The sequence below is a fragment of the Haliotis asinina genome, chromosome 4 (genome assembly GCF_037392515.1).
Source record: "Haliotis asinina isolate JCU_RB_2024 chromosome 4, JCU_Hal_asi_v2, whole genome shotgun sequence".
Classification (NCBI taxonomy): domain Eukaryota; kingdom Metazoa; phylum Mollusca; class Gastropoda; order Lepetellida; family Haliotidae; genus Haliotis; species Haliotis asinina.
Window position 1 is genome coordinate 40,090,957 of NC_090283.1, and position 133,749 is coordinate 40,224,705.

Genomic DNA, 133,749 nt, shown 5'->3' on the forward strand with positions numbered 1-133,749 from the left:
ACAGCTAACAGGACATATCAGCATCAAAACATTAGTTGAGGTGTGACAGAACCACATCCTGATTGCGTGACACACCTGTCCATGTCAACAGGTGTGATCCACTACCCGCGCGTCCACAGCAGCATGGCAGGGGTTACATGCTTACATAATATAAAACGCAATAGATATATTATGAAAATACAGCGAAAGCATGTGAAGTCAAGTCATGTAAACTTCATGGGATTATCGTATTAACATCACGAACACAAACCTTCACTCAAAAAGAAAGTGAGACTCAATCTTCATAAACCTTTCATTTCTTTCCTTATGAAGATAAAGTTTAGAAACAATATTCCGTAACCGTTTGTCTTATTGCTTGAGGATCCAGTCCGCATTCAGTGACTAATGTACACAGCATAGCTCTGTGTACAGTGACTAATGTACACAAATTATCTATGTATACAGTGACTAATGTACACATCATCTATGTATACAGTGACTAATGTACACACAGTAATTATGCATACATTGACTAATGTACACAGAGTAGGTCTGTATACAGTGACTAATGCACACACAATACTTATATATACAGTGACTAATGTACACAGAATACTTATATGTACAGTGACTAATGTACACAGAGTAGTTCTGTATACAGTGACATGTGTACACACAGTATCTATGTATACAGTGACAAATAAACGCAGAGTAGTTCTGTATACAGTGACTAATGTACACTGAATAGTTCTGTATACAGTGACAAATGTACACACAGTATCTATGTATACGGTGACAAATGTACACTGAGTAGTGATGTATACAGTGACGAATGTACGCACACCATCTGTATACAGTGACGAATGTACGCACAGCACCTCTGTATACAGTAACTAACGTACACACAGTATCTCTGTATCCAGTGAGTAATGTACACACAGTATCTCTGTATACAGTGACAAATGTACAGACAGTATTTTTGTATACAGTAACTAATATACACACAGTATCTTTGTATACAGTGACTAATGCACACACAGAATCTTTTGTATACAGTGACTAATGTACACACATTAGCTCTATATAGAGTATCTAATGTACGCAGAGTATCTCTGTATACAGTGACTGGTGTACACACAGTATCTCTGTTTACAGTGACTAATGTACACACAGTAGCTCTGCATAAGTGACTAATGTACACACAGTATCTCTGTATAGAGTGACTAATGTACATACATTATCTCTGTGTAGAGTGACTAATGTACACACAGTGGCTCTGTATATATTGACTAACACGCATAGTACTCACAGTACCATGCACATTGAACTGGCAGTAAAGTTAGAAAGTGTTTTAGAAAACACTGCCAACAATACAGGAGTGCATATTGCACAGCACAGTGCGATTGTGTCTCCATCACTGTTCAAATGACAGGTTTAATATAAAAAGTTGTCGTTGCGTTACGAGATGCAGCTGATGCGCATCGCTAGTGGATAACGTGCTGGTTCAGATTTCACACGATCGAGATAAATGTCGGCAGGTGTACAGCAAGCTGAAGAGAGCTGAAATGTAACAGGATACTCGTCCTAATGCGTTTTTTCTGGTTAAAAAACGCCCGAAACAAACGAACGAACGAACGAACGAACGAACGAACGAACGAACGAACGAACGAACGACTGACTGACTGACTGACTGACTGACTGACTGACTGACTGACTGAATGAATGAATGAATGAATGAATGAATGAATGAAAAGAAATAAACACCTTCAGGGTAGCCAGTAGCCAATTTATGTCTGAGTGTGCTTTGACTGTTGTTAAGCACGAGTCCGATATGGAAGCTTCGATGGTTCGCTGGAATGCTCAAGAATCAGTGACTGTGTGTATATATAGGGCTGGTTGTGCTGACCACACAATAACGGAGTAATACAGGAGCTGTGTCATCATTCGGCCTCTCTACATCTGTCTTCCTCTTCTTCGAGAAAGTTCTCTGTGAAAGATTTAATAGAACTGGTTCTGTGACAAGACTTTGGTGAGTTGATATTATATTTGTGACCCGTTACTTTAGATTTAACTCACCTGCATTGTACTGGAAACCTCTTTTGTAAATCATTGCATCTTGCTCTTTGTTCAATACATAATATTGAATATTTCAGACCTGTAGGATTTATATTTTTGCTGTTTCTGAGGGGATTTTTTTTATACCTTATATGACGGCAAACCGTAAGACAATACATAAGCCTTTGTTATATCCACATATCCGAGACCCGTAAGTTAGGTTACTACCAATACCAATTCCAGAGAGAGAGAGAGAGAGAGAAAGAGAGAGAGAGAGAGAGAGAGAGTGAGAGAGAGAGAGATCTGATATTATTGTAAAAGAGGACCTCTTAACCTCTTAGGCTGGTCAGACAACTGCAGCTAAGCCTTGGAGAATGGGTTATTATAATTAAAGACTATTCCTACATATGTAAACGTATTTACAACCTTTAGGATATAATCATTATATAAGCAATGTTCTGGCGATTTAATCTTCTGAAGACCATTACCTTTGTTTTAGCAAATTTGATTTACATCAAGTTCACACCGTTTGGAATAAGCTGACAACGAATTCATCTGTGTTTGCAACTCTTCAACAGATTCAGAAAATATTACAAGATCTTCAGCATACATAGGCAGAGACAGGTATAAGATTTAAACTCGTAAGGTATACAATTATCTTTCAGGAAAAAATCAATGACGTAGAATGAAAATAAAATTGGTGATAATACTTCTCCTTGCATTAAGCCCAGACTATTTCTAAATACTGGCTTTTACAACTACCGATCCTCACAGGTTACGTTAAGATATAACGGATGGACAACTGATAAAAGCTTCCCTCTAACGCACAATTGTGCAAATTCGAGCCATAATTTACACCTATCTACTGAATCAAAAGAGCTTTTAAAATCCACAAAAGTACAATACAACCATTTTTTGCTATTCAGTGTACGACTAATCACTGCTTGGAGCTGAAATATAGCATCAACTGCGCTGAGATTCGGACGGAAACCAAAGTGAGCATCGGCAACAGAGTTATGCTTCTCGGCTCAACTGAGGATCCTCTGATTAACAACCCTTGTCAACAACTTTCCAAAACAACTAATAAGGCCAATCCCTCTATAATTACTAGGAGCTCTTGGATCACCTTGAAAACTGGAATAATAACAGATGAAGCCCAGCACTCGGGCAAAAACACAATCAAATATTTTATGTGCAATAGGCAAACAATACCAGTCAAATTTAATGAAATATTTATTTATAATGCAATCACGTTCATGAGATGTATACCGTTTCAAACCATCTATAGCTTGCTTTATTTAATTCATGATCAAGTTCTGGTAACACATCTGAGTCACCCAGGTTAGCGTCGGTGGCAGAGATATTTTCATCATTACAATCACAATCCAATATTTTCTGAGGTCATGGTAGAATGTTCATTGCTTGATGTTATTTTAATACAAAAATTGATAACATGCTTTGTGGTGTTTTCCTTAATAACTGTTCAACTGTTCGCAGGATAATATCGAAATCTGTAAGATTTGACACAGTGCATCGTTACACGTCCTTGAAGAGATGTGGCGTCAAAAGTCAGTGCACACATTCAGTATCGTGTGTGTCCGGAACTGGCAACGATGACGGATAGAGCTAAAGTCAATTCAGCTAATGTCAATGGCCAATTCTAGACTTGGCGTGTACGTCTGAATGATATCATTAGTGTTAATCGCTTTGAGAATGCGCGTGGAAAGGATGTGCTACAGGGCTATATAAATACCCATATATATTCCTGAATCACAGACCAGTCAGACTGTCATTGACAATGGCAAGTTGTGCCCGACCATGAGATGTGATGCCTCCCCATACCATGACTCTTTCGAAACCTGTCGGTTCCTGACTAGATGCAACCCGGAAACTGTCCTAGCAGTCAAACTGTTAGTCACCAGCACCGATACCTTACAGAACACAGACAGACCATGTCTACGTCTACACACCTAGGGAATACAGACCATGTCCACGTCACCACCTTTAGGAAATACAAACAGACCATGTCTACGTCACCACCTTTAGGAAATGCAAACAGACCATGTCCATGTCACCACCTTTAGGAAATACAAACAGACCATGTCCACGTCACCACCCTTAGGAAATACAAACAGACCATGTCCACGTCACCACCTTTAGGAAATACAAACAGACCATGTCCACGTCACCACCTTTAGGAAATACAAACAGACCATGTCTAAGTCACCACCTTTAGGAAATACAAACAGACCATGTCCACGTCACCACCCTTAGGAAATACAAACAGACCATGTCCACGTCACCACCTTTAGGAAATACAAACAGACCATGTCCACGTCACCACCCTTAGGAAATACAAACAGACCATGTCTACGTCACCACCTTTAGGAAATACAAACAGACCATGTCTACGTCACCACATTTAGGAAATACAAACAGACCATTTCCATATGTCCACCTTTAGGAAATACAAACAGACCATGTCCACACTTCCACCTTGAGCTGGTTACGGAGAGAGGCGAGAGTTGACGGATGTATACAGATCTCGTATTACTGACAAACACGGTGAGTAGTCTACATTATAGCTGCTTCACACAGTTCAGAAGAATGTACAATGTCATACAAATTTAAACTGACATCGTTTCTCCCGTCTTCGGAGAAAGCAACAGTAACGAAGAGAGCCACCAAAACAGTTACTTGATAACAGTGGTAGCTTCTACACCGGAACGTCATCTGTCAATATGACTTTACATGTTAATTCCAAATATATCATGTATTATATTTGACCAGTTTCTGGCATTGTGTAAAATCCACATTGAGGCAAATCCACTGACTCGTTACCTACAATGCTTAATTATTTAAATGTTTACCTTTCTACAGGTAGGCACGTCCAATGTTCAGGTTTTAATCAACCCTCTTTCGATCAAACAGTACATGAAGAAGTTTGGACTCTGGGTATATTTCGTCTTAATTTTGACCCCGTTCACAACCATATGGCAGCTCACCAACCACGACAACCACGTGTCTAGTGCTCTTGACCCCTCTACAACCATGTCACCAGTCGTCAACTAATGACAACCTCTACAACCATGTCACCAGTCGTCAACTATTGACAACCTCTACAACCATGTCACAAGTCGTCAACTATTCACAACCTCCACAGCCATGTGACCAGTCGACTCCACTGCCCCGCCTTACACAGTCCCGTCCCGTCCCGTCCCGTCCCGTCCAATTCCGCATCGCCCCGTCCCTACACTACCCTCCACGCCACGCCACGCATCGTCCCGCACCTCACCCTGGTCAGCAAACCTACAACAGGCACCTCCCAACGGTTGATGGACGTATATTGATTTGAAGTTACTGTTGACATTAGACATGATACGTAGAACTGCTGTGATCCATGGCTGCACCCCCTGCTATTCATATGTGACATTTCGATGTATCAGATATCATTCATTGATAAGTGTTAGAGATATTCGACACTCAAGGAGTCCATCTGATCAAGAGACCGTGGATGGGCGAACCCAACAATGAAGAAAGCACACACTTTACACTTTCCATGTTTTACCACCGTCCATGATTCCGCTGGCACAGGTACATTGTTGGTGAAAATGGAAACACCTGACTAATTGTTTGATCGGCATTCTAGAAGTTGGTGACTCAAAATTAAAACAAACAATATTATGGATTGCAAATTCTTATTTATTGTATAAAGCGACGTTTCGACGTAGGTTCTGGCATCTTGGGGTTGGGGATGATCAGAGCCACTAGTGGTTTAAGGCAATCTGACTGCAAGTCGCTACATCGATCGAATCCTGCTACTTCAGCTCCTCTCACTTTTGACAGCCAGAGGGAGCTGCTTCAAAAGGACAACGTTCGATCCCACACAGCTCGTGTAATAGGTGACTCTCTCGCCAATGAAAACATCTTTGTCCTTCCCTGGCCTTCCAGATCGCCTGATCTGAAGCCGATCGAGCATCTGTGGGACGAACTTGATCGACGCGTCAGTAAACGTCGTCGTCATCATCATCATCATCATCATCTTCATCATCATCATCATCATCATCATCATCAGACACTTGCAGAACTTGCCATCGCGTTGCAACAGGAATGGCGAAGAATTACTCAAACAGAAATCCGACGAGTTCATGGATCCCATACCAAGGCGGTTTCGAGCAAGGGTGGTGTCACCATGTACTGACACCATGACCTCCCCCTTGTGTCAAGACACGTGATGTGTGTGACAACAATACATATGTTCGTCAGTTTGTCGACATTTTCTATGATCAAGCTTTATCAACTAATGTATACTTATATAGGGCCAATACATATCCTTATTTTGGGCCTATGCGTTTCTTTTCTTGAAGAGTGTAGTAGTATATGTGTTATTAACCTTGATAGGTGTTGTTCTAGTTGCAGTATTTTAGGTTGTAGTGGTAGTAGTGGTTGTTGTAATAGTTGGTAGTAGCAGAATGAAGGAATAAATTGATTCCTATTTTTGCTCCAGAATTATGATAACTTTATGTTAGGTAGTTTAATGTGAAATGTCCGTCATCTCTTTCCCCTTCAGTTTACCTCATACAGTAATATAACATACTCTTCTCCATTCAGCGTCACCACCATATAGCTGAAATATTGCTGAGCGCGGAGTAAAACTCAACTCACTCAAGTAATCATTCAGTGTCCCAAGGAAATATTCCAGCACAGATATGGTCGAAATGGCATCTTAAGGTTATATTTACAGGCTGCTGATGACATTATATCACACATTCTGTGTCACCGTAGAGTATCGAGAATTTGCACACTTGTCTTCCGAGCCTTAGAAACATGTATCTGTCTTCCGAGCCGTAGAAGCCTGTATCTGTCTTCCGAGCAGTAGAAGCCTGTATCTGTTTATGTGTCCTGTTGGTGACAACAATTCCACATCCGCCATGGTTGAGTCACTTGTTGAGTGTTTGTCTCAACCCTCGCAAAGTAGCATTGATCAATTACAAAAAGAAATATACCGCATATACCGCTAAGCAGCTCATAGACATAAATGAATGTGATAATCATTGACTGCCATTATATAACAGAAATAGTGAGATAGCTGTTTAACCATACAGGCTTAGGTGAGCTGACTGTGACCCATGCAGTTGGACAACATGACACTACCACAGTCATATATTAGTGTTGTGTTACTGTACTACAGCACTGTGGCATGCTTGGATAGTAACATTACCCAGCTGCAGTGTGACGGGATTTGCTGGAAATGTCTGTTAAGTATCTCGACGATGTGATCTGACAATTGGAAATTTGAATCCATAAATAAACAATCGTTTCTTTTCAATTTATAAACGAGATCCTTAATTTAGACAAGAGAGAGACACGATGGTAGCTCCTGTGTCATACATGTACGCGCTTTTAACGTGTATTCAAAACATGTCGTAGTACCTAGTGATGGTCTTGTAGTGATGCTGGTAGAGATGGTGATGGTGTTGATGGTGGTAGTGATGTGGTAGTGTTGGTGATGGTGGTAGTGATGGTGGTGTTCCAGCGTTAGCTACAAATGCAGAAGGAGACATTTCTGGAGATCGTGAGTACTAAGAGTCACCTGAACACGTCCTGCCTATTTTCTTTCCGCAAAGCCGTAACCACTGAATCCCGATATAGCACATACTATACCTGGTGCGTTCGAACACTTTGAACACCAATTTCCAATTATTTGAAACGCAGGGTTTGTATGTGTACTAATTTTGATTTCGTTATCAGAGGGTAAGGACGCCCGCACTATCGCAACTACCTAGAGAGGAAACCAGAAATGTTGTGACAAGTGCACGTGGAAAACGTAACTGAGCAGCCTTAAGCTGAGATGCTCTGATTATGACTGCATACACTGACGATAGCGTATTTCAACACCACCTCTGTGTAGATTATGTTTCAAATGTTTGTAAGAATGGTTGTGTGGACGTGGTTGTGTGGTGGGATGATGTGGTTGTATGGAGAGATGACGTGGTTGTGTGGTGGGATGACGTGGTTGTATGGAGAGATAACGTGGATGTGTGGTGGGATGGCGTGGTTGTATGGAGAGATGACGTGGTTGTGTGGTGGGATGACGTGGTTGTATGGAGAGATGACATGGTTGTGTGGTTCTATGGAGGGATGACGTGGTTGTATGGTGGGATGACATAGTTGTATAGATGGATGACATGGCTGTATGGAGTTATGACGTAGTTGTATGGAGGGATCCGAGGTTCGCGGCACCCTGAGCCTTAACAGATATCCGAGGTTCACAACACCCTAAGCCTTAAGAGATAGGCGAGGTTAACACATCATAAGCCTTAACAGTTATGCGAGGTTCATGGCAACCTTAGCTTTAATAGATATCGAGGTTCAAGTACCTTTACCTTTAACAGATATCCGAAGTTCACGACACCATTAGCCTTAATAGATATCCGAGGGTCACGACATCATTAGACCTACATTGGCCTTGTAAAAGTACAGGCAGAAGAAAGTGTAGTTCGTTTTGAGAAAACAATTAGGCACGGGACTGGAACAGTGGTCGCAATGTTGCAAACCTGTGATCCAAAATTATTTATATCTGAAATACGACTGTGAACATCAAAGCATTCTTATTTGTTTAATTTTAGCTATTATTAAAATGGTTTTATACTTATTGTTGCAAGGCAGCTGACCACGTAGGGGACGCTGGTATCACTTCTACCTGAAGAAGAAGATGATTTCATAATTATGGAGATATACTAGTAGTACTAAACGAAATGTTTTTTTAAAGACGTTATCTGTTTCTAAAATATTGATAATCATAAAGATATTGTTGTTAAAATGTATAATAAACTATAGGCTGCCAAAAATATCATCCCGTGTCCTCAACCCGTTCCCCTTCCTGGGATACCGTACTCAAAACTCCGATGTCGTGTGATATTTAATTTTTTTTCTGTCAGTTTGCCAAGAGGAATGCTTGATGAAAACTCAACAAATGACTTTTATCTTCACGATTCAGGGAAACGGGTGATCCACATAGACACACATGATTAAAGCGAGCTCCTATCGAGTCCTCACGTGTAATGGCTTGTCGACCTGCATGAAGTGCACATCAATACAGAGGCATAGCATCCATAGCATAGCGGTGTTAAAATACGTAAAAACAAACAGGAATGTCGAGTGTTTCCAAAGTAAGACCATCATGGAGATTATGTCAGTCAGGTGTAAACTCCGCACGTGCTGTGGGAGGGTAAAAACACGCCCACCCCCACCTACTCCCCCACCCATCCTCAAGTCGGTGCATGTCATACCGTGAGCCCGTGAGGCTCGTCTCGCGCGGATCGAGTTCGGTCTTGACAGGAGAATCGATGTATATTTGATAAGTACGTCGAACTTTGTTACCTAAACCAATTAGCCTGATATACATCCGGGCAATCAGCGGGGCTACTCCCGGATAATCAAGGGACGGGGTATTAGTGTCTTGCATATGACAGGCTATATTCAGGGGAGTGCACGGTGGTGGGGACGTGATGGTGGTGAGTCGAGCTGAGTTGGGCTTTACGTAACGTGGTGGTGATGGTGGTGACTTTGGAGACGTGGTGATGATGGCGCGAATATGTGGGTGATGGGGGAGGAGGGTGATGGAGATGTGATGACGCAAAGATGTTGGTGATTATGGTGACTGATGGCGGTGGTGATGGCGGTGGTGATGGTGGGGACGTGGTGGCGGTGATGGTGATGACGTGGATCGCGTGTGGCTTGTGTAGCTGTTGATGGGGCTGTCAGTCATTAAGTTGATGGTTATGTCCACCATGTTATCGCATACATATGTACGGTTGTGGGGTTGGTGTTTATAGTGACGCCTGTAATAAACAGAGCTGGCGATGTCAGTAACGCTGACATTGTCTCGGTGTTAGCCTGCTCAACAGTCCCTGAACCACACTACTTTCCCTTCTACCTACCCCCTCAGCAATACTAAAGCCCTAAATGAAGCATGTCTGGATTTCACAGGTTCTGAATCTCTGGTCTCCTTGGGGCTCCCACCCACAATGTGGAGTCAGATGGACCACAGGTTCAGATAGCTACATGGCGATACATGCTTGGAATATCCCCTTGCAGGTGCGTGTAGATGCCGCGGTCGCCCCTTCACCCTGCATCACCTAGGGAGTCTGTGGTGTGTAAGACGACGACTGCTAACGTCATCATCATCATCATCATCAGCAGCAGCAGCAGCAGCAGTAGTAGCAGTAGTAGTAGCAGTAGTAGTAGCCGCTGCTTGTCAAATGTAGCCAGAGCTCGGTACTGGTATAGTAGCAGTCACAATTATAGCAGCTTGGTCAAGTAGCAGCAGCAATAGCAGCAGTAACAACAATAACGGTAGTAGTAGTAGTAGTAGTAGTAGTAGTAGTAGTTGCAGCAGCAGCAGCAACCGTCCACCCGATCCATGCCACTAACTTACCAACCACCGATCTACCCCACAAACTCACCGACCACCCGATCCCACTCACCACCCCTCCAGTGTATACAATACATCCAATCTTCTTACAAGGACCAATGTCAGAATTTAATTATGTTGGTTTCCCGAATTCGGCCCTGATCCAGAAAAGATCACGACATGATTGAAGCCATCTTTCTCAAGTCATTAAAGTGACTGACAATATTCAAGGCACTCGAGTGAATTACAAATTACAGTCCCCATCGATCAGTGTGCAGAGTACTGTTTTTGGACGGACTTACAAGAAACAAGCTCTTCATCACCGACACACGCGACACCAGTAAATCCCAGGGAATGGCGACACGGCAAAAACTTATATTCAATATGTTTTGTTTGTAGGAGAATAGTGATTGCTGTGGGCTAACAACCCCGGGTGGTGGAGTGACGCAACTAGTTGTCTCCTACATAGAAATGTCAAGTAAAACAGGGCCGTTCCGGAGTGCTGTGCCGTGTCAAACTGCTGTAAAAAGAGAGAGCGTGTTTGGATGTCGGAAGCGAGGGATTATTCTTTCAGATTTTTCAAAAAGATTTTACAGGTCTTTGATAGCACTTTTTACACCAAAGCTGCATTTTTGTTTCTTAAAGAAACTGATTTATTGGAGCATAGTACAATATGAGCTGATCTCAATGTATGGGTTAGTCTTTCTAAGTCTCCAACAGCAGGTTCCGTAGTTGGGCAGCTCAAGGTTCATAAACATCCTAAGTAGTGTCTAAACGTGTTTCCAACACCCCATCATTAGTGTGTGCACCTGTCTCGAACACATCGTTACTAGTGTTTGAGGATGTCTCCACCATCACCCTGTCAGTGGTGTTTGAAGGTGTCTCCATCACTCCGTCAGTAGTGTTTGAAGGTGTCTCTACCACCCCGTCAGTAGTGTCTAAAAGTGTCTCCACCACCTCGTTCGCAGTGTCGGAAGGTATCTCCACCACCCCGTCAGTACTGTTTGAAGGTGTCTCTACCACCCCGTCAGTAGTGTATGAAGGTGTCTCTACTCTCTGTGAGCAGTGTCTGAATTTTGTCTCCTCACAACGCAGTAGTGGCTTTGTGAAGGTGTCTCCATCCCCATACATCAAACACTCACACACTTCCCGACACGTAACTGACTTCCACTGTGAAGAGGAAAAGGTGTAAATGTTTCACTGAGGCATTGTCTTTTCTTACTTCTTCCTTAACTGCAGCAGGGACCACGATCGCATGTTACAGTTGCGCAATGTATAGAGCGTTCTCGGAACTGACAAAAACCTGTACATGCCGACTGCGCCGATTGCTAAAAACTGCCCTCTTCATTCAAATGCTCTTCCACTGGCTACAACAACGACGATGTGTCACTCCGCCACTCTGAAAGGATGTTTACCTTAGATAATGATACTTGAAGTGGAAATCAGGTAAATATGATCTTGAAGATATCACATCATAAATTATCATGATATAAGCTCATGTGGCAGGCGCCAGTTCTGAATATTTTGTTTTGAATAGTTGTGAGTAGTTGTGAATAGTTTTATCCAATTCAGGAGTTTTATGTTCTGGTATTTTAAAGTTGTTAGGACACTAGTTTTTTTAACTTTTCCTTACTCTGCACTTGGTGCAACCTATTAAAAGTGAAGCGGTTTTAGCTTAGTCCATGTTTGTCATTATCTCCTGTTTGTTCTAACGACCTGTGAAGGTCCCGTGCTAGAATAGGCCTTCATCACCCCATGCTTGCCATAACAGGCGACTGTGCTTGTCGTAAGAGGCGACTAACGGGATCGGGAGGTCAGGCTCGGTGACTTGGTTGACACATGTCATCGGTTCCCAATTGCGCAAATCGATGCTTATGATGTTGATCACTGGTTTGTCTGGTCCAGACTCGATTATTTACACACGTACTATTTAGAAATGGACAGCTGCTGCAATGAATTTCAGGTGGAACTACAGTTGAACATTAAACCACTTCAGGCATCAGTAGACTAAGAATTTGTGTTCGTGGATTGTTTGGTGTGATCAAACCCATTTTATTACCCACGTGGTACTTCGTCAAGGTGTTTCATAACAAAGTGTTATGTGTCATAACAGCTTCGAGTGATTTGATTGGCTAATGCGTGAACTTTGACATTACTGGTAATACTTTCATCACTCATTTCATTCATAATTTTCTTTCAAAAGTTTTCTCACCTGAGAGCATGTAAAACGAAAACACTTTTATGGAATTGGATAAAATTTATTTAGTCTGGTTACTAGCATTATTTTCAATTCTATAATAACTCAAGTTGCTGTAATAAAAGCGAAAATAAAACAATCTATAATAATAAGTAAACAAATACGTCTAGTAGGTCTCTCATAAGTGTAAACAAATATGGCGTCGCCCGTAAAAGTTATTGATTTTGTCAAAATTGAAGGACATTTGGTTGGAAGAGTTGTGAATATTATCAAGACATTGAATACCTTCTGCGTGTATGTTGTCAGGACTGCACACTAACACGCAACATCAAAAGACGAGCGGCGCTCTTGTATCTCTGTCACTGCCACTGTCTGCCGCATCCATTCGCGTCCTCCCGCACAAACATATTGTCACTGCCATGTCTCCCGTGGTTTCTTATGTAGAGGACAAAAGCTCTTCCCAGAATCTGAACACAATAGGCTTGAAATCGTCTTCGTTCGAGATTGTAGGCCGTGTTTTTAGACCCAATTTTTGGTGGAGTCTTCAACATAAACATCGAATCTCGACAAGTGGGAATTCCAAGCCGAGATGAGAAAGTGTCACTGGCATCCCGCGCAAAGCGTCGCCGAATTATTTACAGTAACTCGTCCTCCCATGAAGAACATTAAGCTCAACTATTTGAGACATACAGTTCCCTGTTATTCACATTCATCTTTGCTGTTGAGTTTGCCGAGCCTAATTGAATGCTCCCTATAATCTTCTTCTTTGTGAACACTTCTCAACATAACGACTAACCCAACAGTGATGGCCGACTGAAGTTCAGGCAAGGTCACGTAGTCAAGCTCAAAATATGTACACTTCACATGTGTTTTGATGAATTACATTATTGCTTTTCAAAACAAATCCTCAACTGAAAAGAGTTAAATTTTTATTCTGACTTGGTTCTGTCTTAATTTGTTTATTTTCTTCTGATAAAAGGCGTCGTATAGGAAATACATCGCCTCTACGCAGCGTACGTTTTCCTGAAGTGAAGCGGTTGACATTCCATTCACCAATATGATGTATTAATCCGCGTTACATGGTTCTATATAGGAAAACAAAATGCTGCATTATTTTAACGATGTTTTCAGTTTTAGAACGTGGATAATAAATAGGATACAAAACTCGTTCCCGTTTCATATCAAGTTTATGTCCCTCGTGACAAATCAAAATTATTTCACTCGGGACATATGAAAGAGGAAGCTCGTTTAATATCCTAAAAATAATTATTGAAACCAGTTTAGTTTTAAGATTTAAAGATGTTAGCATGTTTACTTTCAGTGATTATTGGACATGTATGTTGCAGATGCTAGGTGTAGAAGCTACAGACGTGAAACCGGGACGATGACGCCGGTGGCTTTGCAGTGTGAGTACAAACAGATGCTAACTGTCGTCAACATTTGATGAAGTGACTTTGTCCATACTTCATAAACGGTACGTCAGTGAATATCACATGTTAGAAGTGGTCTTCAGTAACACATGCTTGTCTCAAAAGACGGATCGTGTGGTCAAACTTTCTGATTTGCTTGACACATGTTATCGTATCCCAACTGAGTAGACCAATAATCATAATACCGATCACTGGATTATCTGGCACAGATTCAGTTATTAACAGACAGTCGGGATATAACTGAAACTTTGCTGAGTGCGGCGACAGACAACAGGCCAACCAATCCGCAAATCATAAACAGAACAGGTCACTGATTCCGTTTGTAACTGGAGATGTTGTACACAGGATTCTGCACACAGGACGAAGTACTGGCAGTGCAGTATACGGGATGGTTTAACTTTGCTGCTGACTCCTTACCACACTGTATTTACGCTTGGTGGTTCTCTGATGTCCGTTACAGCAGAACAATTACTTTTCTCAATGTTACACCAATATCACAGCAGAGGACATCAGAAATGGGTTTTACACATTATACCCAAGTGGGGAATCGAACCCGGCTTCTCGACGTAACGGGCAAACACTGTAACAACTAGGCTACTCCATAGTTGCAAGCGGTTCCTCCTTAACAGTGTCTAAAACACCGTCCGCTACTTAGAAAATTCATTTAAATATCGTTGACACATTAAACAGATTCTCGTGTTATCTTCTAATGTTCTTTTGTTCATCATAAACTAATCTAGCGCAAATGCCAGCAAATGTCTGATGTGTAAGATGTAAACCGAGAAATATAACAATAGGATGCAAAAAAGATGGGCTTTAATAGATGGGAAGAAAATATACTAAACAATTATTGACACGTATTAAATTCACCACCACGGAAACGGATAATATCGTTTACTAAGTAACAGCACTGGAAGTACCTGATCATTATTCAAGGGCGAAGATTACAGTTTTATTATGATTTATTTATTGTTTAATCAGATGGGCACACTGCTTTTCAGGCACATTCTGTTACTGCTTAAAGGGTATTAGATGTCTCAGCACAGTGAACGAGTTTGTGACCGGCAGGCGGAGAAAGTAATCTGAACGAATACACTTGGTTGCTACAGGTACATTGGCGATTAAGCACGTGCATGTGATCGTGGGGTGAACGCTACGGTTTAACACGTGTCTCGTTGAGCAACACCACCACGATACGATTCGCACGATATATGTAGACGAGACCCTGTTTCCCTCTTGTTTCAAATGAAATGTTCTGGGGGCCCTCCTATATATGCAAATGGGGGTCATTTGTCAGGTCGTGGCTCATCGAATACTTCTCAAGTAAGGACAGATGATAAAGATGGTGTTCACAACATGTGTGTCAAAACGCACATTGATCAACGATACCGTTGCCTCTCTTCTAGCTTCTCCATCTTCTTTTATTTCTCGGTGAATCATTATGAAAAAGTAAAGGATCATGACAAGTTTGAAAACAGAGTTCTAAAAAAACTACGTGGTAACACATGTCACAGTCTAGACACATAACGTGAGAACCTGTGTTCTACACAGCGATTGTGCTCATTCTGGGGTCAGTGGGCGTAGATACTGTGTCTGTTGAACACTCAGATGTTTAAGTATCGTCAACCAGCTGCTCTGTCGGTCTTATTGTTACTGTTTACTAAATGGTATAAGGAGAAGTTTGAGTCTATTTCTGACTACTTGCAGCTAATAAACTCAACGAAAAAATTGTATGTAAAATGCATATGAAAACATTTAAAATAAGGATGCAAGTAATTTTCCTTATCCTGACTCATGCCTCTTATGCTTATCTCCTACCTCTTTGCGAAGATAGTTGAACACTTGAAATCCCGTTGAGGTTATCTTGTTGACACACAGTTACTCATCCACGAGTAGTCATCCTTTGCCTGCCCCGAAAATACATGGTTGTCACATGACTTGCGATGCTTGTTATTCTCTCCTTCGAGAAGGTTAAAGGCAACTATGGTCCTATACAGCGTTTATATCCTTTCAGATTTCGGTTCTTTACACAAAATTTAGACGGCTTTCGGTCTGTATCATTTATCATTACAATGTGAAATTGGTGATAATTTTACATATGTTTTCATGTATGTGTTGTACAACATACATGCACATATGTTGACATGTATTTCATCATGGGAGATTGCATTTGAAATCGTGCACCCTGTGTAGGTATCGGCTGTCTGCGGCTGATCTGCATATATTATGTCCTACATGCACAGTTGTTTGGTCTTTCAGTGTTCGCTGTAACAATTTGTCGGATACTGAATTTAGTTTATATTCGATTACTATTCAGAGATGTGCAAAGTACTAATTACGAATTCACTCTCAACTCATGTCCGGTTAATGGGTTGATAATGCATCTAGGAACTGTATGTTAACTGCTGTTGATGTACATGTTTGTAGTGAATCAACTGACGTACTACATCAGAGGCTACAGCCAAGTCACAGATTAAACCCTCTTCAGACTTGGGGTCATCTAAACGTAAGAAGCTGAAGTCTACATCGTCAAGGACGAAGTATTCAACACCTCAATCTTCGTTGAAAGAATCGTCCTACATCTCATCGAAGTCCTTCAACGTAGACATCTACCATGAGCCTCCTCTTCTATTTACCGAGGTACCAATAACCAGCAAGACGTCTCAGCGTTGAATTACTCCTAGACCTAGAGCAACTGTCACCAGACCATGTTTCACTCACAAACATCTAGCGCATCAACGGGCACCCTCAACACGTCAGATGAATCATCTGCTCACTTACAGCTTCAGCATGCACCACAGAATTTCGACTCTGGACTCTTCATGCAGCAGCCGACCGAAGACATGATGAACATCACCAGGAGGGGCATGCTTTCCAGAGGAAAGGAAACTCCAGTCACCACAGATGACAGCAGCCTTGTTTACTAGATCTGAAGGTGAAATGACACTCTTTGACAAAGTTAGTGAGTGAGTTTAGTTTTACGTCGCACTCAGCAATACTCCAGCAATAGTCCAGCTATATGGTGGCGGTCTGTAAATTGTTTGAACCAGACAATCCAGTGACTAACAATATGAGCAGCGATCTGCACAACTGTGAACCGATGAGATGAGTCAACCAAGTCAGCGAGCACAAGGAGGGGCATTGGATGAATGCTTACGTTCGAGGAATTCTTCACCATCTGCTGCATTATCTACTTGCAGGGTGACCCAGCCAGAGCATTCACACAAGGAGCTTGACAAGGATGACTTCCCAGACAGAGAAATGCCATGAAGATCTTCACCGTCCGTTGTGACGAAGGTCTTTGGAAGAATCTGAGATTGCCAAGTCGGTGAGTACACTCACACGCCTTCAGGGCTCCAACAGGAAGAATTCAATGCCGGATGAAGAAAGTGCCATGTGTGAATGCTTTGGTCAAGAAGATCGACACCGGCAGTTGGGAGGAGGAGGTCTGGAGGGATCTGCAAGCGTCAATGTGGCAAGTGCACTCTGCAAAGGATCATACATGCACTCTCAGCACTTCAATAGGGAGTGTTCGACGTGTGCTTTACCTGGTCACTACGGATTGAGAAACGGGTCGTCATCACTGCTGAAAATGAATCAGCATCCTTGTCAGGAGCATGTGTGCATACATGCGCCAGCACATTCGCGGAAGGTACAGAATTCTACTAGACAACACATGGGGAAGGAACAGAAGGACGTTCACCGAAGGGACGATGCATGGAGAGACACTACTCTGAAGCATTTGTACAACGGTCTGAAATCTGCACCAAAGGCCTTTAATAAGAATCAGAACTTCATCTCCAAGAATGTGATACAGACATCAGCGGGACTTGCTCCCTTAAGGAGTCAAGTATCATGGTCGTCGTGCACCAGGAACGAGGAATTCATCAAATCTTTTCTTAGAGATCCTTGATCGGTTTTGTCGGTCGTCAGTAGAAGACACAGCCACTGTCGCAGAGCACAAGACATGGTTGTGGGTTTTAATGATTATTTTAGGATGCGACACTCCCAGTGACAGCAGTCAATCTGTATCAAAGTGAATGAAACGTGGAAATTGCTTCACAAAATATGTGTAAGATGACGACTGCGTTATCTTAAGTTAAAGAATGCAGACACAACAGCCACCTCCATCAGTATTGAGTGGCGGAAGGTTTCGTGCGCTTTATTTTCGGTTATCTATACACCTGCTCACTGGTGTATCTCCGGGACAAGTCGAACATCGATGGTACAAACAGGCCCAAGTGCTAGCAAGGAAATCACCGCCTGTAACGAATTTCACGAGGATCATTTGGCTACAAAACAGGGGATGGCACATATCTGGAATCTGATTGGTCCACTCTAGACAAAGGCGTGAGCAGAGTGTGTCAGAGTTCACATGACAGGAAGTCGTCTACAAATGTAAACATCCCTTCCGACATAGCAAAACTGACGATTATAAATACACTCGGTTCTCTTAGGGTTGGTGATTGGAAACGAAGTACATATTCCATAACCTGTACGACTGTCTTTATAAATATTCAGCTGATTGGAGTGTGTCTGTAGTTCTGAGCTCGAGCATGCCGTGCACAGAACGGTATCATATTACCGGAAGATTATTGATGAAGTCAGACTTGGATCTGTGGTTCTGCATTCCGGGAAATATAATTCTTAACATCACGGAAGTGTTAGGACCAGATTCAAGCCATAGTAGAGCAAGCACTGCTCTCTCCATTAACACTCCAACAGTGGCTGTGTCTTCTCGGTCTACTCACCTCAGCACAGCACTTGACCAGCTGGGGAAAACTACAGCTACACTCATTACAACTGTTCCTGAATACTCACCTGGACAGTATATATGCGACAACACTGAAACCATGCCTAATGTGGTGGACTCACAGGTCGACGATTTGCACAGGAACTTATTTGCCAGAGTCGGACTGCAACAGTCATCTCTGTTTAGATGCATCGCAGCATGGTTGGGGATGCCACCTAGACAACGAGGCTAGAACTTGGACAAGCCAGGAACGCAATTTGCACATCAATTACTAGTCACCGTACTAAGACATTGGCCGAAAACATTGAGGGACAAACTACTTATGGTCCATACATACAACTGCACAGTAGCGTTCTATATAAACGAGTAAGGACCAACAAGGTCTAACACGCTACTACAGCTAGCCGTTCAACTGTTCGCCATGGCCACATTGAAGGTGCACACATTGCCATGCCAGACATGCCATGCTATCATGTCCAAACCAACTATATCCAACAGGAAGCCTTTCGGCTAGTCAGTCAAGCCTATAGATCACTGTAAATAGACCTACACCCTACTGGCCAGTGAGGGAATGGTTTCAAGTACTCACAGACGAACTAGAAGAACTATTGCTAAAGGTACCAGAATGGAGAAATCGGGACACCAAGCGAGCTAATCATCGGGGACCCATCATCGTCATCCAACTTGTTTGAAGACACGAGGATATTCCACAAGAGAAGCGAAGTCAGTAACTTTGGCACTATGCCGATCGACTCGCACATTATATTTTGACAAATGGATGCGATCTGAGGCGTATGTCAAAGGAAAAACTTTACAGCATGGAAAGCCTCACATCCTCAAGTGGCAGATTGTCATTCACGACAGACACGAAGACTCAAGGGTTCCACAATATCGACTTGCCAGCCAGCACTCAGCTCCACTATCACCATGAAGATAGGGATAAGCTGACAAAGGTGCCAGAATTACTCGCCCTACTGCGCTCGTTCAAGTTGGAGGACCAGCAACAAAAGTTCTAGGCACCAGCTGGGGATCTAAATGTCGTATGATACATACGAACCACTAGACCTGACATAGTTGACACAGAAAATCTGTTTCTGCTTGCTTAAGCAACAGAAGATCAGATCTAAGATGATGTTTTGATGAGGAAAGGTTTGACCCAAAGTGCTGAAGCTAATCTCTATATCCACATGGACACGATAACTCTCACTTCACAAGAAGCAAAGTCTGACATAGGGTCACGCCCTCTGACCCACCACCGGTTAACACGGATTCTGTGAGCATAATAAGCATGAGTCAGGATGAAGGAAAACATGGAATTTTCAGATTAAATTTGATAAGTTACACTTATAATTATGTGACTCATGACGTCAGCACTCCCAGTCGACCTTCTCACCACAGTATCACTGGTCGGGTTTACAAGTCGGAGAGAGTGGAAAACATGGCAAGTCATGTAACCGAGATTGGCTGAAAAGGCAAGGGATACTGCTCGTGGGTAAGTGATTGTACGTCATCTTCAAGAAGGGAACTTCAAAGGGATTTCATGTGTTCCACATGAGTCAGGATAAGTACAAAATTTCAATTTTATCAATTTTATTCAGACAATTTTATTCACCCCGCCATTAAATTCACACTCAGAAATTGGCATATTCAGCGCATTAAACTGTAAACAAAATGTATATTTCCAAGTCCTAAACTAAAAGTGGACGCTGCTCGAGCCAACACATACGTGTGCCAAGTAAGTACAGATGGTCAACTCGTTCCCCACCACGTAACACAGACAAAGCAGCATGTTACAGGAATATCGGGGTACATGTGCCTCCATCCACATCCCCGTTCCTCCATCCCCCAACACACCAAAGTACTTGGAGACACACTCTAGGGTGGGTGTGGTGGGTGGAGGGTTAGGGTATTTTGTCCTTGAGATGGGTGTAGTTGAGGAGAGCCAGGTGGACAGTGGACAGCAAGGCACCTGGTGTGTCAGTGTACAGAGCTGTGGCCTGCACAGGGAGTGTCTCTGTACCAGGGTGTGGCAGCCGGGGAAGGAGGGGAAGTGTTACAACAACACAATGTCTGACACACTTGTTAGACAGGCCACCCTCCACTGTGGCGTTTTACTGGATGTGGTGAGGAGGAGACTCGCTTTCATCGACCTAAAGAGGCAGGTTGTTTTAGCCAAGATGGATGTAGAGTGGAGTGAGCCTCTTCTGTCAATTTTTGGTGTTGGGAAGCCACGTGTCTTTGCAGTCAACATGAAGGTGATAAGTGGAGCCGATATCACCCTGACTGACATAAGAAGTCGCTCATCCTTGACGCTTTGAATTAGACAATAAAACAAACATGACATTGTGTAAACCTGTAAGTGGGACATATTTATATAAACTGTCAAAAGGATTAGAAATCGACATCACACATGTGTGATACCAGTTTTCTCACATGGCTTTCTCATTCCCGGGAGTGTGAGAATGTAAGTGTAGTGACTGAGGCTGACCTATTCATAAGTTGTCCATGTGTTGTTTGTTGTGTACAAGAATGTAACGAGGTCAGCTAAATGTGTTTTTATCAAGTCCTGATAATGTATGTCCATATGTGGTTTCATCTCTGTAGCGGAAATATTTTAATCCCCACATGAACAGTCGGGATGAAATCATTATAGTTGTCAATCCACACACGAAACGTTTGATGTCAGTGAAGAGATGTTGTGAAAGGACATAGAATGTCCTCGTGTAGCTGATGACACGCATATTCAAAAACACAATCAAGTGTGCAGAATCTTTTGTTTCCATGCTTAGATGGCTTTTAATGTCAATAATCAGAGTTTCAAGTATACATTTGAACAGGTTTTGGGTTGAGTGAAGCGGAAATGGCAGATTATAAATGTCTGTGCTAAGACTAAGCAGACACGGTAATGACTAAAGAAAAAATGACAACAGTTTCTGCGTGTTTAGCGGCAGTGATTATTCTGCAGCGCGCAATACATGCACTTTTGTCTTAAACAAAGGCAAGTATAAAGAGTTATATCAGCAACATCAGAGCTTAACATACAAAATATTTCTCCGACTGGATTGTGGGACGGTTGGGTGTTACAAGCGTCTACTCGTCTCCCTGAAGGCCCAGATTCCATTCCCCACATAGGCACAATGCCTGGAGCCCATTTCAGGTGTTCCCCGTCGTGATTGCTGGAATATTGCTAGAAGCGGAGAAAACCATGCTCACTCTGTTAGACTGTTAGAGCTGTTAGACTGTTTTCAAGGACTACAGTGAAAGGGAAGTATGAACTCTGTGTGGGAAGCTGTTCCCGAACATGTTTTCACACTTCTCTCTCCATGCTTATGTTGCTGATGTCTGGATTGTCTGGTCCGATATGGAAACATAATTTTTTATCCAGTGAAGTGTAATTCAGTTCTTTTATGGATACGAAGATTTTGTTTTGCGCTTTTATAAAGAAATAAACATGAGATAAGCACAGAGATTTACTGTATGGCAATATTCAGTCTTAAACAACGGTATATCTGGGAAGAAGAAACATTACCTGATATAGTCATAATTCAATGTTGCTTTACGTAAGAGTTAATAATTTGATGTACAATTTCACACCAGTGCTAGTATTTGTGAGATGTATCTGAAGCATGTTGTAAATAATCTGTCAAGCATAAATTCGAGTAAGACGGCAATGGTTTCACAAGTTGGAAAATGTTTGTTTTAAGAAATAATACTAAAACAGGTGGTCATACACTTATAGAGAGTCAGTCATGAAATGATCGGCTTGCGAATGTGGCCGAAGTTTATCGAAACCTACAGCATAGAATCAGGTGTAATTTATTAATTGGGTTATTAGTAATGTGATCATAACAGAATTGTATATAGCCACGCCTTCAACACCGTGTTATTATTGCGTGTCGGAGTCATGTCGGTAGAGAAACTAAAGTGATGCAAGTCTCTTGTGCTTTCTACTTTGGTGATGTTTTCAGGACGATCGGGGTTTCGCTCAAATGACCACTTGCAGGAACACTGAGATCATCTGGAACTGTCTCAACGTGTGTATTGTACGTCTGAACATATTTGTCAACTGTAAAGGCCAGGCCCGGATACGCTGACAAGTTAACACATGTGCTCCAACCGCCTTTATGGAATTTTTTTTTCTATTCAACATAAAACTGTTGTAGCAGTTGTTTTGTAATGTTGCAGTGGTATTTGTAAAAAATGTTTCACAACGAGACCAGCTATGCAGTCAAAGGGAAGTAATTCTGAGCTGGAAGCTGTGACGGAACCTATTTTCACTCTACTGCCCTCGTGTGGGTTGGTTGTTGGCTTTGTTCCTTCACGCCGCACTCGGCAGTGTTTTAATTATATCGATGGTCTGTGAATAATCGAGTTTGGACCTGCCAATCCAGTGATCAATAACATGAGCATCAGTCTACACTGCTGGGACTCCATGACAAATCAACCACGACAACAACCCTGACTACCCTGACAGCCTTCTACGACAAGCATGAGTTGATGAAGACCTGTTCTGAACCGGTGCCCCATGTAAGTATAGCCACTTGTAAATAGAAACCTTTATACAAGATGTCATTGGCCTATATTCACAATATTAGTGTCCATTTTAAGATGTAACTCGTGATATATTTTGAATTACACCTTCATGGTAAAGTACATATTCTGAACCATCGGGGTTTCCATTTTTTAATACAGATTCAAACCCAAGTTCTTGCACACCGTCTGTGCTTGTCGATACAACCAACAGAACGGTGTGTGGTGGTAAAGAGAATTATCATCCAAAGGCATGTCTGTTTAGACGAAATCATCATAGCATACATGTAAATTTAATTATTTTTACAGAAAACGATAAACTAGCTTCTAACCTGTAATAATTAAATGTGTTTTCTTTGTTGCTGGAAAACTCCTCGGTAAACAAAAGTATAGTGAGTGAGTGAGTTTAGTTTTACACCGCACTCAGCAATATTACAGCTACATGGCGGCGGTCTGTAAATAATCGAGTCGGGACCAAACAATCCAGCGATCAACAACATGAGCATCGATCTGCGCAATTGGGAACCGATGACATGTGTCAACCAAGTCAGCAAGCCTGACCACCCGATCCCATTAGTCGCCTCTTACGACAAGCATAGTCGCCTTTTATGGCAAGCATGGGTTGCTGAAGGCCTATTCTACCCCGGGACCTTCACGGGTCAACAAAAGTATAACCAGCACCCATTTTAGCATAGTGAAATGAATGAGTATACACTTTCAGGTCATTGTAAGACAATCTGTGATAATTCGGCTTCGAATTGATCTTCAGCAACTCACGAGAGGCGACAAACTGGATTGGATGACTTGGCTGACACGTGTACATCGCATCCACATTGGGTAGACCAGTGCGTACATCGGATGACTTGGTTGACACATGCCAACATATCCAAATTGGGTAGACCAATGCGTACATCGATTATGTTGATCACTTAATTGTTTGGTCGAGACTTGTTTAGTTACGGTCCGCTGCCATATGGGGGAAGATTGATAGGTACGGAGTTAAGCAACAAACAAACAAACAAAATACACTCATGCAGTCAATGATGGTACCAGGATGTCACCGTGCTAACAGCTTGTCCTAGACACCACTGAACCCACAATGAACCCAAATCTCAGAAAACAGCAACGACAGCAACGACACATCCAAGAACAAGGATATCCAGTTATAAGGTACAACTATGATCATTATGAGGCAAAGGCTCTTGAAGTACTCTATTAAAGGAAATCGCCAACACAAGACAGCATTCAGTTTCCATAATCTGCCGAACCACTGAATGTGTTTAGTTTGACACTTTGCAAATATTTCGGCAACATCACGGCGAGAGACACCAGAAAGTGAAGTTGACCTGATTAAGAAATCGAGCCATTGTCTTCAGAATGAAAAGGAATGCTTTAACCCTTTACGCTACCTTGTCGGGAGTTAAAAGAGATCGTGTAAATAGATCGCCAGAGATCATTGATGACATCAGGTGTTCCCGAAAGAAAATAACTTCAAGCCAAATTGAAGCCCGACAGTAAAACAGAACGTATGTGGACGTGACGTAAGCGGCACACGTAAAGCTAATTTGCCCCGTGTGTGCGTGTGCGTGTGCGTGTGCGTGGGCGTGGGCGTGGGCGTGGGCGTGTGTGCTCTTTAAGGCCACTCTCAGTAATCTTCCAACTTCATGACGGCAGTCTGTAAACACTTGTGTCTGGACCAAGCAATCCGGTGAACAGAATTAATAAGCATCTACGCAGCTGGTCACTTCTTACGACAAGCAAGAGTTGCTGAAGACAACGTGTTACAGTATATAAACATAGCGATGTCAGTTTTGTGGGGAATTGGTAAGGCTTGTGATAAAAAAAATATGCTTTGAATAAAAATCTGGAAGATATTTTCGCAGCAAAAGAGAAATTCTAAAACATGCTGACAACAGGATGAGTCCAGCTTCACATTGAAGCACTGAAAATGCAAGCAAACAAAGGCAGTCACAATTTAGTCATTGATGACCGATGAAATAACGCTGAAGTCGGATGTCCCTGTCAGCTGGTTGTATACTCATGCTCTAATAGTCGATTAAGTTATGCTCTGTCGGCAACTCCCTCAGAATTCACACCAGTTGGCAATGAAGGGAGGTAACTCTGTTAGGCTTATCTCGACTCATGCAATTCTATCAGCCTGAGATAGAAGTACGCAAGGCACACTCTCTGAGACAAAATTGCACGTTTTGTTCGAACATAAAAGAATCAAATTATACAAATGTTCTATTGTTTACTTACAGATCATGTACGAACAAAACCTGTATATTTAGCGTGTGTGAGTGTATTTGTGTTGGGTGTGTGTGTCTGTGTGTGCTTGTGTGTTTGTGTGAGAGGGGGGTGAGAGATAGAGAGAGAGAGATGGTTGTGTGATCTGTTTTGTTAAAATGAATCAGAGCAGTATTCGCTACGAGAGGAACAACTGGAGAAGTTGCGGGCGATATCAACACATGGATCATTATATACTCGGGTATCGTGCCATGTATCTTGAAACATCAAGCATCTTCACCATGAGCAAATAAAAGGTTAAACTATTCAAGTGAAAAGGTACTGCAACTGTACAAAACTTTTGAAGCTACATGTGTCAGTATCGTTTGCAGAAAAATACAACGTATCATTTTGAATTTATTCATTTATCAAAATAATTCATTGTGTTGCGTCATAGTTGCAGAATGCATACCTTGGTGGAATTTTTTTATTAGAGTAGATATTGTACAGGGCAGTCTTAACACATGTCATGAGTACATAGTACAAGTTGTGATTTTTTATCTCAATATAACGTGCAGTGCATTTACTCCAATTTATAAGACGTCCATGTCAATGCATAATGCAACATGCTACTATTCATTTCCGATAACGCTCGCGCATAAAGATATGACCGGGAAGTGACATGTACAGCAAGGAAGCCGGACCTCCAGGTAGGTGTGTCCTGTCCTGTCTCAACACATCCCAGTAAAACTGTCTTGATATACATATAATTACAATCAAAATAAAACTTGCGTAGATTGTAGACGATTATCTACTTATGTCGTAATTTAAGCGTATACAGTCAAGCGTCAAATCAAACGTATAATCCTATCATTGCCAGTCCTATTTCAGACGCCATTACCAGCAGTGTGCTTCGCTGGATCCGTTCAATTTTACACTTTAAAATCAAAACCATATGTTTTGACTTTGTGGCAGGAGCGTTGTTTACAAGGAGTAACCTGTAGTTGTGACATGACGTTGAAGTATACAATATCGTCGCTATGAATGTTTACAAGGGGTCGTAAACGGGGCAACACGACAGTTAGTTTTAGGTTAACAATGCTGCATGTCACAATGACCTAAACACCAGGCGATTGTGCAGAAGTGTATGTAGGTCGGAGTTGCGGCTGGGATTACAGCACAATGTGTGCGAGGTATACGGGTGGAGCATTTGTGTAATTTGGAATATTCGTTTGATATGTGTTTAAAACGACACGCATGGAAAGCACGGGGGGGGGGGGGGGGGGGGGGGGGGGGGGGCTTGATTATTTTAAATCATTGATAGCAGAAGTTTTATTTAAAACTGTTAGGGTGCTTAAAATGGGTGTAAAGATAAAAAAGAATTGTATGTACTGGTGGATTTGTTGGATTTGTGAGCCAGGGTGGATAGTGTATACTGATAGATATCACACAGTGTCCGAGACTGGGGTTACGATGTGGTATATGGTGTACATACAGGGTTGGGTGGAGTGTCACAGATAGGGGTTAATGTTTTATTAAGATGTGTACATACAGAGGTGGGTGGGGTGGATAGTGTATGCTAGTAGGTAGCTGGTGTGGGTGACAGGAGTAAAGTGAATCGTGTCTGAGTGTTACGGGTGATGTGAATCGTGTCTGCATGTAGAGAGACATGTGAGTGTTACGGGTGATATGAATCGTGTCTGCTTGTAGAGAGACATGTGTGTGTTACGGGTGATATGAACCGTGTCTGCTTGTAGAGAGAAATGTAAAATATGTCCGCTGGTCGATAACTAAATATGTTGGATATACGGGTGAAGTGAATAGTTTCTGCTGGTACATAGGTGTTGGTCATACTACAGTGAAAAGTGAACAGTGACTGTTGTTAGGTGTCAAGTGTGGATGATACGGTCGAAGTGAATAGTGTGTGCTGGTCCGTTGTATGTGTGTGAAGTACGGATGAAATCAGTTATATCTGCTGGTAACCAATACACAGTATAAAAGTTACTGATGGACTGAATAATGTTGGATATAAAGATGAAGTCAATAAAGTTACCAAGTAGATAAAAAAATGCATTTGGGGCATTCAGATCATGCAAATAATGTCTGCTGATAGATAATGCAATGGTGGCATAAAGAGATGGTGTAAATGGTTTATACTGGAATAAAGCCATATGTGTTGGAGGTTCAGATAGAGTAAAATTGTGTATACTGTGATGTGAACAGGACAGTAAATAACGCCTGGTTAAACACTGTATACTCTATACTGTAGCGGTATCTCCTTGATTAACAAGACATTTCAATGGGACTTTAATAATCATGGCTATAATATATTGTTGCTATACTTTAAAAGTTCATTAAGTGCTTCGGTGCAATACACGTGTTTTCTTTGAATTAATGTGAGATTCATGTGAAGTGCAATCGATTGCATAGAGAGATCGATATTATCTGTTTCAGAAGTAGAATGGACGCCTTCCCCAAGTGTTCTGTCTGTCACCAAAAGTTTACCCTGAAAGGCCCCGCACCCTACCTACTGCCCTGTCTACACGCCGTGTGTGAGACATGTGTGACATCTGGAGCTGGTGGTGTCATATCATGCTCTACATGTCACAGGAAGGTCAACCTCACAAACACAACACTCCTGAAAGATGTAGTGAGACAGAAGGAAATATACTACCTGACTGTCAAACATTGCCCTACAGAGCTTCTCTGTACAAATGATGACGGAAACCAGGCTGTGTGTTGGTGTCCAGAGTGTGAAGAGTTTCTCTGTGAATACTGTCAGAACATGCACAATCGTTTCAAAGCTACCAGAATACATGTTGTTGAAACACTTACGGATACCACACCGGGAAGCATGCATACTAAACCAGTTTGCAAACTTCACAGCCCTTATCCTCTTGAAGTTTTTGACAAGAACTGCAATATTTTAATCTGTTACAAATGCAGCAGACTTGGTGACCATGCCGGGCACGACGTTGGTGATGTAGATGTGGCTGCTGATGCTGCTAAAAGACGGATAGAGCAACATGAGAAGAGCGTGTCTACACATCATACTCGTCATCAAACATATCTGAAGAGCATCAACAAGGCCGTGAATGACACAAAGAAGACAAGCAGTGCTCTGAAGGATACCATCCACCACACGTTCCACTCTCTGAGGACACAACTCGATCAAAGAGAGAAGGAGCTGATCATTGATCTGGAGAATCAGACAAGACAGGAACTGTCAAATCTCCACACCGAGCAAGTTACCTCTGAAGGTGAGAGTGAGCGTTGCAAGTGGACCTCAGACTATATCAAGACCGTACTCGGATATGCTTCAAAGTCGGACTTTCTGACACTGGAGAGTTCAATACAGGACGCAACAATGACGCACCTCAGATCAGTTCCACTGAAGATGAACGAATCACCTGCAACCGGTTTCAACACAAAGGGCCTTGATAAACTTAAATCCGATATATCCACATTTGGGTATGTCAATGCATATGGCTCAGTAGCAACAGGTACTTGCTTACACTGTATATCAACATATATATATCAAATCTTTCTTACTGAAGCTTTGTCAAGAGTATATCAGGAGTAAACAGTTTGTGCCCTTTTTGTGGAAAATTACTTTATGTAACTTTGAGATGGTATGATCATTTTTGATCTATAATTTTCATACAACATCACACTGAACCGTTAACTATTTGATTTGTAATGCTTTGACAGACAAAGGAACACAGACAGTTGGCTGTCAGCTAGCTGATGCTGAGAGCATACACCAGCATGTAAGTACCTCCTAATTTGCGAAACACATAGTCGGCCTAGCTATATTCTTGATTTCCAATGTTTGAAAACCTTCTAATCAATTTTGAAGAAATCGTTAACAAAAGCCATATACAAAATTTGCCATCTGTGGGTAATGTGTTTACCGAGATTTTAGTCAACATTCTAATATGTTTCTTGCATATTGTGTTCTCTGACGTGTGTGTTGCACTTTTTGCTGATCATGTGGTTTTGGGGGGGACATACCAAGATACAAAGAGTCATACAAAATGGGGATCGAGAAGCTGGAAGATAGCAAAACCATTTTGCTTGGGGTTGACAAATAATATGTTGAGAAATAAACATTGTATCATATTCTAGGTGAAGCCGACTATTTCCCACACTCGTATTATTGTTCCCAAGGTATGTAATTACAACAATTTATGATGAACTCTGGACATATGTGCCTTGTTCACTGTACGGTAAACTGACGCAAGTGTGTCTGATTTTTAGTAAACCTCTTGTTCTTTAAAACATGAATTGTGTCATTAATGTGTTTCCTTTTATTACAAGCTGGAATACTTGGAGGTTCCTAACGATCCAACACCACTACCAGGGTTTGGTAAGAATATCTTTGACAGCATTTAAATACTTTAGTATGTAAACTCTGTCTGACCTGTTCCACCACTTCAGAAGATAAAAGTGGACAGAAAATGTGTGTTGGTAGATGTTGTGGTATGTTCAGTACAATTTGTACCCCGATCTTTAAACCAAGTATAATTCTTAAAGGCACACTGTCACACGACACCTTTCTAAAACAAATGCTATGCATTTTCTCAATAAAACTTTCGATCCGCCCTCAAGGAAGCTACCGAATATGTATTCGCTCCATAATTAAGTATTTATATAACAATGTTAAATTGTACGGAGAAATTAAACATTCTGTGTAATTTATGGCAAGTGTTCTCTGTTCGGAAGCTGTTTACTTTGAAGTTTCAATGATCGATTTAAGGAAGGTCGCAAGGGAGTCTTTAAGTCTTTAAGTCTTTAATTCCAAAATGTCGGACATTGTGCCTTTGACACTAAATCTAGTTTTAACAGTTAAGTATGGAAAAGCACGTCTTGTTTCTATTCTAAGCGATTCTGCGACTTGTAGCGAAAATGTTTGCTGCAGATGCTGGGTGTGAAAGCTACAAACGTGAAACGGGGACGATGACGCCGGTGGCTCTGCAGTGTGAGTACAAATGATAAATGTCTTCAGCACATGATGAGTGAGTGAGGGAGTATGGTTTTGCTTGAAGCAATATTCCATTAATATCACGGTGGGGAAACACAAGAAACTGGCTTCACACACTGTACCCATTTGGGAAATCGAACCCGGTCTTCGGCGTGACAAGCGGACGCTTTACCACGAGGTCAATACTTGATGAAGCGTTGTTGTAAGCATTATTGGTTAGCGATTGGCGAGAGTGACTGCTGTATAAACACTGGCTGTTGCACACCTGATGTCGTGCACGAGATGAAATGCCCTGTATACGGGACGACGTACCGGGCGTACTGTCAACGGAATGCTTAACCGGACAGGCTGTACAGGCGATGTGACGCTGCTGCTGGATCCCTTCCACACTGTACTTAGAGTTTGGTGTTTCTCTGAAGCATAATGTAGTAACAGATATCGTTATTTAACAAACAGCTGAAACTCGAAGCATCCCCAACAGCCCTGCTAGGATGTAACGTTCTGCCCTTTCCACCCAAAGTATAGAGAATTCGGTGTAGTGATTTTCTTTGCGTTATAAGCATTGGACATGTTGCTGTTTTGGGGATTGTTTTTGTTTAGCTTTTCTTTTATTTTCTATTATTTGTTTACTATTTTTTCTTTCTTTCTTTTCTCTAGGCTCTTGTTGTTATTGCTTTTCTTTCGTAGAAGTTTTAAACAGGGCTAAGTACTAGGTTTGTAGAAATACCTTTATTTCTTTCAACACATGACTTCAGTTGAGGGTTTATGTACTAGTAGAGTCTATATGTAACGATAAGATGAAAAGTGGCCAGCCCTAGCAGCCTTCGGTGAATCTGCATTATTGTTCAAAAGACATACAGGCAGATGTAATTCGATTCTTTTTTAATGCAAGGAATGGAATGTTATGCATGTTCTGTGAATTACGGTGTATTTCAGATCAGGGTGAAAAGGAAATATTTTCAAAAGTGTGACTTGTTCTACTTAATATGAAAGGTGCACTGTTCTTCAAGATACTTGTCACATATGCCGTTTAAACAATATAAAAATAATATGAACACAATATCTAATGATGATTGTGGCCACATAACATTTAAAGCAAATATGTAAACAGTCTCCAACAGTTGCTCATGACATCGATGACTGGCATAAAAATCAGAGTTGTTATATTATCATTATTCACATAACTTATTCATCAGACAGAATGAACTGAAACTGTTCCTTTTTTGCTTGTCGATTTCACACAGATTCATGCATATCATGGTATATCAGACATCTGTGATGATTTTCGTTGATTCTGTGTGTCAGATGGAAAGCCGAGGGGAAAATCCAGACATCTGGAGCTCTTTCCACGTGCACCTTATTCCATAAGACCTACCAACCGACCTTTTTATCAAATATGTCATTTGTTGTCAGTCGTTTTAAACAATTCCACGAAAACTTATAAAGCAATATTTAACGATGAATGTGGCCAAATGGCATATGCGAATCCTGTAGACAGTTTATGGCACTTTCTTTCCATGTTACGAATTGGACGTAAACGTTAACGTTGTGGCTGATGCCAAAATTTGGAGTGATGTCAGATGATGTTCCCGTTTACAGGGGGCGTCCCTGTCACTGCACGCCCCAGAACGGTTGAGATTTTTTTCGCATTTAAAGGCTATGAAAACAAATATTAAGTGTACCCGTGAATTATGTTTTGTCTTAATCAACCCATGCGACTGACTAATAGCAGCTCGCTGACTTGTTTGACATTTGTCATAGATCCCATTTGCGCAGATCGATGCTTATGAGTTTGAACACTGTATTGTCTGGTCCAGGCTCGATCATTTACCTGGAGTGTTGAGTGCAGGGTTTAACAACAGTCAACCAGCCAACCATAATTATAGTCAGTTATAGCTCAGCTTCCTCTTATTGGGCTTTATCAAAACTATGAACGGCGGTATCGCGTCAGCTGGTAGTAAACGAGAATTACATAAACAGGAGCAGAAACATGAATTTGCTCACCAATGCAACGACGGAAGGTTCACTTTACACGCACCATGATATTCGCAAAAGTTAAAACTGGAAAAGCTTAACTGGCCCAGTTTAGTTTAAAACGATTCCATCTTTATAATGTCCTAACAAATGTCCTGGCACAGAAAATTTGGTTAACTATCTTTAACAGTTTGGGAAAAGATCTCATCAGAAAATGTTTATTTATATATCATAAACATAAATTGTTATAAAAAGAAAAAAAAGAAAAAAACATGTTAGAGCACAAGTCACAGTCCATACACATAACCCGACAACCTGTATTCCGCCCAGTGAGTGTGTTCAGACTGTTGTCAGTGATTGATTGAAGCGGACGTAGAAGTTACCTGTTAATACTGGGTCTATTGAACACTCAGATGTAAAAATATCGTCAAACAACTATTTTGTCACTCTCATTGTTTACTAAATCGTATAAGAAGAGTTTAGAATACAAACAATGATAGTTTTATCCTGATATGAAGTTTATACAAATGTGTTTTCAGGCGGCAAATGTCTATTTCTGACTGCAGACAGCAAACCAGCTCAACTAACAATTTCTGACAAAATGTTTCATGGAGTGTTTATTTCATTGTCAATCAGTGTAAAATTGCATGAAAAACATTTAGAATAGCCACACAAATATGTTCCCACCGTCATAATATCTATTTATATCACAGTTATGACACAATTCACACACAGACGAAAATGGCAGCCGATATTCAGTGCGTTGTTTTGTAAACATTGAAACGAGGTTGACAATAAAATGTCTAATTTGTTGGTCTGTAGTTCGGAAATTTGTTAAACTGTAGACAAAATCTATATTTCCAGGTCCTCAACTACAACTGGACGCTGCTCGAGCCAACACAGACAGGTGCCACGTAACTACAGACGGTCAGCTGGTCAACTCGCCACCCGTCACACAACACAGACACAGCGGCAGGTTACGGGAATATTGGGGTACATGTGCCTCCACCTCCATCCCCCTTCCTCCATCCCCTTCTACTGTCACCCCTGCCCCCCCCACCCCACAGTACTGGGATACACAGTCTAGGGTGGGTGTGGTGAGTAGAGGGTGTCCTGTCCTGAAGGTGGGTGTGGTGGTTGGAGGGTTGGGGTGGCTTGTCCTGGAGGTGGGTGTGGTGGAGGAGAGTGAGGTGGACAGTGAGAGGTATGTTTGTCTACAGCCCCGCTCCTGGTGTGTCCGTGTAGGGAGCTGTGGCACACACCGGGGGAGTCTCTGTACCAGGGTGTGTCAGGAGGGGAAGGAGGGGAAGTGTTACAGTAACACAATGTCTAACACACTCGGCACACAGGCCACCCTCCACTATGGCGTTGTGCTGGATGTGGGGAGGGGGAGACTCGCCTTCATCGACCTGGACAGAGAGGTTGTTTTAGCCAAGGTGGATGTTGAGTGGAGGGAGTCTCTTCTTCCCGTGTTTAGTGTAGGGCGGCCAGGTCGCTACACAGTCAACATAAAGGTGATAAGTGGAGCAGATATCACTATGACTGACACCAAGAAGTCACTTATCTATGACGCCTTGAATTAGACAATAAAATAAACATGACATTGTGTAAACATGTAAGTGTGACTTATTTATTTAAACTGTCAAATATAATTGTAGTGATTGAGGCGGACGTGTAAGTTGTCTCTCTATGTGTTGTTTGTTGTGTACAAGAATGTAACGAGGTCAGCTAAATGTGTTGTTTTTCTACTTGACTGGATTCTGTAGGATGTTACAAACATTTTGCATCCCCACATGACTATTGTTATGATTATTATTCTGCAGTAGTTAACCAGTTTACCATAAATTTCATATTTGTCTGGGAAATGGCACAACAAATAACCGAATGCACAAATTCATCAAAAGTTGTTTCAGATCATGAATTTATTACCATATTTGGTTTCTACTCTGTAATATAAATATTTTACATCCCCACATGAACAGCTGTGATGAAATTATTGTAGTTGTGAATCCACACACGTCACATTTGATGTCAGTGAAGAGATGTGGTGAAAGTGATTGAAGCGGACATAGAATGTCCTCGTGTACGTGGTGAGACGCATATTCAGAAACACAATCAAGTTAACGAAATCTGTTGTTTCTCTAATTAGCCTGGTTTTATTGTCAGTAAGAAGTGTTTCAAATCTACACTTGAACATATTTCGGGTTTAGTGAAGTTGATATGACAGATTAAACACTACACAGACACAGTAATGACTCAGGGGAAAAAATGAAAAAATTTCTGCGAGTTTAATGAGATTATTTATCCTGCAGTGACCAACACATGCACTACTTACTTAAAGCAAGAACAAGTATACAGAGGTATATCAACGACATCAAAGGTTAACAATCATTATATTTCTCCGACTTGATTGTGGGGGCAGTTGCACGGGCTACGGTCAAAGGGAAGTAACTCTGTGCGGGATGCTGCGACCGGAGGAATATCGGCCGTCATATGTACAAACTTAGACCATCCTTGAAAGCTGGTCATAAAATTCGTCGGCGTATAAGGCGTGATGAGGTTATTCTTTCAAGACTTAGACTTGGACACTGTGTTCTAAATGCTTACAGGAGTATTATAGACACGTCGGTCACTTCCAAATGTGGTCATTGCGATATGGAGACGCCAGAAAATATCGAACATATTTTTCTCATTACATGCCCTGGGGACAATAACATTCGATACAATCTCAGAAATGCTGTACTTGAGGTTGATGATGTATTTTCATTAGAAACAGTTTTGGACCCCAATATCATGTATGCGTCTGTGCAATGGGCAATTTTAGACTTTGTCTCGTCTTCTGGAAAATATGATGTTATATAGACAGGCTCTCGAATGGAAGTCAGTGGTTTTAAAACATTTTAACACTCTGTCATATGAACCGACTGCTCTTTTGATGAACAAGTATCTCGTCTTTCAGAAATGAAAGTGGTTACTTCAGGTTTTTCATCCGTAACACTAAGCACAGGTTATTCGATATGCTTATTTATCTATCTAAAGTAATATTGATACTGTTGCGTTTTGTTTTTTGTTGTTTTTTTTATTTTAGTTAAATGTGTCACGTTGAAATTACAATACAGCTACATACGTTTGTTATTTAAATGAAGTCAATGTGTTGGACGCAAGTAGGCTTTTACTGGCCCATGTCGCCCTAAAACTGTAAAACCAACCAACCAACCTGTGATCGCACCTGTTTTCGCACTACTCCTCTCTCGATGCTCATGCTGTTGATGTCTGGATTGTCTGGTCGAGAATCGATTATTTACAGACCCCTGTCACTGTGGCAGCAGGTGGCATGCCTGTTAAGGTGTGACTCATTTATCAATACATGGTGACAAAACATGTCTGGGTAAGAGTTCCTCCCATTACCCATCCCAAATAATACCGCAGATATATTCTAGAATTAGTAACACAACCTAACACAACAATTGCAAGAGGACGCACAAATATAACGAATGTCTCGAAATCAAGTACAGCATAAAGATTTGAACCACTTAGTGTTACCTCTATTAAAAAGCAGGAGAAAGAATATGGGGGACGGGAGGAACTCTTTTTCATGCCTGACCCCTCCACTATGTTGTCCATGTATATCGTCCCACATTTGAACATCATATCTGCACAACGAATAAGGTTGCAAGACTCATATTTATCTTCCCGAGTGCCACGTTAAGTTTTTACAGTCAGAGGAGATGTCTTGATATCATTGAGGCTGCTCACACACTAATTAAGGATAGGATCCTAGCACCACACATGATTTTCATGGTCACATGACCTGAAAGTGGTGCTGGGATATGAAACAAATTATGAGATCTGCCAAAGTTTGAGTGGAAAGCGGGTCTTGAACTCCAGATGGTTCTTCCCAATCAAGGAAAGTAATATCACACACTATGCTGAAGTAAAAGCTGCACTGTGCCGAGGTGAGAGGACAGTTAAGACAGACATTTCTGATGCATATGAAAATTATGTCATATCTGCATGAGGTAAGTATACACAAAATGAACCTTATGAATCTTGCATTAACACACACGTCGTACATTATTGTAACTAAAAACTTGCAGATTTTGTTCAGTGTTTTTTTGGGTTTTTTTTTAAGTTTTCGGTTTATTCAGTCAAATTGCCATCGTGAGTGTACACAACTTAACAATGCTCCAACATGGGTGCCTTGCTTGTTAAACAACAATCACACATTGCTCCGCCTCGCTCAATACCTGATTTAACCTCACCTGTCTACTAAACAGAGGGAATCGATATCTGCTCTATTGTGTTCTCAGTTCCGGTTTGCTTTCCATGCGCTTGTCTGCCCAGTTGTATCGGTGTCATGTAACTACACAAACTCAGTCATCCAATCAACATTGATGTCGTATTTTCTGTAACATGTCATTTATCGGATCACGCGATTGGTTTAACCAGTTACATATCCATATTAGTCAATATTCCTGCGCATTAATACACTTACGATAGTCATTCAGTGAAGAGGTGAGTTATTTATACGTGTATTCACTGAACAATGTCACGGGATGGCCATCTGTTTTGCTAACCCTGGAGGGATTCGGAGGAGCATGGAAACCTGTAAGCTATAACTTTGGGTTTTCTGTGTCTACATTATTCACCACCGATTGGTATTTATAATTTAGTATACGTTAACCAGGAAACCAGCCAGAACAGCTCATTCAATCCATGTCATGATGACCTGACACTAGGATGCCGCTATGTTATATTTAGTTTCCGTTCAAACAGTACCGATTTGTTCGGCATGTAAGAGTCTTTCTTCTTATGTGCCGATACAAGAATTCCGGATTATATAAATTTAGAACTTTCTGTCTCATTATCATTATATTTTTAAGTTCGTCTTTTCTCGTATCCATTTGTGACGATCATAATTACAAAGCGAAACACAATGTATCTCAATACCACACATGGCAATTACCACGCTCAGTGTCCTCTACATAATCATAAACAAGGAAGTACATTCCAACTGATAGAACACCTTTGTGTTTATTTGACGACTCGACGTTCCCGCACTGGCGATACTACAAGCTGCGCATGAAATCAATACGATATCGCGTAACAAACCTGAAAATAGCACAAACAGAACCTGTCCACTTGATGAGTTTGCCAGGCGTTACCACTTTGCCTGGAGAGTACGTGAATAGTTTCTGTTGTTGCTGGGTTCACTTGCAAGTATAACATATCTGAACAACCTCGAAATATGAAAAGATTGTCAGATATTGTTTTCTAGGGAGGGGCCTCCAAAGGAGGTAGGGGTGGTGGTGTGGGGAGACAATTTGTCATAATTTGTTATTTTATATCTATCTTGCACCTGTACTTCACCAGGTTGAAGTGTGGTATAAGTCACCACGGGGTGGTAGGGTAGTCTTGTGGCTTAGAGCTTTCGCTGGTCATGTCACATCGATTTCCCTGTTGGGATCACTATGGGCAGCCCATTTCTGGATTTCCCCTCCGTGATTTTGCTGGAGTATTGCTAAAACTGGTATAGCTTCACACACTCCAGCTATTCACCAGCTAAGCTGGACGATGTGTAGTCGGTTCTCTTTCTTTACTTCAGGTTGCATTATGAACACGTGGGGAAAAGCTGCCTTTGTGTGCATATTTATTTTCAACATAGCTGTTGGAATTGCAGCTGTTTGTCTAATGCTCACATCTCAGAATTTCAAGACAACACTTGACCAGGTCAGTACAAATATGGAGATTGTCTTTCAAGGGTTATGTTTATGTAACCGATTGTATTGGAAAAGATGTTAATAATCAAAACAGAGGAACAGATGGCTGAAAATAATGTTCAATATGCATGATTTGTCTTGCAGTTTATCATGTATTCTTATGCATGCTGTCTAAATTGGTCTAGTCGTTCTCAAATGGACGTTGTAAAATTGTCGAAGAATGGTTACTGCGTAATATTGATATGAAATAAAAAGAAGAAACATAGCTCAGAATATACATCCTAACCAAATTATTGTATTTTTGTAGGTTTACAGGGAAGTGCTGGCAAACAGTCATGGGAAGACTAAAGACAAGACTAACGGTTAGTGGATGTTGTTTGTACCTCTGAGATATGTGTTTAATACATTAATGTGCAGTCCTATGGGCAAAAGGACTGGAATGGAAAGTACATATTGCAGGTTAATTTTTGTCATATGTATTTCACGTGTTAGTTACGTATCCAAAGTATTAGCTGGAAGTTACCTTTCAGTTACAGCTTCAGTGTGTTGCAGATGTGGGACCAATGAACATATCCTTGCAGATGCTCAACCTACTGAAACCTATAGCATTCCTCACAGGGCTGGACGACACTGGACTTGTGGACGGTATGGTCATCTTACCCCTGTTGACCACATGGGAATTAGATCACATATACATAGTATCTACACTATGATGGCGATATTGTAACACATTCCTGTTACAACTTTCTTGTTGCTCCCATCACACCTTACAAGGGTTGGGATAGATTTTAGAAACAAATTTCAACATCGTTTGTGTTCCAAAATACTAGTATCACAAGCTTATTTATTGTTTTGTATTTTCTAAGCTCCTTTGTGTAAAGATTCTTTTTAATTTTATAACGTAAGAAAATAGAGAAGATATCAACTTAATTCTTATGTTTGCTTTTTTCAATTTTCAGATGACCACTACAGAGTCACTCCTGTAAGAGGATGGGCTGTCCAAACTATGGTTGGGTCGGAAAGACAAGTCCTGTACAATGGGATGCAGAATGATCATGGCAGCATCATGGCAGTGTTCCTGCAGCTGGTGCTTATATGGTATATAGCCACGTTATATTTCAAATTAATGAAGACTGTGATGTTCTTCACCGTATAACCAGATACAATGCAGGGAAACAGGAGGAAAACATTGTCTTTCAGGACGTAGTCAGTGTAGAGGACAGAGTCCTGGTATCAGCAAGTGACATCCGTGGAATACTTCAGCTCAATGCTGGAGATCAACTTCGTGTCGACATATCAGGAGTAATTCAGTCAGGCTACGAGAAGGATTGGTCTTACTTTGGCCTCTACAAGATCTGAACTTCTTCATCTATGCTGGCGATTTAATAGGTCGTTTGCAATGAAGGGAACGGATTTTACATGGCTGAATTTTCTCACTGATGTAACCTTCTAATGTGTAAAACCGAAAAAAGAGGGGGGTCACATTTTAAATAGATGTTTATTGACGTTAAGAACTCGTTGAATGTTGTGTTTATCACAATATGACTTGTTTGAATCAGCTTTTCTTTCTCTGACATGTAAATACCAATATGTATATGTATAGTCAAAACACCTTGAAAATCTCCCATTGCATAGTGATTTCCACATTAAATAATACACTCCAAACTGTGTTTGATGTTTCGTTTTGTAATTGCGTGGTGAATGTTTTTCACATTTTTTGCAGAATTAAAACAATGACTGTTTCCAGGAAACAGTGCTTCTATGATTACTCACAGATATCAATTTTTTAAAACATAATAGCCTCAGAATAATAAACTGGAAACGTTAACCTATGATAGTTCCTGTGAGGGGTGTGAGGGGGAAAGTGGGTTGGGTGTTGGGTGGGGTGAGTGGTTATTCTTACATAGATATATCTGCTCTGTCACTAACAGCATCGAGTGAGTAAACTCCTCTCCGGTTATACCTCTGTGACGGTATGTTAATCCATCCCAGGTTGAATGTGTTGGTGCTTGAGCCTGTGTGAATGTGATGGTAGCTGAATGAATTTTGTAATACAACCTCTTTGAAAACGAGAAACGGGCAGTATACGTGTCATAGTCATGTGGTAAAATCAAAATAAAAAAAATAAAATAAAAATAAATAAAAAATTTTAAAAAATAAAATAAATAAAAATCAAATCAAATCAAATCAAATCAAAGCTCTTTCCGTTTGACAAGCGAACCCGTTGTACAATAAGCCATTCACTGCTTCTGCAATGACAACACGAAAACCTGCATCATTATCCGATTGAAATCAATGAGAATGATACAGAGGCGCGGTGTCCAACAAAGCTAGTACAATTACTAATGGCAAATCCATATGAACTTTTGTCTTATTGTGTACTTGTGCTGTTGCATCATTTATTTGTGTAACTGTCTACTGAGTTGAATGAATAATAAAAAAAAAGAGAAAAGTTCCGTTTCACCCTAAAATGCGTCCGAAAGGCGGGGTTTCTGGATATACGGGGTCCAAATAAACAGGCTCCTCTGTTCATGAATATGCATGAATAAGTCACAGTATAGCTCATTGTGACGTCACTGTAACTGCACAAATCGAAGGCAGTAACCGCAGATCACCACGCTGGTTGGACATAGAAATTATTTTTTATCAATACCTCATCTTTGTTATGGCAATGTTTGAAATTTTAACTTATCTAAAATGATCATCCCAAATTAAACAGATCAATATTTTAAAATTAATTTAAAATGATATAACGCAGTAGTGCTGCGGCACGAATGTATTCTTGCGCGGCTTTTGATGACGACATATTCAAGGTTAGTAAATTCAAATGTGTTCCTATCGTCAGCAAGGAATGAACGTCAGTTGAGCATACAAACAAATGCTAGTTGTCTGAATAATATTTTGAATACTTGGAAGCTGGATAAAGTGTTTTTCTTGATTATTTTCTTGACGAAACGCGTAAATGATGCAGTTGTTTTGACCGCCTCTTACCTCATATCGACAGCTAGGATAAGAATAGAGTCGTGTGTGATTGGGCTGCGCTGTTGCTAGTAATGGCATCTGCATACTCCCCTCATCGAACTAACGCACGGGGTGCAGAAAATCAAATCTCTCTGTATGTATTCCCTATGACGAATTCATGAATATTCATGAACAGAGGAAACCTGTTTATTCGGACCAGAAATATCCAGAAATCAAGCCTTTCGGACGGAACTTCGGGTGAAACGGAACTTGCCGTTAGTAATTGTTTTCGCTTAGCTGGACACCACGCCGCCTGAGCATTCTCATGGAATCCCATTGGAAAATGATACAGTTTTCCGAACGCATGTTCATGTTTCACGTCAGGTTTATTTACCGCACGACTAAGTTGCTAATCTCTCGGCAGACGTTTGATGTGAATTGATTAATTATTATTTATTTTGATGACGTGTTTCCTTGACTGTGTTGAAGTCTTCATCATAAGGGATAAATATTTTACTGTAAAAGCAGTTAACACAGTTAGTCCTCATTTCATTATTGGTTTTTAAAGGAAATAAATTCCATTGTTGAATTTCGAGTAATATGTTCTGTAGACCGATGCAATTTAAAGGGTGGTAGTTTAGATTATTAACTAGAATTGTTAGTGGCTGTAACCTCAAAGGGGGTTGAAGTATTGTAAACTTCTTGTCCTCCTGAGATTGTATGGAAGTTCTAAAACATTCCATGTAAATTTAAGTCTACCTGGTTCTTAATCGTAGGTTCCTTGAGTCTGACTACCCGATCCCGTTAGTCGCCGCCTACGACAAGCCTGCGAGTTGCTGAAGACCATTTCTAATCTTCACTTGTCTCCTGCTGATATTACACTTACAAATTATACTTATAGAACATTACCGAATAGTTTGAATGTTATGCATCTGTCATCGATTGTGGCTGTTGACAGTGTGTAAAAATTAGAATGCTGACCCAGTGAGGTACCATGTCGAAGAGTTAGACGTCGAGTCTTGACCGTTACTTGATGAGACCCTTCAGTACCGTGACAAATGCAACTTTAGAAAACTCACACGTACTAGAGCGCCATAACCATAACGATATATTATATTATTAATATAAATCACCAGTTCACTGGGTGCATATGTCAGCTCAGTTCACCCAGCAGAATATATGATCCGCTTGGATAATCTTAGGTTATCCTACGTAATAATCTCCCTCATTCTGTACAAGCATTGAGCATGTCCTTACGGCGAGGACTGCATCGCTGTATACCGCCCGCGTTGTTACTAGCACTAGAAACACTGATACAAGCGCGCACTAGGCGTTGTTTGACCTATAAGTGCGCTAGAGAGACATAAGGTGATGCAATGTTTACTCTCTTTATGTTTTACAGAAAAGACCAATATTTCACATCACTGAAGTTAAACACAAGCAGGTCCTAATTCATTGCATCAACATCGTCAATATCATGTACAAAGGAACCCATTACAAGAAATGAAGCGAACTATATTGTTATTTTTATCGGTGACTTAATCCTACTGTTCCATAAGTTTACTTCTGGTCGCACGCAGTATGTGAAAGAGGTAAGGATTTGTCTTTCTAAATTTATTTTGCAACGTTCAGAAAAAAACCGTTTAATCCGGACACACGGTGTACAAATAAGTAAGATTTCACTGTTGGTGGAATCAAGAGAAACTACGCTGTCTGAGTAATCAGTTATAAATAAACGTGTCTTATTGATTGACACGTATGTGATCACACATTCCCTGGCAAGTATGAAATGTTGAAAATTATACAACTCCGGCACATGATGTAAATTGTTTTCGTTATAACAGTTATAAAGAGGGACTATTTCTTGGAGCACTATCTAGGTTATATGCTGCGCAGTTGCAAAACTTGTCACAGTCTAAATAAAGAGCCAAGCTGGCATTAAGTATGTACTTTGGAAAAACCAGAAAGATCTAAAAATAGGAGGGGAATCCCCTCCGTGAAAACTATTTAAGTTGTATTAATAGATGTGTATCGATCTTGTGAACACTGTGACAGCTGCTACCTAGGACGGATAATGTTGTACTAAATATAGCAGAATTTCGCTCTCCTGTGTTTCGGTCTCGCGTGATAGCACGAATGATGTTTTTGCAGGGCCGTTAATTCAGTCTTGTTATCGTGAAGTCATTCCTGAACGTAGATCATGTTCTCCGGACGATGAAAAACATTTTCATGAACAAATAATGTCAAATTTGAAAATTACAACGAAACGTATGACTCCTAGTGACGCAAACTGGGCTGTATCATTAGAGTTATAATTAAGTCAAGAAGACGTCCTCATATCTTGTCACATGTGACAGTTCAGGTTCAGCCATGAATAACGTGCTGGAGTTCGTCTCCTATTCTCGGGGGTTTCCTATCGTCGGGGTAAACACGTTTCTTGCCGACATCGCTTATGTGTGATACTGAACGGTTAATTACATCACTGACTGGTAACTAGGTAATGGCCCAAATCTGTGAATAATCAAATTTTTGTATTGTAAGGAATATTGTGAGTTTTTACCAACATCATAACGTCCCCACTTCCCCCTTTCCGACAGGATATCTTCCTCTTCGAATTCCTTACTCTTCATAACGGTACTTCCTCTTTATGCAGCGATAACAGGTAATGCCTCATTAAGTCAATGGAGGACGACCTTGTTTTTCACAGAGCTCAGGAGTGGTAATACGCCTGATGGATCAGACGGTTGATAGATGAAGATGTTAGAGGGGGGGGTCCCTTCGTATAAAAACAACAAGCATTCATACGAAAACAACTTTTTGTATTATTTTTCCAGCCGATCTCTGTAAGTACCGCGAGAATAGGAAACCCTAGTAAACAGACTATGGTGTAAAATCGATATTCCCGTCAGAGACCTCCCTGTCAGATTACTTCGATTTCACGTATATATTACTTGGATTTAAAGACACAATAATATTGATCAAACGTATTTAGATAGTGATCAGTACTTGTCTGCTTGGGTCATTTCCCTTTGCTGAAACAGGACAATGTGACTTGCAATACGAAGGCATTTATTTGCTGTTTACAAAGCACCACATATGTGTGTGTGGTGATGTTTTGTGTCTGCTGTTAGATACACAAACAACGATGGCCGGCAACTGTATACATGGCTTATTTCATGGCACATCCCCATGGTCCCTGGTGTGGCGATCGACCTTCAGTTGTCGGCAAGCTATAGCCATTGTATGTGTCACAGGTTCTGGTCTTGAAATGTCCCATGGACAATACATGATGAGACGGGGAACGTCGCTTAAGATATGAACCAGTTTATTGAATGTGAATTACAACGATTGCACGTCTGACATAATCGGATGGTGACATGGAAGTCGAATATATGTATACATAGGCCATAAACAATACAATTACACGTATAAGCTTGGAATTTAATGATTATGCTATAGATGTGTAAGTGCTAAAATATATATGACGTGACGCATTAGCGCTTCGTGTAGGATATGTAGAGCTGATGTGACGTCACCCATTAGTCTGTATAACATAAAATTGATGATTTGATATACAGTAGATGTATAATCATTCACACACTGTCCTACGTGCAATGCTAGTGTTTTAAGTTAGTAAGTGATCTGCTAAAATATGTTTATATTATGCGGTCGCGATTTATTACTATTACTAACTTAACAAAATGTTATTACCGTGTTGATGATAGTAATATATGCACACTAGCAATGATATAGATGTAGAAAGAATAGATGTAGAGAGGGTGCTTACCTGTGAATTAGCAAGATTACAACATTATCTAATGTTGCACGTCCGACATAGTCGGGTGGTGACATGGAAGTGTCATAGGCATGGAACGTACGTGATTTGGCAGATAGCCAAATAGGGGTTGCACGTACACCTTTCTGCATGCGGACAGTGGAGAAGCAGTCTTCTGGGAAATAAAAGGCTGTCGACGACATATGGTTGTGTGTTAGGCTGATGTTTTTAGTTTACTGTCGATGTGACTTTTAGTTTTCACTCACTCACGAACTCACGAACTCACTCACCCACTCATTCACTCACCAACCCACATACTCACTCACTCACTTACTAACTCACATACTCACTCTTTTCTCTCCAATGTCTTTTTTAGAAAATGCCAACAATGGCCAAATGAAACATCATGCGAAAGTGTACAGTTGTTGTGGGAGTTGTGCTCACCCTCAACATAGCGGTGGGGATCGTCGTTATTTGCTTGGTGGTGACAACCCAGCAGGAAAGTTTTCCCTCGGCCACTTCTCGGAGCACTGCAGATAAGTTGAAGGAACACCTCGAGGAAGTACGAATCTACAATAATATATACCGATTCAAATTCTGTTGAAGAGACTTAGAAGCTTTTTACTCAGTCGTAAAATGTATATCGTGAAGTGCGTTCAAAGTTTGCTGCTAACAGAATACCTTGCCTAGAAACTTATCTCTGCATTAAACATATTTTTACAGAAAAGTAACAGTTCATAATTTTCAAAATATAATGAATAGGAGCCCCGAGATTTCCTTTACATACACTGGACTTAGACTAGCTTTGGTCTTCTTGGATATGTCAAACCTTGTTTCAGTGTCTGTGTGACAGACTTTCAGAAGCTATTGCATTAATGATTTGTTACAGTATCGACATAATAACTCTAAGTGTCTGTATTTGTTTGTTAACAGTTCAAAACGAAAGTAAAGATATTAAATATGACCATGTGTTATCGCTGAGAACTGGTGCATCTGTGAGGCTGCAATTGTATGAAAACGTCGTTTACTCTTCAAATGAAAGAGCATGTCAATGATAACATAATGATTGTTGCAGATTTATGCACACATCCAAAAACAGACCGTGCTTCGACACTCTCCCAGTAAGTTGACACATTTTGCATTAAACATACACCGTCCGCCAGATTTCCTGCGAATTGTAAAGCTTACAGAGATGATATATCTGTTGACGAATGTTATTTTCTCAACTATGAAAAGGGTTTGTACATTATAGAGTTTCCAGTGCAACGTACATTGATTTGAAAGGCATGTTTCAAGGGAAGTGATATTACTGTTTGGTTTTATACAGGTCCACAAGCGATCAGGACACAAGAACACTGGAACATCTTGAAACCTATTGCATTCTTTACAGGACTTGATTTTGATAATAACAATGCAGGTATGTATCACTAATGTTATCATTGTCTTGTTTCTCAGCTCACCATCGTTACGTACGTTGCCTCTCCAAGATGTTACTATTCAGCATCCATAAGAATTGAGCAATCGTTTGTAAATATGGCCACATTCGGCAATATTTCACTATTTGGTGGCGTCCTGTATATACTCTTCAAAAAAGAAGAAGGGGAACCTGAACTTTCAATTTGGATAGGAAATGTAAACGTTAACAAACGTTTCAAGGACAGACATCCTAAGAACGCACCACCATTTCCCTCATTACCATCCCTAAACACAACGCATGATATGAACGTGCACAAAGCAGTAGCCCCATAGACGTGCGTGGGTTCCAGTCTTGATTTTGACAGGGTTGTTTTCAAGAAGGTCGAGAAATCACTTAGAACTCACTCATCTTGCATCACACATTTGTTAGTGTTTGTTTCTAGTCGTTTGTTTTAAAATGAATATCGTATATATGCAAATTACATACCATACACCAATCAACAAAAGTGACTCCATTCCTTAGGTTGTCAAGAAGTGCAAACGATGATGCGCTCTCAAAACATTCAATGGTATCACATCAACAATGGCTGACTCCGAAAAATCTCCTAAACGTTTTTAATCGTTCCCCTACTCTTTTTTTTTTTTTTTTTTTGAAGAGTATATATTCGAGTCTGGGAGTCTGGTCAGACTGCTACCGCTATGTTCACGGGTCGTATTTGAAAATGTGATTTCATTGGTGAATTTAATTTCGTCAAGCGAATTTGTGCAACGAACATGCCTTAAAACAATGATTTCAGCTTGTCGAGAGGACAGAGGTATCATATTCCCCTTCACGTCACAAGTACGTGACGAAGCACCCCGTTCATTTTTTTATCAGCCATATCGAGCTTGAGTGCGTTTAATCAAAAACGAATTAATGCCACGCGTAGAGCCCTTAAGTGAAAGAAAACGCTTTGAAAAGAATATTTTGTCGCTCAGTTGCTAACATGGAATGGAAACAAGGAAGGACACAACTGGACATTCAGCACCACCAAACCAGATACGTGACACACCCTGCTTGGACTTTCTTGTAATATCGATGAAACTTTACATACTCACGTGTAAAAAATCATCACCCTGTAGACTTTCCTCGAGCAAATGGTTGTCACAAAACAGTTTTGTACCTGACAAGCCATTAATTAGGACTGCTTGATTCACTATCAGTTTGTTAAGTCACATAAAACTTATGCTTGTTTCCCGTCACCTTGTAAAAAGAAAAAAACAATTAAATTTATTTTCACATTTTATAGTCGGGTCGAAATTTCGGGTCGGTCAGTAATAAGAAAGAAGAACTGTATCATGTATTGCCATGCCATATCGTGGTGACGTGCCCGGACTCAAAGGACAAATGCATTTTTTTCTTTTGTGATCCATCCAGTTACTACTGCTACATAGTTTTGATATGAACCGAGTTTTGAGGTTGATTTGTTTGCATGAGCCACGCACATAATCCAAATCCTGTCTCGCATGTATTAATATAAATCCTTGGCCACCACTAAATCTGTAAAATCCAACGGGGGCGCAATGCGTGAAGCCCATATCTGGTGTGCCGCGCCGTGATAATGCTGGAATATTGCTAAAAGCGGCGTAAAACTAAACTCACTCACACACAAATCTGTGGTACTGACATCTGTCAACTTGTGCCTTCTTAACAGATAACCCTTCATCCACTGCAGTCAGGAACTGGATGCCTTTCTTAGGACCAGGCGGCAGGCAGTACTTGTACAATGGAATGACGTACGAAAACGGAAGTATTGTAGTCCCGACCGGTGGAGTGTATGTTGTTTATGACCATATGAAATTCTACACAGAAAAAAATCGTCGCTCAGATCCCGAGATAGATTTCCACCACAGCATAACAAGGTACAATGCCGCCAGCCAACAACTGGAAACTGTATCGAGAAACACAGTGACTGAAAACAAGAATGATATAATCGACGGATCAAGTCTGGAATACTCCAGTGATATCCACGTGCTGGTCCGACTGAACGCTGGTGATCAGTTAATAGTAAATGTGTCGCATTCAGAAAAGTTAAAATCTGACAGGGATTGGCATTACTTTGGAGCGTATATTATTTAAAACCTACATAAACGCAACACGACAGTTACTACTATAAACCCCTGCAACCTAAGTATTAAAAGGCGAGTGTTTATAGATATTAACTTCTTTATTCTGAGGATCACGACGTTTCGGAGATCAGATGATAAAATAGTAATCATATATTCCGAAAGGTCGTGTTCCTCAAAATAGAGAAGTTGACATCCACAAATACTAACCTTTACGCGACTCGCTACCACTATGGTGTTCAAATACTTGAACCTAAAAGTAGTCTTCCTCCCGACCGTATCCTTAACGGTTCATAAAATTACCCTCAAAGGTTCTTAACGCGTCGTACTGTATCAAACAAGAAGTGTTTCTTTGTTTAAAGAAATACATATTTCAGTATCTCTAAATACATCCTTCCACCTCCGGTGAGCTATTCATATGGCTACTACAGTGACTGTGGAGACGCCTCGTGTGACAGCCTAAATGACATCTCGTATAATCCGCGTCCAACTCGTCGCCGGAAGCGTTCTATTTTCCGCGAAGAACATAACAGTCCGCGACCATTTTTCACAGCCGGAAATGGTAAGTACACTGCGTTTGAACTCTACACGAATAAACAATCCCCCCCCCCCCCACACACACACACACTACCCCCAGCAGTAACCATTATCTTAAAATAAACAAGATTCCTTTAGTAGAAGTGGTATATTTTCTATATTTTGATATTGAAGTTACGCAAGAATATGTACGTGCATGTAAATATTTATAACGTGCCTATTCATTAAAACACATATACGGCTGTCCCTCAATGCCCGTAGGCTACATTGGTGTACATACACACCATACGTAAATTACACAATAGAGAAAGAACAAGTATATGCATAGTTTAAACTTTAGAAAACGCACAAAAACACCAAATAAGCCCTAACCTGCGCGTTTGCATATTGTAATTCCAGACTCGGCAGAGACCGGGCTGTACGAGTCGCCTCGCGTTTCCCTTTGTCAACAGTAAGTTTATCTACGTGATAATGGAATGATGTTTTGGGTGTGTTGTGGACGTGAGGTGGGATGATGCAATCGTGAGGGTATCTCCGTACATCCAAGAAGGTCCCTCCAGAATTCCAAGGGTAGGGACGAGCAAATTTCCGACACGACATAGATGGTACAATAGAGGTAAATACTCGACCACGTATATTTCATACACCTAACCAAAAGTAAAGTCGTGTAAATGAAGATGTCTTGGACATCGATAAGGAAAAAAATCTTGCACATAAATATGTTATGTATAAAACAATGACAAAAAGGAAATGCTGTTTGTCAATGTTTTTTTTTCATAAACATTTGATCTCAGGATATGTTTATTATCGATTATAAATGATCAGTCAGAAGCGTGTGTAAGGTTTTTGAAGCGAAAGAGCTATTACAGAGATGTACAGTTGCATCTAATGACTGGACTACAATATTGTTACTGAGGAATTTAGTTCACTTGTTGGCAGTACAATCGGAAGTTCACTATGTCGCCGACGTGTTGAAGAATAAAGAAAATGGTTTCATCTTCTTTGTCTTCAACACGATTGGAACCAAACTGACTAAAACGTATGTTAGCGGGGACCGGGAGATTACAACATCAGACCGCTTCCATCTCCATCTTGCGGAATCCACGTCTCAAAAATGCAAAGGCGGGTTTCTTATGGTAGGGTAATTGGCTGTATCGTTCAATTTAAACACGTTCTGAGTTTAGCATTTGCAGAATACCATGCTACCGGGTATCCGTATCAATGCCGATTGACTGAGATTCTCGTTTCGTATCAAATCATGAAGAAAATCCCCTTACTCTTAGATCTGGATTGGAATTGTTCTTGAGTAACCCATGCGTGTCGTCAGAGGCGAATAACGGCATCGGGTGGTCAGGCTCCCTGACTTGGTTGACACATGTCATTGTGTCCCATCTGCGTCGTTCGAAGATCATGCTGTTGATCACTGGTGTGTCTGCCTCACCTGAATCGACTATTTACAGAGCACCAAAATATAGCTGGAATAGTGCTGAGAGTGGCGTGAAACTATGTTCACTCACTCACTCCAAACACACTTATAATCCTAGTCTATTTGGTTACGACTTCACGAAAGGAATACCAATGTTAGAACCAATACAGACAGATGCAGTCAGAAGTAACCTCTTCCGGTTCCTGATGCAGTCCCAACACTACTTTGATATACAGATAATTTAATGAGCAGGGCTAGGACCAGGGCTACCTTCTGTAACACTAACTACCGAGAGCAGGATTTAAATCCTGATCAACTGGGACGCCAATTTACTACGAGCACATTCCTGGAAGTTTCAAAAGCTTTCGATATGGTTTGGCTTAATGTGCTGATACAAAAATCCTAAAATGGCATAGTAATGAAAGTTTCTCTTCTTTTGGAGTGAATTTGTGAGTGAGTGAATTTATTTTACGCCACTTTTACCAATATTCCACCAATAACAGTGCGTGAGACACCAGAAATACACGTCACACATTGTGTTTTGTTTTGAATTGAACCCGGGGCTTCGGAGTGACGAGCAATCACCTTTACCATTTGGTAACCCACCGCTGCAATCTTACCTTGGAAAGTGGCAGATACAGAAATCCCTCTGCTCCCCCAACAGAAAGATATTGTAAATATTGTATTGATTACGTGTGTCGATGCTATAGTGCTTTTTTTCTCACGAATTGCCCATTGTTCTTGTTAACAGTGAATCAGATGGAAAGCCTAATTAATGCATGCCCCTGGTATCCTTTTTTCTGAGGTAAAATAGTTTGTAAAATATATATACGACAAAAGCGTTTTTCGCTCATATTACCGCGCATTTTTACCAACGTTATACATGTTCACATACACGTGTTATTCATTTTATAATTATGTTAAAAATATATAATATGTAATTGCTTGTGTTAGTGTACCGTATATCTTATATCCTCGGAATATAACGACCTTACACAAAATCATAATAATATGAAAATTGTTTTAATTTTTTCATCCTTAGCACATATTCATTACAGCTGTATATTTATTTTTGTCAAAGCCCTTGTGAGAGAGTGGCCACAGCGGGGAGAGTTTCTCTATTGTTATATGCACATTTCTACCATTTCTATATGGCATGTATTATCTGTATGACATTTAAGGGGCCGTTAAAATAAATAGGTGGGGTTTAGGTGGGGTTGGGGTGGGGGGGCAGCCTTTATATTCTGGGGAGGTGAGTGTTCCCAAAGTTAACTTTGTACATATGCATTAGACGTGGAGGTCAGAAATTGTGTACATAAAAGTAACAATATTGTGATTAAAACGGTGGGAGGGTTTAGGGTGGTGGTGGCGGCAGTGATATTGTACATCAAATGCAGGAGGTCGTTTTATTTGTACATAAATTTAAGGGGTTTTCATTCACAGTGTACCTGGTATTCCTCAAAAATCATCATCTCACTCGCTACCTAAAGCAGTCCCGCGCATACAGTAAGGCACTCCACACATATCCCTACAGGCATGACCCCCAGCACATGCTCCATAAAGAGCTGACAGTAATATTCTGGGCATCCTCCCAAACAACCCTTGGATCATAAACGAGCTGTATAACACCACACCAAAAGATAAAAATAAATAAATAAATAAATAAATAAATAAATAAATAAATAAATAAATAAAAACCAATAAAGACACAACTTTATGGTAAAGGATATGAGCACAATAGTGCGACTCAAGGGCCCTCTAACCGGGGCCCATAACGCACTGACTTCAACCGAGACATGCCACAAGCGAATCACCAAACACAATGAAAACATAATACAATGCTACCTTACTAAATACAACGATACCCATTTCTAAGGAAACTGCGTAAGTCGAACAACAATAATACACCACACAGAATCTGATTATTTTAGACAAAAACATCCATGTGTTTGTCAAAAATTCACGACGAACTAACAGCCAAAGCGACCCTCAACCGAATAAACTCGAATAAACTCAAATGTAACTGTCCTTCTTCACCAGATATAATTACATACAAAAAAAGCCGACAAAGCCCTTCCATCTTCAGCACACTGCATAGCTAAACGAATATCATCAGCACACTATTTTGAGTTTGGTTATCCATATATTTTTCGCACTATCTTTTCATATGTCATGCTTTGCCTTGTTGTCTAAGTGATCAATGACCAGAGACAGGCTCATTCACTAAATTTTAGCTATTTGTAGTACTATGGAGAGATTTCTAAAGTATGTCTAGTCATTTTAGCCACAATACGAAGCTCTGTCCATCACGCTTTTTTATGTTGTATTTAGATCTAGACTATTGGTTCAGTTATTCGCTTGCTACATAATGCTGTCATGAATATAGATTAAAACAAACGAGTAACTATGACTTCAAGAGTTGAATCCCCACAGGTTTAGACCGTTTTGGCTAAAAACCAATAAATCACAGTCTAATACTCAATGAAACGCTGATCTTAATCGAATCATTCAACTCTGTCAGGTTTTGAAGAATTTAATTTCTCCTAAACATTGAAAAAAATGTTTAAAAAACAATCATTAAAATATTGACACCGGTCACTATTTGCTGCGAGGGAGAAAAGGGACAGACAGGTGTGCGAGAAAGGATGGAGACGACACAGCCCATGTTAATGAATCAGTGACTTTGTCGGCACTTGTGCACATGCAAATGGCTGTCCCTTTTCTCTGCACTCCTCCTTCATGCAAAAAAAGGAACAGTGTCAGTATTTAAATTTTAATTAGAGTTTGCTAAACAACCTTTTTTTCTTTTTAGGACAAACATTCTCCAAAAACCTCACAGAGTTGGTATGATGTTTTGATTGCGAATCTTTCATAGAGCATCCTGTCTTGATTAGTTCGTTGAGTTCGTTTGCAGTTCAAGTCCGCTTTTGAGCGAAGAACCACATTAACTGACCGATCGATAAGCACGGACCCCTAACCTGAGTAAATCCTCTAAGATCACAAGAAATATATCCGTTATTCACAGACTGGTATATGCATCAACTCAATATTATAAACTATTGCAGAAAAACATATATTCTGAAGACATGAAAAACTGTTGCAAACGGAGAATGCTTTACCCCAGATCATAACAAGAGACAAGGAACAACACTATTTCGATTGATGTGTTACATTTGGAATGAATACATCACATGTTAGGGTCAGTGTATAGAGAAAAGTGAGGACTTTACTGTCGATTGGAAGCAAATCTCTCGTACTTCCAGCATATTTGTTATTTAAAAATTGAGTACTAAATTGCAAATTTGCTAACATTTATTAACAAATATGTTTCACTTCAAGTCTACTTTTCAGGAATGCGCATGTATTATTAGAATATTGTAAACTTCAGACAGTAGAAAAATAGATAGAAAAAGCCTTATGCTTTATATGCCCAATCGTATGTAAATGTTTACACAAGTGTTGGTGCATAGAGATCAGTTTTGATTGACAAAAATTCTGAATGTACAGCTGAAAATATGAAGATAAAAATGGTCTTGTATTGGCTTTTCCGTTCTCTTTCAACCGGGATCAGTAGTGTGACACTTACATGGAGTGCTTCGTCTTTAGAGATGTGCAATTCCGCCTCGTATACATTGTTTGGTTTGTTCTTTCATGTTCTGACCCGTGAAGGTCGGGGTAGAACAGACCTTCAGCAACCCATGCTTGCCATAAATGGGGACTATGCTTGTCGTAAGAGGCGACTAACGGGATCGGGTGGTCAGGCTCGCTGACTTGGTTGACTCATGTCATCGGTTTCCAATTGCGCAGATCGATGCTCATGTTGTTGATCACTGGATTGTCTGGTCCAGACTCGATTATTTACAGACCGCAGCCATATAGCTGGAATATTGCTGAGTGCGGTATAAAAACTAACACACACACACACTCACACATAACACCTACACATACGCACCTACTATTCCATAGAGCTCCTTGATATGAAAGAAATTAGTAGTGTGTTACACTCACGGCGGGTTACAAATTTCACTCATTCTACCCATGGTGAGATTCGAACCCAGCCTTACGCATGACGAGCAAGCACTCTGACCACTTAGCTACCACACCGATTGTTACGTATATTGAACTGGAGGAAGGGTGAACGTCTATTTGCAACAACCGCTTCTGACTTACAAAACACTACATCCATGTTTGCAGCGAGTTGGTCTACACTTTATCTTCAATAAACAATTATAGTCCCTGGTCCATCGGACCAACAACAATTCCTTTACGCTCCCAAACCGTAATATCTCATTTATAGGTGTAAGTCAAATAGCACAGCACATACTGAGGTACTGACTTACACCTATAAATGAGATATTACGGTATATGGAGGACGAAGAGGGACTTGGTGCTGTGTGGGGCGGTATGTAAATATTCGTGGCTGGAACAGACAATCCAGTGATCGACATCAATCTACCCAATGGAGATATGAACAAATATCATAAGTCAGCGAGTCGTCTCTTAATTGGCAAGCATGGGTTTGCTGAAGATCAATTTAAACCCGAGCAATCAGAGCTATGTGATATCATCATATTCCGCGAAGTAACACATATTTGTTATGTATTGGAACAATGGGTACTGACGGATACCGGAGAGAGCGCGCGAGCGCACGCACCGCACACACACAGAGGCAAGCACACTACTTTTTGACAAACCCGATCAGGTGTTGCCTGATACAGTCAATGGGAGACAACTCTTTTGACTTGACGTGTCAATCGGTAAATTCCGATTTAAGGCTTGTGTATCTGCGTGTGTGTATGTGTGTGTGTTTGAGAGAGAGAGAGAGAGAGAGAGAGAGAGAGAGGGAGGGAGAGAGTGATATATGGCTCCATGGTACCCATTCGATCGACACGTACTTGCGGAGACAGTGGGGCTAACGATGCAGTAGCGTGTCAGTTGACAAGGCACAAAATAACGGATCATCTAGAAACATCTTAAACAGGTGGCAAAAATCAGCTATCACCGTTCACAGACCTGAAGGTAATGACACCAAGTATGCTTATGAAAAGGTGGTACGCTGAAAAAAGTGTCGACCATTATCTTGATCAGAGGTCGCGAGACGTGCTCAAGGCTGATCGGCTCCTCGGAACAACATCTAATAGCTTTCCTTTGTAAACAAATGACGTTGTTTTATTTTTCCTTTTATATATCGATCCCAATAGTGAATTATTCACTGGCCACAAATTCTCTCTCTCTCTCTCTCTCTCTCTCTCTCTCTCTCTCTCTCTCTCTCTCTCTCTCTCTCTCTCTCTCTCTCATCTCTCTCTCTCTCTCTCTCTCTCTCTCTCTCTCTCTCTCTCTCTCTCTCTCTCTCTCTCTCTCTCTCTGGAAGGACCAATAACCAGTTCATCAACTGTCCGCGGAAAAATTTACGTCTTCAATTCAAAAGTGTACATATCATTATATCGAGAATTTCAGAACTCTCATTTGCAATGCGTATTCATGAATCTGTTATGGTTCAAATGAAGCTGACAAACAGTATCCTAGCTAGTTGTCACATTATACGAACCTCGCAAACCCTGACAGGACCGTCTTAATTGAAATCGACAGGAAGGTATAACATTTATATGTAAGGGTTTAATTTATTTTATGTGTAACACGTAGCCAGCACATTCTGAACATGTATCGGTCGGTCGGGTGAAAAGAAAAGAAAAATACAAAACTTGATAAAGACAAAATTATCTGAATAATGTTCTTGATTCTCTCATATTGTAATTATTATTATAATTTCGTACGTTCTTTCGAATTGTGGCAGGGTGTTATTAAAAGCAGTGTATGAAATACGGCCGTCCGACCGCTCGTGATGAACTAAACTTCTGATGGACGGTCTAAATTTACAGCAAGCCCGCTCGATGGTCTGTTAAAAAACAATCGGATAATATGCCCCATGCACCAGTGTAAATTCACCATATCTTATGATTTATTTTTCGAATTCAGCGTTACATTATAGAGCTGCATATGAAAATTATTTTGTGCAGTCTGGTTAAATCCAGTTTGGGCTGGTAACATTTTCACGTTTCCTCTCCAGATGTCTGTCTGGGTTTTTGGCTTATGTCATACACTGTCACTTCATATGATGAAACGGTACGTGTTAGGTTCGGTGCTGAAATGAAGGAAAAAAGTGGTGGTTGGGGGTGTCGGCAATAAAATTAGAATTGTCGGTGGATGAGAGTCACACACACTGCCTCAAATGTGAGTGAATGAGTGAGTTTAGTTTTACGCCGCAATATTCCAGCTATATGACGGCAGTCTGCAAATAATCTGGACCAGACAATCCAGTGGTCAACAACATGAGCATCGATCTGCGCAAATGGGAACCGATGACATGTATCAACCAAGTCAGTGAGATTGACCACCCGATCCCGTTAGTCGTCTCTTACGACATAGTCGCCTTTTATGGCAAGCATGGATTGCTGAAGGCCTAGTCTACCGTGGACATGTATGCGCAGGACTGAATGTTGAAGGGGAAAATATTTGCTTAACAGTTTGCCAACAACACGCTCGACGTTACGTAATGCTTCTATAAATAGCACGAATTTTCTGAGAATCGCTACTTCCACTGAAGCCATCCTTGAGTGTAGGGACTAGAACGGGGACGACCGATATGGAGAAACATACGTGTTTCTTTCAACTACAGTCCGTGAATAGACCCATTATAATTTGTCTTGACTTCTGAGTACTCCCGTCATCCGGAGTCCTTTCCAATTTGTGTAGAGTTCGCTGTTGCTGTGGAAACAATGATTTCAGAGACTATGCCTTTTGTCTGGCATTCCCTAACGTTCACTTGATTACATCAATGGCAGACGTTTCCATATAAGGTACGTAAACGAATTCGGTTCCATTCGGAATCTATTTTTAGATTTTATAAATTCTATCTGATCAGACGCTTCTGTTTTAGATTATCATCGATGAATCATAGTATGATACCGTCAGTGCAAACATTACATCATTGTGGCATTTTGTCAATTTCAGTCTCTGTGTGTGAGCGCATGTGGTATCTGTGCACTGGACCATAACTGTTGTTTTGAGCTATGATTCTTAAGGGATGTAGTTTTTATGATTGGACATCAGTCTCGTCAACGTATAGCACGTGGTTGTTTCAGATGCTCTTGATTTATGTCATAAGCCATTTAATATTACATGATGCTGTTCAGCCAGTTTCGCGGAACGTCACGATCGACTACAATACCGGCAAAACAAGAAATGGGAAAGATTGATGTCACAGCTAACTATGCTGTCGATGTTTCTCGGAAATGTGTTTCCTTCCTGTTGCGCTGACGTGTTTCCTTCCTGTTGCATTAAGACTTACGATAACGGTCAGTTAACAATAAGTTAGGATGCAAGTTCAATCTGATCAAACGTATTCTCAGATGTAACGGATTCATGGAAACAAGGTTGGAGCTATACTGTATTGTGAACACTGACTGTCGACAACGAGGCCATACTATTTTTCTGACCATATTTGTCATGTCCCATTTAAATCAGCACATAAGTGGAAAGGAGTGGGGTGGACGGATAAATAGAAGATGAAAATAATGAAAGTGTTCTGCAGTTGTGAATATATTTCATGAAAGCCTGAAGCCAGTCTAAGTAAACTTAGTCTCAGTGTATTTCGTTACACTCCACTACTGAGTCTAACAAAACCTAGTAGAAGGTCGCGTCAGGTAACCTTTGACCGACCAATGACCATCCAATCAAACGCGAGACGGTTAAATAGATTTAACCAATCAGACAACAGCTAGTATTTGGGAGTCGGAGGTACTTTCAAAATATTGAGCTCACTGACACAGATCTCTCCACAAACAAAAATCCGCATATAACACAATTATTTGACCGGCAATATATACGCTTTGGAGTTTCTGTTGACATGGCTACCATTAGCTAATATTTCCGCAAGATGACATCCTTGAATATTGCCAAAAACACCATTTTCAGCGACTGTTTACTCACCGTTGTCATGGTTGTACGTAAGCCGTGTGCATCGCCCGGAAGCGAGCGTTCGCTAAATAGCATTCGGAATCGTTCGGGTATGAACCCTTTCGAGATATAAAGTTCAAAAGGTATGTGTGAATGTGCACTTTCGCGATGTGATAAGCTGTGATCTGATTGGTCAATCTCAAAGGTTACCTGACGCGACCTCCCATAACATTTTGTTAGACTCAGTGGTGGAGTGTAACGAAAAGTACTGAGGATAAGTTTACTTAGACTGGCCTGAAGCTTAAATCAGTTTTACTACTCTACATAATTTATAACTAGAGTCAATTCGGAAACACATTTTTATAATTCTAGAAGAAGAAAATCAAGTTGATCCCTGCATAATGAGTTTGTGGTGTTGAGTGTACTTCTTATAGATATTCAAAATCAGCGGGTAAAGCTGAATTAGAACAAATGCTTAAATTTCATAATTTTCAGCCGGCGTACCCGACATGGAAACGCGATGAAAGATACAACAGTCTCACATAAATGGCATCGATCCTTAGAATAGGTTGCATCGACAGATACGTCCGCCCAGCCTTGCATTTCCTATGAAATAGTCTCATGGCTGAAGTTATGAAACTACACAAGCCGACAATCACAAATACGTTTTCAAGCAAATTCACTAGTACGTTCACTTTATGAATTATAATTACACTTCAGTTTACATAAATCATTTCTTGTAATAGTTCTTTAGTGACAAAGGTATATTTAAATCAACATGTTTTGTAACAAATACGGCTTCCTTTGAAAAACACATTAAGTGTATTGATATGAAAGAATTGACATATTGTTCATTATTATGCAGACTGCATTTTGAACGACCGTATGCTCAGGTTGTGACAGAACATAGCTCGGGCGATAGTACGATTGAATCAGTTGAACTATTGAGTCTCCCAATGTAGTTTGAATGTATTATATTCATGGTGTCTCATTAAAGATATCGTTTTTTTTAAAAAAGTAATAAAAATAATCATAATTATCATGATAATATGTATTATTATAGCGCTGATTTCCACCACACAAAAGCACTTTTTAAAGCGCTGAAAATCACAATCTGATTAATATTACGGGTCAGACAGACATATTTCATTTTAGTCTCATCTCATAAGGTAAAGCATATATATACAAGTCAGAAAATAAACTATGTGTAGTGATTCTTTATTGGACTGTAAGAGGCTGGGAAAGGTATTTCAAAAACCCCTATAAACATGAACATAAAATATACAATACGAACATATATACATTAGTGAAGGACATGCAGTCTGTCTGTCTGTTTGTCTGTCTGTCTGTACGGTATTAAATGGAGCCACAACTTTCCTTGTTTTCTTGTGTATTGCGAGTGTCAATGTTCCCTGCAGTGTGACTGGTTTGTTCAGGGAATGCCGGCATGGTACGGTTGCTGAACAAATTCGCTGTTCTTACATGTACGCTGGTATTATCATATTTGAATGTACAAATTACGTGTAATAGTACTTAATTACTAAAGGAAATGAAAGAAAATACATGTGAACATTAATAGCCATTTTATTCATGTCAAGCAGTGGACATGCGTCATTCTTCAATGCCTGAATACCAGAATACCAAAGAACATCTTTACCAAATTTGCACAACTAAAGCAGTAACATTATACACGATATTATAGACAATCTCTTATATCATGTACAATACACATTTTACACATCTACATGCCCACATGAAGGGATGTGCGGTGCCGAAAGTATGTAGTTAATTAAATTGTATATCTCCTTACCAGAAGAGAGACTTCAGGGCCAAATGCGTCAGTGCCAGAAAGGATTTCGGCAATCTGTTACGTAAACGTACAAACGATATCAAGGTAGTGAACAGCAACGGTTAATTGATAAGCACAATAATCGAAACTCGGGGAATTGAAGACTGTTGATGGCATTCCACCGACGGATCTGAACTTGCTGATAATCAGCCTTAGAGCCATATTAGCAGGTTTAGCGAGTTCCTTCACAGTAAAGTTTAGATCTAAATGTTCATGGAACCACAGTCCTAAGTACGTGTACGAATTTGAACAAGATACAACCTCCTTGTGGTGTTTGAAAATTCGTTCGCTTAAATGTGTCTGATTTGGACGATAATGGTTAACTTTAAATTTAGCTGTTTACAAGCATCCTCCTTTTCGAGCACCAAGCGGCAACTACATCAAGCGTACATAGTAAACTCGATTCGTCGGGCGCTATAAGGGCATTATTATTGTAGTACAAGCTCAAAACACGATCCCCTATTCTCACTCCACAGTCAAGATTATTAATTTCATTAGCAAGGTTGTTGATGAAAATAGAAAAAAAGTGTGGGGGATGACAGTAACTTTTGTTTTTGAAAGGTGTCACAATGCCCGCGTCTTCTTCAAACATTTACCTGCCTAAAAGGAGTTTTTGTTCAGGTTCAGCTCACCCGGTCCATAACTGTGAAGATCCGGGTTAGAACTGATCTTCAGTAACCCATGCTTGTCGTAAGGGGCTACTAACGGGATCAGGTGGTCAGGCTCGCTGACTCGGATGACACATGCCAACTCGTATCCCAGTTGCGTATATCGATGACTGGATTGCCTGGCTTAGAATCGATTATTTTGAGATCGCCGCCACAAAGATGGAGTATTGCTGAGTGCGACTTAGGTCTAACAACATATGTTTCTTCCGTGCAACGTTCTCAAGTTATACACTGAGATAATCAAAACTATATTTGCAAGTGGATTTGTCCCAATATGCCTGTGTTCCCCCATGGTTGTCGCTCAGAGCGCGATAGTATTTCTAGCTGTTGGCTTTTTTATCAAGCTGATACTGACATAGACAGACCTCACATTCGTAATAGAGCGCTCGACAGCTGTCGCCGCCGCTGCGGAGTCACGTGATCGTGTTTCTCTCCAGGAGCCAGACCGGGGGCGTTAATGTCACATCTATAAATAGACTAGGGAAGTACTTTTGTTTTATTCACAGACTTTGGGCATTTTCCCCCCAAAAAGCCTAATATTATGTCCATATTACACGAGAAGTTTTGTACGTACGGTCCATCTTGTCACAGTGAGTAACAAGCAAACATTTGTTATTTGTTTAGCAGTGTAAGATAGATATAAAGGTGGACACTCACCTAGACGCACTCAACAGTGCGTCAATCGAACATGATAATGCGCAGTTTTCATGTAACGTGCTACCCACGCTTTGCTGTTAAGTCATGTAACATACATAATTGTTATCTTAGACTGTGGGTTAAACTTCACCAGTCCTAGCTTACCTCACTAACTGACCTTTGGGTCTATTAGATGTCAGTGTTATATAATTGATACGCGCCCCAATATGAGTCCATGGAGATACAATAAGGGGCTTTAAAACGTTCTCTTATGTCAAACAGTTACACTTAAAATCGATTAGAAATCTGTTTCCAGGTAAAGAAAATCTCCATTATTTATGCTATTCTGAGAAGGAGGGTGAAAGTCTTTATATCTGAAACTAATGTGTAAAGGGACCAAGGACTGGGTAATATTAATACTAAAATTTCTTTTCTTGTATGTAATTCATTTCACAAGCACTATACTGTTTACAATGAGCCATACGAATCGATCTTATACATTACAATGTGTATATACAAGCAGGTAATAGTTATGTTGGTAAAATATCTGGTTATCAACTGTGTTTTCAGATGATAAAATTTACCTTTATCTTGAGAACTACTATACGCATAAAGAGAGTTCTAAAACAGAAAATATTTCATCTAAACCAAGGGTTTTTCAGTAAAAAGCTACATTGAAGCTGAATATTATTGCGTATTATCTAGAGAGGCTTTGTCTTTTAAAGTTAGGATTAGTCAACTTCCTGTGGAAACCGGACAATGGAAAATAGGAATATTTAGCGGCAATTTAGCGGACTTTGAAATAGTACTGATGTGATTGACTAATTTTAGAAAATTAATTTATAAATCAATTTTTTTGTAACCGGTATTTGTAAGCTAAAGTCTAAATGTAACACTAGTGAGTGAGTGAGATTAGTTTTACGCCGCACTTAGCAATACCCCAACAATATTGCGTCGGCATGTAAATAATCGAGTGTGGATCAGAAAAGTCCAGTGATTAACTGCATGGAGGTGGATTTGCTCAGATGGGATGCAATGGTATGTATCAACCAAGTCAGCGAGCCTGACAACCTAATCCAGTTAGTCGCCTCTTACGACAAGCATAGTCGCCTTTTATGGCAAGCATGGGTTGCTGAAGGCCTATTCTATCCCGGGACCTGAATTACAATAAAGCAATGGTTACTGAAGATCAGTTTTACGGGATTTTCACGGGTCGTAACATCCTACATTGGTAGTGAAAATGCAACAATACTAAAGAAACTGACCAAATTCTATTATCACCCTGTTGTCTACTTTGTGCCTTTGTTTACTCGACAATGGGTGGGTACCCGATAGGACTACCCTTGTTTGGCGGGAGTTTTCAAGGGAGCTTGACCAGATACTGGGGCAATGCCAGGACTTGTTCTTTTTGCTTTCGTAGTCCGGAGCCCACGCAAGCAATATATATACAAATAGGTATGACCAAGCTGACATTGTACAGCTGTAACATCCCAAATCGGATCGAAGAATTTAAAGTAAACGGTAATGTGAAAGGGATCACGAGATGACAGATTAAGTGTTGATTAAGTGGGAACAAGTGTAGCAACGATATATAGGATGACATGAATACATAAATGCATCATGACGTATCCCAAATTGGTTGAGTCGTGTGTGATGACACTGAGATAGTCTTGGTGGAATGTAGGTACTTGTGGTTTATAAAATATATATTGCATGGTTGATATCATCATTATCTATCTCACAAAGCCTTTTGGGTATAATTTGTACTCTCGATAGACTAGGATATATATTCTAAGAACTGAACATGTTTTACAGTAAAAACGTTCATAGTATCAAACTATAAAGTGTACTAGTAATGAAAAGGGGCCCTGAGACCTTCTTCATTTTCAGAAGCAAAGGAAATCTAGACTTGCCACGTTCTCTAGACCTGCGTGGGCTTTCTTGGATATATGTGCTTCAGAGACTGTGTATGACAGGCCAGTACTGCCGTGTGCTGCTCTTCAAATGCATTATACATAACCATTATACATAACCTCTCTCTCTCTCTCTGTCTCCCCCCCCCCCCCCCCCCCCCCCCACACACACACACACACACACCTCTCTCTTTCTCATTAGTTAGCTCGTGTCCCTGGGTGGTACAATAAATGTTTCTATTTTTTGTTACAGAATGGATTGGATCGAAAGGCATAAAGCGTTAAGAATGAAACAGCTCCAGCAGGCTGGCTGTGTGCTACTTCTTGTGTTGAACATAGCAGTGGGTATAACGGTTATTTGTTGTGTGGTGTCCAACAATCAAAACATAATGGCTCCAAACACAAACAAATTGAAGCAAGAAATTGGCATGGTAAGAAGACACATGATTTGGACATTCCTTAACCTTTCACCAAGAATGTTAGACGTACATTTTTTTTGTCTGTAAACATCAAGGTTTCTATTGTTCATTTAAAAAGGAACGTGTGTTTTCATGGAATCCCTTGTGTTATAATATACAACACTTATGTCAAAGAGTACCTAGTCTTAAATATCCTTAGAAAAAAGAGATCTTTTTCCTGTGAAGGAATGATTCACTTAGTATTGGCGGTGACACCAGGTGTTCACGAATAGATTAAGCTTGTCTGAACCTACAGTTAACTGAACTAAAGCACTAATTTGATCATTATACAGATATACGATGAGCAACTGAAGAAAATAAATGACGATGATACTGGTAATTCCAAACAGAAAGGTGAGCAGATCAAATCATAACAGTTCTTATTTTCTATTCTGATATATCCAAAACATTCACCTGTCAAGTTTCCGTTGGATATAAACATTTAAAAGGTTTCTTACCATCGCTAAAAGGAACAATGAGTTCAAAGACGAGTGAATGAGTATGATTTTACGCCGCTTGAATGTTCCAGCAATATAACAGTGGAGGGCACCAGAAATGGGGTCCACACATTGTTCCCATGTGGGAAATCGGACCCTAGCCTCAGGCATGACTAAGCTACCCCACCATCCCGTTGAAAGACGAGGATATATAGTTTGATATCTTATGATCACTTTTCTACAGTTGCCCTAGCCTGTGTTTTGACTGCTATGTTTATGAAAATTACATTTTACAGGTGGAAGTCAGTCAAAAATATCTCCAACCTTTTGGAACCTCCTGACACCTATAGCATACTTTCCTGGACTTGACTTCGATGGACATATTGGTAAGACGTTCACGTAGTCCTAACCGATACATTTAATCCTAACCAATACATTTAAATCATATCCGATACATATATACGTTTGATCTGATGTGCTTATGTGACATGTAATTATGTAACGTGAAGATTTGTGTTAGATTGATCTTCATGCTTGTCGTAAGAGGCGGCAAATGGGATCGGGTATCCACGCTCACCGACATGGTTGACTCATGTCCATCCACAACTGATATTGATGATCATGATGTTAATCACTTGATTGTCTGGTCCTGACTCGATTACTTTCACACCGGCACCATGTAACTGCAATTTTGCGGAGTGTGGCTTTGTCATCAAACAAAACCTCAAACATGGCGATGGGTACTTTTTTCAGATGTGCGTTTATATCACTGCAATTAAGGAATTACAAGCAATAATTCTGCTGACTCTGTGAACAATTTCATTCCAGAGAATCAAAATGACACAGCCATACGAAACTGGGCACCCTTTGTCGGACCTGGGGGACGTCAACTGAAGTATAATGGAATGGAGTATGAGAATGGCAGTATTATAGTTCCCGCCACAGGGGTGTACGTTGTGTACAGCCACGTTAAATTTTACACAGAGAAGAATCATCGAGATGACACCGAAATTGATTTTCACCATTCCGTAATGAGGTACGATGCAGTAAAACAGACGAGTCAACCTGCTCTTGCTGACACAATGTCTGAGAATAAGAATGACGTCATTGACGGCGGTTCCCTGGAATACTCCAGCAACATCCACGGACTCCTGCAACTCAATGCCGGGGATCAGCTGGTTGTTGCATTATCACAGCTGAAACCACTACAGCATGACCGGGACTGGCATTACTTTGGTGTATACATGATTTAAAACACATCTGAGCAATCTTATCGGTTGTTTTTGAGTTATTAAAAAAATCACGGATTCAACCATCTCACCCATTCAGCCACCGTGTGTGGAGAGGAAGTGCATGTGTGTGCATGTGTTACATCAACTGTAACGCCCCTGTACGTGTCTATAGGGGAGTTTTTTGTGTCAGCCGAGCACTAAGACAAGGATGTGTTTTATCACCACTGCTTTTTAATCTTAAAAATATTAATGAACTCTTAGATACTATTTTTGAACAGGGAAGAGTCGTACGTAATGAAAATAGGAAATGAAGTTATCTCTATTCTCGCCTATGCCGACGACATTGTGTTAATTGCCGAATCAGAAAATGACCTGAATTATAGATTATTGCTACGCTGGTGCCATAAGAACAAATGTCATTGAACAGGGATAAATCAAAGGTAGTCCACTTCTGAGACCCTCACTGCCACACACCGAAATCACCCTCAATTTCGGGGAGATAGAACTGGATGTTTGCGCACAATACCAATACCTGGGAATCATGCTCTCAAAAGATCTGAATTATAACGCAATGACGAGGTGTGCGGTGAAGTCAGCCAACAGAGGTTTAGTTATCGCTAAATTCAATCACCTTGGAGAAATGGCTTTCGATGTATACACGAAGCTCTCCGACTCGATGATTTGGCCGATTCTAGACTATTTTGCGGATATATGGGGAAGAGGTGAAGATTCTGCAGTCAAAATTCTTCGCCACGGAGCGATGCGCTGTTTATGGGCGTAGTGCAATATACCCGAAAACTTCGTGTAAACGATGATTCAGGCTGGACATCCCCGGTGGCGAGACAGTGGATTGTAGTTACCAGAACATATGGGCAGTTAGTCAACATGAGCGAAAGAAGAACGAATAAACGTGCGTTCTTTCATCATGGTTAGGACCATGAACAGAAACTACTGGACTCGGCGTGTTGAGAAATATCTAGAGGACAATGGAATGGATCACACATAACAGCCTGTGCAACTTTAGAAAGCCAAGACAGTTGCAGGAATACCTTTTAAAAATTATACGTCGAATTGGAGTGAGAAACGAAATGCTCGTCCAGGCCACAACCGTTCATCAACTGGTCTCAGCGAGCTTTGACATTGTAGACAGTTTAAGGGGCAATATCATACTGAGAGCTACCTCACTCACCCTCTACCCAGATCACATATAACTGCCTTTGCTTCGTGTCGGTGTTGGGTGGTGCCACTGAGGTTTGAAACAGGACACTATGAAAACCTTCATTTCAACCATTGTTTTACTTGAGTCAACATAGAATGAGTAAGTGAGATAATTATTTGACGTCACATCAGCAGTACATCAGCCATATCCCGACAACATTTAACACTTATATGGACTATGTGTATATTTTACAAGCAGTAAAACAACTAGAATACAACAAACAGACTTAAAGCTAACCTTGAAAGTTAAAACTAATATCACTGCTTAGACAATACGCTATAAAGACACTTTTCTATATGAACAGTTTTATACTTTACGTAGCAGCCCGTTCCTTAGCAACCATTAATAGTGTCAAGGCTGTGTATTCATGTCATATCTTTTATATCATACTCGTGTTTATTTTTAAGCAGTAGTGTCTCTCAATAATTGCTGAGCGATTTGTTGCATAAAAAGTGGGACAAAACTAACAATTATCTGTCTCTCTAGAGTGATTTTCACTGTTGTTTACTGTCTACATTTTTATAATCCTTTGTTTTGCGGGTGCTATTATCTTGTAAATGCCGGGAATATAAATCACTGTCAAAGTATTAACACCCATAATTTTGACATGTTATGTACAACATATTTTTACACACATTTTATTAATAGAATAATGTTGCACATTTTACAACTTCTCTACTTAACTTTACGTACCAAACTTATGTAATTCTGTTTCGTAGAGAAAAGAAGCAAACCTGAATGTACACTAATCGATATAATAAAATGATGATCAATATTATCGCATGTTTCAATAATTGCTTATCCAATCCAATGGTTTCAGCAATTACAACTTACTGCTTAAACGCTGCTACGTGGTTGGGAAGTCGGCGTGAACATGAAACGTTTGTTACACCACACTAAATAAGTATATCTGGGCTTCGGGTAGTTTCAGCGCGGAGAACAGGTTCATATTGATATTGCAACTGAATATGCCTCTAGTAACCGGGGGCGGTGAGGTAGCCTAGTGGTTAAAGCGTTCGCTCGTCACGCCGAAGACCCGGGTTCGATTCCCCACATGGGTACAATGTGTGAAGCCCATTTTCTGGTGTCCCCCGCCGTGATATTGCTGGAATATTGCTAAAAGCGGCGTAAAAGTAAACTCACTCACTCACTCACTCTAGTAACGGATGCATGTGATTAAAGTAAACGGGACAGATGTGGTTGTGTTCCAGTTTTCATTGCGTTTAGAAATCTCTCGCGGTGGCCAGGATAGAAACGTTTTTTTTTTCTGACCTGTATAATCCTTTGACCTCGATTTTATTGGTGAATGTAAACAATCTGCGAGTCTTACATGATTCAAGGTCAATACCGAACGCAGCCTCCAAATGAGAACACGGCAGCTAACACTCTCCTTATACCCCCTGTTAGCCTCCTGACTCTTCTGGTGTAAAACAGCTTGCATCTGGGCCAGGGTCTCAACATGCGAATCCCCTTGTGACACACGACGTTCCAGGAATGCTGCAAAGGGCTGAGATCGGTGTTAATTCACTCGAAAGATATATCAGGGAGTGATTAAGTAAGTTCTTTTCATATAGATATATTTGACATGATAGTCAAATGAAAATCACTACAGGCAGCATGGGGACGTTTTCAATGATATATATCCGTACCAACCGACTCGTTACAATATTTCTCGTGAAGCTTTTATAACTCAGGGTTCCAAAAATACCAGTGTCCTCAGTGGCATTATAACAAGTTTTAAATTATGTTTTCATAATCAGACCTATCATAGATAATATATCTGCAGCGAAATGTACGAGCATACCCTAATTGCCTACACCGTCATTGTGTTAATTATTGCCAACACAGCTGAGGATGTGAAATATTTTACTACTTCCATTCTTGTAGTGACAAACACACATTATAACTACATCACAATATAAACATCGTCATTATTAAATCTTGATCAATTATAGCATATTTCTATAATTTCTTATCCAACGACACCGAAAGCCTATGTACTGCTAGACACATATTAGATGATCCTGCGCACTAAACGCATTTGTGACAAGAGAGGCGGTACAACGAATTGGGCGAGTACACTTGGCTGCTACAGGTAGCTTGACGATTATGCACGTGCCATACATGCTAACCGTGACATGAAATCAACACCGCATATTCCTTCGAATAATAAGACTGCAATTTCAGTCAAAAGATACTGATCATGATATTCCACGCTAACCTTTAGTTAAGACGAAGACAAGTAAATGATTGGGGCATTGACAAGCATTTTAGCTATTGAACAATGTTGTTTAAAAAACCCCAGGAAAATGTCATTTGCTTCGTGAAATGGATCGGTGGTCCTAAACATATTTGCTCAGTATATTGTGTTGATTCAATTCGTTGGGACTGTACCTGTTTCCAAATCGAGTGTGCTATAACAATTCATGCCTGAAACGCACGGGGAAAATGAACTTCTCGATATTTATCAGACAACCTGTCTCCCTCTTGTTTCAAGTGGATCGTTCTGTGGGGCGTTCCCAAGTATGCAAATTGGGGTCATTTGTCAGGTCGTGGATCATCTTATATGTGTTTACCAGTAAGTCGTGACGAGTGGTTTTCCCTACCAGGAAGTTATTTGCACAAGTGACATTTGCATAGCGTAGAGTCAGGATATATGAGTCAAACGCTCTCCGCATGTGATTCTCGGGGAATCCTAAGTTGTCGATATCAATACATTCCTGAAAAGAACACATGCACGGAATAGGCGTACCACGTAGTGTTCCTCTACCACCACGTCATGCTGGTGATTTTACAAAAACGCATGTCTATTGTACTCATTTGTGAGCGGTTATTTACAGCAGTGTATTTTGACGAACATGCACCTACAAGCTGTCGTAATCAGTTTGCTTGAGAAAATCCCCGGAAAAGACTGCTGCTTGTGTGGGCATTGAAGGGATAAGGCGACCATTCAGTTTACTATGCGGCTTATTCCTTATAAGAATGAAAGGGAGTCGGTTTCCATAAAACCTTGCTTTTCTGCGAACTGTGGATATTTTTGACTATGCGATATGATATCACGAATGCGTCACGTTGTATGTTTCAGTGTCCCTGTGCTGGTATTTACTAATATTTACTACTATTTACTATGATAAAATCAGCTGCAGGATACGATTGTATCATTGCTCCATTTACAAATGTCTACATCCGACCCTTGTGATGCGTTAAATCCTTAATGCACCATTTAAGTTAGGAAATGACATCATTAAGACGGTTTTACCAAACACTGGTTAGCGTATCATTATCTATTGACGTCATAATCTAAATAGTTTCATTAAATTCGGGTGTGTTAACATGGACCTACAAGAGGTATATACGACCACGAGAGAGGGGAGGGAGGGAGAGAGAGAGGGAGAGAGAGAGAGAGAGAGAGAGAAAGAGAGAGTTAATGACTAATTTCCGGCGTAAACTACTGTCGTAAATGTGTTAACGTGGACACACATGGTATGACCTCGTTTTGATTTCGGAATACAGATTTTATCCCACACGAATGTTTTCTCAAAATCTAGTTACCCGATAGAATATCCTGTACACCTATTGTGATTCCATCTCTTGGGTAGCTAAAAGATTGTAGAGATTGCAGTTAGTTCATAAATTTAGATAACTAAGCTGGTTCGGTAAATGTTAAAACTGACAGCATTTATTTTGCTCATGCTCTTTCATTTTTGCCTTTGTGTTGTCTGATTTGTTATACATAGTGAGTGCGTGAGTTTTGTTTTACGCCGCACTCAGCAATATTCCAGGTATATGGCGGCGGTCTGTAAATAATCGAGTCTGGACTAGACAATCCAGTCATCAACAACATGAGCTGTCACAGTACCTTTGAGCTGTCAGGTTGTAATGACGCAGGCAGTAATGAACAGTATATTGCTCAATCAGAAAATATGAGAGCCCGGGTTCGTGTCCATAAACAACAAATAAAGTCACCTGAAACCCGATGTATCCCACTGAATTAGCATCTAGATGTCTATGCCAAAGGAAAGGATATTAAATTCATAACGTTTCCTTTTTTATTAAGTTAAAAATTCAGACAAACTAAAACGAATTTTAGAAGAAAACTACTTCATAGATAAGTTCAAACCAAAGTAAAACCACTGTAAGCTTTGAACTTGTCCCTCTACTGTGACGTCATAATGTATATGTAATGAAGTCATACTGTAACGGCTACAATCTCTCTGAAGATACAGGTTTGAAATACAAGCATTGTTTGTAATTATGACTTAACACCTGTAATGTTGTTGGGTTTTTTGTTTTGTTTCTTTTTATATTTTGTACGTACCTACCTCCGTTCCTACCTACCCACCTACCTGAATATACATACATACATACATACATACATACATACATACATACATACATACATACATACATACATACATACATACATACATACATACATACATACATACATACATACATACCGAATGTTAAATGTATAGAGGAAATATCTCATACGCACATACGCACATGTGCGCACACAGATAGATAGAGAGATGTCTAGATACGCACATAGATGCATACATAGATATATATATATATACATACATACATAGATAGATACATAGATATATAGATACATACATACATAGATACATACATAGATACATAGGTACATACATACATACATCCGATGATGGGAGACTGCCTTGTCCAGTACAGGGCACGAACAGGCCGTTTTATGCAGCCAAATAAGTCCAGAAGGACATTGGACGGTATTTTATTAAGAAGAGGGCATTTTCACATTTTTGAGGGTTATTAACTTGCTCAGCGTAACATGGTTAAGCCTTCTAAGTGGAGACGTCGAGTCCAACCCCGGCCCGACCACCCGACTACAACAGGTACAGCACACTCTAGCAGTAGGTGACAGTGGCAATGCTGAACTTGCGACTAGGGACAGTGAGGCTATCTTGATATTAAGAGAACTGAAAAATGATGTGAAAATTATGAGCGAGAACTGTAAAGAGCTAAATGTAAGGGTTGACAAGATGGCGTCCAATCTGCACGTGATCTGAACGTGAGTCCCTCGTGCAAACAAACCTGCAGTTACAACGAACACTCTCGAAAATGGAAGAAAAGTTGGAAGATCTGGAGTGCCGAAATAGAAGAAATAACTTGCCGTTTCATGGAATAGAGGTAGAGAAAGATGAAACTCTGCACAAAAAGTGAAAATAAAGTAAGGGACATGATTCGAGACAAACTGGATACGGTAAATACAGACTGAGGATATCATTATCGAAAGGGCCCATAGGCTCAATCCCAAAAAGAGAAATAACGATATCATCGTCAAATTTCTTCTGTCGAGAAACAAGAGTGACATTTTCATGCGGAGCCGTGAAAAGGTCAATTCAGATTCTAATTTAAGGGTAACGGGGGATTTTCGGCAAAAGATAAGGGAGAATAGAAGTGCCCTCTCGGAGATGTTTGTGCAGGCCCGGAATTCGGGGAAAAGACCGAAAATGAGCATCAACAGGCTGATTATTGATAGGGAGGTCCACTTCTATGATCGGAAACGGAAGAAGATTGTCAAGTTCAACGAGCGTGACAATGTGACAACCACTGTGCATAAGCACTGTGGGTTTTTTTTCCGGTGTTGGACCAGGTTCTACTTCTCCGCACCCATGGGAGGTAACTCTGATTCTTGCAAGTGTAAACATGTGAGAAGGCTCAAATTACATCCTGTCATGGAATATTGAACAGAGTCAGGGCACCACTACAAACAAGGATAATGGGTCATTCCGGTGATTATCCCTAATCTTAGGGATGGAACGAGCTCGCTATGGGCATAAAAACGCGCGTTTTCCACTACACGGGCGAGCAATGTACAGTTTGCATCACCTTACAACAGCTAGTTATGCAAACACCGGGAATTTACCGCATTTTGGTCGACTGGTCCGAAGTAAATATGACCTGCCTCGCCATTTTGCGCAATTATGCCCGTCAACATGCTTAGTTAATGTTTGTATGTACATTTATGTCACTCACCTAGGGGAACGATCTTTCCCCTCTGCACCCAAACCGGAACTGCCACTTGATTGGCACACAAACTTCCGCAAGGGGACGTAATGCGATGTAGGGGTCGGAAACCGTGAAATAGCTATGGTGTGCTCTCAGGACCATTTCCACATTGTGAAAATCGCATACATGACAGAACACAGTACAGCAGTTGGAAAGGAACTTTCAATCATGAAAACAAGTACACATGCATTCAAAATAAACGTAACTGATAAATGTAAATTGTGATACATGTAATTAACAAAAGAAAAATTAGTGACACGTCTGTGTATTATCTTCTTGTTACAGCTGCAACAACAGGAAGTGCAGTTGCAGCCGTCATGACCTTTTTGCACAAAATAAATATTAATCGTTCAGTGTTTCTACAATTTCCTCAAAGAAACGGGTCAAGCCCATCCATGACACACATTTAAAATTGGGCTACCTAAAAGTAAAATCAACGTATATATGCACATCCTGCATAGCTTATATGAAGGAACATTTCATCCAACCACAATTATCACCCACCAGAAGACATCGCCATTGAGACAATTAATACAGCAACTGACAATGACAGGCTCAGTGAAGAACAAATAAACAATCTGTGCGAGTTAGTGGGGAAACTTGCGAGGAACGGCATACAAACAGACATCACAGAGATATGTAGGCATTACCAAAGGGATGTTTTTTCATCATAATTATGCGTTGACACCGTGACTAAAAGAAAGACATTCACTGTTGCTAGAATTTCTTACAGCGTTTGCTAATGTCAATGTGAATGCATTGGATAATGAAGAATCTGACAAGTCCTTGCGCGTACTGTGTACAGTCGTTGATCACATGTACTTTCTTGTGTCACCCAGCATAGTCACGCCATTGGCCTTCGTTTCAAACATGTTTCCCTACTTTATCTCAGGCAACGAAAGTGCACATCAACTCCATCACAGTACAAGTCCTTGTGGCACTTACACGACTATACGGAAATGGATAGAGAGAGGAACTAACGTCCCCAATAGATTGTCCACTGAAGGCAGTGTTTGTATTTACTTTGATAATAACCAGGTCCTACAGAAAAGGTAGAGGGTTGTACTTAGCTTCAAGCTTCAAAATGCAGTATCATGACCCATGCCATTGCCATACAAAACCCGCACAACAACATTCACCCTTTTACTGGCTCTACACAGTGTCTGATGCTAACTGCACTACTGAATTAAATGATATGAGTTCAGCATGTGAACAACACCTGTGGCAATACACTAATGTTTTCATCCAGTCTGAGATAAAACATGTTCTGCAGACATTGTCGCAACCAAACCCGGATGAAACCATGAGTGACAGTATTGCTAAGGGTGAAGTTGAGGTCATTGATCTAGGGGGTTTTAAGACCACGTCTGATCCATATTGTCTTGTCGACTCTCACCATCCACAATTTCCGCCTACCACAACACTCACGGATAACAGCACTAGGTCATCAAGCAGGGTTGGGGCAGGGAAGACAGTGGATAGGTTGTGATGGCACTCCCTACAACCACGTTGCCCGGATGATTGAGGACTGGTATTCCTGTGGTGAATGTGGACAGGAGTTCCGCAGCGAGGTACCGAGGTACTGTCGTCGAGTGGACATACAAGCAAAGGGGAAGGAGGTACTGTCGTCGAGTGGACATACAAGCAAAGGGGAAGAAGGTACTGTCGTCGAGTGGACGGACATACAAGCAAAGGGGAAGGGGGTGACTTTATCCTTGAAGGTCGGAATCTTAAAGTGAAGACATGGGCGTTACAACGGAGCACACGTGGCTAAGGAGCTGTCGTAATCTCGACAGGGTGGAAAAGGTAAATATCAAATTGAATGTAAAATAATACATAGATAATACATACATAATAATAATAATAGGATATTCAAATCCTATGCAATATATTGAATCAGTAAATTCGGCCACCACACATACTGTTATGGCAGGTTATAACTCACCAATTCTTTTTGTTTTAATTCTTTGTGATTAGCCTTGATTATAACTATGTTATTATGACAAAGCGTTACCCTAAGTGGTGTAGAGGGAAAGGTGTATCAAATGAAGTGGGTCGATTCCCGCTCAGGCGTTATTATTTCTTTTTTATTATGTTATATACATTACGTTGATGTTTTACTGCAATAAAGGACAGACATATGCATATTGTTTCCGAGGTGGTTTTTTTTGCTGATGATGGCTTTGTTATGGGATGATTGTGATCAGGATAGTAGTACGATATGTATTTCAGATGGATGATGCGTTTAACATGAATGTCAAGACATGTCAAATGCACCTAGTATTCACAGCTACTGTTTTGGTGTTGGCATCCAAACCAAAAATTGGCTTTTGTGGTGATCAGCATTGCTGTCGTATGTTACGAGGGGAAGTCAATAAGTTCATAGAAGTGGGTGCTGATATATCCTTGGTGATGTTGTCATTGGTGTCATTATTGAGTTGATTCATCTGTGACTCTGTATACTGATACCCAACCTTCCTCGAGCATTTACTTGAGAGTTAGAGCCTTTAAAAGACGATTACCCTGCACAAATCATGGAAACCTCCAAAACTGAGTTTCGTGCAGTTATCAAGTTTCTCACTAAAGAAGGTGTGAATGCAACCGAAATCCACAAACGCATGATCTATGTGTATGGCGAGGAAGCCCCTCAATATTCCACTGTGGCAAAATGGTCAGCTGAGTTTAAGCGAGGTCGCAGCTCCTTGGAAGATGACCCACGGCCAGGAAGACCTTCTGAAGCCATTACAGAAGATACAATTGCCCGGATCCAACGGCATTTCACATGGAAGTGTTTGCACAGTGATCCATGAACACCTGCACATGTCCAAGGTATCCGCAAGATGGGTCCCTCGTAACCTAAATGCACATGATCGTCACCAGAGAGTTGAATCCAGTCGTGAGCTGTTGGACATCTACAACGCTGATCCTGATAACTTTCATGCTCGTCTGGTTACTGGGGATGAAACCCGGATTCATCACTGGGATCCCGAAACCAAACAAGAATCCATGCAGTGGAAGCACAAGCATTCTCCTGCACCCAAGAAGTTCAAAACACAACCTTCTGCTGGCAAGATCATGGCAACCGTTTTCTGGGATTCAAAGGGTGTGATTCTCATAGACTATAAACCACCTAAAACTACGATCACAGGGGCTCACTATGCTGACTTGTTGAAAAGATTGAGAGCGGCCATCAAAGAGAAGAGGCGTGGGAAGTTGACAGCTGGAGTCATGCTTCTCCACGACAATGCACCAGTCCACAAGAGCCGTGTTGCACAAGCTTCTCTTCAACAATGTGGCTTCGAACAACTAAACCATCCCCCATACAGTCCAGATCTGGCCCCCAGCGACTACTATCTGTTTCGCAATTTGAAATCTCACTTGCGTGGAACAAGATTTGCCAATGATGATGACCTCAAGGCAACAACAGAGGCGTGGCTGAGGGACCAATCTGAAGACTTCTATTTCAAGGGCATAGACAGTCTCAAAGACAAATGGGCAAAATGCATCGAGGTTCAGGGAGACTATATTGAAAAATAAAACCAATATCACAACCATTGTGTTCTGTTTTATATCGAGTTCTATGAACATATTGACTTCCCCTCGTATCTTGCACTGGCGACAGTTATCCTTCTCGCTTGACGTTTGCGTGTGGGTCCTTTTCCGTTGTGTCATGTGACAAGTGCCAGTAGTATCCTGATTAGGAGACATGGTTGTGCTAGTGCTGGTGCTAGTGCTAGTGCTACTGCTGGACTGAGCAGAACTGGTGCTACTGTTACTGGTACTAGTGGTTGTGGTGCTGATGCAGTGTCTATTAGCAGTGGCGCCGGTGGTAGTGGGTATGGTCTCATTAGTAGACATTGGGCGGGGTTTAACAGTTTCAGCTGTAGTTATTGTAGTGATTAAATGGGGTTTTAGTCCTAGTCGAACACTTGCTGACTGAGGTAGTTTCAGTGGGTGTCATTAGACTTTGAGGTGGCGGTGGCATTGTTAGTATGTTTGTTTTTGTTGTCATTGCTTCCTGAAAGTAAATAACAGAAATTTAACAGAAAACACATAACAATATTCTTATTGTCCTAATCATTTAGGTATGTACAGTTTCCTTATATCGTAAACATCTGACATACACACGGGGTAATAATTTCCGGTGCAGAACTCTACTGGGGCATTTCCATCAGATGTTTCGAATATCACGTTCGCTCTCACTTCCGTCTGGATGTATATTTCCGGCAACTGGTTAATTATGAGGAGATATATTATATGCAAAATGATATGTACATGTATTCTTTACAGATCAGGAGCAAGGTCCTGCGACATGGTGCGTGAGGATGTCGTTTCCACCACTGACGACACCACTGACGAAATGGCGGGTTTCCGGCAAACCGGTTTGGATCTCACTCATTTAGATCCTGTGATGGACAGTTGCGTAGCACACTGTCCGCTAAATCGTCAAACTTATCGGTATGTCATGCAACGCAGTTGTTCTTTATGTGTATGTTGTCATCAGAAGAGAGTGCCAATTGTATTTTCACTAGCATGTTATATTCTATCAGTAAACATATTGCCACCATCCCATGGTCATGCTGACAACGTCATCGCCCTCACGTCAACGTTACTATGTCAATATTAATTTCTGTATTGATCATATCAAAAGATCACACATTCATTTTTTTTATTATGTTGTATTCATTCATGATTAGATGCAGCGCAGGTGAGGGCCTCTGCTAAAAGGAAACGCCTTGCCCTGCTGGTTGTTCTACCGGAGGACAGAACCAGTTATGATCAGCCCCAGCGGAGGACTGCTGCAGAGCTGTCCACCATGGTGTCAGTGAGACTGGCCATGATATCGGTATGTATATCTCACCAGTTCATTATGACTATTTTTCTCATCGCATGACTGTTGTCACACTCCGCAATGTGTGACCATACAATGGTCAGTTCATGGAATGTTTCCAGGTTGAAAACGCACTGCGAGAAAAATGGTCAGAGGTTGCCAAAAGAGGCAGTAAGGCGGACATTTTACAGTTTGGGCTGCAACTCCAAGAGATAGAGACCAATGAGGTAATATCCTCTGATGCGTATACATTGACATACACGATTGTCATTACCTACCTAATCATGGTCATTCTTTTTTGGGAAAAGGTTTTGTATTTTCTTTGGGCGTCTGACAGGTACCGTATCTGTCTCGTTCCAGTTGGGTGTGGGCCAGTTGTTTCATATGGTGTTTCTTCAACACCAGCCAGTCCATTTCATGTGTGTTTTTTTGTCCCTTGGATCCTATGTAACAACTCAATTATCTTATTCCACATTTTAAATGCTACCTTTTTTATTTTTATTTTAAAACACAAATGCTATTTGCACACACAATTGTTGACATTTGTTGTTACATTAATGATCTTGATAAAAGGTGTTTTATGGTGTATTTGGGCTTCCATAGATTCTGCCGACATCGAGGGGTAACTCATATATAATGCATGTGTACTTGTTTTCATGATTGAAAGTTCCTTTCCAACTGTTGTACTGTGTTCTGTCATGTATGCGATTTTCACAATGTGGAAATGGTCCTGAGAGCACACCATAGCTATTTCACGGTTTCCGACCCCTACATCGCATTACGTCCCCTTGCGGAAGTTTGTGCGCCAATCAAGTGGCAGTTCCAGTTTGTATGCAGAGGGGAACATCGTTCCACAAGGTGAGCGACGTAAATGTACATTAAAAGAAAACATTTACTAAGCATGTTAACGGGCATAACTGCACTAAATGGCGAGGCAGGCCATATTTCTTTCGGACTAGCCGGCCAAAATGCGGAAAATTAACGGTTTTGTTGCATACGTAGCTGTTGTAAGGAACGCACGTGATGCAAACTGTGCACATACCATTGTCCGCCAGTGTAGTGGAAGACCGCGAGCGAGCGCAACGCCCATTTGTATGCCAATAGCGGGCTCGTTGTTTGTTGGGGTGTCCCGAACCTGTTGAAGGACTGAGGAAATATGATTCTTCGTGTTCAAAGGTAAAGGAGTATTGCCGACAGTTTGATATTATTTCGTTTTGTGAATCGTTTACTAGATCAGCTGGTGACTTCACTAACGTTCTCAATCGATTTCAAATTTACAATAGCGTGCGACCCAAACATAAGCATTTTGAGTGCTATAGTGGTGGTGTCAGCGTTTTCATTAAGAAATGGCTTGGTACTGCCGTTTTTTTAATCGAATATATGATCGGTTCCAAAATACCGATGTTATGTTGGCTACGTCGATGTTTGCTTATGATTTTATCATTATCTTGATATTCACGCATTTGTCACCTGTAGCTTCTTCTCTATATATTGATTCAGATAAAGATGGTATGACAGATCTGGAACAATATCTATTAACAATAGTAACAGATTATCCGGATCAGAGAATATTTCTTGTTGGTGATCTCAATGCCAGAGTGAAGGATTTCCATGATGATATTCCAGCTGATAATATTAGCTTCATTAGTAGAGACGTGTTTAATTTGCTTCGAAATAGTAAAGACAATGTTTATAACAATTACGGTAAGCAGTTAGCTGATATTTCTCGTTCCCTTGGAATACATGGAATATAGTTGCATAATGACAAACAGGGAGAATTTACATGTTTCACATATAAGGGTCAAAGTGTCATAGACTATATGATTGCATCTGATTTGTGTACATGGATCTCAAATTTTGGAGTCTCAGTGAGGGATGAAAGTAACCACTTCCCATTGTATTGTTCATTAACATTGCCAGCATCTGGATGTGTTCCTAATTTAGCAAGGACTTAGTCTACCAACAGCAACTATCCCTTGTCACAGAGCGCTGAAGATAAAATATGACCAGTAAATGGGCTAGGTATAGATGGAATAAGGAAACTATAGTGAATTGTTTAGACAGTAATTTGTTTCGTGATTATCACATGAGACACTTTGTACAAGTATTGCAGAAAATGTGGATGATGCAGTAACTAGTTAAACTGGACTATATTAGTCAGCTGCTGACCATGCTGAAGTCATTTATAGAACCCATAGATTTGTCTCAAAACAGCAACTGTATGCAAAAGAATAAGAGATGAAGACTGGGTAAAACATTTTTCATGTTTGCTGAAAGTAGATGGGTTAAGGGTTAAGTTCCTTAGAGGTACATGACTGTAAAATGTCTGATCCAGACAGTAGCTCAGTTGAATTTTGACCCGTTTTAAACGCACCTATATCACAGAGTCTCTCTTCACATATTGATAATCCTGGTAAAATTAAATCACCAGGACCAGTTGCTTTAGCAGTCGAGTTCTTACAAGATAGCAAGTGTTACATCTTAACATTATTGACAAAGCTGTTTAATAAGATCTTAGTTCTGGGGTGATCACACTAAGAATGGGGTAAAACGGTGTATCGATAGGTGTATCATGTAAGAAGTTCTGTTCGGTGATGAACTCTAGGCTTAAGCAGCGGTGTGATGACCAAAGTCTTTGCAGGCACGTTTTAGGGAAAATTATTCAACGATTGATAACATTTTTGCTTTGCATTCTATTTGTCAGAAACATTCGTCAAGAAAAGCTGGTAGGTTTTATTGTCTTTTTGTTGATTTTTCATAAGCGTTTGATTCAATACCACATGATGTACTCCTGAACAGTCTCTCGGAAGTTGGTATTCGTGGCAAGTTTCTTCATGTAATTTTATCAATGTATTCACAACTTTGTGCATGTGTGAGAATGCCAGATGGAAGTTCCCAGTATTTCTGTTGCAACACTGGCACCCGCCAAGGCTGTATTTTGAGTCCTCAGATCTTTATATTGTTTCTTGACAAATTAGAAAATATAATGCACAATTGGGGTGGGAGAGGTGTGTACATTTCCCAAATATATGATAACCTGAGTCTTCTCATGTTTGCGGATGATGTGTCCTCGGTAGCCAGTTCTTGTTTGGAACTGCAGCACAAGATCTGTGCCTTGGAAAAAGTTTGTGATCAAACTGGAATGAAGGTTAATTTGGATAAAACTAAAATAATGGTATGTTGTAATGGCGGTCCACTTCGATCATATGCAAAAATGGTACTTTCAAGGAAAACGAATAGATACTGTTTCTTCATATAGATATTTAGGACTTGTATTCACTCCCAAACTAACCTGGAGCAGGGGCACAATTTTGCCTTCGTTCACAAGCAAAAAAAGCTATTATGTCAATTTATAGGTATTCTAAGAGGGTTGGGGGTATGTCATGTAAGGATTTATTAAAGATATTCGATAGTATGGTTGTGCCAGTTGTGTGCTATGGATCAGATTTATTTGGTATATATAATAGTTAAGAAGTAGAAAGCACATTTGAAATTTGTAAGTGGATTCTTAGAGTTAATCCATCTACATCTGAGAATATGATATTGGGAGAATATGGGCGTTTGTCTCTACAGCTGGTATATATGACCAGAGCAGTTCAATACTGGTGTCGGCTCATTACTGTACCCCCTAGTGGGTTACGAAACCAGTGTTATCAGATGCATATGTCCCTCAATAATGTAGGCCGTACTACTTGGGTCACACACATTCGAGAGATTCTATTTACAGTCGGGTTTGGTTTTTATCTGGGTTTCCCAGCAGGTTGGTTGCATAAACTGTTTCATTTCTTTGTTCCGGCAAAGACCATCAGATAATTTTGCAGCAGTCTTGGACTTCGAGTTTAAGCACTTCTACTAAGTGTAATTAGTATAGACAGTTTAAATCGCTGCTAAATGTACAATTATTGTTGTTAGGTGATATTCCTTATTACTTACAATACTCATTGGCTAGATTTCAATGCCAAAATTTTGGTCTTGCTGTAGAAACTGGTAGATATAACAAGAAAGAATTTAAGAATAGGTTTGTTTTTTTTGCGGGATTTTTTTCTGTAAATGTAGGGACAAATATTTTATTGAAGATGAGCTGCATGTACTGCTTATTTCATTATGTGTCGCAAGATATGGTGAATGTACTGATATCATGCAATGTTTCTACCTTGCACAGAATAGGTTTATATTTGAATAAGGTGTGGAAATTGAAAGTCAGCACCATTAAGCATTTAGCCTTGCAGTTACTCCTGGCACAGTAATGCCTCTACTTTGCATTTTGTGTGCATGTACCTATGTAAAGTAGGGTAATCGAGAGTTCGCATTATTAATCCATAAGTATTGGGTTTGGAGGTTTTTTTTATTTTTTTCAGCTATTACTGATACACTGTAACTTTCCAAATTCTGTATATGTGTTTATGTCAAGTATGGAAAAGGAGAGCCATCATTGTTAGTCCATACGCACCTAGCTTTGCATTCACTGCTGGTATATAGTAATGTCTCTGCCATGCTTAGTGAATCTCTGTATATGTATTCATATTAAGGATGGAAACACTGACCCGCCACTATTAACATATTTCCATACTTGTGTCTGCTTGTAGATTATATATTCACCAACTCGGCATATTATGGACCAAGGCCTCTCTATTGAATAAATCTGTCTGTCTGTCTGTCTGTCTGTCTGTCTGTCTGTCTGTCTACACCCATACAAAAATATTCAGATTCGGGATTCGAATCCCCAATCCCGAATCCGTTTCGAACGTCATGTTCCCGTTATAAACACTGAATAGTAGACACAGACTTGTTACCGATATTGTATCGTAGCACCTTCGTTTCAAACACTGCTTCATCACTACTTCAATACCTTACACTCGATGTTCACACTTTCGTTACAAACACTGTATGGCAATACATTTGTTACCAACTGTGTATCGTCACACATTCAACACCCACATTCAATCGTCACACCTTCGTCACCTACAAGGGTATAATCATAATGGCGTTAAGACATTGATGCATATTACGTCACTGATAAGAATTAACACTTTTGACAGCGTAAGAGGGAACATCAGTCACACCTCAGCCATCCCCGGACAGGAGTGGAAGCACCGTGATTCGTCATGAGGTAAGGATTGAAGAGCTAAGGTTACAGAAAACCTGTTGTAAATTACAGACAAATAATACTTCCACTCTATCTGTAGGCTGAACGTAAGTTATATCTAAGTGTATAGTGTTGGAGGGTCTGAGACAAATGCATTGTGTCAGAAAAGTGAAAACTGAAAAGATCTATGTAGACACATATTTGTCCACTCTTAATGGGTTATCTCTCCACATTGATATATTCCACAAGCCTTGCATGCACGACTATAGAAGTCAAATGTGGATATTTCGAGGTAATCGACTTCATATCCATTCATATGCCGTTGACTCTATGGATAACAAAACTCTAGAAACTCTTGCAGCAACAAGTCTGATCAAACCTGTATCCTTTTTACATGACTGAAATAATTGTTTTCGAACGTGTATTTCAGGAAGAATGAAGAAGTCTTCAGTGAATTCATCAAGCACATTCCGATTGCTGGTCCGTGCTTTGACCTGCACTCTGCTTATCTCTATCTTTGCGATGGAGACGCAGATATGGCAAAGGATCTGGCGAGGAGAGCTGGTATTGGACTTTCCATTGATGTAATTGCAATCGCAGGTGCCCTGAGCATTGGGGGACCTATTGGAACGATACTTCTGAGAGCTATTGTAGCGGCTTTCATGAACAGGATAACCTTCTTTTACGGTGTGAGCCCAATGATGTCGACAGGCAAATGTCACGACGAGTAGGTGCCCACATAACGCGAATATTTCCTGATTACCCAAGGTTAAGAACAGAAACATATGCCTAATCATCGGTATGAACGCAATCGCTGCGTGCACAGAGCTCGGCATCAACACATTGTGTGGTTCGACTTCCTTGTGACAATGAAATATGCAACATGAGAATTGATTTTCAATAGATACAACTGCGCACAGTGTTCAATAAACATTAGATCTCCAGACCTCTAATTCGAGTGACTTAAGGCAAAAATTCAAATTAAGGACCAAAATTCAAACTGTTAAACACCTTCCATTCCAGTACGATGTATCAGGAAGAATATATGTCTTAATAAACATGACATAAATTTACAAACATGTTTGCTTTGACTTTTCTCTGATAAGGATCTAAAACATGACGGATTCAAAATCATTGTATTTGGGCATGTGGCAATTGAGATCAGTCTCCAAAAAATATAACGTGACATTTTGTCGTCGTTACCCACTCTGAATCGTCACTCCTCTTTACCCACTCTGTATCGTCACACCTTCGTCACCCATTCTGTACCGTCACAACTTTGTTACCCCATAACGTACCGTCACACCTTTGTTACCCCGTAATGTACCGTCGCAATTTCGTTATCCCGCTCTGTACATTCATACCTTCGTTACCCACTCTGCATCGTCACACCTTTGCTAACCACTCTTCATCGTCATACCCTTGCTAACCACTCTTCATTGTCACACCGCTAACCACTCTGCATCGTCACACCTTTGCTAACCACTCTTCATCGTCACACCTTCGCTAACCACTCTTCATCGTCACACCTTCGCTAACCACTCTGCATCGTCACACCCTCGCTAACCACTCTGCATCGTCACACCTTCGCTAACCACTCTGCATCGTCACACCTTCGCTAACCACTCTTCATCGTCACACACTTACTATCTACCCTGCATCGTCATACCTTCGCTCACCACTCTTCATCGTCACACCTTCGCTAACCACTCTTCATCGTCACACCTTCGCTCACCACTCTTCATCGTCACACCTTCGCTCACCACTCTTCATCGTCACACCTTCGCTAACCACTCTTCATCGTCACACCCTCGCTAACCACTCTGCATCGTCACACCTTCGCTAACCACTCTGCATCATCACACCTTCGCTCACCACTCTGCATCATCACACCTTCGCTCACCACACTTCATCGTCATACCTTCGCTCACCACTCTTCATCGTCACACCTTCGCTAACCACTCTGCATCGTCATACCTTCGCTCACCACTCTTCATCGTCATACCTTCCCTCACCACTCTGCATCGTCACACCTTCGCTAACCACTCTTCATCGTCATACCTTCGCTCACCACTCTTCATCGTCATACCTTCGCTCACCACTCTTCATCGTCACACCTTCGCTCACCACTCTTCAACGTCACACCTTCGCTAACCACCCTGCATCATCACACTTTCTTTACCACGCTCTGTATCGTCACACCTTCGTTTACCTATGCTGTATGTTACCCACACTGTATCTTCACACTTCGTTACCTAGACTGTATCGTCACAACCCTTGTTGCCCACACTGTATTATCACATCTCTGTTCCCAGCAAAGTATCACATCCTCGCTACAAAGATTATAACATCACACCTTTGTTACCTACACTTTTATTGTCACACCCGCATTACCAACTCTTTATCGTCAAACCCTCGTTGCCCGGTATGTATTGTCACACCTTTGTTTCCCTGCTCTGTATTGTCATATCTTCAATACCCACTCTGTGTCGTTACATATTCGTCAACCACTCCTAACACTTTCGTTATGTACTCTGTTTATTACCGTCACACGTTCATTACCCACACTGCATCGTCACACCCTCGTTTCTTTCGTCAGAGCTTCGTTATCTATACTGGATCATAACATACGATTTACCTACACTGTATCGACACACCTTTGTTACCCACATTGTTTTGCCAAACCTTCCCTACACTTACTGTTTTGTCACAGCCTCGTTAACCACAATGCATCGTCACACTTTGTTACCCAAAATATATCATCACATCTTCTTTACCCATACTATACTGTCACACCCTTGTTATCTACACAGTATCGTATCACCTTCGGTACCAACATTGTATCATCAAACCTTCGGTACCAACTCTGCATCGTGTCACCTTCTTACCCTCTCGATATCGTCAGAACTTTGTTACCCACACTGTATCGTCACATCCTCGTTAGCGTACAACAGATTGAACATAATCATAGTAAACAGTATAGTCTTTATACACAAGTGAATTCAACCATACGCCCACTCCAGTGATCATATAATAAATGTTATCCAAATAATGGATGGTTTCTCTATCTACTTTGAACTGCCAAATCTTTGGCCTCTTTGATTAAGGGGAGATAACTGTTTTAGCTCCCTGTATTCAGTGGAAACTCGGGGTAGGGCGTTACATCCTGTCTGTGCAAGGGTCAAGGGCAGGTAACACCGAAATTCTTTTACAAAACACGTGGTGCCAGCAGGATCGTCACGGCTGGAGACAGTTAAATACTATCAAGGCAAAAAATGGCATCGGATTCTCATCGGATCATGCCAGGAAGAAGAGTGTCAACGGGGTGAAGCTAATGATTCTAACGAGGACCGTAAGAACGAGAAAGTGTGTGTGTGTGTGTCTGTCTGTCTGTCTGTCTGTCTGCGTGTGTGTGTGTGAAGGTGGGAGCGAGGCTGTTAAGAAGGGGGTGAAAAAGGCGGGTGATCGAGCCGTCGAACTCAGGGACAGCAGCGATTGAACGTCAAGGACAAATATCGATACAGCCTCGGACGCACAAGAATGGTGCAAAGGTAAAGCAAAATCTACAGCGAATATAACAGACAATATGGGTGAAATCTCAAATGGTTGTAACTGTAATTGTGATTGTACTCAAAAGGTCACGGCGGTACCCCACACGCATGGTAGGTTCACCTTCCCCGTCTGAACGTCGAGCGAGCAATATGACGGCAGCACCCACGGTGGTTGCCCACGGTGGCTCCCCACGGGGTCAGTAGGTCAAATGCAATCTCAGCAGATGCCAAAGCGAGTCCAGATTAGATGAATGCATATTTGTCTAGCAATGACATAGTCTTTCCAGTTGAGTTTAATCAAATTGCACATGTTTGTTCTACCCCATCACGCCAAGCGCAACTAACCACAGCCCAGATTCACTGAGCTCACTGATCCCTCAAGGGGTTACGGATACAATTAGGTTGGGGAGTTTGCGGAGTTGGGGATGGTAACGTTCCTGAGAAATGACATGCCAGATTGGGATGATACACGAGTGGGGTTTGCTATAAATGCTAGTGGGACTACTGAACCGGTTAAGAAAGGGCTTATCGACAAGACTGAAACAAGTGAGCAATGCATTCTTGATATTTGCAAGTGTCTATTTGGAGGGTGTCCCAGAAATACACCAGGATCTGCTGAAACACACATGCAATGTCAGTTTAGCGGCACGTAGGGCAAGAGGAATAGGCTTGCGAACCTGATAATGTACAGTCGGGCTAAAAGCTCGTTTTCGCAACACATCTTGGAGTATCTTTGATCATGATTTATGGCTAGTCAATATTATGCCTTTAAACAATCAACCGCTCAGACAAGCTAGCAGATACCCCCCAAAGAGGTTCATAACAAATACACAAATGAGGATTCCATGTTAGGATTTCAACCTTAGGTCATGAGCACGCTTTTCATGCAAACAGGCACACACATGCCTAACCTGCTCAGGCCCACACACTTTTAAAGTGTGTGCATTTAAATTAATTCCTGTTCAACAACAGGATTTTGAGTTACTGGGTATTTCCACTGAAGGCAGTTTCTATGTGGACATGTGTCTACCTGTGGGCTGCAGGATAACAAGTGCTATTTTTGAAACATTTGCTAGATTTCTTGAATGGGCAACAACTATACGACTTGATAGAGCGTAACTGTTGCACTATCTAGATGACATTCTGTTTGGAGGCAAGGCTGGTAGCAGTGACTGTAACAAAGCTTTGAATATGTTACTCTCTGTCAGTAGTGAGCTAGGTGTCTCAATGGCAAGTGAAAAAACAGTCAGACCTTGCACCCACTTAACATTCTTGGGAATAGAAATTAAAACAGTGCAAAAGTCTCATGGTTACACCAAGATAAGATCAGGGCTTGTGGTAAGCTTCTGTGTGAGTTTCAGCAACGACGGAAGGTAAAACTCAAAGACATGCAGTCACTGATTGGAGTGCTGAACACAATATGTCGTGTGATACTAATGGGTAGACCATTCTCATGGAAACTGATTGAGACTACCAGATATATATGTCCTAGCCTACACAAGGGATCCGGATTACAAGAGCCATAAAGGAGCACCTGGCACCTGACACTTGGTTGTCGTTTCTTAGCCACCAAAGTGGGGTAACATTGCTGCCAATAGGCTTTGGGATGACAACACTAGACTTCAGATGTACACAGTGCAGTTGGTATGGGAAGAGGTTTTGGTTTGTATTTCAGAAGCAAGTCGGCAGGTGGGACATGGTCATTGGAGTGGCACAGAAATGGTTTTCACAAATGATATCACCTTGTTGGATCTGGTTTGCAGTGATGATATCAGGGGATATAAAAATCCAAAGTTATTTTTCACTCTGATAACAAAGCAGTTGTAACAATTCTCAACAGGTAACCACCCAGCTCCCCAATGGTCCTGGTGTTGGTAGGAAGCTTTACTCCGCAATGTCTCAAGTTGAACCTGTGGATAAAACGGATGTACATCCCAGGAAAAACAACAAAATCATTGCTGACTCTTTAGCTCGTTCTAAATTTCAGTAGTTTCGTACGCTGGCTCCACAGGCAGACCTGGAGGCCATCAGAATCCCAGAGTCAGTATGGCAGCATTTGCAGCGGAAGCTTTCCACTTGCTAGACGTATCATGGTCGCTGAACATCAAACTCAAGGAGTGCCTTCCTTTGAGCGTTACAGGGAGGAGTGCCATCTGCCACACACCTTGTCAGTACCAGTTTCTCAGCTTTTTCACTATATTGGTTATATGTCAATGTCAGGTAAAGCACCATAGACCGCTGCATAGCATATATCATCAGAGCTAATAAATTAAGGTCTTTAGCTGACAATTTCATCATCAGAAGAATGTTACTTAAGGGAGACCCAAAAGCCAGACAGTCAATTGCCAATATCTCTACCAATTTTAAGTGAAATGGTGTGTGCAGATCCATTGGTTTGTAAATAAGATATTGAGGCATCTTTATTCCGCAGTATTTTCACCATGGGGTTCTTTGCTCTGCTAAGGGTAACTCAGATGGTAAAATCTGATGTAAGTCCTCACACAGGTTTCAGAATGAATGATGTTGACCTCTCTGGTATTATCCTCTTTTCGAAAACTGACCAAGACTGAACTCACAACTATTGAGGGTAATTGGTAAGCTACATTTACATGTTTGCCCAGTGAAGGGCTTTTCAGCTTATTTGGAACATAGAAGTCATTCTAGCAAATCAGATTTTCTATTTACACATCTGAATGGAACACCTGTCACTGGTAATCAGTTCAGATCTCTCGCAAGAAAACATTTAACTTCGCTGGTATCCACAATGCTAATTATTATATGCATAGTTAATTATAATATGCATAGTGTGCGCATTGGTAGGGTATCCTATGCTGTTCTCAATGGTGTCCCTTAAAACAGGTGAAACAGTGGGATAGATGGAAATCTGATGTGTTCAGACGATATATCAGAATAGACACGCAGGAACACCTTCGATTAATTCAGTGGCGTGGTTGACAGGTTCATTCTACATCTACTAGGCGAGACGACAAAAAGTGTACCTTAGGTATGGCCCTAACCTTGCAATAATTGGGACCCACGAAGGTCTCGGGGTAGAATAGGCCTTCAGCAAATCCATGCTTGCCATAAAAGGCGACTATGCTCGTCGTAAGAGGCGAATAACGGGATCCGGTGGTCGGACTCGCTGACTTGGTTGACATTTGTCATCGGTTCCCAGTTGCGCAGATCGATGCTCATGTTGTTGATCACTGGATTGTGTGGTCCAGACTCGATTATTTACAGACCACCGCCATACAGCTTGAATATATCTCACCCCTTAACCTTGGTCTGGAGGACAAGGGATTGAAGGTGGTTAGTGATTAGTGTTGAGATTGCTATTACAAACATCGTGTATCATCTCCGTTATCTACCCCCTGTTATCTCAGTTACCAACCCTGTATCGTCACTGGTACCTACTCCCTATCATCTCCGTTATCCACCCTGTATGATCTCCATTATCCACTCTGTATCGTCTCGATCACACATTCCGTATATCTCCGTTGACCACCCTGTATCGTTTCCCTTGTCCACCCTGTACCAACTCCATTGTCCGCTCTGTATCGTCCCCGTTATCCTTTCTGTATCATCTCCATTACCCACCCTGTACCATCTCCAGTATCCGCACTGTATCATCTTTGCTATCCGCCCTGTATCATTTCCGCTGTTCACCCGGCATTGAACACTCTCTATCATCTACGTTACCAAACCTATACCTGGCGGCGGGAAGTGGGTCGTGTTGACGATTGGTCGGTTGCATACTCCATATAAGGTTTTTGGACGCCGGATATTGTTGGGAGCGGCGACTAGCTGTGGATTCACTGCAGGGAGCTGGGATATTGTAACACGTCTTGGATATACCGGTATGCTTGGGTACGTTCCGCATCGATAAATGTTTCTAGGGTACATTTACCAGTTGTATACTAGTATAGGACAATTGTACCTAATCGGTCAGCGGATTACATGTTAAAATATGCCCCAAAGCCACCAGAAGAGGGTATCTCAGTGAAGGTCACCTTGCCGAATTCCAACTGCGCAGTAAATGATGGCCATACGACTATCAGTCTGTAGTGACCCGTTACTTGAATATACGTATAGCATGTGCCCTACAGCTAGGAAAATTGTATTGCCAGTAATTTGAATAATAATGCGATCGTATATAATACCTTCTGCATATCGCCAACAGCATGTTTGCGTCCAAGGGTATGTGCGGGAGATGGCTATATTACTTTGAGATATACGTTACCATCACCGTATATGCATAATTTGGCAACGGTTTATATGCTCGTATTTTAATACCTGACAGTGTAAGAGAGTTACAATTTGCCAACAGCATGTTTGCGTTCAAGGTTATGTGCGCAAGATGGCTATATTACTTTGAGATATACGTTACGATCACCGTATATGCATAATTTGGCAACGGTTTATATGCTGATATTTTAATTTCTGAGCGTGCAAGAGTGCAAAGAATATCTGAGAGAGATCCAAACATACTGTTAAATTTGTTTTCAGCATGGATCGAGTTCGAGGAAGGAACAGATTGATTACAGGAGCTGTGTACATGGTTCTTGTCAATCTTTCTGTAATCGGCGTGGCTGTGTATCAGGCGTTCATAAGCCAGACGGATCAGCCACCCGCTGCTGCAGCCCAGGTGTTCAAACAGGATATTGATTCCGAGGTGTGTGGATCGAGTGTACTTTGTAGTCACCTTGAAGCATTAATACGTTTATTCAAACTTACATATATGTATTGGTAAATGGTAAAAGTGGGGATATACGTGTAACTAGAAGTAAGTTATTCCATCACTTCACTGATGTTGTTGAGTCGTTATCAACTAAGTGTTCGTAACGTTACGTTATTCGTAAGATTATGATCAAGTATAGAAATACGACAGCATCCTAATGTTACGAACGCTTCGTGGATTGGGATCCTAACACTGTTTCAGGGCAGGAATGTAGTTCACGCTTGAACCAAGGATCAGATTTGCTTTTTTCTGATTAAAAATATATCCAGTGCCATTATTAAAGGGTAATGTGTCCATTGCATTGATAGGAATCAGTTCCATGTTATGAATATAACAGTAATAATACGTCAGTGACTGTTTAAATCCCTGTTGACTTAAGGCACCACAAAACGCGTTAGGCAACGCACGTCCCAATGATTGAGAAATCGAGAATATACAGTGTTTCAAAAACACTCTCAATGTCTGTATCGTCGAAACTGTGACAGCATTGTGTCTTTATAGCATCACAATTGAGAAAGTTCGAATTCCCATGAACAGACATAGGCTATAAATGTCAGCAGTACTCTCCCCCTGACATCATGGTTTCTGATACGAAATGACGGTAGCGGAGAGGGATCAAGCGTTCATTCAAGCTGTTCACAGTCAACGACAACCCGCAGTTAACTTCTATGTGAGACAAAATGTAATTTGGAGACTGTGACAAAGGTTTCTAGCCATCTTGGATGGTTGGAATATGCGAGAAGGTCAGGTTCACCTAGAGTGACTGCTGCAGTGGTTAAAGGAACATGGTTAAAGCCGCTGTACCTAATGGATTCGCGACTGCCGCTGACTTTCAGAATATTACCATATTACTACATGACCCTTTAATAACGGCCCTGAGTATATGTTGCTTTCATTAAACTTAACCTTAATGATTAATCATCTTTCTGTTAGTATTTTCATGACTTGAGATACTTATATCTGCAGTTAGCCGATGCTCTGAAGCTTGCAAGGACGTCATCCAACGACGGGAGTTCTGAAATTGAAGGTAATATAAACATAATCAAAGCTGTCACTAAGAAAATTTCTCGTCCGACGCAAGTATCTTCTAGGTTTAAAATGAAATGCCAGACATTGGAAAATAACAAGTTGTATATAATCTATTCCACAGATTGCAATGTTAATTTATTTTGTAGATGTACCGGATCGGACATTTCTGAACCTCTTGAAACCCATCGCTTCCCTTCATGGATTGCTTCCCTTTGACACGTCAGGTATGTATGTGATGTCTGTGTAGTAGGAAAAATCATAGACAACTGGTTTCTCATGTTTCAAAGTTAGTGATAATATGTAAAATATGATTAAAATATTCAAATTGTCACGTCTCACGTCATGTTGTTATGAACCATGAACTTCAGCAACCCGTCCTTGTCATCAGAAGCGGCTAACGGGATCAGGTGGTCGACACAAGTCACCGTACCCCATGTGCATATATTGATGCTCAAGATGTCGACCTCTGGATCGTATGGTCCATTATAAACAGACCGGGGTGATATGGATGGAATATCACTGAGTGTGGCGTTAAACAATGACTAATCAATCAATCCAGCATTTATATAAACATTTATCCATACAAAGTTGCATGTATGGTCAAAAAAGAAAAACAAAACACACACACAAAAAAAAACAACCAAACAAAAAAAAACCCAATGTCTTATAAATGTCCTATTCACTTTGGTATATAGTTCTATAAGCCCATTAATATCAATTCAGGCATTCAAGAAGGAAAATCTACCGTTCGAACGTGGAAAACAAAAGATGGTCTGAAGAAGTCCGAGATTTTGAATGGGATGAAGTATGCCAGGGGCCGCATCATAGTTCCTGAGAGTGGCACCTACCGGGTAACTGTTCATGCAATGATGCACTATGAAGGGTCACATGGTCATTGTGAACTCGTGTCACTTGACGTCATTCGACACGATGTAATCACACAGAAGGAAGACGTCATATTTCCTAACAAGGGTGAGACGTGTCCTGAAGCCAAGGAGGGGACTGCTGACCACCTTAGTCATGTTGATGGTCTTGTAGAATTAAATCTTGGAGATCAGATATATGTTACTGTATCAAATCTGTCGCTTCTAAACACATACAGAGACGACCATTACTTTCAAGTTTATTTAATTTGAGACGGTGAGGAAGCAATGACTGGTAGTCTAATCGGCTATCGATACTTGCATTGGTTTCCACTGACATGTCACATACAATTACTGGCAAACAAGGATAAGTTGGACCGGCGGAGAGAACGCGTTTATGAGAAATGAGCGTTGCACGGCAATGAGCACACCCATTTGGTTCGTGAAAGTTAGAGCAGAGGTAAGCTAATGCACCTGTCGTGCATGACGATGGAATTAATTCCGCACGTAGCAGCACGTGCTCCACAAGCTTGTCTCTTGGTGGATACAGCAAGTCGGTACAACCTGGGACCCTTTCGCTCACAATGGCGAGCGCCAGTGGGCATCACTCAAACCTTCTATTGCGGGTCAGTTGTCAAGTCGGTGCTTCCTTGTTTGCCAGTAATATCAGTTTATATTGCGTTCATGGTATGGGATCTGAAAAGCAGTGATAGAATTCGTTTTAATCCATTCAACTATCTGAGCATTAGTTTAAGTACTTTTTATTATAGAGTTTGTTACTATATCACACGTTAATTGCACCTAATTTTTTAATGTTTATTTTTGTACTGTTCTGTTTATGGAGAGAGCTTCTCAAGTTAGACCACACTGATGGTCACAATTGTAAAACCATCCGTTTCCTGTGCAAAATGCTTCTATGAATGTTCAGATCCTTGTAAGGAAGTGCCCCAGTATGCGTAACCCATCTTGTGCGTGAATATCAGCTGCTAAGAAACATTAGGTCATCAACACAACATATGTCAAAGTCAGTTGTTGGCAGGACAGGTCCTTTCAATCCGGTGGTCCATCTTTGTGGAACAAGCTCTCTCTACGGTCAGAAGAGAAACTGAGTACTTCAGATCAGAAATAAAGAGTCTGTCTCATTTATTCTCGGCAGCCTACCACACCGAACGCTAGACAAATGTATATATTGAGTGATTGATTGACATTGTTATGTTGTTCCTTGAACTGCAACCAGTTTGACCAAACACATGTACATGTACAAGAACTGAATGTATTTACTTCTTTTCACACAGGCAAGTTATGCTTTAGAGATATTGCAGCACTCTTCAATATATGTGGATATCGTGTTGTTAAAAGTTGTTTAAGTTTCAGTCTTGATGGAAACTTTTGATAATAACTGGGTTTTGTGTGCGCAGAATAGAATGGGCACACAATGAAAAAATGAAGTACATTGTGTCATTATGCTCACATTTATCACGTATCAGTTATTAAATACTGTTATAACGTTGTTGTTGAACATTCAACTTTTTATTGTGTTATGAAGATTTATTTGCTTTGCTCCAGAAAAAAGTTTAGAAAAGGGGCAGGAAGTTGGCCTGCTTCTCATGAGTGTAAAAATGTATATTATTATATCAGGACATAAATTGTCAAAACGCCCAGGAAAACCGAGATAACAGTGCCGGAATGAAATTGCGCGGGCTTGTGTGAGATGGTAACTACAGGAAAATACTGACAGGCTAACCGGAACAACGCCACGTCACGCCCTCACTGTGATCTGAGTTGTATGTATTTATACACACTGTGTCACTCATGATCTGTGACGTGTGGCTATTTATATCTTAGCGTGACACGGTCACGGTGACATACCTAGTCTCTACTGTTCATGTCACATGCGACTTTGTGATCAGAAAGCATGAAGTCTCGGTGTAACTCGGTTTCGAGGATCAGATAGGCGGCTACACAAAGTACTGAGTGGCCACGAACTCTTTTGTTGTGACTCTCTATTTTGGAACATCCCTTTGTTTAATGCCCGTGTAGATACAGACCTGTTCCTTTTCTCAAAGCATAGCACCTAACCCTCTACAAATCCAGCGCGTCAGGGTGACGTATTAGTAAAACAAGTGTTTTCATAAGCCTGTTAGCCTAATTGCAGTATTTGTATGGGTGAGTACTGCTCTGCTATCGGGTTGGCATATTGCACGTATTTTTATCATCTTGATCGATATAAATGATATATTCGCATTCATCACTATCTTGCTCATTCAAATGTACTTATTATTCATAATTTAAATCATCTCTAAGCGACGAACCACATTTAACCGGTGAATTGCAACCAAATCAACGTAAACACATAACTCGGGTCCGGTGTTGTAGCTTTAGAGTTACAGTTGAATGTGGACGTTATACAAACATCCCGTATAACGAATTTCTCTGCCTCTTTTGTCACGCTGCTGGCTTTGACTATATCGAAGACGAACACCGTGTTTTATTAACATGTCCAAAATATTCCCGACACAGACAGGATTGCTGACTCAACCACCACCACAACAGGTGTAACTTTCATCCGATTGTTGTCATCCGACAATATATAACATTTTTGATTAAATGTCATTTTTTATACTTACCTGGTAGAAAGCCAACAATGCCCACGTGAGTGGCGCTTACTCAATTTCTCTCATAACACAGTCTACAAAAAGTAGAGATGCGAGGTCAACATACGGGCGGTAGGTCACCCAGGTCACGAGATGACCTGGACACGTCATTCCCTTACCCAGCGAGGCAGACAACAAAACCCTCAGGAGGGGAGGCTGGGCGGGAACTCCCGACTGTTGGCTTTCTACCAGGTAAGTATAAAAAATGACATTTAATCAAAAATGTTATATTTTTTACATACTTATCAGGTAAGAAAGCCAACAATGTCCAGAATGGCACAGAGGCGGAATGCTGAGAGCGTGGACGCGAGACCTCGCCCGTGCGTCTCTACGTAAAGAGGAACCAAGAAACCCCGAGGAGAGCGATCCACCGGCATCCGCCTCCGCACTAGAGGGCGGGTAGGACACCAACCGCTGTCCGGACATCTCCGATAAGGAGGAGGGATCGGCCGACAACCCCGGAAGGGAAACCCAACACGAGAAAAGACAACTCAACACTGAAGGAGTGGAGAGAAGCAACAGAAAAGTTTATTTGAGGCAAAAAGGGTGTGTAGCTGAGGTCCCCAGCTTGGCACCATACGAGAGGCGGGGGAGTGTAGGCCGCCTAAAGAGGAGCAGCCCCGCGCCGAATTAAAGGGTAAGGACCCCCCGTTCTTTGCTGGGCAAAGACCTGGGGTCCTAGCCTTGAAATGCCCGCCAGATCCTCGTTGGAGAGGGTTCGTAAATAGTGGTTGGCGAACACCAAGCCAGACTTCCAGAAGCAGCCCGCCATGATGTCCGCCACCGCAATGTTGCGGTGATAAGCCATGGTGGCCGAGACGGCCCTGATCTCGTGTGGGTTGGTTCGAGTCGGAAGAGGTCTGTCCTGGCCTTTGTAGGCCTCTATGATGGCCAACCGAAGGTATACCCCAAGAGCTCTCCGATCAATCTCCCTTTTGCTCCTCTGGGAGTGAGGGAGGAAGAGCCTCCGCCGCCCCCGCCTAAGGGAGCGGGTACGGTCGGTATACACTCGGAGAGCCCTGACAGGGCAGAGAGAGAGTGCTCCCTTCTCCGTCGGGTCTACCAACGGCCCTAAGGAAGGGATGTGGAAGGTACGTCCCATTTCGTCTGCCTGTTGGTTCTTGCAAACGAAGTCGGGGGCGAGGCCCAAGGACGCAGATCCTCCATCCGTGGCCTCAAATCTCAGGAGATCCGCCTGAAGAGCGTGAAGCTCCGATATTCGGGCCGCCGAGGCCATGGCCACTAGAAAGGTGGTCTTCACCGTGACGCGGAGGAGGGGAACCTCTTCCAGAGGCTCATAAAAATCTGACTTGAGGTGGTCAAGCACCACTGCCAGATCCCACTCAGGAGCCCTCGGCTTGCGCCGACCCTCCGCCTGTCGGAAAGACTTGATGAGCTCCCTCAGTACAGAAATGTCCAGTCCCGGCGACCTCTTCCTTATAACGGACATGATGGCCTCCAGATTGGTGTTAATGGAGGAGGCCTTGAGCCCTCGAACGTTGCGCAAGTGAACCAGATAATCAGCTATCTGGGGAAGAGTGGCAGAACCGGCCTCCACGCCGTTGTCTTCACAGAAGGAGGAAAAGGAACCCCACTGGAAGTCGTAGAGCTTCTGCGTGGTTTTCCTCTGTGAGGAAGCCAAGGCCGAGGCTACTCGCTTGGAGTATCCACTGTTCCTGAGCCCCCTTTGAATACAAGCCGATCGAATACCTGAGGGTTTTCGTGAACACGGCCGCTTGGCTTGCTTATGAGAAGGTCCCTCCGGTGAGGGATCTGAACGGGATCCTGCAGACAGAGTCTGCGAAGGGGAACGAACCAGGGCCGGGCAGGCCACATGGGAGCCACCAGAAGCAGTCTGATGGACTTGGTGGTATGAAGCTTGGCCACTACCTGTGCTAGAACCGCTGGGGGAGGGAAGGCATAAGCGTCCATCCCTTCCCACTCTAACGACAGTGCATCGACGGCCCAGGCCGCTGGGTCCGGCACGGGGGATACATAGAGCTGGCAGTTCAGCCTGGTGGTAAACAGATCCAACATGGGCCTGCCGAACTGGAGACAGAGGGACTGAAACGTCCGCGGGTTCAGTTGCCACTCTGTCGAAGGAGGCGCGTCCGGCCGGGAGAGAACATCTGCCAGGACGTTCTTGGCTCCTGGAATGTGAACTGCACGGATGCTCAGGCAGAGCCTGTCTACCAGTTCGAACAGGCGGAGGGTCAGGTCTAGGAGAGGAGTGGCTCTGGTGGAGCCTTGACGGTTGATCGTCCAGGCTGCGACTGAGCTGTCCGTGTGGACCAGTAAGGTCTGGTGCCTGAGGGGAACGGACCAATGGAGGATGGCAAGTCGTACGGCGTCCAACTCCAGCACATTGATGTGCCGGTCCTGCTGGGCTGCCGACCAGGTACCTGCCGTCTGGTCCGACCCCAAGTGAGCGCCCCATCCTTGGGTGGAGGCGTCCACGAAAAGGTGACTGGTCGGGAGAGGTGTCCTTAGGGGAACTCCTTTGAGGACGTTGTCGTCCACTTGCCACCAGGTGAGGAAGTGTCTGAGGTGAGGTGGGAGACTTATTGGGTGAAGACAGTGGGTCTCCCTGACGAGCTCGTTGAGGAACACCTGAAGAGGTCGGAGCATCAGCCTCCCCCTTATGGTTAGGTCCTGGGCTGACGTCAGGAGGCCCAATATCCGCTGCCGCTGCCTGAGGGACAGGGGCTCTGATAGTGCCCGAGTCATCAGGGGCGCTAGCCTGGTCATCCGCTCCTTGGGTACAAAAGCCTTGAAGGCTACTGTATCCAGTATGGCACCTAGGTATTGGAGAGAGGTGGTTGGTACCAGGTCCGACTTCTCCAGGTTCACTAGCCACCCTAGGCGTCGAAGGAGGTGGATGACGAGGTCCCGTTGCGCCTCGAGAATGGAGGGCGAAGGGTTGTGAGCGAACCCATCGTCCAGGTACATAAGGAATTGGACCTGGAGTTCGTTGAGGAACTGGACGATGGGTTGGGTCACACGAGTGAACAGCCATGGGGCAGAGGAAATCCCGAACGGGAGGACATTCCACTGAAAGTGCCTGCCCCCCAGGACGAAACGGAGGTACCTGCAATCCGCCAAGTGAATGGGGATGTGCAGGTACGCATCCTGGAGGTCGAGGGACACCATGTAGTCCGAGGGCTCCAGTAACCGCATGACTGATGGAACAGTCAAGAGTCGAAAATATGGCGGCTGTTCGAGGTAGGAGGAGTTGAACTCCTTCAAGTCGTGAATCAGCCGCCATTTCCCTGAGTTGCATTTGGGCCTGACAAAAACGGGGGAATAGAACCCGGGAGTCAGATCCTGGAGGGGGATTTCCTGAACTGCCCCCTTGGAGACTAGAGACTCCACCTGCTCTAAGGTGAGTTGGAACCTGACCGAGTCCATCGGACGTTCCACCGGAGAGCAGGTTAGAGGGGGCGGAGAGGAGATCGGGATGCGGAAGCCACGCTCCAGGATCTGACACACGAATGGGTCTAGTCCTAGCTGACGCCAGTTTGGGACAAAGAGGCTCAAGGGGCCGCCAACGGGTCCGTCGAATGGAGGAATGATAGGTGGCGGAAGGATTGGCTGGCACCAAGAGTCACTTCTTCTTGGACGTCCACTTGCCCTTGTTCCGCTTCCGCGGAGTGCCCTTGCTGGGGGTTTGGAATCCCTGGTTAGCCTGGCTGGGCTGGTTGGACTGGTTCGTGGGTCCTCGGCCACGACCTCCGAACCGAAAGTCCACCTTTTCTGTCCGCTTCCTAGGAGTGGATTGGTCTGCTGGAGGACCTCCCTGACGCTTGCGGGGGGTGGAGCCTGCTGAGGGTCCGCCACCCGTCATGATCCGATTGGTTAGGTCCTGCTGCTGGATCTCATGGCGAGTGCGGAGAGCTTCTGGGATTTCCCCCGCGAACAAGGTGTCTGCCGACACTGAGGCGTGACGGAGGGAGTCCCTAATCTCCGGAGGGAGATTAGTGCGCCCCAGGAAGCCTTCCCGTCTGAGGTTGGTAATGGCAGCTGAAATCCTAGCAGCCGACAGGGTGACTTGTGCCACTCCGCCAGCTACCGCTCCAAATGCCCTATACAGAGGTTCCTCACCCTGTTCCATCCCTGCCTAATTGGCGAAAGTGGCCATAGCTTGGCAGGCGTGAGCAACATAGTTGCTCAGCCCCACAATGGATCTGGCCTGCTTGTCCAAATGGATAAGGTGATTGTCCGACACCTTGTGGGGTACCCCAGCAGAAGCAACACGAGAGATATCGGGATCCAAGGAGGGAGGATCTAAAGGAATGGGCGAGTTCGCCACTGGAAGCCTGATCCTCTGTTTGTCTGAGAGGAGGAGCTGAGGGGTAAGGCGACCTGGTCCGGCGGTGGCAACAGCCTCCTTCAGTTCCTTAGCGGCTGCTTCAAGGAAGCGGTGCGGAGGGAGGACTTTCCGAGGGGAGAGAACACAGTCTTCAGGGCAGAAAGACTCGCCTCTCGCCCTAGAAGCGGCAGAAGGTTGATCGTCCACCTCCGCCAACACCACACCGGTGTATTCCGCAATTGCCTCCAGTCTAGACGCAGAGTCAGAGACTGGAGGGTTAGGCTCTGGAAGGACAGGGTCGCTGTCATCCCCCACCTCCTCCGGGAGGATAGGAATAAGTGGAGGGTCTCTTGTGTTAATGAACTCCCTAGAGGGGGAGGACCTGGGAGAAGGAGAGCGCCTCGGGGAGTGAACAGGCATCCGCCTCCGGAGGCGGAGCGGAGAGGAGGGTTCCGCGGAACGTGCCGATGTGGGCGGACCAAGGCGTTGATCAAGGATGGACTCCACTAACCCTTTAACGGAAAGGAGAAGCCTCTCTGAGCGAACCTGCTCCCTGTCACGAGACTTCTTCGCTTTTTTCTCCTTCCTTCTCTTCTTCTCCTTCCTCCCCTCCGGTGATACGGCTACGTCCTCCCTCAGGAGGGGCCGAGAGGGAGAGACGGAACGGGAGCGAGTAGCGCTCCCCTCTGGCATAGTCCTGATGGGGTCCGACTCCATTCCTGACTGAGAGTCGAACTCCTCCGCCTCCTCGTGAATAACTAACTCCTCTGATGTGGAGGGAGAAGGAGGGCGGATGGGAGAGCGAGGCACCGATCGTCTAGATGACGCCGAAGACACTGGCGAACCTGCGGAAGGTGCTGCCTTCTTCCGATGAGACTCCCTCTCGCTCTTCCTAAGTACTGCCAGGTACTGACGAAAGTCCCGCTCAGAGAGGGCCTCACACTCTGCACAAGTGTTATCCGCAGCGCAGGGACTCTTGCAAAGCCTACACAATGTGTGAGGATCCCACTTAGCCGACTTCCTAGTGCCGCACTGAGTGCAGAAGGAGGCGAATACCATGGTGGAACGCACGACAGGGTACGCTGCCGAGGGGTGACGGCAGAGTAAACTCCTATCCGAGGAGGATAGGCACGTCACAAGCGAATGGTCCGACCAGGCGGAAGGTTCGCCTGTCCTCCGCCTCTCCGTCAAGGCGGAAGGTCCGCCTATCCGCCAACCCGCCTATCCGCCAGCGAGTAACGCGGAAGCCCGACAAGGGTCCGAGTGCACGAGCCACACAAGCGTGAACCGAGACACAATCGGGACACCCGTGAAGCACGTGCAAGTGGGACGACGGCCGACGACCCACAAACTGCTGGCAAGAAAGAAAAAATCAGCTAGTCGCAGATAACGAAAAACACCTAAAAGCGACTAGAATGATGATAGTAGAGAGAGAGATATATATATAGAAAAATGCAATAAACAAAGCACACACTTAACTAGAATCCAGTAGAGCGGCCAAGCAACACGTCTTGACTCGCTCGTCTCTAGTAAGGGAATGACGTGTCCAGGTCATCTCGTGACCTGGGTGACCTACCGCCCGTATGTTGACCTCGCATCTCTACTTTTTGTAGACTGTGTTATGAGAGAAATTGAGTAAGCGCCACTCACGTGGGCATTGTTGGCTTTCTTACCTGATAAGTATGTAAAAAATACATATTTTAAAATTATTAACGAATTATCTATCACAAGTTCGCTGTATACGGAATAAATAAATGTAACTTAAATCAATTTTAAACTGTGCTTAACTTTACTCTATGTGTTTACTTTGACCAAATCTTTGCATTGTGTTCATCGGGCCTAAATTACCGAATAAACCCGTCTATAAGTCCGTCTGTCTGTCTGTCTATTCACCGAAGAAGAAAGAATAAACGCCCTCTCAATACTTTAAGAGTCACAGCATTTATGAACATCAATGAAAACAGTTATGAAACGGTGACCAAGGGTGTGAACACCACACACCACAGGCCCTCGTGTCTTTGATAGGATTACAGATTTACGAAACTGTGAGTTTGATATGACCCCGACTCATAATACTTCATAGTGCGAAGTAGACTACATTACTGTACTGTGAAGTATTTCCATTCGGGGACCATCTCAAATATATACATATAAAATTTTATTTATTTATTTATTTATTTATTTATTTATTTATTTATTTATTTTAATGCTCGCAAAGACACAAGTGCCTGTAGTGGTGATATATATATTTTTATATACCGCACATTCCACGCACTAGTGCATGCTCAAGGCGCTGGTATTTTTCTCCGATCACTGGATGTCAATCTCAATAGCACATCGTATTTCAATCTCAACTCCCTGGGGAGTATACAACTCTTGCTGCCACTTGGCGAACCGAGTTTATTGAGGTACCTATTCACAGCTGGGTGGACTGGGACACATATTCCAAGTAATTTGTCTAAGTTCACTGCAGGTGGCTGTATCTACCTACCAACTAGGTGTTTGGACGTATACATGTGGCCACCATCCGGTCATATACCAACGAATTCGTGGGTTCTTTTAAGTGCACAGGGTTGTGTACTGTACATTAGGGGTTGTGACAACACTGAGAGGGTCTGCACACAATGTTGACTCCAAGATATTTACTCCAGGTCACATGTGGGCTGGATCCAGACACGCCAACCTCGCTGGATCACTAGCCTGGCGCCTGAGCCAGCTCGCCCACGATGTCCCACGACCATCCGGTCATGTACGTTGCGTGCTTAGACAAGCATGTCTTACCGAAGCTCATTTGCAATCCGGATTTTCCGGGTTCTTCCGAAGTAATTGCTTAATATAGTAGCAAATAGCTGTCCCTAAATTGTAATGGAAAGGAAACACACTATCCTGATTCTGTGGATGTTTTCGCTCCATTGGTTCCTCATTTTAGTTAATGCAATATTGAGACTACATGTGTGAGTGAGTGAGTTTGATCTAACGCCGCTTTTAGCAATACTCCAGCAGTATAATAATGGGGGACACGAGACATGTACGGAGCCCATATGGGGTCCTGGGAGTGACAAGCTACCCCCCACGAGGTTACCCCGCGCCCCAGCTGGAGAGTGTGGCTGCCACAAATTACCAGGCATTAAAATAGAAGAATATTTATGTATAGTACATATAGTACGCAACTGGTATAAGGTCAAGTCGACGATATTTTCACTCGATCACTGCATATCAATCAAATCAACGTATTCATGTGGCCACCATCTGGCCATTTACCAAGGGATTATTTGGTACTTTGGTACTCAGGGTTGCTTGAAACACAGTAAAAGAGTCAAAGATGCACACAAAGCTGATCCCAAGGTTTTTACACCCAGTCACTAGTGGGTTCGATCGCTCCCCAGATCACTAAAGTACTGTCGCAAACAGAAACATACGCTGCTTGCCGACTCTAATTCTGCATCCCTAAAATTTACACAACTGCAAATAGGATATGTCGAAATGCGTATGAGCATATTTGTTTATGTGGTTTAATGTTTGTACAAGGTTCATATTGAAATTAGCACTACACAAAATAAACAAGAAAATAACCCATATAACGATGATAATAAACACCCGGGGTTTAATATGTCTACCGACATTTACCATGACATGATACATGTACAGGAAGGTGGCAGTAGTTGTCTCCCTTGTCTCATCACAACTGTAAGTCATTGTGGCGTGGACGAGGAAATACACAAATGCGCTTGGTTGAGAGAGATGAGACTTGTTATCTCCCTTACGCCAGGTGTTTCAAGAGAAGCAATGTGTACATGTCTATGTAACAAAACGCAAATTATTGACAGCTTGTCTCTGTGGCGATTTACATCGAAAATCTTAAACTCTTCACATTGCTGCATGGTTAATGTTTTCTACTTGCGGTCCGCATGAATAGTCTATCGTTAGATTATTGCTAGTATGTGTTAACTTCATGGGTTGAACCTGTACAGATACTGTGCAGAATTGGTTTCTAGCAACAATGGGAAGTGCGGCGAATGGGGTTGGGGTTGGGCGGTCAGGTTCGATGTTCATGATGTCAGTCACTGGATCTGATCCTGACTCGAATACTTACAGTCTCCTGCAGTATGACTGGAACGTTGCTGGGTGAAAAGTTTAACAACAAAACAAATACTTCCAGAGCTGAAGCTGTAAAGATACTGTTTACGCTCCATGCATGACGTAAAATCGCCGAACGGGAGAGTGTCTTCAGGCTCGTCTTGCGTGTCATTGTATCTCACTTAAGGAGGTACTCGTGAAGGTCGTGGTTAGAATATTAGCCTTCAGTCAACTATGCTTGTCGTAAGAGTCGACGTATGTTATCGGGTGGTCAGGCTTGCTGACTTGGTTGACACAAGTCATCGTATCCGAATTGCATAGATCGATGCTTATGATGTTGATCACTGGATGTTCTCATCCATACTCGATTATTCCTTACATCTGTAATAATGCTGCATGCGGGTAAAACTAAACTCACTCACTCACTCACCCTTCTTACGGAGATCGCTTTTGTCACATTTATTTACTGTTAGTGAACGGAAAGGACGGTGGTGGTGAGATTTGCTTGTACAAGATATTATCGACTTAAATGAAACTATTCATGTCACAAGAATAAAGATAAGTTGCATTCGACATAAAACTGTATATTGGTATGATTTTTGTTTTCTTTAGACTGTGTATACAGTATCGGTAAACCATACGGCCAAAGCGGAAGTCCGCCAGTAGATGTCTTTACATGCTCTGCGCATGCGCACAGCGAAACTAAAGTTAATGTGAAACCAACGAATTGTTCGTTACACATACCGCAGTACTCAAAAATCAGAAGTTATAGCCTCTCTGTACAAATCTAGACACAGTTCATTCTTCCCGGTTAGGTTATTTTCCAGTGACGCCATGTGTCAACTTCTGATTACGTCATCATTCGTTCATTCACTTAGTTTTAGATTCACACAGTGAGTCTATCATCTTTGTGTCCTGCAAATATTTACATTTTCTGTTGTATTTTGGTATAACACTCGGACATTACACCTAGTAGTCGAGATATGCATTTGTTGGGATGGAATCGACCTCCACATGAAGGTTTATGTAAGTTTTCATAGGGCATCCATGAAGCCCTTGTGTCCTATCTCTATTTCGACTATCAACGCGGGAAGGAAGTGCTTTGGGCCTGTATCTTGCAGGCAGTCCATAGATAAACCTCACCTCTGACCTTGAACCCCATATTCTCTTGTAGTTATCGTAATGCTTTCCTTCTCAAGGAGCATATGTCTTTTTGTCTAAGGGCGTGTTTCAATAATATACTATCAGAAAAAAGAAACGCACGGACGAAAAACCTCGTCCTCAAATAGACTTATATGCATGAAATTGTACACCAGTTTAGAGGAAGGTAACATATATACAACCAAGTGGATATTTTACATAACAGAGACGTTGAGCACGATGGTAACGACTTAGTACGACCCCGACGTCTCTCAGACCAATTTCATTCAAACTGTTCCGGACAGTTTGCCCGGGTATCATCTGAGGACCAGGCAGCCAAGTACATGGATAGATAGTTTAAGTTTAAGTAGGTGTTCGGGCAACTAGGTCCGTCACAAAGGTATGCTAATTTTCGAAACGTTTATAAAGTATTAATACTGCCACAAGCTTTAATATAAGGACGAAAGACATTCGAAACATCAGTACGGGCGAAATTCCGTGAACACAACAGTCCAGTCAAAGAGATATATCTCTACTGAGTGATGTAAGCGATTCAATCATCGCCTTACGTTGAGTTACATACTTTTGGCAATGCAAATAATGGGCCACATTATCTAGCTGATGACACCGTCTTTTCAAGAATCGAGAAAATACTCAACACGATCTCCCAATACAGCTGACGTCGGGCTTCAGCATGCATCGAACTTCTAACAGTTTATGTCTGAGATCGAAAGGCATTTCACCCGATTCAACATGTAGAGTGTCAACAGAGGTTGTTCTAAATGCTTCAAAACAGATTCGGAGGGCTTTTGACTGAACAGCATCTAGTCTTGCCTTCTCTTTAAGACATGCAGATCCATAAGCTTGACAGCCGATATCAAGCCATAATAGGACTCTTATCAAACAAGAGTCCCAAAAAACTCTTATCAAACAAGAGTCCAAAAAAGTTCACTTTATCCACAAACTCCAAAGGAGAACCGCAGAAAACCAATTTTGGATTTTGAGGAATCTCTTCCAAGTAAAAATGATTGCAGACAATTTCGAGGCTGAAATCTTACAATCCCACTGTATACACTAGTCTTGTACAATGCCGAGAGATTGTTGAAGGCCATTGAAGACGTCAAAATTACTGGACCGTTTCCACAACGCTCCATCATCAGCAAACTGTGAAGTTTTGTCCAGGACATTGATATTCTCAAACAGGTCATTAATCATGACATTAAATAATGTTGGACTGATTACACTACCTTTGGGAGCTCCATTTTCTAACTTGAAAGTATGCGACAGTGAAGTTCCACTGTGAACTTGTATCTTTATATCCCTCACAAAATCATTTATCCAAGCATGCATCCACAAAACTCCAAGCTTATACAGTTTTATTACCAAACCGTCCCTTCCTAGCGCCTTAATTTCAGTTTCAAGCCGCACTAAATGATCAGCACAGATCTGTTTTTCCCAAAAGCCTGACTGAACACCCGAAAAGAGATTGTCCTTTTCCAAGAAGTAAACTAGCCAGTTGTTTACCATTCCCTCCATTACTTTGCACATGTTGGAGGCAACAGCAATAGGCCTATAACATGTGGCTTGAGTAGGATCTTTACCAGGCTTAGGACTAGGAACTACAAATGCCTTTTTCCAAGAGATTTTCCAAGAAAGTTTGCTTTCAAACCAAATGTGATTTAAAAGTAAAAGCATTGTTTCCATGTTGATAAGTGGCAGATGTTTGAACATATCATTACACAATGAATCATCACCGGGGGAGGTATTAGTCCGCCAAGAGATGACGTTCCTTCATTCCTGGAAACAAAATAAAGAGCTGTAGTCAGCGATATCATGTGTTGGACAATGTAAGATATCTGAAAACTCTGATTCAAATGTCTCCTTAAGAATTCAAAAGTCTAACCTAAATTTGTCTGTACTAGATACGTTCTGAAAGGACTCAGCCAATGCATTACTTTTGTTAATATTTGTGCACCTCTACCAATAGATGGAATTACATGGCATTTCTGTTGATGGAACTTGTATAGTTTATGCGAAGGCAAACATTTGGCTTCAGTAAAAGTTTGTCTGAGGAAAGCGGAAGTGAGTCGAAATTCCAGGAGTCAGAAGGTAAAGCAGACTCTTCAACCGTTTCCTTGACCCTCTTCCGATCATCATGAGCTGACTGATACGCATCTGTCCACCAACAAACTAGCGGTTTTAGAGGACGTTTAGATGAACTTCTGCCCATGGTTTTATCAGCCGCAGCAATAATGTGAGAAACAAAGCAGTTATGAAACTGTTCAATATGAATTGAATTTATAGCTGGGGTGATAGTGTCGGAGCACAAATCAGTATATGCAGACCAGCCAGCTTTAGAAAAAGTCCACGGCTGAGCTGTTTCTCTTAATTCTGTTATCGGGTCAAGTTGGAGGCTGGTAAAAACGGGATAGTGATCACTGACAAACGAATCCTGAAACTACACTTCCCAATCACAATGTCGAGCTAGTTGTCTACTGACAATGGTCAAATCCAGGGCTGAAAATGAAGCAGAAGCCAAGTCATACTGGGTCATTCGGAAGGAACAGATTCTCTTCATCAATGGCTTTGCCTCCAGCATCCAGCTTTACAGCTCTCCACAAGGGAGTGTGGCTATTAAAATTTTCACACAATTCAGACACATTCAAAAGAGAAACATAATCATCACTTGAAGCAAAAGCATGATTGCAGATATTGAAAATCGTGACTGATCTCGTATACTTCAAATAGATAGTGACTGCATTTGCTTCAATTTCGGACTCTGGCAATCTAACTTCACTAAAGGACAACGAATCCTTTATGAGTGCTGCACAACCATCTCTAGACCCAAAACGGACGGTCTTTACGTGAGCTTCACCACAGTTTTTACATTTAATGGAACTTTCAGTGCACTCTTCATACTTGTGCTTCCCTCCACATTTAGCACAAATATGATGAGAGTCCCTACACTTAACAGAAACATGTCCAAACGACTGACATTTGAAACACCGCAGTGCAGGAGGAACATATATTCTGTTGGGAAATCTCTGGAAGTAAATATCAGCATGATCGGGTAAGGACTGACCAGCAAATGTAAGCAAAACAGACTTAGTAGGGATTTTATCAGGTCCACGAGTCAGGCGCACAAAGGCGCATAGTTAAGGCAAAACAGGTTTTATTTCTTCCTCATTCATCTCAACATCCAGTTCAAGACCATAGATAACCCCGCGGGATCTCATGAGTGATTCAGGCTCGTAAGTGGTAACATAATGGCCACAAAGTTCTTTAATTTGCATAAGTTTTTGGGCAGCCTAAACGGTTTTTGCTGTAACACTAACATCCCCCCTGGCCATCCTCGTAATACTGATAATTTCAGTAGTAACCTTAGGCCCGCTTGGTCATCAGTAGACAAAGAGTTGTAGAAACGCCATCACAAACATCTGCCGTAATGATGACAGTGGTTGACTTCACCTGAACTAGCTCATCATAAATAAAAGTAAGATCAGACCATGCAGCAGTAGCAGCAGGTGGTTGCTTGCTTCACAACACAAGCTTTCTTAGAAGAACCACCTGGAATGCGACCGATCCGCTTCCTCCCAGAGGACACCACTTTGAAGTCACCTTCACAGTCCATGCTGTTTGATTGATCCACGAAAAGGAATAAAAGTAAAGTTTCAAGACACAACAAGCGTGGAGACAACAAAAAGGGGAAACCATAAACAACCAAGTATGTAAGGATACTGTTCAGTTTGCGCTGAAGCAAAGTCCCAGGCAACCTGTCTGCTGTGCTCTCACCAGTAGCAGCACGAGTTACCGATGCAGCCCGAGGTGTGCCTCTAATATGGAGGTCATTTATTATACCCGTATGCTTGCAACAAATTGTAAGCCATGACACATTGCTCAGACTAACATTCAGACACCTGGCAACAGATGATTGGTAATCTCCAGTATGCATTCTTTCAAATGGCGATGTTCCGTGTCGCAGAGCCAAGACGTGACGTAGTGATTTGACCTTGAAAATCCTTTAAAACAAAGACCAATATTAGAAAGTGATTTGTATTTTTTATTGCCAGACAGCGAATGACCTTTGTTGCACATTTTCAACTGGAAGTTGCATTCTGTTGCATTCTGACGCTGCCTTTCTCATCCTTGTAAGAAATCTCATCAAAATCAACATTTTCAGGTAAAATCGATTTTTTACTTGACCAATTGTCTAAAATAACGTTATCAACACTTTTCCCACATATTTTAACGATTGTTTGAGCACAATAGGTAATTAATAGATTTTAACAATGCAAAAATCGCCTATGCATTTATTTTTTTAGATAGTGCATATAACCGTAATTTAGTTATTAAGTCATTGCTGATCATACACTGGGAATCAATGACAACGCATATCAGGAATAAATGTCAGACTGACTTTTATTTCTCATTTGTCCAAAAAATACATATGACGGTTCAGGAAATGGCATTATGATGACTTGTTAACAGTACTGCAGTGTTTACAAAGGACTTCGGAAAATACAATGTCTTGGCGAGCACTTCAAAAACAGTTGATATGAGGACACAATTGTCAATGACACATCTCAAAACCCTGTGTGTCCACTTCGGGTAGCTATACAAGCTTGGATACTGCCAGGCTTTGATAAGCACAACCTGAAGCAATTCCGAAGATGGACAACGACGATGTGCCAATCTTGCCTTGTGACGTCACGTGGGACGTGGGTGGACTTGGCCACTTCCTGTTGCCCTATGACGTTGCTGCAGCATCGAAAGGGTCTTCTGGTTGATGTGGAATGATTAGCAACGTCTGCCTGTGTTTGGCCACCGTGCAGCATTCCATTCACTTTGCTTCTTTGGATGTTGGTCAACCGTGTCATCGTGAATGTGAATGATAGCCATTTCTCAACCTGTGCTTTATGGGAGCTGAGTTTGTACATTGCACGTGCATCATGGTTTTCTGTTCCCCAGCTGTGTTGTCGTGACAGATGCTCTTGGGTGCGCGTGAGATGTCACGTCCCTGTAATTTGTAAACGTGGGAATCGAATCTGAAAACGTCAGAAGTGTGCATTTTAACCATACGTTTTCACCAAATTGTAGTTTTGAAAACAGCAACATCTCCAAACAGAACTTAGTGTTGAAGGTCCAATATGCGTTTTAAAGCCTCTCAATATATATCGTGACAAGATGCGTCTGCGCTTCAGATTGCGGTAACCACTTGATCACCATGGAGATAGTTTATCCATGTCGTGACGAGTTTCTGCAGCCCATTAACTCCGGTGAAAAGAAACATAACAGAATCACATTACATACATACCTTAAGACCATAGTTGACAAAATAAATCGATAAAATAAGTTCAAATGTTACAAAACACTGTGATCACGCCCGTTCATTCAGTTTGTCAATGGGCGTTGGGACTACATAGTAAGCTCAGAAGAGTGAGACAGACAGTATCAGATAACCCCGTATTGTCCTTATATTTTGGTACATGACAACTGGAGACGTTACGTTGCATGTATGCACAGGACTGCGACCATCCGGTTTCATTCACTGAACGGTGACAATGATTTATGTGTAAGGAGAACATGATACCTGGCATTAGCTGTCGATATAAATATCTGTGACGTTTTATCAGCGATCTATGAATGTACTTGTGAATAGTATATAGTTTATCTTCTTCTTGAAGACATCATGGTGTCTTGTTCTGCTTGGATTCTGATTGTGGTTTACTTGGTATCTGTTACGTTCTCTTATGAAGAACTTACTGTTGATGGCAACTGTTCAGGAACTCTCCCGCAGAGAAGTTTGATGTATGGGGAAAGCCAGTGAGTAACATTATATTTTGGATAATTTATTCTTAACGGTATGTATCGATATACAATTATGATAGTCAAACGCAAACGTTTTGGAAACATACTGCAAAGACAATTTTTGGAAAGGCGATCTCTTTGGACGAACTCTTGGAAAAATAATCAGTACCTTACTTATTGGGTTACTTTTATTCTCTGACGCTGGAACTCCGCTCACGCCATTCGTGTTTATTTCTTTGTCGGGCCTTGTGTGAGCAACAACAGAAGTGTGAACTCAACCGTGACTTCGTCTTATATAGATCTCAGGCAACGCCAGTCAACGGCTCCATATAAACGTTGACAGTAACAACAGTTTAGAATGGACAGCCATCATATAGTATGGACATTGTGGACTGAAGTAGTTATTGCAAGTTTACTTATATTGACACTAGTCTATATATACAAAACGAAGTTAAATGCAGTTAACGAATTTTACTTCATTTGGTAATAAACATGTACCATACATTATATACATGGCGAAATCGAATGTAGTTAACACATACGCTTGCTTCACTTGGTAATAAACATGTACCATACATTATATACATGGCGAAGTCGAATGTAGTTAACATACGTTTGCTTCACTTGATAATAAACATGTACCATACATTATATACATGGCGAAGTCGAATGTAGTTAACATACGTTTGCTTCACTTGGTAATAAACATGTACCATACATTATATACATGGCGAAGTCGAATGTAGTTAATATACGTTTGCTTCACTTGATAATAAACATGTACCATACATTATATACATGGCGAAGTCGAATGTAGTTAACATACGTTTGCTTCACTTGATAATAAACATGTACCATATATAATATACACAGCGAAGTCGAATGTAGTTAACATACGTTTGCTTCACTTGGTAATAAACATGTACCATACATTATATACATGGCGAAGTCGAATGTAGTTAACATACGTTTGCTTCACTTGATAATAAACATGTACCATACATTATATACATGGCGAAGTCGAATGTAGTTAACATACGTTTGCTTCACTTGGTAATAAACATGTACCATACATTATATACATGGCGAAGTCGAATGTAGTTAACATACGTTTGCTTCACTTGATAATAAACATGTACCATATATAATATACACAGCGAAGTCGAATGTAGTTAACATACGTTTGCTTCACTTGGTAATAAACATGTACCATACATTATATACATGGCGAAGTCGAATGTAGTTAACATACGTTTGCTTCACTTGATAATAAACATGTACCATACATTATATACATGGCGAAGTCGAATGTAGTTAACATACGTTTGCTTCACTTGGTAATAAACACGTACCATACATTATATACATGGCGAAGTCGAATGTAGTTAACATACGTTTGCTTCACTTGATAATAAACATGTACCATACATTATATACATGGCGAAGTCGAATGTAGTTAACATACGTTTGGTTCACTTGATAATAAACATGTACCATATATTATATACATAACGAAGTCGAATGTAGTTAACATACGTTTGGTTCACTTGATAATAAACATGTACCATATATTATATACATAACGAAGTCGAATGTAGTTAACATACGTTTGCTTCACTTGGTAATAAACATGTACCATATATTGTATACATAACGAAGTTGAATGTAGTTAATACACGTTTGCCTCATTTGGAAATAAACATTCATCTACCAGAACCGATATAACGAAATTCAATGTAGTATTTTTAAACTTACTTCATTTACTTCGTCAGTAAACATAGAGACATTGTAGATCCACACCTTGCATTCCACAGATTAAGCGCTACGTGGTTCAGACTGAAATTCCTACACGTCTTGTTCCAGTTGACAACGAATGACTGAGTATTCATTTGTGTCTTCTTCAGTTTCAGAGGCAGCCTTTGACCTGCACATTGTATGGAACAGAATGTGCGTTTTATGCTTGGAGTCTTCTTTCCACGTATACATTAAGACCACAGGTCATCTCAGAATTTATACGTAACGATATTGTTGCTACGTAATAGGCGAATGTAATGCGGCGTATTATAAATATGAATGGAGTGTGATGTTTCATTTGTGAGGGAAATGTTCCATAATTCCGCATCCATTGCCTCAAAATAGTCATAATCATATTCTTACAAACACTAACTGTTCGCTTTCTTTAACATTCGGAATTTTATTATTAAATTGCTGATTGCCCGATACATGAGACTATGTGATGCAATTTTCGCCTTACTCCGTAAACTAGTGTGTGCATGCATACACACAGGGTGTAAAGGCAGTCTTCCACCACATCTGGAGGGTGACATCCCCGCTATAGCACCTTCTTCCTTGTCGGTACATGGACGGCTTATTGAAGACCCCGAAAGTAACAGCAGCCCTCAGATGACCATAGAATGGGAAGTGTCAAACACTACGGAAAGTGGTAAAACGTTACTGAGTATTATTATCATGTATTAAGCGTTTCGTTCAACAGTCAGTAGAGATGCTGGTGTTCGTGTGTAAGCGTTGAGATCTTCTGTGAAAATCTATCCAAAGACAAGCATAATCAAGACAACCATTTATCAGAAGGGGCGGTAGGGTAGCCTAGTGGTTTGTTCGTTCGTCACACCGAAGACCCGGGTTCGATTCCCCATATGGGTACAATGTGTGAGGCCCATTTTCTGGTGTCCACCGTGATATCGTTGGAATATTGCTAAAAGCGGCGTAAAACCAAAATCACTCACTCACTCACTCACTTATCAGAAGTGCATCTCGAGTTGCCATTGACATTTTGTTGTAACTATGAAATGTCTTAAATCTAATGCATACATGCAGACATGCAGACATACAGACACACACACACATACAGACACACACACAGACACACACACACACACACACACACACACACATACATACATACATACATACATACATACATACATACATACATACATACATACATACATACATACATACATACATACATACATACAGGCAAGCAAGCAGGCAGGCAGGCAGACAGACACAGTGTGCGTGTGCATTTGTATGAAGCGCAGATGGTTCATGTAAAAAAGACCATTTGCCGCATACAGGCTGAAATTGTGTACAATGGGAGTTTAGAAAGGCACTACTACTTTTCTATGTATTCGATGTTTATACAAGTGTGCTTATGTTTTATTTTGCAGGATCGGGGAATGGCCAAATTCGTGCTTTTCGTCTTGAAATACGGACGCATGACTCCAGCGATAACAGCTCTAAACTCTTTTGCAGGATATTTGATTTTCCTGAGTCTCAGTTCAATCTAAGTGGTACAAAGGTAACGCGAATTTTTAGCGCCATATTTCATTTTCACAAATCGCTACTGCAAAACAATAAGTAGCGAAAATCATATGAAATGTGTCTGCTGAAATGAAATGTTTCAGTTGGTATTTGAAAAGAAGTAAGTCCAGTTCTCTGACGGGTGACACTGAACTCAGCCCAGAAATATATATTCTATGTAACATGGAAAAAACATGGATCTTTTAAGAAGATCTTGATCTTTTTCCCGAATTGTAGGTTCTGTTTGCAAATGAAAAATATAAACATCGCCGAGAAACAAATTCCTCTAAGCCATGTCTTGCAGCTGAAGTTCCAGAAGACACTGGTTGGGTTCCCGGGCGGTTCACACTTGCTGTATCACCTGGAACTGACATCTCTTCCACGTCACTCAACAGATGCCAAACTGGCCAAGTTCTTTACACTGCAGCCGGTTCAAAGTATGTAATAACGCTTGGCCATAAATTAAAACCATTACAGAGATGGTGACATGACACGATAATGTTTGTGAGCAGCCTACCCAAAGCCTTTGTAGAACCGATATAGAACAGAAAAAGTAACTTTTGATTTATGGTAAAATGAATTAAAGAGTACACCATGTCATGGACGCATGATCTTGGAATATTTAGATATAAGATGAGGGCTACTGTCGTTGACTACAACAGCACTGGGTTGTCCGCATTCATGAAGCTGGAATATTTCCAAGTTCAGCGTTTAACAACATACCACCACCAACCGGTATCTATACATCTTTCCTTCTACAGTTGAGTGCTTAACGGAACCCGTGCGTGCAAATAAGGCTAACGTTGTGCCGATGATCACATTTTTCTCGAGGTGCAACACCATCGAGTTGGGATGGATTATGAAAAAGATACAATCGTCAACTGATGTAACGTGCCTATACATGCATGCGACGTATCTCACTTCAGCTTTTCTTTTACACTACACGTTACTACACGTTAAACCTCACTGGGCGGATTTGAAATCCCCCCCAACTGGGTTCCCTCATATGTGATGGTGGATGACTTAAACACAAGGTGGCGCAAGCACTTATTTGTTTCAGAGGGAATAGTTATTCCTGCCAGGGACTGGATTCCGTTTATATCCTATGATGAAGTGAATTTCACTGCGCCTGCAAGTATCGAGGTCAGATTCAGCCTAGCAGATCCGACATATGGCTTCAGACAATACAGCGTGATGCTGGTGTCGAAGAATGACAGTCTCAATGCAGTGGAGACGTGCATTATCTCGACTGATTCTAGTTACGTCTGTCAAGGCATGGTGAGCTGTTCGATATACTCTTATTATTTATTTATTTATTTATTTATTTATTTATTTATTTATTTATTTATTTATTTATTTATTTATTTATTTATTTATTTATTTATTTATTTATTTATTTATTTTGATTGTTTGTTGTTTGATTTATTCTTGATATTTCTCCCAGTGTTTTTTTACGTAACCATATGATACTCAGCGTTTTGATACCATTCTCGGGTGACATTAATTAAGTGCTTAAAGTGAGTAAAACTCTTTCTGAGTAAAATGGAAATACTACATGGAGGTTTTGCGTTTGTTGCAATGTGGATCGGATGACATTAACCCAGTGCATAAAATGACCGTCTTTCTGAAATACTGCATCGAGAAATACTGCATCGAGTAGATGTTTTGCTTTTGTTGCAATGCGGACTTCTTAACTGTTATATTGATGTTTCATCAGTATCTCATTTCAACTTTTCATTTAAGCCCCACATTCAGCTGACACAAATAGAAATCCACCCACATGGGTATCCTAGCTTGTATCGAGTACATGTTTTGCGTTTGTTGCAATGTTGACTTCTACACTATTATGATGACGTTTCTTTTCCAGAAAGTTGATCCTCCTTCAAAGGATGAGATCACAGTCTTGGCATCCTTCACTGGTATTGCAGCTGGACAATACGTCATCCATGTACGTTTTGAGCAACTATACTGAGGGAAACAAATAAGGGAACGTATCAACATGCATTATATCAATTCTCATGTTTCTTCTCAAACAGCACTTTGCAGATGATCAACCATGACGATGAGGTGATGTTGCCTGATTTGTTTACCTCAGAATATATATTACATTACACACTGGAAAACCATCATTATGAAGTGACAAAAATTTCTTCGTAGCCACAATAAATCCCTCCCGAGAGCAGAGTCTAATGTACAGTATCACTATGCCATGATCATGTATTTATGTCACAGTGAAATTATCAAGTGATCGTGAAGAGGCGAGCGTATCCTGTCCCAGGGTTGGTAGGCGGCCTACATTAATGAGGGAATATATAGCTGAGTAAGTTAAGCTTTACGCCGCAACCCGCAACATTCCGGCTAAATGGCGCCGGTCTCTAAAGAATCCAGTGATCAACAGGAAGAACATCGATATGCGCAACTGGGAACATATGACGTGTCAACCAAGTCAGCGAGCCTGACCACCCGACAAGCATGGGTTTTATGACGAGCATGGGTTGCTGAAGGCCTGTTCTAACCCGGTCCATCATGGGGGAGAAGATAGCTATAATGCATCCCATTTTTGTTTGTTTGTTACTTTCCGTTAAAACAGGCTGTCATTAATCTTGTAGTGATCGTGGTGATAGTGATGATGGCAACGATGATGATGATAATGATGATGATGATGTTGATGATGATGTTGATGATGATCGTCGTCATCGTCGTTATCATCAACATTATCGTCGTCGCCGTCATCATCATCATCATCATCATCAATAATATGCGTTATAATCTCATTATCCTTGGCAGATTCAGCCTGTGGACCCCTACAGACAGGATGACGTTAGATGCGTATGTTATTCCACCATTTTAAATGGAGTGAGGATATGCCAACCGTGTCTTGATACACGCTCCACGGTATTTACTGTAGGTGAGAGTGTAAACTTTGTCCATAATTCACACATCAAATTCAAATGAGACCTTTAAGTAATACGATAAGCAATAGTTTGAAATGCACGGTACATCAATATAACGACAGTGAATAGCATTTGCCAGGGGTTCAGTTGCCACACAGTATGTGACTTTAAGTAAGTAACTTGTCCTGACTAATTTTCCACTTGCCCTGATTTTTATGACATAACCACGATGACCTAATCATGAAAGAATAAATCAACTTGGTATTTGATGCTAAGATTTGGTGGACTATTTATTGAGAAGTGATAAATAGCAAAAAAAGATAACTCAACTTTATTATCATTATGGAATTATCGTTTTACTAGATTACTTTCCTTAGTGTAATCCTTACTTTATGTATTATTTTGATCCCACAGAGATGAACGGTTTTCTCATATTTCAGTTACCAATTCAGTAAGGGAACCACGTTACTGGTAACTACAAACGCCCGTGTTTGCTGCAGTCTCGTCCATGATCGGTACAGCCAATACTTTCTCTCCTGGTGTACCGTGTTCCAGTCTTGTAGTTTGTTTAGTACTCATTTTTTAAAAATGAATCATATTGTAATTCCGTACCATTCACGTATGCTCTGTCTAAATTTAGGAATCTGGAATCTTAAAGGAAAAAGCTCCTTGTCTAGATGTAATGAAATGTTTTTTATTTCGTTTGTCCCAGTTTCCAATTGCAATGCTCTGGCGAAAAAGACCCAAATGCAAAGATCGACACATTTCATGCTATTTCAGCTCTGGATTGTGTTTACACTGCGTAGTTGATTCCTATTGGAAGAGTATTATCCAAAACTCTGCTCATGTATTTATGACAGATCAGGAAAAATCTAACTTAGGGTCGGTGTTGAGCAGATAACACTGACATGGTGGATTCATCGCATTTAACACAACAATTATGTCTGTCGCGGCTGAGATAAAGCAGTGTGCATGTGTGAATTCTTTTGAGTGCAGTAAGACAGATGGGATAACATGATGCTTCGTCACATTACGGTTATACATTGAATATCAGCAAATTTAGTTCACAGCGTCCGAGAACTCAGTTACACACTGATTATCGACAAATGGTAAATTTTATTCACAGCGTACGGGATCTCATTTATACTTTAATTATCAACAAATGGAAACTCTAACTCGCAGCGTACGATATCTCAGTAAACATTAAATATCAGCAAACGGGAAATATGATTCACTGCGTACGGGATCTCCGTAATACATTAATTATCAACAAATTGTATGCTGTGGCGAAAAAAGAAACGCAAGCGTTCATGTTAATGTCCTCTATTTAAAACTTGACCCAAAAAAATTAAAAAAACAAGGAGAAAGCAAAACACAAAAACAAAAAGAATTGCGTTTCTTCTGCTCTTCAGTATATAATTGTACCGTGGGAAAGAATGAATGAGTTTTACGCAACACTCAGCAAAATATTAATGACAGCCATATCGCGGTGGTCACTAAATAATCGATTCCGGGCAAGACTATCCAGTGACAAGATAGACATCGATCGACATAATTGGGATATGATGACGTGCCAACCAAGTCAGCCTTGACAGTCTCTGCGTTGAGCCCAAGGAGCCATCTCTTACACCACGTCGTATAAATTTAAAATTTGTCTTTACAATACATTACTAAATTATATTCTAATGAATCTAACCCTGCCTATAACTGTGTGTTCAACCAAAAGAATTAAGCCATTTGTTTCTTCTGTCGGCATTGAGCTGGGAAGTATATCGCCATCCCGTCTTCCTACTTCGCCTCCTTGACAGTTGGTTAGGCCACAAGTTGACCTAACATTAACATCATTTTTAAAAAAACAGATACCAGTGACTTACAATATAAACAAGAATATAATTAATGAAAAGCTAAATATAGCAATTGCAAACCCTTATTTACAGATGGTTCCAAGGACGGTGGTGCAGTAGCTTGTGCCACTGTCATTGGATCCGGAACAATATCTTCTAGATTACCGAATAACAGCTCTATTTTCACAGGGGAAGCTAACGCCATATTAACGGCCATTAAATGTATTCAAAGACACCCTAAACATAAAACGTATATAATCTTTTCAGACTCTCTTTCTTGCCTTCAGGTTATTAAAATATTCAGTATATTAAACATATTTCAAAAATATTAAACATCCACTTGTAATAGAAATTATTGAACTGTATAATGATCTTGCTACTGGCCAATGCGGCATCGTCTTTTGTTCGTTACCCGGCCACGTAGGCATTTCTGGTAATATGATGGCCGATCTTACTGCCAAGGCAGCACACAAAAAATCTGTGACTCCACTTCTTAATCCATACTCTGATTACAAAGCTACCATTAGAACTTACATCCGTGATCTGATACCCAAGTAGGTATAAATAAATTACATGAGATAAAACCGTATATTGGTTACACCTACTTGGGTTGTCAGTCCAGATGTGAAGAGGTTATTTTACGACGATGTCGTATTGGCCACCCAAGATATACACATAAATATTTGCTTAAAGGTGAGGATCCTCCGTTTTGTATCCCTAGCGATGAAAGAATCACAGTCAAGCACATTCTGCTTGACTGTGTTGAGTATACCATCACAAGGGATCAGTATTTTAATTCACGAACTATGAACTTTTTAGTAGTATTAGTCCTCGTTTAATTATTTCATTTTTAAAGGAATTAGATTTGTTAAATGAGTTGTAAATAGATAAATATTTTATAACTGGAAGATTAAATTAGTAACTCAAATCGTTAGTGGCTGTACCCTCAAAGGGAGTTGAAGTACTGTAAAATAATTGTCCTCCTGAGAGGGTACTTAAGTCCCAACACATTTGAAGTAAATTTAAATTTTCCAGGTTTTTAATCGTAGAATTAGTGTTCTTTTACTGAATGGCTAGATTTGTCTAAATTGCTGACAGCTGAAGGGGTGATGTAAACCCAGCTAGGGTCCATGCAGGAAGCAAATGTACTGTATGTCCCCATGGTCCTTAGTATGGTGATCTACCTTCTGTTGCTGGCAACCTATAGCTCATTTTTATATTGTATTGTCCTGTGTAGGTACATTTTTTAGGTCTAATCACTAGTTTTACATTCTACTCTGTGATGTTCTAGTGTTTGTACTGTCCTTCGTTGACAAGGTTTTACAATGTATGTGCTATTAATTCATTTGTATTTTTATAGTGTTTATAATGTGTGCATGTTTCATTTCAGTATCAAAATGTTCTCGTCACGATGTGGCTGCGATATTGCCGATGTGACGTTAATTATTAAATCACTCACTCGGTTGTATGTATATCTGTATTTGTGAGTATTAAGATTGCTTATCACTAGTATGATACTATTTGAAAAAAGAATTGTATTCACGTTTTTGCATTGTCATCTCGAATAAAACACACTAAGCTGAAAGACTTGTTCAACTTCGACGGACACGTACTTTTACAATTATACAGCACACAGTGTTGATAATACACTTGAAAAGGTTATGGTTGTATCAGTACGGATATTACTGTAACGCTGCTTTTAAAGAGAAATGATAAACTTGTCTTTCATTGTATATATTTGTTGCCTGACTATAAAAGAAGTATGTGATGTAGGTTTACATATCAATTCAAATAACAACAATAACACACAAAGGATTGACAGTGGTAGTGCAAGTATAAAAGCAAGATACTAGAGGCAGGTATTAGTAATCAATCGTACGACCTTGAACATGTGCAGGGCGTTGTGGTGAATGATGATTAATTTTCAAAATTCTATGGGATAGGCCCATATACAGCCTTAGAAAATTCCAACCAACAAACCCCATCTTGTGATTTTCGATAAAGCCAATGAATTCATTCATATCCGTGAATATTTTGACAGCAACATGATTCGCAAGTTTCCGGAAAAGCATGCTCTATATGCGGACCTCGCTATCGAAATGTCTCGCTTGCATCCCGAGTACACTAGTAATGTCGTCAGCTTCAACATTGTTCTCGGTGCCTTGGTTTGGTACCTGCTAATCTCTTGGCGCAAATCCGGAGAGTGCCTGGGTTCTTCACAGGCTACACAACCCTACTGACACTAAGCAGAAGGCCGCAGTGTTTGGGAGTCTACAAATACACCTCAAGGTTGTTGGTGGGTTCAACTAGGTAGGGCTTGCTGGGAGAGGAAAGTTGTTGGTGGGTTCAACTAGGTAGGGTTTGCTGGGAGAAGTCCATTAGCTCTTGGCTGCGTATAGAGGGAGCAACAGTCTTGAGTTCATGATGAACCTTACAAGTCTGACTGTGCCAGGATCACCCGAATCCTCTCTACTGCATTTCCATCTCAATCTATGAAATAAAAATAATTATTCAGAACATTTATAACACGCCTTTACATGTTTTTTTTCTGCTCAAAGGATGCTCTAATCTAATTATTATTATCCCGAATAAGCCGAATTCCCAGTGAGGCGCTACAAAGTTAATAGTTACATGACATATCCTACCTGGTACCCATTAAATATCAAAGTTCAAGCATCCGAAGTGTGTCGGTATTTTCCGACACATTGATTCTACCATTCCCTAAGGCGTGAATGAATTTGTGAAAATGGCATATGGTGGAATTCATGATAGACCATCCAGCAATATATCAACCTTGGTGTCAACCATGTTAGCGAGCCTGATCACCCGATCCGGTTAGTTGCCTCTTACGACAAGCATAGTCGCCTTTTATGGCAAACGTTTGTTGCTGAAGGCATGTTCTAGCCCTGACCTCCACGGAGGAGCAGATAGCTACAACAAGTCGCTTTTTTGTTTGCCTTTGTTTTGATTCGTTAATAGAATTAGAAAACGAAAGTCATGAGTTTAGTGATGTCTACAGAAAACGAACAAAGCCGTTTTTACAGTTTTGACGTTTGGCCGTTATATTTTTTCCCCAAGGAAAGAAATCCGAATACTTCTAAAGTCACACAACAATCCTATCAGTTCACATCAGTTCCTCCTTCGGCGCAGTACAATTGTACAATTCCATGTGACCACTGAAACACGGAAACTTTGCACTCAATACACCGATCAATATATTCTGTTCGAAATCTTCTGTACAGACGCGTCACAGTTTCGTATCTTGACTTGAATGCTCTGTATGTTCGCGCACAAGGAGGTGAACACTCCTCCTTGACACAGTTTGACATGTGGACATTAAGTGTGTTCCTTGTTCGACGTGATTAATGGACAGAGATACAAGTTGTGTTTGATGGGCAATGTTTGTGACGTCCTGGTCCCATACGCCAGTTTTACCTGGTCTGCATTTTGAATATCTCAAGTTGAATGAAGCGTGGGTCTTGTGTTCTGTTACTGTGGGAAAACCCAGCCGTGGGAGATATTTCGGCTGACACTTAAACTTGCACGTACGCAACCGTAATGGATACGTGTTTGAATATGCGCATACAAGTTTGGTCTGAAAGCACACAGAATGCTATTTGGTTCCGTTGTTGTTTGTGCTTTGCCATATCGTCATTAGTAACAGAATTTGTCCCATAGTGTAGGTTAGATAATGTTTCATTGCATATGGGCATGGCTAATACAGAAAAGCCCTCATTAGTCATTAGTCAACCTAAATTGACACATGCTTCTCCATAAAAATCATCATCAGTACAGTACAAGGCCACACTTGCCATACCCAAACAGAAGCCCTGTCACACGTGATGTGTACAGTACAAGACAACACTGGTCATCGCAAAATAGATGGCCTGTCTCACGTGACGTATACAGTGCAAGGCCGACTGGCCATACCTAAACAGAAACCCTGTCATTCGTGACGGATACAGTGCAAGGCAACACTGGTCATACCAAAACAGACACCCTCTCAAATGTGACGTATACAGTAGAGGGCAACATTGGTCATACCATGACAGATGTATAGCCACAACAGGCAAACTTTAACAGAAGCATCACGTATCTCTATTCCTCTGAATTATTACTCTATATCCTCTATATTACTCTGAAACGATACAACAAATGACATGTTGAGTCATGACAAATATATGATTTTTTAATTTTAAATACATTTGACATTATTGAACGTCTTAAGGTGAGGTATAACGTACATAGCTGTGATAATCACGTCAAGAATATGATTAAGTGATCTGTGATAGAAGGTGGTAAAACTGTAAGGACATATCACTGAAACCACTACAACACGATTATAAATACATTCCGAGCTGTGATCTTAAAACGACACAAAAGTAGGCTACTGTGATCTGTCGCGACATATTATGAAACCGTAAACCTGACAACCTGGTGTTAAGCTTGGGAAGATATTCGATAGTAGTACGAAGGCCAATAGCGATTGAACTGTGTCCCGGGTGCGTGATTGAATAAGTATTGTGGTCTCCGTTATGTACTAACACAAACAACAAAACACAAAGAGGGGATATTCTGCTCTCTCGCTGGGTAGTCAGTTTAAACTGTATTTGCGCATCACCTCAATTTATGGAGGGGATTCATCAATACCCCTTTGGATTACTGTGACAGGGAAGAGAGTTTGAAGACGGTTGACTGCACATGTGCACTAGGAACAGTTAGGAAGGCAAACGGAACAAGGAGTCACCTATTCAAAGACCGACAACAGTATAGCGGTAACATAACAACCCCGCCTCACCCCAGTGATCAAACTGAATATGCATTTGTCTGAATCGGGGTTCAGATACTCTTCCTCTTATCTCACTCCTTCCGTTACTTGGCTTACACAACCATGATTGTTCCTTGGATATGTGTTGTGGTTTTCATGATTCCTAATACGTTCACATTTAATGAAATTTCTGTGAATGGTAATTGTTCAAGGACGCGACCCCCAGAGCAGTTTGTGGTGTGGGGAAAACCGGTAAGTTAAACTTTGTTTTATATCGTTGGTATAAAATACCAGACATGGTGTATAAGAGGTAGAAATTCGAGGAGTAGAACAAATCATTGTGCAGCATACTGCATACATTGGAATTACTTGAGATAAAACTTTCAGATCCAAGTAAGCTGTCAAATTAAACTATGTTTTGAGAATTAGGAAAGTCGCAAAAATATCTTGACGCTAACATTTCCTGATTGACAGTATTGATTCTCGTATGATAGAAGCAGTAGAGTAATCAAGTCTGGAACATGTTATGGACTTGCCCATGTCCAATGGTAAGTTTACGCCTGACCAGTTGAGTTGGTTCTCATACAAGCTCAGAATGGAGGTTTGAAGATTTATTTAAGAGCGTAAACCAGACGTTTTTGTGTAACTTATCAAAGTTACTGGTTGAGAGCTGTATTTTGGTATACAATATATGTGTCAAACTGTATGAAAAGTACATATCATAGAAGTTCTATAATGTAAATCCATCTCAATATATTTGTAACAGGTCACAGATAGACAGGCTAACAGGCAGGCGGACAGACACGTTCTCTCTTTCACGCTCTCTCACACTCTCTCACACGCACATGCATGCATACACGAATGCATCCATCCATCCATCCATCCATCCATCCATACATACATACATACATACATACATACATACATACATACATACATACATACATACATACATACACTACACTACACCAATGTAACTGCATGCATGTCTTTCTACCAATAGTGTATGTTAATCTATTACATCATTGACGAACAGGCATTTTATATCAATTAATTGCAGGGACTGGCTTTGGACTGTACTCTGTGGGGAACAAACCGTAAGTCTAGCACACTGTATTCCGAGGATATAAATATGCCGTGTCTCAGTATAAATTATGCTCCAGATTTACTTCTGATTATACCATAAGAGCGAATAATGCATCATTTTCATTAACTGTATTCACATTTCAACAATGTATCTAGGTCCACCAGAAAACAACAGTACACTTCAGGTATATACATTACTGAGCGAGTGAGTGAGTTTAGTTTTACACTGCAGTCAGCAATATTCCAGTTATGTGACAGCGGTCTGCAAATAATCGAGTATGGACCAGACAATCCAGTGATCAACATCATGAGCATCGAAATTGGGAACCGATGTCAACCAGTAAGCGTGCCTGACCACCCAATCCCGTTACTGGCCTCTTACGAGAAGCATAGTCGCCTTTTATGGCAAGCGTGGGTTGCCTAAGACCTATTCTACCCCGGACCTTCACGGGTCGCGAATACATTAATACATCGATGGGTTGTTTGTAGGTGAATATATCAATATATCAATAACATGTTCTGTTTTGAAATATAAAGCAAGTCACAACAACATACTTTCAAACCCCATATGAAAATTAACCTATTTCAGAACTGGCTCTTCAGTAGCACATGCCTGTAAAACGCGACTAACGTCATGCTCACTGACTTGGTTGACACATGCCATGCTGCTGATCACTGGATTGTCCGGTTTACATTTGATTATTTACAGACCTGTCACATATTGGAATATTGTGGTGTATAAATAAACTCCCTCAATCAGAACTCGATGAAAAGTTATTATAATCATGCTGTGCCATGCCATGAAGAGCAAAACCAACTTCAATATTATATGACACGTACATCCAGGCAGTTACAGCATGATGACTGGACACCATCAGTTGACCAACTCTAATCTGACAACCAATGGAAATAACAAAACCTGCCATATAAACCTCCTCTGGCCCCTGTTACCAACTCACACTAGCGAATTGTTTAATTTCTTATACACTTAACTTTGTCCCACAGTATCAACTAATTACATCACATGGTGGACTAGGGGTAATCAACAACGAGTTTGCTGGCCAGTTTTTTAAATATCGGCACGGTTATGCTCTGTGTGATTCAGTTGTGATGTTTAAGCAGCTTTGTGGCTAAATATTGTCTGGAAAGTCTCTGAATGCCACCCACTTACTGTACCGACAGTGACTTTCAACCACGACATAAAACAACATTAAGCTAGTTGCTGTGTTCACATAGGCTGCACGAGCAGTCTTCCGCAACATCTCCAGGGTGACCCAGCCGATCCTCCATCGTCCTTGTCTGTGAGCGGCATGCTCATTCCTGATCCCAACGACAACAGCAGTCCTCAGATCACCATCGAATGGGACTGGGAAGGTATGGTGGTTACTTGTCATAAACACAACTGATATTAAATCGCTAGGTTTCAAGTATTTTATCCTGAATGCTAGAACATCCACTGTGTCTATCGTTAGACACAGTGTGTCCTTGTCTTCCTCCCTCTCCCTGTCTCTCTGCGTTTGTTTCTGTCTCTGCTTGTCTCTCTTTCCCTTTGTTTCTGTCTGTCTCTCTCTCTCTCTCTCTCCCTCTCTCTCTATCTCTCTCTGTCTCTCCCTTTACGTCACTAAGACACTGGATTTCACTTGACTGCTTGCTTTCTTTTCAGATGCTGGAACTGGCCATCTTGAAGGGTTTCTTCTACATATTCACACACATAATCTCCTGATCAACACTTTACCTACAATCTGCAGGATATTTGATTTATCGGGTTCTGCTTTCAATGCAACAGGCACCAAGGTAAGTGGCCATTTCTCTCCAGTGTATCTATGAAATACATTATTTCTCTAGTCATCCTGGGGAGATTATTAGTAGTAGTACCAGACAAACCCCTGCAGCTTTATCTGATCACCTGGATGTATTATGAGATGTCAAATATTTCTATGTGTATCACATCAGTTTCTGGTGGATGTTTCAGTTGACGTTCCAGAAGAAACTGATCGGAATCTCTGGAGGTTCCCATCTGCTGCATCAACTGGGTCTATCATCTCTCCCTCGGCACTCAACAGACGTTAGACTGACCAAGTTCTTAACACTGCAGCCATTTCAAAGTACTGTCATTTTCTGCCTACAAAATGCCTTGAAACAAACTGATAACGGCAGTACTTAGCGAGTTCACGAAAGGACCAAATAACATTTCCGAATGTATAACATGGTCTTGTGGACTACTACAATATCATATTCAGGGGTTCAAAAATCCCATTGCCCGATGCACGGGACAACTCAGTTTTCATTTCGGGCAATAAAATAATGGTATCTTACTGGTCTGTGGACTACTAGATAATTTCTACTTATGGTTTCAAACTGCAAGTAATCTTGGATTTAATTTCATATCTGCTCATAATGAAAGTAGAGTGTGAAATTATCACTCTTCGATAAACAGTCCAGGACACTTTTACATCACGCATTGTGTCATAAAACCAGGGCAAGTGGAATATTAGTCAGGACAAGTTATTTTCTTGCAGTCAATGGCCCTGTGGCAAGTGGCTTTTCAGCATATTTTTTAACCCCTGATATTGAGTCTATAAACTGACCCTTATTAAGGAGACTGCATCACAATTATTTAGATGCCAAACCTGGTAGTATTATTCATTCCCAAGGTCGCTATAGACGAAGTCATTTAACAAAATGTGCTTCTCACGTTAACATTTAATCCCTGCTCTTCACCGGTTAGCAGTGACGATGTCGTTGATCTTGTGGCATAAACCTCGGATGTGTTTCTGTTAATATGACTGGACCATATTCTCCCATATTCCTGATGAACATTGTACCCTGTAGTGTTATCTCTGAACGTCTGTGTCATGTCTGGCGACTAAGAAAACATAGAGGTTCTTGAGAGGCATTTGGAAGTTGATGAATATATACGACAAGTATATGGATGGCAATTTCTTATTTATAGTATCACACATCGTTACTTGACCACTTCTTGCCCTTCTTCGCCCGAGGAAGGGTCATATATCTGTCCATATATCTCACGTAGCTTGGTTGTTTGGAGTGTACAGACCTTGGCTACGTATACGTCACAATGACAAGATATTGGGGGGGAAAGGGGGGTGGATTAACTTGGTACAGTTGCTATTAACAAAACCTATTACTATATCTTTCATATGATAGGTGTCTCGTGTCAAGTATTAATGATTAATGAAACCTGTGAGCTAGGCACAAAGTGACAATTGTACTTATATATATTTGTTTCAGACGGAACAGTAATACCTGCCAGGAACTGGATTCCGTATATATCCTATGACAAGGTGAACTTCACTGCACCTGCAACTATCGAGGTCAGATTCAGCCTAGCCGCTCCGACATATGGCTTCAGACAATACAGAGTGATGCTGGTGTCGAATAATGACAGTCTCAATGCAGTGGAGACGTGCATTATCTCGACTGATTCTAGCTACGTCTGTCAAGGCATGGTGAGTTGTTCGAAATACACGTTTTATTTATTTATTTATTTATTTATTTATTTATTTATTTATTTATTTATTTATTTTGATTGTTTTGATTGTTTGTTTGGTGAGCCGAATACACATTTATTAGGTTCATAATTATTCTATTGTGTAGATCGAAGATCATGCTGTTGTTCACTGAATTGTCTGGTCAAGATTCGATTGTTTAAAGATTGCCACCATATATCTGGAGTACTGCTGAGTTTGGTGTAAAACTGAACTCACTCACTCACTCATTGTGTCTACACATTCCGCCTACAAATGCCAAATTAGAAGCATTATAAACGCTCTCAGTTACAGTACTGTAACATCACTGGGGAAAATCTTGATTGAACGCCGTTACAATCAAAAGTTTGAAAAATGTTGCAGGCCTTATACATGAAACCCTATTGCCGATGGACTAGCCAACGCAACCAGGACGAAAGTGAAAACTAATATAAGTTGTTTTGGTTCGAATAGAGTACCCCACTCTGATAGGCATGCAGTACTTACAAGTGTGATCTTGAAATGCTTATGTGATCTCCCGACCGTCAGTCAAATTCCATTTGTAATGTTTCATGCAATTGGAATAATCCGAAACCATTTCTAACCATTCCCTTTTAAGCCTTACTTATCTAAATAAGCCCATTTACGGCAGTACATGTACATACTTCCATATACACAGGCGGGAAGTGTATACCGGTACCGGTTATATTCTTGATCCAGATTATCTACGTTCTAAGATGAGGGAAGATGATACCAATTTGTTGTTGGGAGTAGGTCATATCAGCATCTGTTCTCGTATATCTGGCTTGCGAGATGTGGTATTTCCTCTTCGTTTCCCGATCAGATCTCAGCACAGGCTTCTCACGATAGCTTGGATCCTGGCATTTTATTCCCATCCATACACCTGCAACATCTCTAATTTGAGTACACTTCTACTAGACGAATTTGAAGAGATTTTCTTTGTCGTCTGTAACTAGATTTTCTTAAAAATCTACCTGTTTTCGTTTTTTTGTGGGGGATTGCAGCGGCCTTTTGGAGGCTCTTAGGCCCCAGTGCACCTCTGCGGTCCAGAACCCTCACTACTACACTACTTACCATAATCAATTCTTGTTTCTGTTCCAATATATCAACCGGTTTCAGTTACGTATGGGATGAGCTACAGAATCTTTGTCAGTGTGATTCTATATTTATGAATATTCAAAGATGACAAATAGGTATAAATAAGAGCTAGACACAATAGAGTTTGTTGTTTTTTGTTTGGTTTTATTTTTGTAACTCACAGATACACCATTAACCATATATCAATACTATAACGCCACAGAAACAGATGAATTCACATTTGCAATGTTTACTCCTAGGTTCAGATGTTCTGGTATTTTACATATCACGGTATGCTAAAATATCTGATTTGTTTCACACCGCGGTAATGAAACAATTCTTTGTGAAATACGGATAAATGCGGTATTCGATTTGTAAATTTACATTTATAGTGTGAGTGATTGAGTTTAGCTTTACGCCGCACTCAGCAATATTCCAGCCATATGGCGGTGGTCTGTAAGTAAGGAGGTAAGTCTGGACCAGACAACCCAGTGAGCAACATCATGAGCATCGTTCTGCGCAATTGGGAACCGATGAGAAGTGTCTACCAAGTCAGTGAGCCTGACCACCCGATCCCGTTAGTCGCCTCTTACGACAAGCTGAGTCGCCTTTTATGGCAAGCATGGGTTGCTGAAGGCCTATTCTACCCCGGGACCTTCACGGGTCATTTACATTGATAGGTGTGATGTGCAGCTAACAACCTTAAAATCAGTGAGAAGATATCATATGTCCATGAGAACTAAGCTCCTCTCTGAGGTGACAAAAGGTTATTCTAGCGTTCTTCCTCGAGGAAAATAACCACAAATCTAACGTGACTAGATTTACTTCCTCATTTTGACTGGCCTGTTCACGTTCAATAATGTCAGTTCAAGCACCGTCAGCCCTGTCAAGTTACCGTGGTCCGTTATTGTGACATGAGATTTATGGATTGTGTCACAAAGAAATCTAACAGTACTTAGACTGCGTGTTGTATCTCGTTGACACAGTTTGTGATCATCGTTGTGTTTTGTACAATTGATGTCTTCAGCAGAAAACAATTGATCTCTATCACATTGTGCTCTTGCAGTGTCATATTTCCTTTGCGAAATGTATTTGCACATTCAACATCATTACTCCTGTCAGTGAGTGAGTGAGTGAGTTAAAGTCATGTCGGCAATTTCATGAAAAAACATGTTATAATCCCGCATAATCATGTTACGTTACACAAAACCTGTTAGCGAAGGACTCAAAAATAACGAGAAAGTCAAAGACATAATTCTAAATTCAGTATGAACATCTGAAATATCGTAAGTATGAAAGACGATTGTAGTCAATTAGCCAAATATTGACATTGCACATATTTCATTTTAAACATGATATGAAAAAAAATCTTCGAATGAATTGGGATTTACATACATTCCTGTCAGTGGATCAGCGTGAATAAAGGGAAACGCTTTAGACACCCACCAGCCATTCCTGGCAGCGGTAGTCATGATTGCACAATTCTGACTGTGTAATGAGCATTTTGGGATCCTTATCAAATTGTGATGGTGTCTGGTATTCTCGAAAGGTTAGCGCTACAACAGTCGCAAAACTATGTAAAAGTATAGGAGTTACGATCCACTTAGCGCTGCGATCGCTTTACAGAAAGGATTCCTGACCTGTCCTACCTTTGGCACCTATCATAAATAAACGCATATGAAAAAATGATAAGGCACTGTCCATCCCGAAAGCAGCAATGAAAATGTGAAATTAACGTAAAAGTCAAAATGATATATATATTGTATCAGACATCATTTTGTTACAAATGTTCAGATATAATTCACATGTCTGCGCAAAGATTTGGGAAGATTTCCTGAGCCTTGACTCGTGTATCCTTAACTGGACACATTTTGAACAGGAATCGTGTGACGATCTTTGACATCCTGAAGCAGTTCGAATAATGCTCGACACCACGGGAAAGTTGACATTTTAAAATATGAATTCGTTCCCCTGTCAATCAACAGAAGTTGTTGCCACACTGATTTTTATGCAGCAAATATGAACATAACAGGCCGTCTCCATATTTCAGGATCATTCCAGTAAATCAGGAATTGGGGGTTTTCAGCAGACATTCAGTAGCAGAAAGAAGTAAGCCTACATGGAGGGTTATACAAATAGTGCGCAAAGAAAGTTTACAGTAAAGTTCTTTCTTTGGCACATTATTGATGTTAGTGTTTCCACCAGACCACAGAAAGGGCAGGGTGAAGTTTCTACAGACAGGGGCACCTTAGTCTCAAAAGGGCTCAAGCCACAATAAAAACCAAAACAAAATGATCAGATTGAGCCTCATGTATTATTAACCTACAGTCTCCTTTGCTTCTTTTTTCTCAGGAGGCTTTTCACAACAGCTTCCAAGTCGGTGTCATTGTGGCTGTCAGTGTTTAAGCTCATCATAAGATGCTTGTTACAGTTGCTGACTTTTATTCTGTTCCTGTGTTCACAACTAGCAAGTACCGGACAGGACACAGTAAAAATGGGGCAGGGTGTCAGAAAAAAGGGCAGGGTGCCAGAAGAAAAGGGCAGGGCGCCAGAAGAAAAGGGCAGGGCGCTGCACCCTTCTACAATGCCCTGGAGGAAACACTAGATGTTATAGGATAAACAAGCCAGTTTGAGTCTCACTGGTATATAATACTGTTATCTCATTTCCAGGAATTTGGTCCTATTTCACAGAATGAGACCACAGTCTTGGCATCCTTCACTGATGTTGCAGCTGGTCAATACGTCATCCATGTATGTATGAAAACATTCATGTATAACTTCAGTTTCAATTACCAAAATGTGTACTGAGAGGTCAATGATGCACAATGGCGACATTGTGCTATCGTTGATGACGGGGACAAGGACGAGGACGAATGACGGAAGACGGGGAGGAGGGTAACCAACTCGTGATGAGGACGATTACGAGGACGAGACGATAATGATGACTTGGGCGATGACGATGGCGGTGGCGGTGGGGGTGACGATGAAGATAGCCAAGACAATAACGATGGCGAGAGCGAAGGCGATGATGAGAACTAGCGTTAAGAGTTATTGTAACAAGCATGAGGACGATGATGACATAATTACTGCCTCTTTACAGATACAGCCTTTGGACCCCTATGGGCAAGATGACGCCAGGTGTTTGTGCCATTCCACAGCTCATAACGTGAAACAATGTCAGCCGTGTCTCGATACACCTTCAGCTGTGCTTACTGTTGGTGAGACTACATGTATACCGTCTGGATGAACATGGATAAAAAATGACTGTGTCTCCTAAATTGTTGCTGTCATAAATGTAGTTCCAAGGAAAACGCTATCAATCGTTTAGTGGCGTATATAGATAATTACAAATGTCTGGTCGACTAAAACGTTACTGTCAAAAATTCAAACATTTCATGAACAGCAAAAGAGACGCAACTCTTTCTTGTTTAAATAGACACTATCAAGAACGTTTACTTTTCTGAGATTTCATGTTTTCGAAACTTGCGTTTCTTTCGCTGTGTAATATGCGTACTCAGGGGTGACGATTCTTTCTGTGTACTTCTTCTTTTGCAAAATGATGAAGGTCGGTCACTCAAATGCATATAACAAGAAGATGAGATAATATGTATTTATTCCAGTTGCCAATACTGAAACCAACAACACAACGACGTTACCTGTGGCAGCAACAACTACTAAAACAGGTGCAGTTACCACGGGCCTTTTCTAAAATAATTCTTGTCGTGTTCAGCCGATTGAGCATGCAGTTTGCAGTTACGTCGACCTCAAGATATACCGTGTAACACATTTACGGCAAAATTACACTAGTGTAATACCGCCTGATGTATGGCGTCAAAATGGTTCAAACGTCGCTGTCATAATTTTACTAGATCCTGCTTGCTAGCCGCTAAAGGGTTGGTATAGATTCAGCTTGGATCTATGCAGGTTGCAAAGGTACTGTAAGTCTTCATGGTCCCGAGTATACTGATCAGCCTTTAGTTTCTGGTGATCTATAGCCCTTTTCATATTGTCTTGTTGTGTATAGTGATATATTATTAAGATACTGTACAAGTTTCAAATTGAAAGCTATGACAATCTGGCATTTTACTATCCTTCTACGACTGATATTTGTGTGCTAAAATTACAGAATTGTTATATTGATATAAATCAAATTGTTCTTGTCAGGATATGGTTGCAATATGGCCGATGTGGTGCTAAAAATCTCACTCACTAAAGTACTGCAAAAAAACCAACTATGCTGATTATGCATTTTTGGGA

At 41.3% G+C, this 133,749-nt stretch overlaps 7 protein-coding genes and 1 long non-coding RNA gene across 13 annotated transcripts in view; 7 read left to right on the top strand and 1 right to left on the bottom strand.

Annotated features, from left to right (window-relative positions):
- Positions 1-26,246: 26,246 nt before the first annotated feature.
- Positions 26,247-34,156, top strand: LOC137281547 (transcription intermediary factor 1-beta-like). Its single transcript, XM_067812846.1, has 6 exons — positions 26,247-26,296; positions 28,041-29,089; positions 29,298-29,356; positions 29,907-29,955; positions 30,508-30,567; positions 33,409-34,156. The coding sequence occupies exons 2-6, from the start codon at positions 28,048-28,050 to the stop codon at positions 34,125-34,127; spliced, it is 1,929 nt and encodes a 642-aa protein (XP_067668947.1). The 5' UTR covers positions 26,247-26,296; positions 28,041-28,047; the 3' UTR covers positions 34,128-34,156.
- A 6,867-nt stretch (positions 34,157-41,023) lies between these two features.
- On the top strand, positions 41,024-52,182 carry LOC137281548 (uncharacterized). Of its 2 annotated transcripts, none has more exons than XM_067812847.1 (5): positions 41,024-41,077; positions 45,377-45,562; positions 46,076-46,121; positions 46,328-46,417; positions 48,111-52,182. In XM_067812847.1, the coding sequence occupies exons 2-5, from the start codon at positions 45,407-45,409 to the stop codon at positions 48,533-48,535; spliced, it is 717 nt and encodes a 238-aa protein (XP_067668948.1). In that variant the 5' UTR covers positions 41,024-41,077; positions 45,377-45,406; the 3' UTR covers positions 48,536-52,182. The 2 variants fall into 2 exon arrangements, with proteins under 2 accessions (XP_067668948.1, XP_067668949.1); XM_067812848.1 differs by lacking the exon at positions 41,024-41,077 and adding an exon at positions 42,765-42,817.
- Positions 52,183-57,076: 4,894 nt separating this feature from the next.
- Positions 57,077-67,631, top strand: LOC137281550 (tumor necrosis factor-like). 5 transcript variants are annotated; one of them, XM_067812849.1, is made up of 5 exons: positions 57,077-57,342; positions 63,761-63,938; positions 64,259-64,319; positions 64,699-64,788; positions 65,231-67,631. In XM_067812849.1, exons 2-5 carry the CDS (start codon positions 63,762-63,764, stop codon positions 65,653-65,655), a joined length of 753 nt encoding a protein of 250 aa, XP_067668950.1. In that variant the 5' UTR covers positions 57,077-57,342; position 63,761; the 3' UTR covers positions 65,656-67,631. The 5 variants fall into 5 exon arrangements, with proteins under 5 accessions (XP_067668950.1, XP_067668952.1, XP_067668955.1 ...); XM_067812851.1 differs by having other exon boundaries at positions 57,083-57,342; positions 63,761-63,848; XM_067812854.1 differs by lacking the exon at positions 57,077-57,342 and adding an exon at positions 61,343-61,548.
- Positions 67,632-78,522: 10,891 nt separating this feature from the next.
- Positions 78,523-83,901, top strand: LOC137282485 (uncharacterized). The gene is made up of 3 exons (XR_010956820.1): positions 78,523-78,596; positions 82,778-82,848; positions 83,255-83,901. It is a non-coding gene; the product is annotated as an uncharacterized lncRNA (long non-coding RNA).
- A 6,270-nt stretch (positions 83,902-90,171) lies between these two features.
- LOC137282486 (tumor necrosis factor ligand superfamily member 6-like) lies at positions 90,172-94,515 on the top strand. The gene is made up of 5 exons (XM_067814240.1): positions 90,172-90,242; positions 90,882-91,047; positions 92,080-92,140; positions 92,289-92,366; positions 92,866-94,515. Exons 1-5 carry the CDS (start codon positions 90,235-90,237, stop codon positions 93,276-93,278), a joined length of 726 nt encoding a protein of 241 aa, XP_067670341.1. The 5' UTR covers positions 90,172-90,234; the 3' UTR covers positions 93,279-94,515.
- A 1,748-nt stretch (positions 94,516-96,263) lies between these two features.
- On the bottom strand, positions 96,264-99,067 carry LOC137280928 (uncharacterized). The gene is made up of 2 exons (XM_067812112.1): positions 97,370-99,067; positions 96,264-97,286 (listed from the first exon to the last, which is right to left on the bottom strand). Exons 1-2 carry the CDS (start codon positions 99,065-99,067, stop codon positions 96,264-96,266), a joined length of 2,721 nt encoding a protein of 906 aa, XP_067668213.1.
- Positions 99,068-110,954: 11,887 nt separating this feature from the next.
- On the top strand, positions 110,955-117,269 carry LOC137280929 (uncharacterized; the record flags this gene model as incomplete). Its single annotated transcript, XM_067812113.1, has 8 exons — positions 110,955-111,008; positions 112,898-112,940; positions 113,281-113,436; positions 114,182-114,312; positions 114,619-114,751; positions 115,375-115,592; positions 116,182-116,262; positions 117,102-117,269. Coding segments are annotated over 8 exons (984 nt in total), but the record flags the coding sequence as incomplete, so codon positions are not given.
- A 6,375-nt stretch (positions 117,270-123,644) lies between these two features.
- Positions 123,645-133,749, top strand: part of LOC137280930 (uncharacterized) — a 25,607-nt gene continuing 15,502 nt past the window's right edge. Inside the window, exons 1-9 of the mRNA XM_067812114.1 lie at positions 123,645-124,072; positions 124,881-124,917; positions 126,143-126,280; positions 126,570-126,700; positions 126,879-127,011; positions 128,159-128,376; positions 132,163-132,243; positions 132,593-132,710; positions 133,113-133,175. Coding sequence (XP_067668215.1) covers positions 123,944-124,072; positions 124,881-124,917; positions 126,143-126,280; positions 126,570-126,700; positions 126,879-127,011; positions 128,159-128,376; positions 132,163-132,243; positions 132,593-132,710; positions 133,113-133,175 — 1,048 coding nt within the window. The 5' untranslated portion in view covers positions 123,645-123,943. The remainder of the gene's footprint in view (positions 124,073-124,880; positions 124,918-126,142; positions 126,281-126,569; positions 126,701-126,878; positions 127,012-128,158; positions 128,377-132,162; positions 132,244-132,592; positions 132,711-133,112; positions 133,176-133,749) is intronic.

What these genes read in the sequence shown, in the direction of transcription:
- LOC137281547 (XM_067812846.1), top strand. Translation starts at nt 28,048, where the DNA reads ATGGACGCCTTCCCCAAGTGTTCTGTCTGTCACCAAAAGTTTACCCTG. An exon ending in ATATGGCTCAGTAGCAACAG is followed by an intron (nt 29,090 to 29,297) that starts GTACTTGCTTAC and finishes ATGCTTTGACAG; the next exon opens with ACAAAGGAACACAGACAGTT. An exon ending in CTGAGAGCATACACCAGCAT is followed by an intron (nt 29,357 to 29,906) that starts GTAAGTACCTCC and finishes TTTTATTACAAG; the next exon opens with CTGGAATACTTGGAGGTTCC.
- LOC137281548 (XM_067812847.1), top strand. Translation starts at nt 45,407, where the DNA reads ATGCGAAAGTGTACAGTTGTTGTGGGAGTTGTGCTCACCCTCAACATA. An exon ending in TGAAGGAACACCTCGAGGAA is followed by an intron (nt 45,563 to 46,075) that starts GTACGAATCTAC and finishes TGATTGTTGCAG; the next exon opens with ATTTATGCACACATCCAAAA. An exon ending in TTTTGATAATAACAATGCAG is followed by an intron (nt 46,418 to 48,110) that starts GTATGTATCACT and finishes CCTTCTTAACAG; the next exon opens with ATAACCCTTCATCCACTGCA.
- LOC137281550 (XM_067812849.1), top strand. Translation starts at nt 63,762, where the DNA reads ATGGATTGGATCGAAAGGCATAAAGCGTTAAGAATGAAACAGCTCCAG. An exon ending in TGAAGCAAGAAATTGGCATG is followed by an intron (nt 63,939 to 64,258) that starts GTAAGAAGACAC and finishes ATCATTATACAG; the next exon opens with ATATACGATGAGCAACTGAA. An exon ending in TGACTTCGATGGACATATTG is followed by an intron (nt 64,789 to 65,230) that starts GTAAGACGTTCA and finishes ATTTCATTCCAG; the next exon opens with AGAATCAAAATGACACAGCC.
- LOC137282486 (XM_067814240.1), top strand. An exon ending in AACAGGATATTGATTCCGAG is followed by an intron (nt 91,048 to 92,079) that starts GTGTGTGGATCG and finishes TTATATCTGCAG; the next exon opens with TTAGCCGATGCTCTGAAGCT. An exon ending in CGGGAGTTCTGAAATTGAAG is followed by an intron (nt 92,141 to 92,288) that starts GTAATATAAACA and finishes TTTATTTTGTAG; the next exon opens with ATGTACCGGATCGGACATTT.
- LOC137280928 (XM_067812112.1), bottom strand. Translation starts at nt 99,067, where the DNA reads ATGGACTCGGTCAGGTTCCAACTCACCTTAGAGCAGGTGGAGTCTCTA. An exon ending in GTGTTCACGAAAACCCTCAG is followed by an intron (nt 97,287 to 97,369) that starts GTATTCGATCGG and finishes GCTTCCTCACAG; the next exon opens with AGGAAAACCACGCAGAAGCT.